The sequence below is a fragment of the Protomyctophum parallelum genome (genome assembly GCF_964188405.1).
Source record: "Protomyctophum parallelum genome assembly, chromosome: 11".
Lineage (NCBI taxonomy): Eukaryota > Metazoa > Chordata > Actinopteri > Myctophiformes > Myctophidae > Protomyctophum > Protomyctophum parallelum.
Window position 1 is genome coordinate 28970385 of NC_139707.1, and position 144179 is coordinate 29114563.

At 42.9% G+C, this 144179-nt stretch overlaps 1 protein-coding gene across 1 annotated transcript; it reads right to left on the reverse strand.

Moving 5' to 3' along the window:
* Positions 1-13587: 13587 nt before the first annotated feature.
* On the reverse strand, positions 13588-116016 carry LOC310866965 (contactin-associated protein-like 5; the record flags this gene model as incomplete). Its single annotated transcript, XM_083776759.1, has 24 exons — positions 13588-13811; positions 15797-15871; positions 16566-16766; positions 17311-17398; positions 18008-18141; positions 21638-21862; positions 27552-27791; positions 33591-33809; positions 35582-35752; positions 36963-37090; positions 38323-38479; positions 45240-45440; positions 47925-48044; positions 52103-52209; positions 54410-54569; positions 54742-54885; positions 68953-69241; positions 72063-72206; positions 73067-73251; positions 75162-75365; positions 84080-84227; positions 99765-99958; positions 102260-102367; positions 115932-116016. 24 exons carry the CDS (start codon positions 116014-116016, stop codon positions 13588-13590), a joined length of 3951 nt encoding a protein of 1316 aa, XP_083632885.1.
* Between the last annotated feature and the right edge of the window lie 28163 nt (positions 116017-144179).

A 144179-nucleotide genomic window follows, 5' to 3' on the forward strand; every position in this document is an offset into this window, starting at 1 on the left:
TGGTATTTGTTGTCTGATCTGATGTAATAGAGGGTATGCACATGCTTAAAGTGAATGGCACATCGAGTGGCAAATCGAGTAGCAAAGCAACAGGCAAAAGTGAGTTTAACATTGTCTAATGTTGTTTAATGCAATCAGACTTTTCTGTGTCGATGTATGGGTTGTCAAGGCCAGAAAGTAGTTTTTTGCCAGTCAGTAGGCATTCCTGCATAATTTCCGGGTTTGATGATGTCACACGCAAGTAGTGTATAAAGGCACCTTTCAGGGGACAGGAAGTGGATTACAGCATTCTCAAACCTAAGCACCTTGTGGGCGTGGCCTAACCCATTTCTGATGACGTCATCAGATTTTTCTGCTTGATGGCACTTTCAGATTGACAGTTGCAACTACTATTGTTGGTACTTCCTCCTTCGAATTAGTTTCACTTGCAGCTTCTGCTTCCAACTTCTTAATTTTGGTGGAGACAACTGTTTCACAATCACACACACACACACACACACACACACACACACACACACACACACACACACACACACACACACAACACATACACATACACATACACATACATACACATACACATACACATACACATACACATACATACATACACCCACACACACACATACACACATACACACACCCACACACACACACACACACACACACACACTCGAAACATAATGTGTCTCAGTGCTTGAGTCCGAACCATCCATAAATGTATAGAATATATGCAACACATGAACTTATTCATACCAAACATTACTTCAGTCTATCATATTACCGACATCGATAGTAAATCATGGATACAAAAGCACTATATTCATGTGTTTACTAACACATCAGACCTTTCCCGATTCATTTGTAAAGTATAAATGTCTGGAATCATTCAGCATTCAATCGTCTTTTAGTGATTTAACTCTCTGATTTACAGAGCTCATAGGATCATAGTTGATACAGGCATGCCGAAAAGCAAACCAATGAAGGCAGACAGAGAAATGTATACTTGTTAGGTATCTGTCTTGCTCAACCTGGTGTAATATGGAGTGAAAGATAAAGAAACAGGTGGTATAGGTGGAGGTCTGTTGAAATAACGGTAAGGGCCATAGATATGGAGACTGTTACGAGTGACATATTGTGAGAACTACAGATCTGCTACTTTTGCATCACTGTGTCTTAACACTTTTTTCCTCATACTTTCGTAGCTTAGAAAACATGTGAAAATTGGTATCAGTGATTAATGGCTAGACTTATGTATTATATAATGCTGGTAAAAACTACCCTTCTTTTATACAGACATGAGATTACACTACGCCTCCTATGGTCTTAGGTGGAGTCAGTATAGTGTGCATTCAAACCCCCACCCCCTATTCAAAAAAGGGATGTCACAGTCAGTCCTGCATGCAGCAGTTTGATTGCGAAATAGATGTCCACGTCAATGAGGAAGTATCATATTCACACACACAGAATCAATCGGCCAGTCTGACTGCGAGGTATAGACAAGAATATAGTAATTGAGAAAACGAGGAACTAAAATAGGAACTGTTGACACACACTTACACAATCAGTTAGACACAGTCTATCAGTTTGATTGTGAAACAGTTGTCTCCACCAAAATTAAGAAGTTGGAAGCAGAAGCTGCAAGTGAAACTAATTCGAAAGAGGAAGTACCAACAATAGTAGTTGCAACTGTCAATCTGAAAGTGCCATCAAGCAGAAAAATCTGATGACGTCATCAGAAATGGGTTAGGCCACGCCCACAAGGTGCTTAGGTTTGAAAATGCTGTAATCCACTTCCTGTCCCCTGAAAGGTGCCTTTATACACTACTCACGCAAACCCTCTATTAGTATAGTGTTCCAAAATTCAGATGCTCCGACTGGTTTGTGGTGGTTTGGCTATGTGTTTACTTTCCTCTTTGTTGCTCATGATCTATGCATTACAAACCAAGTGGATTAAAGGCTAAAGTTCAAGGCTGGTGACATATCTACCCAGGCCTGTCATCTCAGGTCCTTTTGTCATTGCCACTACATCTATGAATGCACTGTCTGCGTGTCTGTCCGTCCCCTGTATATCTCTGAGTGTCTGACTGCCAACGATACTGTTCTCTCAGACTCATCTGAAATATCTCTATGAGAGAAATGCTGATATATTAATCAGATGAGTAGAGTAGGACATAATATTATGAGAGAAAGCTGCATTTCTTTAGAATCATGACCATGAATACCTTAAATCACTTCCTCACAGTGCACTACCCTCGTACCACGGTTCACATAACTACCAGAACTATTAAATGCGACATTAGAAGTCTGCCATGGTTCTCATTCTTTCAGGCAGCAGTGAGTGCCTGCACATTATGTTGAAGTGTCATTGCAAGTAGCTGCTCCCATTGAGCAGGCTGGTGCTTTACATGGTTGCCTCCGCAGTTGGTGTGTGAATGGGTGAATGTATCATACATTGTAAAGCAGGGCTGCAACTCTGTATTTTCTTTTTTTCGTAGAGATTATGTTTTTGATCCAGAAGTGATTTTTAGACGCTCTTACTTTGTCGCCCAATGGTGTCATGCTACAACGATGAGCCCACGTGTTGAGCTTGTAGATTTGCTATTATTTGACGTTTTTAGAATGTTTGCCTGCAATGATTACATGGAATCAATTACTGATCTATTATCTTATAGAAATTTTGAAAAGCAGTTTGGGTAAAGGCACTGTTAATGCAGACCATTCAATGGATCTAACTTGTTTTATCATCAGACGTCACTAATTATGAAGTGGACTACTTCCATTAATTAGTACTAGGCTACACTGTGTGTGCGGTGATCTTTTCTTGTTGTAAACACATTCTACACATCTGTTCCATATGTTCTCATTAGCAGTGTTAGAGATAAATACTGTAGCCCCACAGGGCTCTGCCAAACACAACACCAGACAGTAGGGGGTCTGTTAGTTCAGTGCATGGTTCTCTCAGCTACTCTCCTCTGTAAGACTCACCTCTTCAGACTCAACCTTAGCCCGTAGCACTCAGAATCATTGTCACATATCACAGTTTTACAAGTAAAAAATTAAAATTAAAAATTAGGTCCAAGTCAGCTAGACCCTGGTATAATCCACAGTAGCTTCAGGAAGAGCTAAAAGAAGGTCTAAGGCCAGCCTAATGGCATTGCCTGTCATCAGGCCGCTGAGCCGGGCATCGCCTGTCATCAGTCAGCTGACAGACTCATGCCATGCTTAATAGTGCAGCAGATTAAGTCAATATATCATAAGAATCGTTCACTTGATGATACAAGCACCGATCGTTTCAGTAATCTGCTCCACTATAAGCAATTTGATGTCTGTCGGGTGGAAATTGTTCCTGGTGCCTGGTGGTGTTGCTCTTGGTCTTGGTACTGTGGTAGGCCCTGTTGCTCTTGGTACTGTGGTAGGCCCTGTTGCTCTTGGTACTGTGGTAGGCCCTGTTGCTCTTGGTACTGTGGTAGGCTCTGTTGCTCTTGGTACTGTGGTAGGCTCTGTTGCTCTTGGTACTGTGGTAGGCTCTGTTGCTCTTGGTACTGTGGTAGGCCCTGTTGCTCTTGGTACTGTGGTAGGCCCTGTTGCTCTTGGTACTGTGGTAGGCTCTGTTGCTCTTGGTACTGTGGTAGGCCCTGTTGCTCTTGGTACTGTGGTAGGCCCTGTTGCTCTTGGTACTGTGGTAGGCCCCCTTGCCCTGTTGCTCTTGGTACTGTGGTAGGCCCCCTTGCCCTGTTGCTCTTGGTACTGTGGTAGGCCCCCTTGCCCTGTTGCTCTTGATACTGTGGTAGCCCCCCTTGCCCTTCTGCTGGCGTTGTGAGGGGATGAACAGTTTGTGACTAGGGTGGTGCTTGTCCTTGATGATGCGCTGGGCTTGTACAGTCCTGGAGCTCAGGGAGCTCGCTTTCCATTATGCGCACTGCCGAGCGCACTATTCACTGTAGGCTGAAAGAACCTATCATCAGACTAGGCATAATATCATGAAATAAATCTGTACAACTATACAAACTGCATCAACTATGCTAGATCACTATTTCTATGCATTTGATGTATTACCACCTCGTGTTTACCATGCTTACTAGTGTAAACTGTGGATTAAGAGCATCTGATAAATACCCCTGATACCCAGGTATCAGGGGGTAAAAATGTGTTGTATAGCATCAATTTGGAAGATTTTTTAAACCTTTTGAATACAGAAATCTAGCATGGGGGTCCCTGGCACAAAATATTTTCAGATGGGTATCTGCGGCGATACATATTAATACGATACATATTAATATCTGTACATTGACTATTACAAAATAGCAGATCTACAAGTTTGCCACGATGCGAGCTTCTACATCTGCTATTTTTGAACATTTTTGATAACATCTCGAGAAAGTGTGCGAACTACTGATCTAGAAGGCAATAGTAGGATCTGTGTCAGGTCTTAAAGGGTTAATGTCAGTAGCCTACTGTACAGTCATGAAGGGTTCAGATTCAGAAAGTAGCAAAAGTAGATCTGTGAGCAATGTTTAATCTATATATAATTATGAATTATGTACACCAATGTAATGTACTGTAATGTTTGATTTATAGTGTTAGTGTCCATTCATTGTGGAAATACTGCATTTAGGCTGCCCCTGCTATCTCATTAGCGTTAGAAAGCTGTTAAAAAAGATACTCGGCATAGTGGTGGCAGAAAATTGGCGTCCACTGAATGACTTGCACCAACAGCTGTTCCAAAACCTTCTGTTTTCAAATAATTTTAGCCGCCCTCTGGAGTGGGCTGTTATTTCTCCATCATTAACTTGCTCATTGATGCAGTGGGCCAGACTCAAAGATGACTGTGAAAAGACAACCATGCACTCCACGTGTCAGAATGTTGATGATCGTTGGCTCGGAAAACACCAGTTGGAAGTGTTGAAATATGACTCAATATTCTGTTACATTGTCTATTTCTCGCCTCAAATGAAATGTTTGTCATGGCTGCCATGTTGGATGAGGCAAAAATTACAGGAAACACAGATTGATATGAGCCAGGCACTCTGAATCCGTCCGTCTTTTGAGTTGAGTGCTGAATTCAGTGATTGACCAATCTGAATGGGGCATTCAAACAAGCCTCATATTAATGGCAAATAGCTGTGTAATTGCGACCGAAGGTCACAGTTAACCTATGAAACCTTGGTTAGGCGTTTTTGACACCTAACCCACAATCCCCGTCACTGTCACGACACCTAACTCAAATAATCCCCGTCACTCACCCCAGGCAAGCCCCCAGGTCATCGTGACATCACGTGACATCAGCCCCCATATATGGTGCCCAGGTCATTGTGACATCACGTGACATCAGAGATGGATATATAGTAAATGCGACCTGCTGTCGCAGTTAAGCCCATAATATGCGCTCTAGATCCCTGATGTTATCAATATTGGCCAGCAACTCATCTGACCTCAAACCCTTAGATCTCCATATATGGATATAGGCCTATGTCAGAACCTGTTCTGACATTCCATAATTGATCCTTCCCCATCCATCATTCCTCTTCGATGTCTCCCTTATACCATTCAAACTAGAATTCCATTCAAACTCAGCCGCACTAATAACTTAGTGCAGCCGCAGCCGGCGAAAACTAGAGTTCTCAACAGGCCCGAAAATTAAGGCCAGGCCCTACCTGGGCCCTCATCAAACCCTGTACACTCGTGTTCTGCCCTTCACAATAAAGCTCCAAAAGACAGTAACTTGGTTTAGGTTCTTTACTGGTGATAACTTCAATTTGTAAAACTGCAATACAGAAAAAATTGAAAACACAACATTGGTGTCATATACTGTACAATCATAAACCAAACATTAGTTATTTGTATGCATCACACAAGATTACAAAAATAACTCACTGTACTAAATGCATTCAACATTTTAGAAGAGATCAAACCAACTTACAAGCATATTGCTTTAAGAGCCAAGATATGCTTAAAGAGCCATAAAGTTTAACAAATAACACACAAACTTACAGACTTATCCTGTCCAAGGCCTGAGAGAAAGGGTTAACTCAACATGCAGTGAGAGAGATCTTGACAGTGTGCTGGCTTGAACTGAACTGACTCTGACCAAACTAATCACCTCATTAACTACCCTGGTGAGGCTACCAGGTGAGGAGAATTACTAATTAGGCAAAGGAACATTAATTGGTCTCCATTACACATACAAGGCTTAAAGGTAAACTACATAGAAAGTAAACAGCACAACTCGAGAGAATGCGCCACGGCCAGCAGTCTGCCATCAACGAGGCGGATGCGTGCAAGCGACCTCTCACTGATGTTAGCCTGATTAACCACTCCCCCATTCAGTGGTTAACCAGGCTAGTGTAATGTTGCTTGCCTCACATCACATCACATGTTGATGATACTAATTATAAGGCTCTGTTCCATTCAGGTCAAACAAGAGAGTGTGTGTACGTTGGCTCACTGGAAAGACTCTGCTGCACTACATGGAACAGAACCTCAATTAGTGTCATTGGTAACACCTGGTAAGGAAGTAACATATAATTATTTGTCAATATGGCTGCTGTGAGATTACGGTCTACTGACCCGTATTAACATGCATGTGTCGTGCATCTAAATGAGTGAATAAATGAATACTGTTGCATTGAGGCTGTTTGGTTTAGATTGTGTGACGGGGTGGACTGGCCACAGGACGAACCAGGCATATATGCCCGGTGGGCAGACCCTCTGGTGGGATGGTCTGTGCCAAATTAGTTGTCTGTTGGTTGTGTATCATTTATGTTGTACTGTAAATGTGCTTGTGTTCAGGGCTTGTATTTCAAGTATTTGAATGGGCCTCGACCGGAAAAGTCAGAGTATCTGCATGCTGGTTGTGGTGGTCTGGGCCAAATTCCACAAATCTTTGTCTCAGTCCAGCCCGATTCGTGTCAAAAGGTTCAGCAGCATTAACAATCAGATGTTCTTATGTGATATCTACCGATATTGACTTCAGACTTCGGTGCTCTATGGCAGGGGCTCTAGCCCCCCTTGATGTATACTGTATGTGTGCACGCGCTCGGTGGTGCTGGTGACTCAAGTCACCTTCAGACGGCCCGCCTACATTGGTGAATATGGGACCTGCACCTTTTTCAATCTGACTGGTTTTCCAATCATACTGTGACATACATTTGGCTACACAGCCCTTCTGCCAGTGGTACACACACTCTTACCTTATTTAATGGCCTGGTGGCACAGACTTAACAGCCTGGTGGTGGTAATATGACTGCGTAGTATATCGCTGTTGTGAGGCAGAAAGCTCTTATCTCCATATTCTAACTTTTTAGTGTTTCTTCGTCAATGAATGCTCTACTTGATACTACTTCACGGAAAAGCATCAAAAGTAGGAGATCTACAAGATCTGCTACTTCTGATGGACCTTTACAGGTCCATTTGGTTCCATTTGTACACTCTGAGTTAACACTAAGATTTTACAAGTGTAGGTTGGGGATTCTTTTTAATGGGGTCTGTGATCTAATGTATATTGAACAGCTAGGGGATCCTAGCTGAAGGTGGAGAACCACTGCATTGCATAATGCATATTTTACCACATACTACTGTGAAGGCTGGACTGTATACAATTTACAATTTACAATTTAGGCATTTAGCAGACGCTCTTAATCCAGAGCGACTTACATTTAACTGGTGCAGTTTGCAGTTTACAAGTATCCTGAACAACACAGACAATTGGCCTTGATCGTCATGGCATTGTAGCGGACTGAACTGAACCAAATGAGAAGATAGGAATGAAAATGTCAGTCATATAGGCCTACAGTATGCTCTTCATATAGGCCTACAGTATGCTCAAACACTGGTTGCTTTTCGGGAGCAAAAGTAGATTTGAATTAGCCGAAAAAATGGCTGCAGAAACCAATGGATATGTGACTGTTCCCTTTGTCCATTTATTTTTGTTATGGGGGTCCTTGAAATGAAGAAGTTTGAGAACCACTATTTTATCATGTTTACCTCATTCCCTCATGACTTTTTTCCAAGATAATCCACTAATTACTTACTCCACCAAAAATAATTGCTGTCCCTTAATTAATAGATACTGTTTGGCAGTTTGACAAATATCCATTTCCCTAGAGCTCATGAATCCCACAAACTATTACTTTTTATTTAGACAGCAAGATGCATGTGAATGTTGTTTATGTCATTACCCCAATTGACCATGGAAGGCTGCTTCTCATTATTGGGGACAAGTTTACCAACTCTGAATAATTGCAGCAATTAGTATAATGATCTTGTTAACAATGCCAGCATTGTAACACGCCTTCCTGAAACACCTCCTCATCCAAACATGCATGCTTGTTTGTTGCGAATTGCAATGAACAAAATACCGCATTTGCTCTTGCAAGTTGAGCCATGCCATGGGACCACAGTTGACCAGAACCATGGATGGGCTTATCCTGGGACCCCCAGGGGTACTTGACGTGGTTCCGGTTGTTCCCCAGCTAAATTAGCCCCACTTTGAGAACCAATGGGTTACCACTATAAATTATTTTTAAGTGATGCAACGTACCACTTCATTAAGTAGCTTTGTGTGTGGCTGGCTGCCTGGCTGGGTCTGAGCATGAAAATAGCATTTGGTTGCTTTTCAAAACCAAGTGTAACCTAACACACACATACATATTAACTGCATATACAGTATGATGATTTCCGGTGTATCAGTACAGTACAGTATAGTGCAGTAGAGGGACCCCCACACGGTAACTGTCATTTCTCGAACGTTTCGGACTCAGGGGGGCTCGCTGGAACCGGGCCGGCACCCTGGGCGTGTTCCTGTGGGCCTGGAAGTTCTGGGGACCCCCCTGGGACCCCCGCACAGAGTTGCACCACTTACTTCACAAGGGGTGTGATTTTTTTTATACCAATCTACGATTGGCTTTGGCTTGTAGAAGCGTTATGATGTGACATTGTGAGCTTGTAGACATGCTATTTTTGAAACATTTCTATAATTGTGATTTTTCTTTTTTACACAAATCTCTTATTGCGGCACTCGGGTGCTGCAGTGATAAAGTAACTGCCCACCACCATGTAGTCTAGGCCAGGGGTTCGAAGCCACCAACGCATCCGGTTTTGCAGAGCACCTCCACAAACAATATCTGGCCTGTGTTTGGGGGAAAGAAGCTGGGCGGGGAGGCTGATTTGTCACTGCATGTACTCCTAGTCTCCTACGCATATTAAGTAAGTAAATAAGCCTTGCCAGCCATGTGAAGGAAAAAAACAATTGATAAGAGACTTTGGACTACACCGTGAGCATTGTTTTGGAGTTTATACACCGATTTATTTCACAGTTTTGGAGTTAGCCTTGGCTATTTCACTGCAATTAATTAAGTGTTTTCTTGTTTTTATTTTAACTTTCATTTTCATTCAAATTATAGACTAGACTATAGAACCCTATAAGTCGTTGCACCAAAGTGTCCAAATCAACTGCAGACTGCGGCTGTGAATTGGTTTGGAGCGTGAAGAGGTCACTGAAAAGGTGGAAGTGTGATTGTTCAACCTCTTCTATCAAATAAGAAAAGTTATTGTCGCTTAGTTTTTTGTTTGTTTGTCAGTGTTTGAAAAAGGAGGCAGATCGAACAATGCAGACTCAACAAGGATGGCTTGTAAGAGGATGCTGGTGGTCGAGTTCTGTTGCATACCAGAGGAAACCACAGGCAGGGGCAAAGATGATGTGAATCAATTTTAGCACCACAAAAACAACACCGACTTGGTTCATGCAGGCATTGCACGCACGTACACACACACACACACAATGTACAATTAAGAATATCTTCAGATTTTATTATTAAATTATACATGTATACAATAGACCCTTAAAACGGCAACTATACAAATCATCAAGAAGGAAAATGAAAGTAACCACATGGAATTATCTTTTGCAAAATCAAAGTCAATCTCAAATCATTTCACTGATACTTCATAGATGTTCTTGGAACATGTGCACAAATATGTTCTGAAAAATTCTCAGCTCCCCTGACTTTGACTCCACCACAAAAAAAAGATTTCCTACAGTGGGTTATTTTGTGTGTTGAACCTAAACAAAAGGGCCGACTCCATGAACATTTGGCGTAAATAGCCAATGTACAGACTCAATCTGCTATTTTTGGTGACGAGACTCGATAGAGTGACCAAGTATAAAGCCCTATAGAGCGTCTCAGTCCCGCCCCCTTTCAGAACGACGAGCTGCCCAGAAGAGAATTTCCCATTCATTTTTCCCATAGACGTTTCAAAAAGTATTTATTTAACGACCTTTAAGCCTCGGACAAAGCCAACTCGGCTCCTGACAAATCATGACAATAAACTGATTTTTTGGGGCCGAAACAGCAGATCTACAAGCTCAAAACGCATCACTTCTGTAAAGAGGTTTCTGCCCCACAGCAATGTTATAGGTTTTGAACTGGATGTTTTTTTGTTGTTTTTTTGTTTGTTGCACACTGTGTCAAATTGACTAATTGTAATAATGGACCCTTATGGGTCCACATACACACTCCTTTTATTCCTCTTTACAGAGCACCACTTTCTTACAGAGCACAGATGCATGTGAAGATATGTTTGTGAAAGAGTATTCTGCTTCAAAAATTTAAGCCAACACACCCCACTCCTGAATAAATCATTGAATGAATAATCATTTATTCAAACAATCAGCCAAGTAGGATATAATCCTTTTACTTGATTTCCCTGCCTGTTAGTGTGTGTGTGTGTGTGTGTGTGTGTGTACGCGCGTCACACAGGTTTGCCTGGTTTATTCCAATTAGGATGAAATCCATTAAGGTGGTTCCTGTTTATTCTTTTTTTCTGGTGGTCTTGTTTTCCATGTTCCAGTCCACTTAAATGTAAAAAGCATCCCCCAAATGGGACAGTGTCCCCCACGCCTCTTTCTGATATTATTTGACAATTTTCTCCACTGTTTGACCAGTTTATAGTAGCTTTTAGTTTGATTACTTTTGATGCAGTAATGGTCATTTTAAATTAAATTAAATTTATTTTCTTTCTTTAGCTATTACAGTCATAAAAGTCTCTAAATGGTCACTTTACTGTCACCCCCCCTACAGCAACACCATTCAGGGGCTGTATTGGCACCACCAGGTAAAGTAAAACCACAAAACAAAAGTGATATTCAGGTTAGGCCCGCATATCGTCTCTGTCAGATGGAAACCTCATATGTCCAAGACTTTTCAGGATTCAAATTCAAAAGTAGCAAAAGTAGCGCATATACAAGCTCAAAATGCGTCATTTTCAGGATTCAAATAAAAAAATATCAAAAGTAGCAGACCTACAAGCTCGAGTCGAAATGCGTCGCTTGTGGATCAGCTTCTGTGTGACGCTGTAGTATGATCAAGAAGGGCATTCATTTACGAAAAAAACACAAAAGGTTAGAATATGGAGATAAGAGGTTTCTGCCTGACAACAATGATACGTAGTCTCACGTAGCAAACTGTATTGGGGATTTCCGCCTATACCTCCATTATCCACACTTTTCCTGGGCTGTGTGTGCTCCAGTTCCTGTTGATTTCATTGGATATCATTGGTCATCTGACCAGTTTCATTGGCTTTCATTGGATCAAATCGACAGGAACTGGAGCACACACAGCCCAGGAAAAGTGTGGATACATCTGGTGGTGGTGCCTTCAATGTAGGGGCTTGAACTGAGAGGAAACAAATCAAATAATAATACAAAATATTACAGAATTTATGCAAACACTTTACGGCACTCGTGATCGTATCAGGATTGGTTTTCAAAGCAGTAGGTGTAGGTTCGTTAGCGGCCAGCAATGTGCTTGTAGATTATAGCAAAAGTAAAACAATTGTATAAATCGTAGCATATTTGTGCATCATGGTGCTCTCATTCACAAAAACCTTTGAGACATTTCTCTCTCCATAAATATTTGAACATGTCAAGTTACATTTAGGAACAAACACTGGAAGCTGTCTACAACTCATTAAGCAATACTAACGTATGCAACACTTGCAAGTAGTAATCACATTCCTGGGCTTTCCATGTGATTATATTTTTTCCCTGGACAGACAACATCGTTCCTTGTTCTGTCCAGGCTGAATCTTGGACGGGCAGCAACCCCTAATTGCCATCTGTTCCTCTGTTAATTAATGGACTGTCTACGATTGAACAACTAGGCCTGGTTTAAGTGGACGGGACTGTCGTCCTCTCACCACAACACGGAGAGAAAAATAAACATTTTCTTAAATGTAAAAAGATAAACTTAAATGGCAAAATTAGGCACTCTTACAGTAGGCAGTACTGGCCCCCTTTTGCTCTTTCCTCGGCGTTCACCATCATGCTGTTAAAAAGAAAGAAACCACCTCTGATGGCAGTGTCTCTTCTGTCAGCATATCTTTACAGGCCTGACCTACATTTCTAGTCTTGCAGGAATCATTTTAGCAGATCCACTGAAATGTGGAAATGATCAGCATGTTGAAGTGTCACAAACAAACACAAATTGTCATCGGTTCTTTGTGCGCATTTGGGGATTGCGTGGTGGCGGGCTGCTATACACATGTGCTACCTCTCCTCCCACCATCAGTCAGCTGCTGGTTTACAACGTTTCGCAGAGAAAATGCACGTTGGTTCAAAGGTAGTGTAAGTGATATTTCTTTTGGTTAAAACAAAACGTTTTTTTTTGTTTTGTTTGTTAAAAAGTTAAAGCTTCTGATTGTGTTCGTTCTGTGACCGGGGTCTCTCTGACTCTTTAGTTAACGGAAAATACACCTTCAGGTGGGTTGCCATAACTTGACAATATCATCCAATCAGGAAAGATTCATCAGCTTCAATTTGATCGTGTTCCACTTCCAATTTCTTGAACTGAAAAAGCATTCTTCTGTTTACTAAAAAGCTAGGGAGACGGGGTTACTGAACAAACACTCTATATCAATGATTACTATCAGAATATAGAGCTACACACAAAAACATCACTTACTGCACCTTTAACAGGCTTTGCCACTATAAGTAACAACACTCACTTAACACCCCTATAAAGATGGAGCTAGCTTTGCCACTCAGTCCCTTATACATTCCTGGTGCGTATTGACATTAAGGGCCAGTACACCCCCGCCCCCCTCCTCTCCCCCCAATCTTCTGCAGCATCTCCTCCAGGCTCGAGGTTCAACTAAAAAACAAGCACTGAGATTTAGCAGTTTGGAGGGGAAGGCTGTAACAGATAAAGTCTGCACACCGGTAATGCTGAAAAAGCTCTGCTGTATATATTTATTTTATTGCTGCCAAGTTGTGCCAACGTTTCGATCTTCAGCAGGACTTCATATGTCCTGATTAAGATCACTGAGGGATCGAAATGTTGACTGTAAAAATAAATAAATAAAATACAGCAGAGCTTTGGCGGCATCACCAGTGTGCAGACTTTGTTTTGTTTGTGATTCTGCTGTTCATCCTGCACCCAGGGCCACGGAGGTCTGTGCACTATCCTTTTCATAAGGCTGTAACAGACACCTCCCGACAGTCAGTCCTTGATGAGAGAGGTCATCTGGCTTAGTTAGTAGGTCCACAGGAGAGGTATACGCGCTACAGAATCCCCCTGGTTGGTTGTGTCATATGTAGTACTCCTTCATGTTGTCCCTGACGGCGCTGCCGTGGTGCTGCAGGTGCAGCTCGGCCCGGTAGGCCGTCTCCAGGCTGTGTCTGTGCTCCTCCTTCTCGCTCATGCTGCCGTTCCTCCTCTGGGCCCCGCCCCCCCGCCGCCGCTGCTGGTACAGGAAGCCACAGACCACCGCCAGCACACACAGAGCGCTGAAGACCACCGCTGTGACCACACCTGGACATGGAGCCAGAGGGGGCACACGCGCGCAATGCAAAGTGGGTTAATATAAAAGATCATTCATGTACTGTAGACAGCACTGCAAAAACCATGCAAAAAGCATGGAATACGGATGTGTATATTACAGGAAACTCCCGTTAAACTTTCCAACAAACTCCGGTAAACTCCCGAATTGTACCATCACACCTGCATATTACCGTATATTAACTGTTTATGCCCGCTAAACTTGAGGTTTACGGGCAAAATACAGTGCCCATAATTGCCCGTTAACTCCTCTTTTCACGCAGTGCAGCGGAACATGTTTAGCCCTTCAGTTCTGTATTGTAGTCTACTGTAGAGAAAAAAGATATTGTGAGAGAAATGTCATGCCATGTCTCAATGCTCAATTAGCAAAGCAGCGGTGCTATACAGTAGGTTAACTTCTATAAATGGCTAATGGCTACAAGAGTTTCTCTACCACACGTAATAGGTATATTATAACTTCATTGTGTTTCTATGGAAACCCATTTCCACCGGCAATATGCAACTTTGTTTTAATTAATAAAACGTATTGGTTGCATTTTGTCTCCCTGCTCTTCAATTCTACACATTTAGATCACGTCAAAGGTCATGTCTCAGCTAGACACAGCATCTGACCTGGTGGCCAAGATTAAATCTCTCCCCTGAGCGAACAGACATGTGGAAACCGGGTTCAAAGAGGAAAGTTACACAGTGCAGCTTTAATAAGAGGGCATGATGACTGTGATAATAACAGGATAATATAGACAATCTGATTGGCAAGAATAAAGTCCCAATTGTGAGATTATACACAAGAACATTATATTATCTCTCAATTTGATATATATTATATATTCTCAATTATGAGAATATAAGTTGCAGTTGGGAGAATAATCCTCCTTGTTTTCTTGTATCAGTACAGTACTCGTTGCCTATTTAGATAGATGCTATGTTATCCAATATGCTGATGTATATTGATTGATGTTCTGCGCTGTATATTATTTAGATAGATGCTTGCTTGTCAGATGCTAGATAGATGTATGATGTTTGCTTGTCCACAGATGCTAGATAGTATGCTGTTTAGAAAGAGCTAGGTTTATTTTCCACCTGCTATCATAGTTATCCTAATTACACCCGTTGTTGCTTTGATCTTAAACTTTGTAGGTGGATAACAGCGTCTGCTAAATGCCTGAAATGTAAATGGGAAAAGTAACTCAAAATGATGAGGTAAAAACAAGGCAGAACTGGAAGGGAAATCCCACCCCAATTTAAGTTCATTATTATTTGTGTTCATTGGTGCAAATGGGCTTCGATTTGTGAAACAGTAATGCTAATAAAGATCATGTCGGCCCCCAAAATGAAATGCCATATTATTCTGTAATGGGGGAAAACCTGATTATGCCATTAACCCCTGCATCCATATTGTGGGGAAAGCTTTGGCAGAAAATAGCAGCTCACACGCGACACTTTCACACGCGACACTTTAAGAAAGTAGTATAGAGCCCTGAGGGACTCTGGTCAATCATATGGGGTTTAAGTGGTTAATGTAAAATAATGTGTGAATTAAGACTTAATTTATGTGCTAAAAATGGCAAATCCGGCCCAGGCCGTAGCGTAACGGTCTGGGCACCGGACTGGTAATCCAGTCGCAGTGTGCCGCGGGTTCGACTCCCGGACCCGACACGGCCTTTACTGCATGTCATCCCCCCATCTCTCTCCCGTTTCCTGTCAGCCTACTGTCTGTCCCTTCAAAAAAAATCAATAAAAGGCGTAAGCCGCAAAAAAAAATATCTAAAAAAAATATTTATTTATTTAATATCTATTTCGAGCACGCCGTACGCCGAAGTACAAATCCAGGCTTTGTATTCAAGCGGATATGAGATGGACAAAGACAAATAACAAGGCAGCTGGAGCTCATTAAATGAAAACCAAATTAACAGAAGAACAATGAAAGAAGCAAGGAAAGAGTAAAAGGGGAAACAGACCTCCTATTACAGCAGAATCATTGTGGGTATCAACGACGTGCCGCTCCTTATCGTTGTTCGCCTTTGCAGGCTGATCTGGAGAAGAGAGGGGGGAGACGCAAGGCTATTTCATTAACTTTCAGTAATGAGTGAATGAGCCACACAACTGGGGATGTTGTTCTTCAATGGGGACTGTTCGCTGCACATGATAAGCCATTTCATGTTTCTGCCAAAACCATGATAAACAAAACATCCCATTTACGCTGGAAGGTATTGTTGTTGGAAAGCTATTGTTGTCTCAACTCGTCCCTGATTTATGACTGAAATGTAATAATTGTGCCCAAAGCTCTAGGCGGGACTGCAAACACCCTTAATCGAGTCTAGAGTGCCGCAGTGCTCTCCTATGTTGAGCAGATATAGGCTGTGACGGGAAAAACAAATGGATAAAGTGGGGAAAGGAAGAGGATGTATTTATTTGTTTGTTTCGGCGTGCTCAAAATTCCACAGAGCCAGCAAACTATGTTCGGCAAGGGTCAGCGTCATTATTCTGACTCGCCCCATTACTAACCCTGTACATAATACCACATGCGAAGCCACGTTACGAGCGGATTCCGTTCTGCAATGACCTGTTGTGGACAAAGTACTCAACCCCCAGTGCTTCAGACAAAGTATAGATGCCCCTGGCACAAACATTTTCAGATGACTATGGTTTTAGAAGGCATTTGTAGAATCGGCCTCTGGTTAAATCATGTACTCAAATAAATCATTACGGTAGTGTCCAACAATGCACCTGAGAAAGTGTGTGGGGTCGTTGAGTCTGCCAGTAGCGCACAGTTGGACTGAACCAGTGGACCACGGGTGTTGACCAGTGAGCTTCCTCGATCCAACACCGCCTTCAATGGCGCCACGTGGTTGAATTGGACCGATGACAGGCAGCCAATGAAACCCTTTGATCCCGCCTCTATGACTTCCTCGTCGAAAGTTTCCCTTCCTGTAGGCAGATCCATGAACAATCAATCGACCACACACGGAAGTGTTTGCAAACATGAGCAGAAATAGAAAATAAATATATTAATTATTTTTAAAACCACATCCTCTTTTTACAAGCATAGGAAATGCAGGTGTTTTTCATGCAAAGGGCACTGATATCTCTTTGCTAGAAGACAGAGAGACAAGCGATGGTAAAAACCAATAATGCATTTCTACACAAGTAGCTTACTTTTCACCGCGTTTTGTGGAATTGCTGCATAAAAAAGAGGTTTCTATTGCAATGGAATATAAGAACATGAAAGGAATTAGTTCTCAGAAAGTATGGCCATCACTTAAGTTATGAATGAATCTTTGCGCACGCACGCATATATTGGAAAAATTTGCCAAGAAGAATGGCCGAGATTCCCCGCATAGGAAATGACTACTGTAAAAGACCATCTCTCCCAGGAGCTAACATGCTTAGGTTTTAACACCTCGAATCAAGCCAATTTTTCAGAGGGAAAGAGCTTAAATTGTGTCTGCTTCAACGTCTCGAGAGGACTTACCCGTGACTTTGCCCAATGTCAAGGATCTGATTAAGATCAACTGTGCATCAGATGACAGTGTATACTTTCTGTGGATGTTCTGGTCGATCTGGTTGAGTGGAAGGTAATCAAATAATAAGCGGGTTACAAGAAATCCAAACCATGGCACCAGCACATTTCAATACATTATAGATTGAGTATTATGTTCTGGCCTGCTTTCATACAAATAGTATCTTTTGTAGACTAGCTTTTAAGTGCTTCGCTTCCTCTATACTTCCGTGCTAACCCACTGGCTCAGATGCATGGCTCAGCTCGATAGAGATCAGAGAATCAAGTGCTGGTATTGAGCCGGAGGCAGTGTTGACTCACAATGCACAGATGCACATATATATCGAAGACTTTGCTCTTTGTTAAAAATGTTGTCATTCTAAAAATGTTGTCATTCTCTCTTGTTCTTCCGGGGAACTGAAAAACTCCTCCGGAACACTGCCAATGACAGACTCTTGTGGGGTTCATTTTTACACTATACGGGCACTCAAGCCCTAACGTTGCCATAGCCTTAACCATGACCAATGTCCAAAACAGGGACAGCTGGTTGAAGCTAGCTTAAACTAACTCTCCAGGTTTTGCCGTGTATCCCATAGAACACTGCCCGCCACCCTCCCTCCCTCCCTCCCACCACGTCTGTATAGAGACAGCGTGCCCCGTCGGCGCTCACCTGAACGTACACGTCTCTTCCCTCTCTGTGGATTCTCACACGGTGGAGCCGTCCGTCTGCCAGGCTGCTGGGGGTGGGGTTGAACACGTCCGGCCTTCTGTCCATGTGGAGCCGATACCAGATCTGTAGACTCCCTGGACACACAAAGACGGAGTCAGTCACACACTAGCCTCTGAAACCCAGGCGTTTTTATTTCCAGGGTCTGAGACCACTTCAATTCGGGTAGCGCAAACGTCGATCACTCTCTGCTGATTTCTGATCGTCTGCACCTTTGTTAAATTGACGCACACACGCACACACGTACACACACACACTCCTCTCTCTCTGTGTCGCTCCAACTAATTAGTCTCATGTCGCACAGCTGCGTTTAGATTCTCCCGGTGGATCCTGCCGGGAGCTGCCTATGCCATATTATATAAAGCATACCTGTAGGTGGACCCCAGGCTGGTCACACACAAACATCACTGAAAAGAAAGCCATACGGCCTTGAAAAGGGCTTCTATCGCAAATTCCTCCATCAAGAAAAACTCCTTTTGAGAACGACTTGTGTGCCAAGTGCATTGGTGGAATTTGTGACATTGCGTTGAACAGTGCTATTCAACTGTGGATTGCACCTCAGAGACCCATCTCAAAAGGCAACGCTGATCAATATGGAAGCGGCAGATTTTGAATCCAAATGAAAACGGCATCTTGCCTTACTGAATAAACTGTGATTTCAGATAGGCCTATCTGTGTACCTCACATATCAATCCATAACAACAACATAAATAATACTGCTATTGACAGCATTTGCTAGAACTATTACCGATGAAAATGTGGCCACTTATTTATAAATAGTTATTTTATCTGAACTCCAGTGATCGCCCCCTTAGATATATATATAAATATTTATCATAAAGCTCTTTGCTCCTGTATGTCAATATGCACTCACGTGCCACACACACACACACACACACACCACCAGCCCGGAGAGGCAGAAAGCTTTGCATTATCAAGTGGAGTCGAGTCAATATTACAATTTCAGCTCAGTTGGTGCAGGGTCTACTTGTGTTGGTTTGAGCATGGCCTGAAGAGGGTCTCCATAGATGAAGATTATAGTGGATGAGGTGTCCCGCTGACCCTTCAATATTTGCAAAGCCTTGATTCATCTGTTCTCCAATATAAACGTAAAGGAGCACAGAAGGGCAGCGACATGGGGCAACAAGGATTCATTCAACAAACGGCTTGCTGAGCTGTGCTGAGCCTCACTGGGCATTCAAGGTGGCAAAGGACATGGAATAGGGAGTTAAACAGTGCTGCAACTACGGCTGAAATTACGTCATATGACAGCCAAATCTATGGCCTTTTAACAAACAGAGTGGCAGCCAAAGTCTATGGATTGTTAATGTTTGTTTACAGCAGTTAAACAAACATTGACGTCAACGTGACGTCATGTGGTAGCCACAGTGGGCCCCCCTCACTTCCCACAAGTGTGATTTTTCGTTTATTTGAAGAATTTTTGGGCAAACGTGCTGTACCTGCATCTGTTGACACCTTATTCTTTGACTTGCACTCAGTTCTTTGATTTATTCTTTCATTAACTGGATGAAAATAACCCTTATTTGAGGAATGGCATGAGGGGAGATTACAATTACATCCTTTTTCTTTTTGGAAGGGATCGGGAGTATCACGTTCCCAGGCGACAGTTGGTGCTTCTCATCTCTGTTTAGTAATGAACAATAGACCTTTATCACGGCAGCCATACTGGAAAGACATAGTAGGTAAACACAGATGTTACCAATGCCACTAATTAAGGCTCTCTTTCATTTTAGTGCAGAACAGCCTTTCCGATGAATAGCAGCACCATGACTCTGATTGACCTGAATGGAACGCAACCTTAGTTAGTAGCATTGGTACCACCTGTTTACAGTATTATATTGTATGCCAGGCAGGCCTATTATCACTACAAAATCCTTTCTCGTCACCTTAGTCAGATATAAATTATAGGCCTACTTATACTTATATATTTATACTTATACTAAACAACAATGAGTTTTCTTTCTTCTTTTGAAAATTAAAGGAGAATTCCGGATTAACCATTTTTTACCTTAATCTGATCTCAGTGGCAGATGTTGTACTTTATACTCCACTACAATTATTAGAAAACTAGTTACTAGTTATTTTAATTATAGTTACAAAACATGCGTACCATCTTCACCCCTATTTATACTTAACTACTTACTTAACTCAAGTACATTTTGAATTCCAGAGTAATTCTACATTGCAGTATTGCTTTACTTAAGTAAAGAATGTGAGTACTTTTCCCACCACCGTTCAGCACTTGATATTGTATTGACTGCAAGCGAGTGGACTGCTGCAACACAACAGGAATGCAGCAACACTTCAAGGATGTCTTCTCTAAGTGCCTGCTTGGTCAACCTTCACATGCACTATACTGCATGTCGTTTTCTATACGCCATTGATTTGCTGTATTGGCAAAAAAATAATCGCAGTGCAGAAAGTCATTCTTTTGTTACCATGGTCCGTTTTTCTCTTCCTTTATATGTTCTCTTTTTCAACCTTTAACAGTTGACTACTCACACATTCTCATTTCAAAGGCCAGTTGGAGCCATGGGAGCTGGGAACTATACAGCCTTGTGATGTTGGTAATTGAACAACTCTATATCAGTGCTGTCGGGGCATGAACCTCTTATCTCCGTATTCTAACGTTCAGTGTTTTCTATCGTACATTACCGACCCTACTTGATCCTACTGAAGCGTCACACAACGGCATCAAAAGTAGCAGATCCACAAGATCGAAATGAGCTTATGGATCTGCTACTTTTGATAGTTCCATACTGAAAAGTAACTGTTTTGGACATATGAGGTTTCCACCCAACAAGCAATGCGGCTGAAAAACTGCTCCCCTCCCTCAATGACCCCCTAAAATCAATGATTGACCGATTGTCTACAGTTTACCCTGACAGCGACTATTAGGCAGTTGTCATTCCACTTGAGAGCACAGTGCCAAAGTTCTGAGAACCAGCTTAATACATCAAAACAATGTGTATAGCTGTCCACATACCAGTGTGTAGGACCTCTGTGTATCTTAATACATCAAAACAATGTGTATAGCTGTCCACATACCAGTGTTTAGGACCTCTGTGTATATTTAATACATCAAAACAATGTGTATAGCTGTCCACATACCAGTGTTTAGGACCTCTGTGTATATTTAATACATCAAAACAATGTGTATAGCTGTCCACATACCAGTGTTTAGGACCTCTGTGTATATTTTTCTTCTCTCTGTCAAGTGCCAGAAGCTTGTCAGAACATTGTATAGGCTATTATCTGACTATTTTGGTATCTGAAATTATACATTATATGTTCTTTTTGTCTCTCACTTTACTGGTTTCCCTATGAGAAAATTTGCAGATCTACAAGCTCATAACATATAAGCAATAAAGAATAAATAGGGCCGACATGTTTTTCTAATTATATCATATTATATTATAGACAGACAGACAGACAGACAGACAGACAGACAGACAGACAGACTTTATTCACAGAGGATAGCGACAGGTAACATAGAGGAAAAAAAGCTGTTTATATCCAAGTGCTAAATGTGTGTGCGTGCGTGCAGCGTACCGTTCCTGGCCAGGATGACAGCGATGTACTGCTGGCTGAAGGTGCTGACAGTTAGCAGCATGGCAGGACTCTGGGAGGTGAGGAAACTGAAGGCCACGTTCTCTCTGGCTCTGCTGCTCTCTCTGGACACACTGGAGGCCTGAGAGCTTCTGTTCTGCATGACCGAGAAGGGCTCCTGGAAGGTGTAGGTCACCGAGGACTCTCTGTCGAAGGACACAGACACCTCTGTGGCACACGACCAGGCAGGGAGAGAGAGACAAACAGACAGAGTAAATGGAAGGGTAAATGGACTGCATAATGCATTTATATAGCGCTTTTATCCAAATCGCTTTACAATGTATTTCACATTCAAACACTGGTGGTGGAACAAAGTACTCAACCCACAGTACTTGAGTCAAATAATCCTGGTCGAAATGTTTCTCAGCTACAAGCAAGTAGTTGCTCGGTAAAATACGTACACACAATTTTATATAAATAAATTGCTGGATTGAAAAATGACCAGCAATCCTATATAGAATTTGCATAGAGGGTAAATCGACCACGCACCACAGACGTCACAAACCTAACATTTGGACTCGCGAGGTGGTGCACGGTTGCTCCGATCTGCACCAAACTTTGTACTGCAATTGTTCAGGGGCACGATTGACAGGCCCCCTGGACAGCATCTTCATCTTCAGTTAGTTTAGAACCATGGACAGCAGCTACAGTTACATCAGAACCATGGACAGCAGCTACAGTTACATCAGAACCATGGACAGCAGCTACAGTTACATCAGAACCATAGACAGCAGCCAGTTACTTCAGAACCATGGACAGCAGCTACAGTTACTTCAGAACCATGGACAGCAGCTAGTTACTTCAGAACCATGGACAGCAGCTACAGTTACATCAGAACCATGGACAGCAGCTACAGTTACATCAGAACCATGGACAGCAGCTACAGTTACTTCAGAACCATGGACAGCAGCTAGTTACTTCAGAACCATGGACAGCAGCTACAGTTACTTCAGAAACATGGTCAGCAGCTACAGTTACTTCAGAACCATAGACAGCAGCTACAGTTACTTCAGAAACATGGTCAGCAGCTACAGTTACTTCAGAAACATGGACAGCAGCTACAGTTACTTCAGAAACATGGTCAGCAGCTACAGTTACTTCAGAAACATGGACAGCAGCTACAGTTACTTCAGAACCATTGACAACAGCTACAGTTACTTCAGAACCATTGTCAGCAGCTACAGTTACTTCAGAACCATGGACAGCAGCTACAGTTACTTCAGAACCATGGACAGCAGCTACAGTTACATCAGAACCATGGACAGCAGCTACAGTTACTTCAGAACCATGGACAGCAGCTACAGTTACTTCAGAACCATGGACAGCAGCTACAGTTACATCAGAACCATGGACAGCAGCTACAGTTACTTCAGAACCATGGACAGCAGCTACAGTTACTTCAGAACCATGGACAGCAGCTACAGTTACATCAGAACCATGGACAGCAGCTACAGTTACATCAGAACCATGGACAGCAGCTACTGTTACTTCAGAACCATGGACAGCAGCTACAGTTAAATCAGAACCATGGACAGCAGCTACAATTACATCAGAACCATGGACAGCAGCTACAGTTACATCAGAATGGACAGCAGCTACAGTTACTTCAGGACCATGGACAGCAGCTACAGTTACTTCAGAACCATGGACAGAAGCCGCAGACATCCCTGTGCTAGAGATTTACATTATTAAAATTGCATAGAGGGCAGGCAGGGCGGGCGGGCAGGCAGACCACAGACATAACAAACAACATCCAGACTTGCAGGGCGCTCCGTTGCTCCAATACGTACCAAACAGACCTCAGAACAGCCACACCAAGGACCACGTGTGCCATGACAGTGGTCACACAAGGATGAATAGTGAAAATACAAGGTACAAGCTCACAACAAATAGCAATATTTGAAATATAGTATTTCAAATAATAAATGGTTAACCCATTTAGACCTGAGATTAGATTCTAAAAATGTCTGTTTGAAAATGACAGTTTTCTGAAAAAGCTATGTTTCTATGTCAGTCGTTCTTCGATTTTTCAAAAATAGCAGACCTACAAGCTTGTAGCGCACCACTCGGTGGCGCGCTATGAGCTTGTAGATCTGCTATTTTTCAATAGCTAAAGCATAACATAATGCTAACACCAAAAGGGGTTCCCGCCCAAAATGGGTTAATCCATTATGTACCTTTTCCTTATGTAGGCTAGTGGAATCAAAAGTATACAATTTGTCTTGCAGTTAAAGTAATACGTATTCAAACATACTAATACAGTTACTCAAATTTACTTAAAGGTATATTCAGTGATTTCACTTAATTCAAATATCACTTATTTTTTTGTTTTGTTGTGATAATCCTCTCTACTATAGAGTGTGCTGACCATATAAGGAGTTCCTCCCTGTCCCCAGTTAACCCCTGGGGGTCAAAAAACCTTAGGTTTCGTTTTTGACTCTCTATCCTGATTGGACGAAAGGCTGGGTCCCACAGCCAAAAACGAAACCTAAGGTTTTTTGAGTGAAATCACTGAATATACCTTTAAGTGCAGTACTCAAAAGTATTCAGTTAACTGTCCACCACTAGGAGGCATTATAATTAAATTGTGTGCCTGGGCTGCTCCGTAATTGCCCATCAATGAGTGCACACAGAGTTGATTCTATTTCTCCAATAGGAGCGTTAAATGAACTTTGAACAATGACCATTAATATTTAAAAGAAGAAGCGTGTCGCTTCACCGAGTAGCAACCTTCGTTCTTGAACGGGCGCACCTGCTTTCCGGCGCCTAACAACTTTCTCCCGTGCGTGTCCCTCTGGAAATCTGCTCTGCCACGGTGCAGAGGTACACCGAGAAGAGGGATATCTAACGGCTATGCTTTACTGCCTTAAATTTCACTTAGTGTTGTTCAATTCTTGCAGCAGAGAGAGAGAGAGAGAGAGAGAGGAGGGGGAGGGGGGGGGAGAGACAGAGACAGAGAGACGTTAATCATTTTGTGCGATGAGCAGCAGAGACAATTGGATCAAAGGGGAGAGTCTATTGTATTTCAAATGGAGTGGTGACATATCTGGTAGGCATTCTACCATGATAATAGAGCCCTGGATGATTCTGAGAGTGAAAGCGTGATCCTCCTTGGGCAGACGAGAGACGGCGGAGCAGCAACCGCAATCTGTCATCTGGCCCGCTCACACTTTGATCACCTCCTGGCATCAAACATAAACTCCACACTTTTTTTTGGAGTATCACTGTCTTTAACATCGGGCCTTTCATTGATGAGAGATGAGGCAACCCGTGTGTCACATGCTCCCCCTTCATCATACATCGGCCTTTGCTCTTCCACGTATGTGTGTGTGTGTGTGTGTGTGTGTGTGTGTGTGTGTGTGATTCAATCCCGGTCTTTATGAATGCAATGAAAGCTGTTTTGTTTGTGGTGTGACAACAACCTTTTTTTCTTCTTCTGTTCCTGCACTTTCTATGAAATAAAAATGCACCGGTCACATTATATGAAACCCTAAACATAATCTAACATGAATTCATTAATAGAATGAAATGAGCAGATTATCGTTATATACATGATTAATGATCTTTTTTGCACACCCTGCAGCAGGAATTAGGCTGGAATACTTCCACATCTGGCTGGGCAATTAACCACTATATGGTTGACAGGCATCCCTCAGGGCGCTACATTAGTGTATTTCCTGTTTTTGCAGAAAATAGCCGATGAATATTCCTCATGTACTGTAGGTTAATCACATCACCGAGAAGCACGTTTCTATTTTCTTAATTGACAACAAATCGACACCAAAAAGTTTGAATAGATTTTTTGTCCGATACTTTGCTGTACAATGGTGGTGTGCGAAAAATAGGCGATGTACAAGCTCACAAGAGCTTGCGGTTTTGCTTGTCGACGAGATGAAACAGCTTTTAGGTCTGTGACACTGTCCGGCGACGCAGTCTGAATGACCCTTTTATCGACCTGTCAGCTTCAGCTGAACTTTGGAGTCAAATCAACAGCCATCATTTCTTGCTTATCACTGCAACATCTAAGCAATCAGCAAGTAATCAAACACAGCTACCAGTCAGTTGCACGGAGAGGAGCATGGACGCACCCTGAATACAAATCAACACTTCACCCCCACTGGTGGACACTACAGTAACAAGGTGCATTTACTTGAGTACTGTACTTAGGTACATTTATGAGTTTATGTATACTTTACTTGAGTAATTAGTTTGAGCAGATCTACAAGCTCACAGCACATCACATTGTGACACGTTGTGAGCTTGCAGATCTGCTATTTTCAGTATTTTTATTTGTATTTTAGTTGGTAATCCAGCATGACAGTGTGTCACGGGTTCGAGTCCCGATCCCGACGAACTCCCCATCCCACTCCCCGCTTCCTGTCAAGCTACAGTATAGCTATCAATAAAGGCAAAAAGCCCCAAAAATATCTTTAGAAAAAAGAAGATGAACTTTGTGATTTGTCCTTTTGAATAAATACAATTTTAAAAACACACTTTTTAGTATTTCTGATGAGCTCATTCACTTGCAGATGAATGATCTTTGACCTAGGAGTACTTATCCTTGGGCTCATTGGAGTACTTATACTTGGACTCATGTAGTGAGCTTGAGTGCTTTGTCCACCACTGGTCACATCTAGCAATCAGGGAGTAATCAGTAGCATATGGAGGACTGCACTCTGAATACAAATGGAGGCATCACCCATCACCCAGGGGCCGCAGTGGACCAGGAAGTAGAGCGGCCGCCTTGGTAATCCCACGGTTCCAACTAAGTGCGATTCCATGCTCCTCCTGGCAAAGTGTCGAAAGTGTCCTTGTGCAAGACGCTGAACCCCTAATTGCCCTGCATGGTTTCCTCTGCCATCGGTGTGTGAATGAGTGAAAGTACACTGTAAAGCGCTTTGGAGAAAGGCGCTATGTAAATAGAGTCCATTTACCATTTACCCATCTTCTTTATATGAGTGTGATACACTTAGTGTATATTGGTGAAAAGGTTAAAGCACTATATTCTGATATTGTATTCATCGCTATAAGAGTGTTCAGTAACAGGGGTCTCTCTGTCACTCTATGTCACTGCGTGAAAAGTTAACGGGAAATTATTTACAGGTGGTTTCCACATTTTCAACCATCAGCTTCAATTTCGTATTGTTCCAGTTCCAATGTTGTCCGCTCATTTATTTCAGTTATCAATTCACTTCACTTGTTAAATCTGTATCCTGTCTGAGTTCTCTATGCCGATTGGATAAAATTGGTACCCTGACCTGAAAATCAAATCTTCTCGTTATTAAAGAGCTGGAGCGACGGGGAGACCACTGTTACTGAACAAACACTCTGTAGCAATGATTAGAAGAATATATAGCAATTTAGCATGCATCAATAATAAGGGAATATCCCTTACCCTACCTTTAAACTCCTTAAGAAAACAAGTGAAAACTGCAGATCTACAAGCTGACAACCAGGGGGGCAGTGAGGCTCGATTTCTGTGAAGCCAGTAGGAAATCCTGACTTCCTGAAAGTTCATATAATGGCCTGTTGTGGCGCTGTCATTGGGCCCAAAAAACCCCATAGCTCCATAGAGGTCCATGTATTTGGGCCCAACTTCACCTAGACTGTATTACCTTAATAAACATGGTCATGAATACTTTCTGCTTCCAGTCACTAGTTTAAAGTCTCCAGCTTAAAGTCCCGCTTGAGCCAGCCAATGGCCAGCTGGGCCCAAACGGATCTAGAAAGATGGCGATTTACTGACGGGCTTCATCTTACGTCCATATCAGACCCGGAGAACGCTTTGTCCATATTTATTTACAGTCTATGCTCACAACGCATCACACGGTGCATCTTCAGTCATCCATCATCCCACCTTCTTTACAGGAGGGTCCCCCGTAGGCAGACTGGGAGCAGTCACAGACGTAGCCGCTGTTCTTCTCCAGGCACCTCCCTCTGTTGTAACACAGGCTGCTGGAGCCGCTGCAGTAACCAGGGCAACCGGAGCTCACTCCGGGGGTCATCTTGGCGCGCTCCTCCAGGTTAAAGGTCACGCCGCCGATGGTCAGAGTTCTGATGCAGCCGAGGAAGCCTCTTTGCCTGGACGCCGTTCCCCCTGGGGGGGGGGGGGGGGGGGGGGGGGGAGAGAGAGAGAGAGAGAGAGAGAGAGAGAGAGAGGTGGTTGTTACAAAAAATGAAAATGAAAATGTTTTGTGCCATGGACCCCCAGAAGAGAAGATTTGGTCGTAAAAATTAGACATACATACTTAAGTACATCAATTAAGTGAATCTACTTAGTTACTTTAAAATGGTAAATGGTGCATTTATATAGCGCCTTTATCCAAGCGCTTTACATACTGTATATTGTGCATTACACACACACACAATCACACACCGATGACAGAGGAAACCATGCAAGGCACCAACCAGCATATCGGGAGCAATTAGGGATTCAGTAGCCTCGATACCCAGGCTTTCATTTCGTCTGCGCGAAAGATGAAAGCCTGGAAAAAGCCGTGGGCTGAACCAGTCTAAAAGTGGGAGTCAACCCTTCCGGGTGGGCGTCGCTCTAAATGATGTGACGTAGCGCTGCACTAGGGGGGAGAGGAGGGGCCGGGGGTGACGGACAGATCGATGAGATCCAATCAGGGTGCGCGCATTTCTGAGGCGCGACCCTCCCATCTAGGCCAGAAATGTCTCTGCTTAGGTCAGGCTAGGGATTCAGTGTCTTGCTCAAGGACACTTCGAATCTAACTCTAGGGGAGCACGGGTTCGAATCCGGCCACTCTACCCCTGATCCACCGCCGCCTTTACACCACTGCACGTCTATAACTCTTAGAGTTATGGTGGTCGTAGTTTGAGAAGTGTTGCAATGGTATAGCAGACATATAGTCCACATAGATACCACTGGTGTTGTAATGGTATAGCAGACATAGATACTACTGGTGTTGTAATGGTATAGCAGACATATAGTCCACATAGATAATACTGGTGTTGCAATGGTATAGCAGACATATAGTCCACATAGATACCACTGGTGTTGTAATGGTATAGCAGACATATAGTCCACATAGATACCACTGGTGTTGTAATGGTATAGCAGACATATAGTCCACATAGATACTACTGGTGTTGTAATGGTATAGCAGACATATAGTCCACATAGATACCACTGGTGGTGTAATGGTATAGCAGACATATAGTCCACATAGATACCACTGGTGGTGTAATGGTATAGCAGACATATAGTCCACATAGATACCACTGGTGTTGCAATGGTATAGCAGACATATAGTCCACATAGATACTACTGGTGTTGCAATGGTATAGCAGACATATAGTCCACATAGATACTACTGGTGTTGTAATGGTATAGCAGACATATAGTCCACATAGATACTACTGGTGTTGCAATGGTATAGCAGACATATAGTCCACATAGATACTACTGGTGTTGTAATGGTATAGCAGACATAGATACTACTGGTGTTGTAATGGTATAGCAGACATATAGTCCACATAGATACTACTGGTGTTGCAATGGTATAGCAGACATATAGTCCACATAGATACTACTGGTGTTGCAATGGTATAGCAGACATATAGTCCACATAGATACCACTGGTGTTGTAATGGTATAGCAGACATATAGTCCACATAGATACCACTGGTGTTGTAATGGTATAGCAGACATATAGTCCACATAGATACCACTGGTGTTGTAATGGTATAGCAGACATATAGTCCACATACCACTGGTGGTGTAATGGTATAGCAGACATATAGTCCATATACCACTGGTGGTGTAATGGTATAGCAGACATATAGTCCACATAGATACCACTGGTGTTGTAATGGTATAGCAGACATATAGTCCACATAGATACCACTGGTGGTGTAATGGTATAGCAGACATATAGTCCACATAGATACCACTGGTGTTGTAATGGTATAGCAGACATATAGTCCACATAGATACTACTGGTGTTGTAATGGTATAGCAGACATAGTCCACATACCACTGGTGTTGTAATGGTATAGCAGACATATAGTCCACATACCACTGGTGGTGTAATGGTATAGCAGACATATAGTCCACATACCACTGGTGGTGTAATGGTATAGCAGACATATAGTCCACATAGATACTACTGGTGTTGTAATGGTATAGCAGACATATAGTCCACATACCACTGGTGTTGTAATGGTATAGCAGACATATAGTCCACATACCACTGGTGTTGTAATGGTATAACAGACATATAGTCCACATACCAGCTCTGACAATGTGATAAAACCGCTTCCAGAAACGGTTCCAAATTGTGATGGAACCGATTCCGGTTCAATGTTGGAGATTCCACCCCTAACTGGGAGAGCGACGGCCATTAGTCAGAATAGTCACCCATAAAGCCTGTTATATGGCCCTACCCTCTAGCATAACTATAACTGCTTTATTTATATTTCACTTGACAGGCTTGACTTGACTTCATTTAAATCCATCTAATTGCGACTCTGTAAGCGCCCGGGTGAACAAGGCCTCATTAAAAGTAAATATGCAAATAATGGTGGAATATCCACTAACGTTAGGTCGTATATGTTGACCATCATGCAGTGATGCTACAGAATCACAGCCTATATTTTTACTGAAGTTAGAACTCTAATTACAGCGAGAGAAACTTTTGATGCAAATTATTCTATTCCTGTTAGTATGCAGTAACTGGCTCAGTTGTGTCAAATTTAGAGTTAAATCTAAATGAGAGAAACGTGTGTGTGTGTGTGTGTGTGTGTGTGTATATATAACACACACACACACACACACACACACACACACACACACACACACACACACACACACACACACACACACACACACACACACACACACACAGTATATTAAAAAAAAATCTCCCAATTTAGTTTAGTTTAGTAATGCCATTGACTGGATAATGAAGACCTCCACGACACAGAGAAGGTAGGGAATTCAGTCAGTGGACACCTTGTATTCAACTTGACGACTTGGACTATGCAGATGATTTGGCACTACTGTCGCACACCCAACAACAGATGCAGAGAAGACCAACAATGTGGAAGCCATTTCGGCACAACTGGGACTAAACATCCACAAAGGCAAGACCAACATCCTCAAGACCAACACAGCCAACACCAACGCAATCACACTGGATGGCGAGGCATTGGATGAAGTCGAAGCCTTTACCTATCTAGGCAGTGTGGTTGACATGCAGAGTGGCACAGACGCCGATGTTAGAAAATTAAAGCCCAGCCCTACCTGGGCCCTCATCAAACCCTGTACACTCAATACACTGCCCCCACTGCCACCCTTAGATCTCCATATATGGAGCTGACCTGTTCTGACATTCCAGATATTGATCTGACCTCATCAAACCCTGTACACTCAAGACACGCTCCACAGAATTGTTGACAGAAATGTTGATCTGACCCCCCATGCCAAAGCGCCCGGCAGTCTGTCGTTACCCAGGCGGATGCGTGCATGTGACCTCAGGGCGTCTTACTGCTAGAAGTCAGACAACTCTTAGAATGAATTTAGAGTATATTTATTGAGCATAATTGAGCATAGATATATGAAGCATATAGATTGACGTCAGGGCTCTGTCCCTATTCATTCCCTGTAATATTAACATAAATTAAGTTATAGGCCAAATAGAATTACAGGGAATGAATTAAGACCCCCATGCAGGGGGATCTAGAAACAGAGCCTACAGGCGGATGCTGGGGAGGCGGTGGGATTTGCAAAACTTCATGAGCAGCAGGTTAGCTGCAAGCGAGGCAGGGAGGCAGCAGCGACGCACGTCCGCACAGCAGGAGTGAAGCCAGGAATGAGCAGGTAGGCAGAGAAGATTAAAAGGAAATTTCGCTGAGTTGTCTGCCTGAACTAGTTACACAGGCTGCAAATCATTTCATTCGAACCTCTAGACTCCACAATCTACAACCTCACAACACGTTACACTGCGAGCTTGTAGATAGAGATAGTTATGTTCCATGCACCTTTGGCAAACACTCTGCGGATTATAAGGCTCACAGTAAGTAGCCCTAGTAACACAATGTTATTGTTCCTGCACATAAATGCTGACTTGAATAACCTGGAGTCACTAATAGTTAGAATAAAACATGGATATACCAAACAAAGTAAACCAAAAAGTTGTTGTTGCAAGATTTCACAATATTTCACAGGTTTACTATACCACTATGAGGCCTATGGTTTCCAAGAGAGAATATTTTTTAGGAGACCGCTCACCCAGAATTAGCCAAGGAGTTTGCATTATCTGTCGCTAAAATAGTGTCTACTTAATCGTCTCTGCCGGGTGGAAACCTCATGTCCAAAACTGTTACTTGCAGGATTCAAATTTAAAAATAGTGAAAGTACCTACAGGGATGATCAGTGGATCGGCTACCGTTGGTGCTTTTGTGTGACACTGTAGTATGATTAAATAGGGCATTAATTTATGAAGAAAGAAACCCCAAAAACACTAAAAACTTTATAATAGTTGGAAAGGCGCCAGGGTGAACCGGTGAACCAATATTATACAGCGCTTGCTCCATGTGCACAAATAATTGCCAAAACACTATACAGTTTGAACTCATTCACTGCCATTGACAAATACATTTGTCATTTCAATCCAAGGCGCCTGGAGGTGGGACACTGAGGTGGAGCTGAAGAGACAAGGAACCAGTTGCGGGGAGGCAGAAAGGACAGACCAAAGCCGTGCTGGATGAAGAAGAGTCGTAGATGGCCTACAGTATGCTCCACTGGGATCCTAAAGTAAGTAATCCGAGGCGCAAACCGCCTATGATGTTCGTCATTTGTGTTTTCAGTGTTTACGATAGAGGGTGCTCTTCCGCAACATGTGAGTGATTTTAGGACTTCCTAAGAAGAGTAAACCCAGAAATAACGTGATCTAAAAAAATCCAGCCGGTTCAGCCAAAAGGCCGATTAAGGTGACGCTTTTGCGATTTTCAAGAGGTACATGGTTATTTACGACACATACAGTATGACCGTATAGGTCGCCAATGGTGAGTGCAGCCGAGTGGGTAGACAGGCCAGGCCGTCTAGGAATGACCCTCGGCTCCCCCAGTCTAGGAGTCCAAGTGTCAAGACCCTCCTAACTCCTAACTACTGGTATTAATCTGCACCTCATAGTAAATGTAGCAGACTAATCATATAATTATTCATAGCGCTTTTGTCCTAAGCGCTTTACATAGATTGTGCAATTGATTCAACCATTTCACACATTCATACACCGATGGCGGAGGAAACCTTGCAAGGCACCAACCTGCACATTAGGGGTTCAAAGGAGACTTCGACTCTAACTCTGGAGCACGGGATCGAACTGGAAACCTCACGGTAACCATCTGGTCGATTTACTGGCCACTCTACCCCTGAGCCACTCTACTCCTGAGCCACTACCGCCCCAGGGTGTTCAACTGGAACCATATGGACCAGTGAGGGTCCATTTGGTTCCATTTGTACACCCTCAGAGTAAAATAAACACAGGACAGGGCAGACTGGGGTCACAGAGACTAAAATAACTGTCAAACTGGGGGTCCTTTAATGTTGAAAAGCGTTACGAATAACTGCACAAACACAACTCAAAGGGGACACAATTGTTTTCAATACAAATATGTTATTTGACCCAACCTGTTTCAATCTTCTGTGTGTGTGTGTGTGTGTGTGTGTGTGTGTGTGTGTGTGTGTGTGTGTGTGTGTGTGTGTGTGCGTGTGTGTGTGTGTGTGTGTGTGTGTGTGTGTGTGTGTGTGTGTGCTGTCACACACACACACATGAGCATGCATGCATGCGTACGTGCGTCAAGTACAGGGCCTTGATTCAGTGCTGAGGGCCCCAGAGGTCAGGGACCTACCCAGAGGTCAGGGACCTACCCACAAACAGCTGGCTGTTGAGCCTCAGGCGGAGGTGTCCGTCAGACGGAGCGTCCAGGAAGCGCAGGGGCAGCTGGTCCACCTGCAGCGAGGCCTCCTTCACGTTGCGCTCGGCCCTCACGTAGTGCCACTGTCTGTCGTTCAGCGGCAAGTGGGACTTGACGGCCAGGACCACCGGGCCGTTCCCCACGTCAAAGGAGAAGGTCACCACTGAGGGAGCTGGGGGGGGGGGAGGGGCGGTGCGGGAGGGGGTTGGGGTTGTGGGGGGCAGAAAGAGAAGACAGTCGGGTCAGATTAAACGCGATACTGGCTTCTCTTTTTTTATATTGTACTATATCATTCCCCCGACGCTGCAATGCGATACAAAGATGCTGGGAGAGCTTGATGACCTGAATGGATTCATGAGGGGTTCGGCTGACAGCTCGTCAATATATCACAACGTTCCCCCACCCCAGCCGCAGGAACCTGGGGTGGTTGTGGTGGTGGTGGTGGGTGGGAGTGGGGGTTGGGGGGCTAATACATTATCGCTCTGAATATCCTCAGAAAGAGCAAAAATACCTCTGTTCAGCCTATTTGTGCAGAAGAGGTGCTACAGTATAAATTATCGCATTCATCACATTATTTTATCGCTTTGTTTTATAATTGATGAAAAATATCAACAAAACCCACACATTTTGTTACCGTTTATGACAAATGTATTCTATTTCTGCCCTACATATCGCACCTCTTGGGTGACTAAAAATACAGCCGATGCAAATGGAAATGGCTGAGAGTGTTAGACGCACCGACGTTGTTCCTGTGTGATTTCATGTAAGCAAGGAGGCAGAAACGCTACATTAGATGAATGTTTATAATCAGAAGTGTCTTTCACAAATGAGTAAATTGCAGTTTTTGATAGTAGCAAATACTGTTTTGCTTGAATTATTTTTCCTCAAATGCCACCCAGCACTTGCTAATGCCGAATTTTTACAACTCCCCTGGATGCTGGCAGTGTATAGCATGGTGTGACAATCACGCATCCGAAAATAAATCTGCAAGTGCGTGGTGGTGTGGAGGGTGAAGAGGGGTTGATCAGTGCGTGGTGGTGTGTGTGAGGAGGGGTTGATCATTGCTTATTGCATTGCCTTTTCTCTTCCGATTCAGCGATATCCTCAACTTGATTACATGCTCAGAGGGAAAATTACCCTGAGCTTTTCAGCCCCTCATGTGACAGCCTGATAACATACCGTTCATGTTGTCATTAGGATTACATTATTCAGCTCACAAAGTGACAGCCCCATTCTACGGAAATTGAATGTCAACCACAGCTAGCATTTCCATCAGAAAAATGCTTCCTTTGAACACACACACGGCAAACGCACGCACGCATGCAAACACGCTCATACTCACATCACGCGCGCACGCACACACACACACGCGCGCACGCACACACACACACACACGCACACGCGCGCACACGCACACACAAATAACTGTCCTCATGCTTGTGCGTGTTGTGTGTACTGTAGTGTGCACATCCTTGGTTCCTTTGATGGCTGAATTCTTCTCGCAGCACGTACAGTAGCCTACAGTACAGTAGTACAGTAGTACAGTATTACAGTAGCCTACAGTACAGTAGTACAGTACAGTAGTACAGTATTACAGTAGCCTACAGTACAGTAGTACAGTACAGTAGTACAGTATTACAGTAGCCTACAGTACAGTAGTACAGTACAGTAGTACAGTAGTACAGTAGCCTACAGTACATTAGTACAGTACAGTAGTACAGTAGTCAGTAGTACAGTAGCCTACTGTACAGTAGTACAGTAGTACAGTAGCCTACAGTACAGTAGTACAGTAGCCTGTAGTACAGTAGTACAGTAGCCTACAGTACAGTAGTCAGTAGTACAGTAGCCTACAGTTACAGTACAGTAGTACAGTAGCCTACGGTACAGTAGTACAGTAGTACAGTAGACTACGGTACAGTATAGGTGGTGAATGTTTGAACTCACAGCTGAGCTCCACTCTGATGAAGTCCTTGAGGCCCAGGTTCTCCAGGAACACTCCTGAGGGGGAGCTGGTCTTGAAGTAGAAGGAGATGTCAGAGCCCAGCTCAGCCTGCAGGGTGGGGAAGTGCAGGTAGGAGGACTCCTGGTAGAAGGAGGCAGCGTTCCATATCCACTCTGAAACATGCCGAGGTTATGACAGGTACATTAAAGTGGAAATGGATTGGTAGGAGGATGCAATTTATAGACTCTTTGAGCACTTAAGCCCTACATGTGGTCGACGTTGGATGGAAACCTTGTATACGGTAGCCTATTATGTCCACAACGGTTACTTTTCAGGAAATTGATCCAATTTTCCAATTATTTTTGTCATAGCTCGTCCTAAATATCTATAAAATCCCCAGACACTTAACCATTTTCAATTTCACTTAAATCTTTATTATTATTATTACCCTTATTATTATTATTTATTTTTGCTGGCCAATCTACAAGCTCACAACGCGTCACATCGCATTGTGAGATTGCAGATCGGCTATTTCCAACTACTGTTATGACACTCTTGTATGATGAAGTACGGCATTAAAATACAGCATAATTATAGAGATACAACGTTCCTGCCCGACAGCAATCGAATTCCACGATGAATAGCTAAAATAGCTGATCAACAAGCTCACTCGCAATGCATTGTGATCACGATGCATTGTGTGCATGCATGTTCAAGTCACTCATTTCATTTTGAATTAACATTTAGCATTTGGGGCATTCGAGAAGGCAAGATCAAACGTTGAATTTTATGCAGATCCATGGAATAGACAGAAGTAATTGGTCAGAGGATCTAATAGTACTGGAGGTGGAATCATTTGTACAGAGGTTATACTAGTCTGGAGTCGAGTTAAGACAATAATAGAGTCTTCAGAAACTCTTAAGACTCTGACTAACAGAACTGGCACAGTGTGACAGTGGGAACACTGCCAACATATTCTTTTATCATTTGTGAAAACATGCAAAATCAAGACAGAATTCTGTCTGACAGTGAATTAATAAATGTAGTTATTATTTAATTTATTTTAAGAAGAATAAGAAAGATAAGAAAACGTCTTCTTTTGTAATATTTTATGCACAATCAAGACAGAATTCTGTCTGACGGTGAATTAATAAATTGATAAATTATATATTTTTAAGTAGAGCAAGAAATGAAATAAGAAGGCTTCATCCCTCAGAGCCTACCAGACAAAGACACAAAGCCACAAGCAGGCAGTGCAAGTGTCAGAAAGCAAACAGAGCATCTGAGCTCCCCTCTGTCTCAGATCTAGATGGAACCCAACCATCCGATGTGACTATTTACAGCCGACATCCCATAAGCTCCAAAATAGAAGTGATCACCTACTGTCTCCATAACAACGCAGAGGGCCCACGAGGTACACAGCCTCGGAACCCGTTCTGTTGGTGTCTCCAATCACGATCTGACTCACTGGCAGGTGGTCTTTATAGGAGAGGATGCCTGTGTCATTAGCCCTGAAAAAATAACAAGAAAAGAGACCACTCTCAATTTCAAAGAGTACAGATAAAGGAATCCATTCGTCTGCATTAAAACTGGAACGTGAGGTAAGCACATTAAAAGCGGCACAATCTATCACAATGCAGACAACTGCCTGTGGAAAATATGCAAATAGTGTTCCTCCCAATGTGGACTAGCATGCAATAGAGGTAAGGATTAGCATATAGCATGCAAAAATTTGTAGAATAATGTCATGCACGTATATGAAATAGTGATGGGTCTTTAGTCAATGCTTGTAGATTCAATTGGGGTGCTTTGGAACCATGATTAGTTTGATCGTAATGTGTTGAAATCATAATGTTTACAATCAATCATTTTGCAGCGAAACACTGCACACTAAGCCACTAGTAGTAACATTAATGACCAGACAAATTTGTGCAACATGTCATTTATAACCAGGTAGGTACTGGTAAAAACAGAGAATGAAAGAATTTAACCACTTGATTACTTTTCTGAATTTGAACCTGGTTTTCCTGCGCATGTGTTGATTTTATTTTTTACCATTGAGCTAATAGAGCCTGTCTGCTTGCTCAGGGGATAAATTGAATATCAACTATCAGGTCAAACTTTGTGTCAGATCCTGTGTCTAGGTGAGACATGACATGACCTTTGATACTATCTAAATGTCTCAACAAAAGTTATAGTGTATCAACATACTATAGCTACCATGCAGAATGGACAGAATTACATTTTATTCATTCAAATAAAGATACATATAGTGCCGCTTTAATCACTTGCTCAGTTTGATCTGTTTCTAGCGTCTCACAGTTGGAAGTATGTATGTATGGCTGTATAATTTGTGTGATCTCACTCCCAACAGAATAGCATTATAAAATATGTTTTAAATGCCTCCTGAGTACAGTGCAATTAAAATAATTCTCACATTGAAACACTCATAGTTTGGTGCTGGCATGACAGCTAGCTGCAGTGGTTTATCCATTAACTGTGGTTGGTGTGCGTGTGTGCACATTACAATAAACATTTCAGTATTCATTTATCCATAACTTCTAGAGTGTAAAAATTGAACCAAATTACACTGTATGGGAATAATTGTTTGTGACACACTGTACTAGTGTCATGTCTAGGGGGTGTACTTGTACATCATGGCTGGGGGATGTAAGCAGCATCACACTACAGAAACAGAAGATATAGGCTCCACATAGGCTCGGCAAGGCTTACTGCTACTTACCATGTATTAGTGTCGGCGTCACAGTTGCAGAAGTAGTTCATATCCATGCAGTTCTCTTCCAGGCTGCAGGAGCACTGCTGAACTCCAGGCAGGAATCCTCCCCAGTAGGTCCTCCTCTCTCCTCCCTGGTCCACCCACCACGACAGAGGAGTACCGTCTGTAATAACAGTTAATCACATTACAACCTGGCCCACCCATCACAACCTGGTCCACCCATCACATTACAACCTGGTCCTCTGTAGCAAGTGCAACACTAACATTAGCCGCATTGCAAGTAGAAGTATAGTTAGTCTGTAACAATAGCACTAACGTTAGTCTGGTCCACCCATCAGGGCAGAGGGTACTAGGCTACCAATAACACTAATGTTAGCCTGGTCCACCCACCAAGACAGAAGGTACCAATAACACTGACGTTATCTTGGTCCACCCATAAGGACAGTACCAATAACACTAACGTTATCTTGGTCCACCCATAAGGACAGTACCAATAACACTAACGTTATCTTGGTCCACCCATAAGGACAGTACCAATAACACTAACGTTATCTTGGTCCACCCATAAGGACAGTACCAATAACACTAACGTTATCTTGGTCCACCCATAAGGACAGTACCAATAACACTAATGTTAGCTTGGTCCAACCATAAGGACATATGGGTGGACCATCTGTAGCAGTGTCCCAAAGGCAAATCATAATCCTCTGCAACATCCCGTGAGCCTGCCAGCGGCTACGCCCTACTACGTCAAGGTCATTGATGGAAATGTTTCCCATAGTCCCAAAGAGAATTGTGTTTTTTTCCCCCATTCTCCTTCATTGGTGTTGTATTGGACGGATGCTGTGACACTGCATACAGCAGACAGATTAAGCCTCAACACGTCTTCATTTTGTTTTGTGAGCTAAGATGGCCCGCCGCGTTTAACCCCAAACAATAAATATAAATTGCTGGCAAACAACGACTCTTCGCCGGCTCTCAAATTTTTCTCAAAAAGATAATCCTCTTCCTGCTTGCCACAGAAAGTCATCCACTGCCCTACTCAGGCTTCCGCTAATTGCCTGGAGGGTCATTTCGGCAGAGCGAGCATAGCGTGTGAAATCAGAGCCATGGGTGGGCTATCGGTTGGCATCTCATGTCAGGGTGTCTGTCAGTGTCAATGAGGCCTCGGCGATGCCAGTCAGGCAGGCCTCATTACCTCCCGCATGCCTAAGTGGTTGACGTGGCTTCAGTCATCCGTCACGCAATGTGACCCTGGCCTGCATTAGACGGAGTGGCGAGACTAGCAGAGGAAAGACCTACGCTCATTCCACTGCACCATTCTGCTGCACGTATTGTACCATCAAGTGCCATGGTGTCTTTGTGTCAGTCCTGCATATGAAATGTATTCTAGTAGGCTACACATTGTTATTTAACCGTTCAACCTGGCCGCCCTAATTTGCCAAGAAAGAAATTATCGGTAAGTGCTACAAATATACCATACTATCAAATCTATAGCATCTGTCTAAATAATCTCAAAAATATACAGTACATTGCATCTGTGAACAAGCAAATATGATATTTAAATAATAGCACGTGAACAAGCAATCAACATGCGTCTGGAGGTAACGTGTCATTGTTCCGACGTCGCGTTGGTCCAATGTCACGTTGGTTTGACTCGCCCCATTACTAACCCTAAGCGCACGCAAAGCCACCTAGTCGGAATAATGTCGGGATGTAGTAGGTCGGAATAATGCCGGGATGTCAGAATTTACGAGTGGACCCCCCTATCTGGATAACAGAGCTAGCGTCTACATCAGCAACAAGGAAATACAGAGTGCTTGGTGATGAAGTCGAGTCTGAAGAGTTTTCACACTTCAACGGAAAAAGAGACCTTAATGAGGGGAGAGGTCATTCCACAGCTTGGGGGCCAGGAGGGAGAAGAGGACGCTTGGATCATTGTCCATTCTTTTTTTGGACAGACAGGGGTGTACCATGCCCTTGGTGCCATGCCCTTGGTCACTGCTGCTTTGAATGCATTAACCAGGTGTCCTGTGGCATCCCTGGTTTGTTGGATACCAAATCTCCTCCCTGTTCTCGCTTTCCTGTCACTCTATACTGTCCTGTCTTTAATACATGAAAAGCACTTAAAATGTTAAAAATATTTTTTTTGTCAACACAATCAACACCCCCAAACGGACTACAGTGACTTCCTGACACAAATGTGACCAAATGTCAAACGTTTGACTGGATAGGGACAGCATCGTAACTCATATCCCCGCTAGTCAACATGTGCTGTCGAGGGTACCCCCTTCCAAAGTCAAACGCTTGACGTTTGGTCAAATCCATCCAAAGAAGTCACCCGTATCGGGGGTGAGGATGCGTTGTTTTTGTAGAGACAGGTTCCTTGCCAAGAGGGAGCTGGTATACCTGTAGGTGTCACACAGGAGCAAAGTTTCTGGTTGTCATTGTGAAGCCAGCAGGCTAGCTGGGAACACATGATTCTACAGGTGCAGCTCTTAGCCGCGGCACTTTCTCTAGCTCTGAATGATGTGCTACATCTTTCATACAGTGCAGCAGCTGGAGTGGTTCGTGTCTCGAGTCACAATGTTTATTCATCTCACTCTGTTGCTGACGAAATTTATGGATGTGTCAAACATGGGAATATTGCTTCTGTTGTCGTTGGTCATAAGGAAGGGCGCAGAGGAATGGTGTGGTGACTCACCAGCTATGCTGCCCGATTTGTGGGGGAAAAGACCAGCAGACAGGTCTACGAAAACGAGCCCAAAAAGAAGTGACTAATATGATTACACAAATGGGGGTTCCAGCAAAATGACTTAATAAAGTATCAAAATCAGTTGAACCACAGTTTAAACCTATACTGTAGATCTACAACGCTCACAACGTGAAACATTTGGAATATTTTGGAACATTGTAACTACACAAATCTTTGTCCGTGGACAAATACATAATTATTTGGGGGTCCGTGACATTAAAATGTTAAACAGCATTAGGAAGCATCCCCAAAGAAACAACTACACTTTAGTAACAAGTAAAAAAAAACACAACAGGCAACTACCAATATTTACTGTACGTAGTAGGCTACAGTAAATAAATGAAAAAATGACCTAATTGAACTTTGTATTTTTATTTTGATATTTCGCTTTACATAACAACTTAACTAATGGGAACCCATGCCCCCAGAACTGGGAGGGAAAGGTGAAGCCCGAAAGTTCTGGTGGCCAGCTCTGGTAGTGCAGCTTACCACAGCTGGAGCCATGTACATGAACGAGCGGTAACGGTTTGGACCTATGGGCTCGACTCACAAGCCTGTGCACAGGGTTGTGTACAGAGGTAAACACAACTGCACATGCATGCGAGACATAACTCTATGTCGGAAGAAGGGGGGAAAGGGTGGAAAATGTGTTCAAATCATAGAAATAATTTCTATGAAAAGAGGGTATGCGTGTGACATCATCATCATACCCGGAAATTATGCGGGAACGCCTACTGAGTGGCATAAAACGACTTTCTGGCCATGATAGCCCATACATCCAAGCAGAAAAGTGATTGCATTAAACAACGTTAAACCACGTACCACTCTAGACTTTACAACTCTATGCCCGCAACTGGGTTGTTTTAGTAGTAGTAGTAGTAATGGTATAATAGCAATAGCAATCCTTGTGTAACAGTATTATATAATTACACAAAATATGACACAAATAAGTGCTTCTACCTGACTTAATTCTCCATGGTTCATGTGTATAGGAATACATAGTGCATTAGAGGTCACAGCCCCTTTAAGTCTTCCCCTTTTGCCCCCTGTATAAATGTCCTGCGACACCTCCACCTCTTCCTTCTTTACTTCCGTCTTGGAACGAGGTGGGTGTCTTTGTTGACTTCTCTGTATAACATAATAAGAATTGTACTTGCAAATCGATTTATACAGTGTTTGTTTCACTCTGTTTAGAGAGCCATTGCACTACTAAGAACTAACGTGGAGACGTGTCTGTTGTTATTCCTTGTCAGGTATGTTACGTTATATTATTTGTTGTATTACTGTTCCTTCTTTACTTCCGTCATGGAACGAGAGAGCCATTGCACTACTAAGAACTAACGTGGAGACGTGTCTGTTGTTATTCCTTGTCAGAATAAAACGTGGTTTCCAAAGACAGTTCTGGGTCCGTCTGTCCATACTCCATTCAACACAACGCAGAGAGAGACAGATTACACCGGTTACACTTATTTACATGTTGAATGGAATTTTGTACAAAATAAACAGAAGTCATTCAAACAATTATCATGTATTATTCTGATGTTGTGTTGTGTACTGTTGGCTAAGGGGCGTTTGGTTCATATCTACGTGCCCGGCAATGCGATGGAAGAGAGATTGAGAGTCATTGGCCTCCTTCAAGATTCAGAGGAAACGGGCGGCACGGTTCAGCCTCTATCTCGATCGTGTTCACGGAGCCATAGAACGCCCTTGTTTTCTGTCTCTCTTTGATCTGATCATGATAATGAACTTGTTTGTTTGCGCACACATGGCACCTTGGGAATGGTGAGGGGATTCAAGACCTCATGAATGTTTCATGATTTAAGGAGCAAACGCGGGATGTCTGGGACACCACGGCGCTCCCAGAGCAATCCAAGATGAATGCGCGTGAGACAAGATTGGAGATCGCCTTTCAAGTTATCACAAAAAAAAAGAGAGAAAATAATAATAATGATAATGAGAGCCGTGGAGCGTAAGGTAGTTTATATTCTGCTCAGTGAGGTCAGAGTGGGTTTCTCCCTCAGATTATCGACCAAAACAGGTCAGGGGGAGGGGGATGGTGGTGTTGGTGGGGTACATTTAGTACATTAAGACGTGGTCTTAAACCACTGTTTCTCAAAGGGCATATCTATGTGTCGTTGCACAAAAGCAGCGCATGCTTTCATTGTGACAGATTTAGACAGATGCCAGGTTCTTTTGCTGACCTGGTTTCAATGTACTTTTTTTTACTATTTTTTGATATTATTATAAATGTAACCGAGGCTCTATATCAAAGAGCCTGAGATCTGGTCTGGGAATTGCAGCCGAGGGACTTCCCGTAGTAAATACGGTCAGAAAGATAGTCCCTTGAGAATAGGTGAAATAGTGGAAAGTAAGCTAGTAAGTAGTAATCTCCCCAAATATCTTCTATTTGGTTATTGGTTTATCTATGATCCTATTTACAATATTGCTTTGATGCTCATATTAACCGTAGTAAGTATTACGTTGTTTTTATTAGCACATACATTCTAGAGGGCTGGACCACACATGGACATTATGACATCATCAACTTGCGATGGGAGCGGTCCATATTGAGTCATTGAGTGAAACGTATACTATTCCTAAAATTAATTTAATATTCAAGGTGTTAAACAGTTTTCTAAAAATAAAAAAATGTTTCGTGCCAGGGACCCCCACGCCAGAAGCAAAGATTTGAGTTAAAAATTTTATAATTCTCAGATTTGCACAAATTGCACGATTAAAAAATAGCAGATATACAAGCTCATAGCACAGCTACGAGCTTGTAGATATTTTTGAATACCGTAAATCCTCCAATAAATTAACTATTAATCACCGGGAATGGCGTTGAATTAGGTATATAAATTCCGGGCCTCCTTTTATTAGTCGGTTTCTTTGTGTATTTTTTTTTCAAGTGCCATATCTGTTACCTTCGCTGCTCTGGCTGGCTGTGCCTGTCACGTCAGCGTCCACTGTCCAGATGCCGGTGGCCGCGGTGCTCGGCTCGCACAAAATACAACAACAAAGTTAACTTCGGGAGAGAATGCCAATAAGCACTGTTCATGGCCTCACGGTAATGAGAGCAGCAGTCTAACTGCGGAGGAGGGAGGAAAGTGACACAAAACCAAGCAAGTGAAATTTATCCCACAGCCTACTAGGCTACTACAATGAGTGAGTAATGAGTTTGTGACACGATGTGCTGCACGCCCGCAGATATGCCCTTCATGCAACGAACGTTCTATAAACGACAGATCGCAGAGCGCATTGTGGATCTGTCGTTTTATGGAACGAACGTACCGGTATGCTGTTAGCTTGTTGCTAACGGGACCTCTCTCTCTCTCTCTAACACACGTTAGAGAGAGAGACGCTCTCTCTAACACGTCTATCTCTCTCTCTCTCTCCCGTTGAAGCCTTGGATTTTTACAGTCTATGGTTGGATCACTGCAGTGTTGCACTGTTCTGATTTTATATTATATGAAATAGACTATCATAAATGTTATTCTTATGTTATTATTTGCATCTCAACTTGTCAGTAGCCTAACTGTAGGCCTTTACATATATTTGAATGTTAAATAAATAGGATAGATAGACCACAGTACTGTGGTAGTCTATCTCAGTTGAAGTTATATACCGGTATATTTGTGACCAGATTTGACTGAGGGACTGCCATTGTATTTTTATTTTTTTCATGTCATATGAAAGCAGGGAATCATACAGCTTCAAATGACAATGACATTGGTTGTTCAGGTTAAATTGATGTGTTGATGTTATGGTATTTACCATAGGCATTATGCCAATAATGTAAAAACAGTTAAAATGACCATTGAGCACCTGCAACTGCAGTTTAATATTTCATGAGGACTTGGTTTCAATAGGCTACATGAGCCCAGTACATTTTACTGGGTACTTCTAACTGACCCAAAATGTGATTTGTTCATTATGATCAGTTTGAAAAGTAGAAATATAGCCTCCTTCCAATAAAAGCCCGGTATCGGGATCGGTTGAGACAATTAGACAAATAATCGTTTCTAAAAGAGGATTTACGGTAGCCAAAGTACAGTGGGCTATAAAAGAATGGTTAAAGTGGTTAAAATCACAGATGCTGACACAGAAATGTCACAGACTTTCCCGGTTTTAACGGGTTAAGCTAGCCGTATAGTTTTCTGCACCGTACCTCTGGTGTTGAAGAGGCGGGACTTCCTGCAGCTGTAAACCACTTCCTGTTGACAGCGCTCGGAGCCAGTGACGACGGCGCGCAGCTGTTCCGGCGAGGCGCTGTAGTTGAACCTCATAACGTAGGGCTTCTGGACAGAGGATCCATGGACCTTCACTGGAGCTGTGCTGTTGTGTGTCAGCACTGTCCACACCTTGTCATCTACACACACACACACGGCCACATACTGTAAGTTCCACGTTAACACCATGTAAAGGTGTATATCAATTATTTTGATGACCATTTCCCACCTATACATTTATACTGTGAACTCACTTCTCTTATAGAAAGTTGGTGGTTTTCACGGTCTACACACCCCCTCTCCCCCTCTTTTCTACTCTGTAGTGTACAATTGTATAGTGTTGTATATTTGTTGAAGATATTTTGTAAGTTTTGTGTTATCTTTTAGCCCAAATGTATGTATGACTGCACCTCATGCTGTATGCATTTCTGTCTAATACATAATTAAATCAATCTATTCTATTCACCCAGCAGAGAGAAAGCCTTCTCCATTTGTGAAGATTATCTTCTTTTTTTCTCCTTTCCCACAGAGTTTTTGCCAATAATCATGAATCCAATGACAAAACTCCTGAACCAGGAAGACGCTAACTTTCTGCTTCTGACCACAGAAATGCATATTATGACACGAAATATGTCATATATATACTAAAATATGGATGGTAGGGTTCATGAGGTTAATATGGTTAAATTACAGAGCAATTGGCCTGAGAAAAAACAAAACAAAAAAACTGTCAGTCTATATACTGTGAGCTAAAATATCCAATAACGTCAATACCTAATCATATTTGGTTATCAAAGCATGCACAGTAACAATTTCTCTGACTGTAAATCGATGACAGACTTTTCCATGCATTCCCCCGGCAGAGAAGGGGTGGAGGGGGAGTGGGGGGGCTGAACAGTTTGCATAATTAACCGAGGTGATGACTCCAATTCATTTCCATCCCCCACTTAGTATGTATTATGGGGATTTTGTGTTTACCTCGCCTAAGAGAAAATCCCACACTCCACTTTGCGATTATTCACGTCCCAGGTTGTCAAGCTGAGAGTTATTTACATCTCTAATGGATTCTTTAATTGAGGTCGACCTGAGGCATCGCTACCGTATGATGACTGGGATTTGCGAGGGGAAATTGGGGTGGGGTGGGAGGGAGGGGGAGGAGGGAAAACATAAAACTCTCTGAAGTCATACTATGAAGAGGAAGCGGTGCGGCACCCCTCTGTAAATGACTTAACAGTTACATTAACCTCTCTCAGAAGGACGTGCTGCGGAGGGTGACGGCAGCTAAAGTGACAGATACTGTGTCGAGTGTGTGCCAGGCAGGTCGGCCGGCCGGCGCTCCGGCACGCTCAGAACCCACGGCGTCATCACTTGGCTGTGTCGCGCTCTGATCACTCTCATCGGCAGACTGAAAGGCGAGACGTCTGCCCCGGCCCTCGCATGCATCTGGGGTAGTTTGTCACCGGTACTACGCATGACTACGCACACAAGAGCTCCACAAATGCAAAACAAAAGACAGAACAAACAAAATGTGCTTCACAATCCAGCAGAAGGATTAAGCAAATCTTATAAAACCAGTGGTAACTTCTCAAACATTTTCATGTCAAGGACCTCATGGCAAGGATGAAAATGTTTTGTGCCAGGGATGATCCATAAGAGAACTTGGTTCGTTGTTTATTGTCACTGTGAATTTAAATGTATTTGTTCTGGACACCTCTTTGCCTTGTATTTAGATCCCCTATAGTCTTCCCAGTATAGTATTTCCCTTTGTCATCGTTTTCCTCGTGTTGTCTGCCTACCAGTGTTTTGACTTTTGCCTGTACCTGGAATTAGATTGCTGCACTCCTCTTGGTTAGTGAAATAAATACTTTAATTTGAACTGAGCTGCCTCTGCCTCTCATCTTGCACTTGGCTCCTACACTGTCTTGACTCGAACTCAATCTCTTATGTAAACACTATCATTAAAATGTGAATCACAGATTTTTTTTTGGCCTGGAAAACAAATTACATAATTGTGTTTTTTATGCTATGTAATTATTTTGCTGAATTGAATACATAAGACCACAATGGAAACAAAATCCCCAGGATTTTTTCATGTTATCCTTTTATCTTAAATATCTGACTGTACCACATGCTGTTGACATTTATGACTAATAAAGTAATCAATCAATCAATCAATCATGATGCTACCAGACGCTTCTCATTCCCAATCCAGCTGTGGAGGAATCTTACTTCAACTGGAGTTTGGTGGGGGCGAAATATACCGGCATTCTAAATCTGCACCTATTCCCACAGGATGCTGACATGAAAATGACCAGTATAGATTACCATCTTTACATGGGATTGTTATATTGTTTTAGGTCGTACACGGCCTGACTCACACATGGGCGATATTTTGCTGCACGCAAATGAACTCCCAATCCTTCAGCAACTTGACCTTATAGCTGTAGTGAGTGACCGTAATGATTTTCCTTTTTTTATTACATGGCGAACTGTCAGGCAAGTCGTGGCACGGATCGATGGGATGTGACCTGTAAGTGACTGAACTCTCCCGCTCGGAGCTCTCGGTCCGCGGCAGAGCTCAGCGTGTGCGAGGGTTGACTGCCACGGCGGAGCGCTGATCTCACCCGTCATGTTGCAGTAGACCCGTGCGGGCCCCAGGGGGCCACTCCCATCAGGATCGATGGAGTAGTAGCCCGAGGAGCTGCCCGTCAGCCGGTAGGCCTCGCAGGACGACTCGTAGATGGCTGCAGAAAAGGAATGACAGTGGCGTGGAGTGGGGTGGGGGAGAGTAAACAATCAATCATTCGCTGATGGATAAAAACATCAGATGCATCAACAGTTTTCTAACGTTACCCGATGAATCACCAGGGAAGCGTTCAATCAAGAAAACCTTCACTTTTTCAACTCGCTTTGTCATTTTATCACTTTGTTGTCGCGGTGGATCAATGATGCTTTGTTTGTCATTTTTCCCAATTTGAATACAGTTTTGTTCTCTTTATTTAGTAAACGAATACATATCTCACAATGCGTCACGTTGCAACACGTTGTGAGGTTGTAGAGCAGGTTGTAGATCTGCTACTTTTGAATTTGAATCCTGAAAAGTTTGGACATATGAGGTTTCCACCCGACAGAGATGATATACAGTACCTTTTTTAGTTGTTAGTTTTTGCTACCCTCTCCTTTACGGTAGGTTCTTATTTCTATTTGAATAGGTCTGCTCCCATGGTGTTAACACCAAGCCCCCAGAACCACGGTAGAGCAATGAAGCTCACCTGGTGGTCAAATCTGAGAATGCAATACTTCAACGCTATACTGCACATGCTTCTATTGTCTGCCCCGCCCCCAGTTGCTAGCGCTTCTGCTCACAACTCTATAGACACGCCCCTTTGGCCTCAGTGTTCAGGTCAATGGGAGTATTGCTGGCAGACTTCCGGGTGCCAGGGAGCATCTTCCATGGAAATGAATAGCTACTTTATATATAACTCGATGGTTAACACTCTGAATGACTGGTCCTCTTGCAGCTAGACCTGCCAGACGTGAGCCAGCCAGACGGCTGTGTGAGATCAAATGACCGGAGCTTAGTTTATGTCTTAATTAGTGGTCAGAAATTAGACCAAGCCGTGTGCTGGAGTTTGCTGGAGCAGAATTGTTCTGTTGTTATATCCCAATAATAATATACCTTAATTTCATGTCGGGCAGAAACCCTGTAGCTACAAATTTCATATCCATATAGCTTTGTGCCAGCATTGTACATATTCTATTTTTGGCTAATGGATGGGTTCAGGTATTTCACCCATTTAGACCTTCTAAATCCTAACAATTTTCTGAACAACTAAAATTACACCCACTGTCCCTGGATTGAAAGGTATAAGAGACATATAGGTTTAAAAGGTGAATGGTTTCTATTTGATCGTATTAGGGCCACGGTGGCACAGTTGGTAGTGCTGTCGCCTCACAGCTAGAAGGTCCTGGGTTCGATTCCCGCTGGGGACGCTGTGGGCACTGGCGGCGTGTTCCCTCCTCCGCGTCATCAGTGCCCATACCCGAGGCGGGGGTTGGCGATAGGGCCTTTCTGTGTGGAGTTTGCATGTTCTCCCCGTGTCCCCTAGGGTAGATACCCTCACAAAAACATGCCGTAATCCTGGTCTCTAAAACTACCTCCCCCTGGCCAGCCGGGGCGCCTGATGGAGGGGAAAGGAACTGGTCGGAATAACGTGTCCCTTCCACGCGCTACGTCCGGCCGGGGAAATTCCCCTCTATCAGGTGAAAAGAAGCAGCTTGGACTCCTCATGCATAGAAGGAGGCATGAGGTCAGTCCGCTGCCCCCCCAGGTTGGCAGAGGAAGTGTAGTGCCCAGGATTACATTAGATAATTGGCACTGGGTGAAAAATAAAACTGGGTTACAAAATCGTGGGATAAAAAAATAAAAAAAAATAAAAATCTATTTGATCGTATTACTGCTATTTTATCCACAATGTTGAGGAATCTCTAAGTACAAGTAGGCCTATGTCACTGCCTGCAATGTTGTGATGGCTATGCAAATATTTTAACTGATAAACGGGTTAAAAATGTTTCAGTTTGTCAGCCAAATGGGTTATCGGCATATATTAAACTAATCTGTTCTTGAGGTAATTGTGTATCCCTCAAAATCACAAAGGCTAATTTGACCTTCGGGAAACAACAAATCAGTTCAGTGTGTCCAAAAACGTAGTTAAGTGCACTTTGGTTTGTAGGGCCGTGTACTAGAAGCATATGTGCCAATATAAAACCATTGAACCTTGAACGCCGGCAGGCACAGAGCATGACAAAACAGTGCTGTGCATCAAATTAAAGAGTTGATGAACTAAGGCTGGAGGTCTATTTTTAATTCAGCTGTTGCTCTTTGCTGTCACGTTGCCTTCCGACGTGCAAGGACATCTGCTTCCGTCTGCATACAAACAACAAATCAGTATTCTGAATCTAGAGCAAGGTGTAACTGTAGGGCAGAAACCTTGTATCTCCATATTCCAACGTAAAAAAAATATATATCATCACAGTGACGTGCTAAAGTAGGCAAAATAGCCAATCTACAAGATGCGCTGTGCAAGCTTGTAGATCCGCTGATTTCCTTACATTTGCAAGTGAACAACTTTGTAAGTGAAAGTGAAAAATGGTCATGTCTGTATGTGGGTTTAATAAATATTTAACCAAAGAAGAACTGACTAAACTTTTGGACATATAATACAAGGTTCCCACCCGACATCGAGAATTTCACACGAGAATTCTCACAGCTTGGTATATGCAGTGAATATCAAACACATTGCCACAGGATGTCAAAGGCTGATGCATGAGAGTCTGGCACTCCGGAAATGTATTATGTGCAATATCCGTTTGGATTCAAGTCTGGGGAACAGCAGGGAATTGATTAGAGGGTAAAACTAGCGGTGAACCACCATGACTATGTCTTGTTGTGGTCCTGCCTGAACAGGTGCCACTGTAAACACATGAGGGCTGAGCACAGCTAGCGCTACCTAGGTGTGTGTGTGTGTGTGTGTGTGTGTGTGTGTGTGTGTGTGTGTGTGTGTGTGTGTGCGTAATGTCTCATGTTGACATCGAGCTACAACAATCCGACAGCAGAGCCATGCAGTTCCACACAGCTTTGCTCTCACGTATCACAACACACTCACTTTCAAATGCCTCCACAGTTTTCACAACACTTGCTAAGTACTCTGGCAAGGTATTATCTTATTATACCGCTCCTAATATCTCCACATATTGTACAGTTAATATAAAAACCCTTTTACTCCGGCATCTTGCAGCCACCACTTTTGGCCATTAGGACCCCCTCAAGAAGCGTCATCATACAGTGCCACGCTTCTGACAGAAGCATATTTCAGCAGGTCACCAATTTCAACGTAACACCGCCGTGCTGGAGTGGCTAGGTGCAAGAGTGGCGGCGATTTTGGGTATTGGAATTTGCCTATTATAGGTACAGAAGCCCTTGACGGGTGATCATCACATATTCGCCACAATACATGTTTGACACTAACACAGATCTGCACGCTCGCCAGTACTTTTCCATGAAACATGGCCATGTTTATTTGTCAGGAGTGCTCCACAGACTGGAGGGACAGTTGTATTGTGATGCCGCACAGCTCCACAATGCATGCGATCTGCGACGCGAGACAGCGATGGAGAGAGACAGACAGACTACCGCAGCAGAAAGGGAGAGACACAGACTGTACCGCAACTTTGTACCCTGTCTGTGTGTCCTGCTGAATATTTATTTCATTATTACACCGCTCCGTGCGCAGAATATCTTTGACTCTTTCGCTCTGCACGTGTGCACGCATGCACGTGTCAGTTACAAACTAATGTTGCCCTGCGTGTCATTCAACAATCAACCGTCACTGCCTGTATGCAATGCAACGCATATGCTGCGTATACATGTGTCCAACTTGATAGTGAACCAACCATCAAAAACAGCCCTGAAGAAACGGCCCTTCTTTACTGGTTAAATTAATAGTGAAACGTCCACATTTTGAAGAAACATCCTTTTTTCGCGATGAAATGCCAATGTAGGACTGGTGTACCAGTCAAGACTCAATAATAATAACTTTATGTCGCATCAAAGATAGTAAGACAAACACGTGTGTGTGTGTGTGTGTGTGTGTGTGTGTGTGTGTGTGTGTGTGTGTGTGTGTGTGTGCGTGCGTGAGTGCGTGCGTGCACCTCACAGCTCATTGGTTCCAAGACACAGCAGTGGAGATGAAAGCACGTTTTGATAAACAAGCAGAGGAAAGTGCAGACAAAAGGTGCTCACAGTTGTGACATGTGGCTCCGGAGTATCCTGTCCCTGAGCAGTGACAGTAGAACGTTGTCCAGGCCTGGGAGCACAGGCCTCCGTGTTCACACGGGTTAGGAAGACATCTGGGGGGGGGGGGGGGGGGGGAAAGACCATTGTGTTAAGACCTGAGGCTCATTCAGAAAAATGTCTTCTAAATCAGTTTTCAGAAAATCCTGTTGCTATAACAGTGGTGCTCAAAATGTTTTCAAGTATTTGGATCCCCATCTGGAAATATTTTGTTGCAGGGACCACCAGAAGCAAATATAATTTATATATAGTTATAAAATGTTCGTAACCCCCCCCCCCCCCCCCAAAAAAAACATATATTCTAAGATTTGCACACATTTCCAAATAAAATAAATAAATAACAGATATACAAGCTCATTTGTATATCTGCTATTTGGACGCGATGCGTTGATCAGCTATTTTTGAATAGCCAAAGTTAAAAGTTAAAATCTAAACTGACTGAATTTTTTGTCTTTGCAATGGACAAAAGCAACTTATACAACACTTTGATCTACCTAATTTTGGAAACTTTTCAAAGCATGAACATGAATATGTGACTTGGGGAAGATGTCATTTTGAAGGGATGTCTTTATGGGGCAACTAAGTCATACTAAAGCTCTGAGGATTCTTAATGCAATTTGGTTTGATACAGTGGATTAATGTGTGCTGTGCACTTACCACCCTGAGCTTTTCATTATCATTTTTAGGCAGTTATTCCTTATGCCAAAATATTTCCCATGCTGTTAGTAAGAACGGTTTTACCAACCAAATGGATCACAGCTTGAGCCAACAATATTTTTCCATTTCGTTTGTTTATTCACAATGCATCAGTCCACAGTGTAAATCCCTCAGTACTGTGGTGTGATCTTATCTCAGATTGTGGCTTGGTCTGATCATGAAGAGGAGGGAAAAAAAGAAAACACGCCATGGTGTTGCGTCTAAAAAAAGAAGCGTGGCCGTCCCGTTCCAACTAGAGTGCATGTTTACGGGATTTTGAACACTGGCGCTTCACGGAAATTCCAAACCACACTCTGCTGATTAATAGTCCCTTCCTCGAGCCTCCTTGAGTTTCGCATAATTGCCGGCCTTTCAAGCATGCATCTATAATTTCATACACTTTCATCTCGCGCCCATTAATTGCAGTGGAGCGGGCCAGCCGCAGCAGGGATAAGGTTGCAGCCAATGGTTTAATTACCATCAAGCTATTTCTATTGTTGTGTTCATGGGTGCCCTCACAGGTCATGAAATTACAGTAGCCGGTTGCACAGAAGTGCACACTCGCCATAAATTGAGTCATGAAGTTTGATTGGACACAGAGAAAAAGAGGCAGCTTAACACTCATAAAGGTTAATCTTCCTATCGTTTTAATGAAGCACGGACTGTGTGGTCGTTGCCCTAAAATACGCCACGACAAGATAAAGTGGGACATATATCAAGGGAATGATTTTCAGACGGCTCAACAAAAGCTGAGGATAAATCCCCCTACATCAGCCAACTTTCTCACATGTGTCCTCCTGTGATGGTGGATTACAGTGGAGGACGCTGCATGGCCTCAGACCGTGTGGCACACACTTTCCTTGACACACCGTACACTCCTGAAGTGCTGATTCAACGGCAGCCCAGTAATGGCTCAATTTGTCCCCGGCAGAGCATTCCATCAAGCAGTCATTTCACACTCACACACATCCTTCCCTCCACACTGACAGACTCGTACTCATTCATCTGTTTTGCCGCGTGATATCCCCCGACTGCGTCTGAGTTTGGGCTGCGCTCAAAAACACCCTGGGCAACCGCGAGAAGGTAGTCGAGACCTGACATGAGTGGAATCCCCCTCGGGGCAAAACATGAGGGAAGGATGCCAGTGCGCTTGTTTGTCTGCTCGCCGTAACTGTTCCAGGCAACTTGTGGCGTGACATTCGTCGAGCTGGTGAGTCTACTAATCCTGTTTGTGACGCCCCCACAACACTTGTAGGGTAATGAGGGACAGGCTGCCACGCAGGACAGGGAGCAGCTTGTTATAGCAGGGTCCTCAACGAGGGAGGCAGGAACCAAAGCTGTTGCGGTTTAATTGGACAATGCTGTCAGGAAGCCTATTTCCATTGGACGGGCTGTCAGCGACTTTATAATACTCTAGAGACACAGCAACGCCATCAGTGAATAAACTGTCCGGGCACAGATAATTCACTATTAGCATCCAGACAAGGATTGCTTAACAAGGAATACTCCCCCTTTGACTGCATACCCTGAGGCTTGACATGAGCTGAGAGATGGTTTTACCTGTCTCTTATGTTGCACATCTCAAATTGGAGTTGGTTGTAGGCTCCCAGTAGTCCCTGCTGGACGTGATGGAGGTTTATTGGCTGGCTGTTGATGAATATGAGCTGCATGCACCCCTGGAATGCCAGTGTGGGATTCTGGCAGCCGCTAGAAGGACAGCCTGTGGTACAGAGGCAGACAATTCCTTCAGAAGAAATAACGTGATGCTCCCGAACAAAGACAATTGTTGCTAAATCCCTCTTACATTGTCTTTGTTGACGGAAAGAAAAGACAACAACTTTGTGGTCTCTATCAACTATTGCAAACCAAAATCAAATTCCTGATCCACTGACCTCCGAAGTGAAACTGTCCTAAGGGTTCCACCTGCTCCCACAGTTCAATAGTGGAGGCTGGCTCGCTGTCCAGAGTTAGGCTGATCTGCAGATTCCTCGTGTCCAGGCTCACGGAGTGCCACAGTCCATCGTTCACTCTGTGGCCTGAGGAGTAACAACATGAAGGGTTGGATATGTTATGACAAAGATGACAAAGACTCAGTGGTGTTTAGTGTTTAGTCCTCCTCTGTATTTATAGTTTATTATAGTTTATGTAGTGTGTCACTCAAAAGTAGCGGAAACAATTGTTAATCTACAAGCTCACAATGCATCACATCGCAAAACACTTCATGAGCTTATCACACACAAAAAAGAAAGTGATGAAAAGAAAGTGAGAGTAATAGTGATCTGTCTGTGGGTTTACATAAATATTCAACCAATGAAAAGCAGCTTGTAACTAAATAATAACAAAGAATAATAATTACTATTGGAAAACATGCAGCTTATTTATGTTTTATTTGTTTCAATTTCCTGAAAACTTATGGTTTTGGACCTACAAGCTAGACAGAGACAAAAATTATGTGCCATGGATATAATATTAGTCAGAAGAAGATTTTGTACGCTCGAAACATCACTTGGCAGTATGCGAATAGAATAATGCACCGGCACTGTAGTCGGCAGCACCTCGTATTTCTCATTTGAATGCGGGTTCTTTTGTCAAACTTTTTGAATAGCAATGAGACGAGGGCAGACTATCGTCAGATCAGTATGCAGATGTGTGGGCCAGACAGGAGGCATCTAGGAACATCTAGGGTCCGTTGGTATGGTGATTGGGACTGACTGCTATGCAGGCTTAGTCATCACTCCCACCTGGGGGATAAAACGTCTGTTTGTACGTTGTTTACATATCATATTTGGCAGAAAATGTTCTCTCTAATGGCCCTGGCAGTGATTCACTATGCCACATGAGGATCACTGTCTTTCAAAACATCTGCCCATCAATTAAGGCTGGTGGTTTTCAAAGTGGGGTCTGGGGGACCCCCAAGGCGACCTTTGAGGGAGGCCCAGGGGGTCCCAAGCAAAATGGTTTCACTCTAATTTATACTTGCAAATAAAAAGACAATGCAGATTGGCTATTTTTTAAACATTAGAAAAACCTCTAAACATTTTGGAATCATTCTGAAACATTTTAACATTGAAACAACCCTCTTCTTTTCAGATGGGATAAAACATTTGGTGTGGTTAAACTGGCACAATAGTCTCATGAATTGAATTTGAATTTAAATAAACAAAAACGGACCCCACTTTGAAAACCACTATGAACCATAACAGTTAGAGGGAATGTGTCTCTCTCAGTGATATGTACTCACTGAGATGATATGGACTATAGCGCTTCCATCACTACACCTGTCACAGAAGAAGTTTCCCCGGTTGACTGCTGGGGGATGAAAATGAGATGCCGGGCAGGAGCTGTCCTCGTGCACTCGACCTACGTTAGCATTCACGCCACGTACAGTCACCTACCTAACTGGGACTCTCTGGGGTCTGATTCAACGTGTGACCTATGTCACATGTCACCGCCCCTCTCTCTCCCCTTCTCTCCTGACTCGTTCTGCCGTGCTGTCAAATAATGCAGAGGTGCCATTAAAATAATAATACTGACAGTTACACCTGCCAGGCTCAGTCCCAGATCACTGGGATGCCTGTCCCCCGAAACCCAAATTGTGCTTCTCTGAGCTCCGAAATGGGGAGTAAATTCTCACCCAATCTGGGCCATGAATGTCACGTTTTGTCCCGAACTCCCAGGGGGAAACGGTACAGCAGTTTTGCTCATTGGGTCTTATCAGAAGCCAGTGATGCCTAACAATCAGCCTCATCCCCCAGAAGACTATGCCGGCACCTGCATGGGTCGCTCTTTCCACTCAATTTCCTGTTTCATTGCAACAGGAGCCACAAGGGACTCTGGTGGCACGAACCAGCAGTGGGGATGTACCGCCGTTCGTATTGGCCGCCAGCCTGCCTGCCACTGGCCAACCCTCAGGTGGCACACTGCAGAATGCACACAAACGCACACACATTGAGGAAACGACTATGCTCTTATCTGTAATTGGAACGACTTTGCTACATTACCTGTTTAAAATCACATGAACCCTTGTATCCCTGTTTTGGCTATGTCATTGTATGTGCATAAAATAATGTAAAAAAGGTGTATCGCAGATGTGACTCAATGTGACACAATGTGAGGTTGTACATAGTCTATTTTCACTATTTGTCATACGTACATAGGTGTTGTAAGTGATATTGTATTTTAGGTTTAGTTTTTAATAGCTTCTGATAGTAATCATTGCTATAGTGTTTGTCCGGTAAGAGACAGGGAGACCCTGCATGTCTCTCCAGCTCTTTAGTAAACATAAAGAACTCTAGGGCTCTATTTTTGTCTCAATTTTTGTATACTTATGCCTAAACTACTTTTTTACCAGTGGCTTGAAAAGCACTAGTCTATGAATACCCATGAAAACTTCAACATAGAGTTGACATATCGTCATACTGACGCATAGTTCTGATTGGCTGCCTTTCTACAAAACCCATAGAGGGGGGGACGCAACCAGACACGTTTAATGCCATATAATAATAATAATAATAATAATAATAATAATAATAGTCGAAACGGTCGTGCGCAGCAGAGCACACCATCTGATTTAACAGTAACACATTCGGACCCGCCGCGCCGACCTCTGTGGGGACCCCCGTTGGACCCAACGATCCGCAGACCCCCACAATGTCAACACTACAACCGACAGTTGTGCGTGAGGAGTGACATATAATGGCTTGGAGAATATGCTACATGAGAGTGCACAAATACAAACAGCGACCCAGCCGGGGTGACTTGATCACCCCGGCTGAGTCACCTGAGTGAGGGGTATGATGTTGGGAGAACCGAAACCCTGATGTCCTTGGGATACATCACTGAGGATATGTCCCAGGTGCATCCATGCGATGTATTTTTGTTTTAGTTATTCTATTTATAGTGACTCATAGGAATATTCTACGTGAAAACCAGGAATAGTCTGGTGACCACCGGAGAGACGGGTGGCAGCCGGAATGTAGACGAACCCACACCATGAAACCCGACCATGATGAAAATAGGGCATTTTACGAAAAAAATTAATAAAAATAGAAACATTTAACAAAGAATTGAAAAAGACATACTGTACAAGGTTTGTACCCGACATCAATGTCGGGTAAGACATCGGGTAAGACATCACAAGACATTTGACCAGTGATGATAACAGTAACCGTTCATTTCGTTGTTGAGCCCTTGAACTCCAGCAACACTTTGGGATAAGCACCTGAACACTTCAAATGCCATTCTGATAGCATTTATTTGCCCATTTATCAGCTTCACATTTATACGGCTCCAGTGTTACTTTTCGTCTCTGTCGGGTGGAAAATGTAATAGGCCAAAACTTTAATAGGCCACATTCCGAGCTTGTCGATCTGCTACTTTTGATGGTAAAAACCTAAAACTTAACCAAACAATGTTTAGTTGTAACAGTTTTGTAGCAAAGTCTTGTCAATATCTTCACATGAGACCCTGCAGGGGAAACCCTTTACTTGTACACTTTGTGGTGAAAGCTTTGCTCAAACTTTATACAGATTACTTATCTGTATAGCAGATAATTTGTGCTAGTAGCCTTTCTCAAATTAATTAGCCTAAGAGATAATCTCAGTCAGACTAATTTTGCAACCTGCTGTATAGTAGGTTTCAAAATGAGTGTCTGCAACACAACAAACTCCTAACAAACAAAAGCTAGTGAGAGTTTCTGTACTGCAGGTAATAGTTCAATATTTTGACCAAAACCACAGATGTCTCTACATCTGTGGTCAGATCCTCTGTCTAACATGGCCACCACACTGCTCTTTAAACGGTTCTACGGTTTCATTTTCAAACTGAGACATTATCAATTCAGAACGGATGACTGCTAACAGTGGACACTGGGCGGTAAACATGGTTTCCTTCGTTGAATTGATTGGTCTGCTCAACTTTCAGGGTTTCAAATACATGAAGTTGATGATGGTCTTTTAAATCAAGTCAGTCAAAATTAGAATGCTGCTGTGTGCAACAATCCAATGTTGGAACAGGGATGAATAAAGTATCAATGCTAGACATGGTTTCATTCTCAATAATTTAACTTTATATTTTCTTTTAGCAGCACATTCTTATCACATTACAAGCAGGAATCAGCTTGCCCCCCCGGGCATTGCTGGGGATATTGTGCTGACAGAGAAGAGACGTTCAGATGTTTTGGTACCCATTAGATGCATGTCAGTCAGCTAGCAGTAGTGATGCCACTATTGTGACATTAGGCATGTCCAAATGTAGGGCATACTTCAGGCACTTGGTACTGTGACATTTTCTGTGACGTAACTGGGAGTTTTAATGTTTTTGTTCTATAGAACATGGAGAACATGTTTCAATAGGATTTCAACAACAATGATAGAGGTGACCGAAATTATTAGCAATTTGGAACATCGTAAAACTCTTACCGGATTCTTATAGAAATTCATAATCCTATAGGAATTATATTGGAATATTTTAAAATCCTATATGTATTCTAATAGGAATTTAATAATCCTATAGGATTCTAATGGAAATTTGGAAACTCTTATAGCATCTTTTGACTAAGGGACATTAGGCATATCTATAAATTGGCTGATAACTGCTATCAATCTTCCTGTTGTAACCAGGGGTATTGCATTAACAAAGTGTTGTCAATGTCCAGTCCATGCATTATACGTACTAGTCCTTACCCGTTCGGAATATATGAACAGCAAATGATATTCAGTGTGGGTAATGCGATGTAATAGATCACATTACTGATAGGCAGGGAATAGTTTACAGATGATCTTGGGAAGTTGGGTTATAGGCACAAAAGTATAGGCTAATATGGATGGATGGATGGATGGATGGATGGATGGATGGATGGATAGATAATGTTGCTGGTGGCCAACCGATAACCCTAACGGCTACCCTAACCCTAACCGATAACCCTAAGGGCTGCTGGTGAACCGAGCAAATGAAAACAAAAGCCTACGGGGCACCCGCACTCTTATAACTTCTTCCCCGTTATGTGCCTACAGTCCTGAGGGGGGGGGGGGGGGGGGGGGGGGGGCAAGTGGACTGTAGGACATAATGTTATAGTTGTAGATTTCCCTATGCAAGTCAATGGGAAAAATTTATTCACTAATAGATGCTGTAGTACAATCATAAGTACACCATTGATGTGTGATGTATATTTGTTGGCAATCTGAGAATCCCATCGTCAAATATTCGGGAAAACAGCGCCTCCCCTGTTGTTCCTCGAAATTTGACGCGAGGCAACAGTCTGTCTTGAGAGACTAATTTGTTGGTAATATTCTGCATAGAAATAAAGCTATTGAATATTTTCACTTTTGGTGTTGCACTTTGTAGACGGTCCCTAACCGCTCAGCTGACCGTCTGCTGCCCATAGAGATGCATATAATCTACTGTATTAAAGTCGGAGGTTGGCTTTTTGGGCTTCAAATCAAGTTGCAGTTTTTTGTGCTTTATCTAATCAGGATAAGAATGAGACGTTTTTTGTGATTTAGGAATGTTTCGTTCCTGAGTACTCAAGTGGTGTCGACAGGGCAGCCAAACGTTAGTCATTGCATTTGTCTGTATGTATTTTATCATTGTATTTTACGGGATGTGTGTTTCCCTTCCGTCGAGTGGTGGCTTAAATTATTGATATGTTCTGATCCAACAGAGCCACCCTGTGATAAAGACATTTCCTCTTGAGCCACACATGTGTAATTGTATTTCATTTTCTGTTTATCATTTACCTCATTTCATACTCAATATTCCCACATGTCAGTCAATGGTCATTATCAAACACTGTTTGCTAACTATGCCGGCTAAAGTTAGCAATCAGTTGATCGTGGCTTGTTCTACAGTTTTATATACATATCTTCATTCATTTCATTTCATAATTTGGACAGAGACAATTGGTTGGTCAAACATACTTTTATTCCTTTCAAAGTCAAACAGTTTTAAGTTATCATTACTATGTTGTCAAACACCCACTACTCACACCATCCTCATTTCCTGGTCAAAGTTTCACAAAAGAGTCACTACTGAATCATCTGCTCATTTTATAGGTGGAGGATTCAATTGGGTTGCACCATGTTGCAGGGGTGCATGGGTCTGGTAATGCATACTATTTAGTATGATTACAACGGGACGGGTTGTTTAAAACCTGGTTTGTTAATTATTGTAGGATTGACAAGTATACTGTACATGTTTGGAAATGTTTTCTGGGTTACATGTTCACTAGTTGTGTAAGTGAATGTTTTGGGGGAAACCTGTCTCTAGACAGATAGTATGGGCCACTAGTGAGAGGCCTGGGTTGGAGTTAATGTAGTCAGTCCATGGTGAGACATGGAGGAGAGGGGGCACAATGCAGGAAGCTCTGCCCTAAGTGTTGACAGTGTTGAGACTAGAAACGTCTAGACTGGATGCTTGAATTTAAAGCATGTAACATGTAAGTTTGTTGTTTTCATTTTTGGAAGCTATATTTTGGTTTTTTGTGCAAGAAATATTTTCATGAGGCATTTTTTTTGGAACATTATTTTTGGATCTGTTTAAAGAAATAAATCTTTGGCAATAATGGAGAATTTTTGGTATGTCATTTTTCTGTGCACCTAGCCCTCATCAACGGACTCATTTACATATGGTGGCAGTGGTGGGATGAGTGGCAGTCAAGGGTGACAGAAACCAACATGACTACCAGATCCAAAGTGCGTCAAGACGGCGGCAACCAGACCTCGTTTACAGACGAGGTTGAAGAGGAAGCGATTCTAGAGGAGGAGGGAGGGGCCACCGGTGGTCCACCACCAGAGACGGTGGTCGGTCTGAGTAGAACCTTCCAAGCCTACCTCATGAACCAACAACTGAGAGATGAAAGAAGGGAGCGTGAGCAGCAGGCACAGGAGCTCCGGCTAAGAAACCTCCAGCACCAGTTCGGCCAGCTACAACAAGAAATCCAGCTGGACCGCCTGGAGCGAAGGCCGCTGAGAGCCACCACTGCAGCGCCCCCTCATGGTGACCGCGGGGAAGTGCAGCCTTCCAGGATGGCTGATTCTCCTGCTATCTCGGCTGACCAGGGGGCGGGGTCTCCATCATCAGGCCACGCCTCTTCAGCAGCCCCCGCAATTCATTGGAAAGGGCCGAAAATGCAGCCCTACAGGGAGGATGAAGACATTGAACATTACCTCGCCACTTTTGAGCGCATCGCAATGGCTTGTCGGTGGCCCGAGGACAGCTGGGCTCTTCATCTTATTCCCCTCCTTTCCGGCAAAGCCAGGGCAGCTTACATAGCCATGGACATTGATCTTTCTATGCAGTATGACCATGTGAAAGCAGCCATTTTGCAGAAATTCGAAATTAATCCAGAGACTTACCGTGAAGCATTCCGTTCCAGTAAAGTGGAGGCTGGCGAGACTCCCAAAGAACTTCAGACACGGCTGAAGGAGCTGTATGACAAATGGATGAACCCCAGACAGATGTCCAAGGAGGAGATTGGGGACGCCATTGTCAAGGAGCAGTTCTTACGCATCCTCAACCCAGAGCTGCGGACGTGGATCAAAGAGCACGACCCAGTTACGTCACGAGCAACAGCTGAGCTGGCAGAGACCTTTATTGCAGCCCGGAGGTCCTCCAAGGGCTACCAGATGGGAAGGTCAACCACTACACCTCAATCCTCTCATGGTAATACCGGGGGTGGTTCGAGTAGTGGGTCTAGGAACTTTAATAGATCTCAAGATGCCAGGCCCCCTAGACAGGACCCCCCTAAGAAAACAGATAGGAGAGATCCACCTGTGTGTTACAATTGTGGTCAGCCAGGGCACATTAAGGTTGAATGTCCAGTTACTGCTGTTAAGAAATCTCACTTAAGCTCTGTGTATGCACCTCCAGAACAGACAAAGCCTTCTTCCGGCAGTGTGATTAAAGTGTGTCTAGCAGGTCATTTTTGCAAAGCCCTGTTAGATTCAGGAAGTGACCAGACTCTAATTAGAGAAGACCATTTGCCTAATCAGATGTTGATGCACGCAGGGAAGGTTAATGTAACCTGTGTCCACGGTGACTCCAAGCCTTATCCAACTGCTGAAACTGCCATTCAGATAGATGGACAGGAGTACATTCTCAGTGTAGGGGTAGTAGCACACTTGCCCTATCCCGTAGTGCTGGGAAGAGATTTGCCAATACTCTATGAGTTATTAAGTCATTTCCAGGTTTCTGACAGTTCTGGTGCCCCATCCTGTGTTACAGACATCCCCAGGGAAGTCTTTGTAGTCACTAGATCCCAATGCTCAGATTCAGATCGGGGGTGGGAGGAGCTACCATTCGCTGGGGAGGTGACCAAGCAGAGCAGGGTTAAGAAAACCCGTAGTCAGAAAAGACAGGAGAAGGTTTGGGGGACTAATTTATCAGAGTCCGAACCAGCAATGCCAGACATAGCTTTTGATGTTTTGCCAAGTAATGTCAGTGCATTGCAGAGACAGGATGAAACCCTCAGTAAACTGTTTGAGAAGAGTGTAGACGAGTCTACCAAGGTTTCAGTTCTGGACAAGGAAATGTTTGTTGTCAGGGGACAGATTTTGTACAGGCGCACCAGTACAGGTGACCAGTTGGTGGTGCCCAAGGGTCTGAGGCCCACAGTGTTACACCTCGGACACTCAATACCGTGGGCAGGCCATTTGGGTCACACCAAAACCTATGCCCGCATAGCAGCACGCTTTTACTGGCCACTAATGTACTTGGAAGTAATAGATTACTGTAAAACCTGTGCAAAATGTCAACAAACAGCTCCAGGAAAGAAAGGTGACAGGGCCCCTTTAATTCCTATGCCAGTGATAGATGAGCCCTTTTCACGCATCGCTATGGATGTTGTTGGCCCCTTAGAGCGTAGTTCATCAGGAAACCGCTTCATTCTGGTTATTGGTGACTATGCTACTAAGTACATGGAAGCTTTTCCCCTTAGAAAAGTTAAGAGCCGTCAGGTTGTTAATTGTTTGATACAGTTATTCTCAAGGGTCGGGGTCCCCCGGGAGGTAATTACAGATCAGGGTACCAATCTGACCTCTAAGTTTGTGAAAGAGGTTTTTCGCCTCTTAGGCATTAAGGGAATACGAACCACCCCCTATCATCCGCAGACTGATGGCATGGTCGAGCGGTTCAACAAAACCCTGAAAGCTATGCTTCGCAAGTTTGTGTCCGACACGGGTGCCGATTGGGACCAATGGCTTCCATTCCTGCTCTTCGCCTACAGAGAGGTCCCCCAGGCAACAACAGGATTTTCCCCTTTTGACCTCCTATTTGGCCGTCATGTCAGAGGGCCGTTGGACATTCTGAGAGAGGCCTGGGAAGGAGAGCAGCCAGCCAAGCAGGTTGGAGTTATGTCCTATGTACTTAAGATGAGAGACAAACTGGAGCAGCTAACTGAGTTGGCACATGCCAATATTGAAAAGGCACAGTCCAGGCAGAAGAAGGGCTATGACCAGCGCAGCAAACCACGCACTTTCCAACCAGGGCAGAAGGTGTTGTTGTTGTTGCCCAGCTCTGAAAGCAGCCTTCTTGCCAAGTGGCAGGGCCCCTTTGAGGTCACTCGCAAAATGGGACCGGTGACCTATGAACTTTTCATGCCAAATCGTCGGAAGAAACAACAGACTTTCCATGTGAATCTTCTGAGGGAATGGAAAGACAGAATTCCTCTGTCTCAGCAGCTCCTGGCCAGAGTTGTCACAGATGAGGAAGAGTTGGAGGAGCAATATTTCCCTGCATCCTCTGAGTCCTTTACACTTCCTGATGTGAGTCACCTTGCTCCTTCCGAACAGAATGAACTGACAGACTGTTTTCCTGAGGGGTTGTTTAGTGAGCGACCAGGACGCACTGATTTGGTCACTCACGACATCAATCTATTGTCTCACGAGACAGCACCTATCCGTCAGTACAGCTACCGAATTCCAGCCACCTTAGTCCCTGCACTCAAGAAAGAGGTGGACATGATGCTGGACATGGGCATCATTGAGCCTTGCACCAGCCAATGGTGTAGTCCCGTGGTACTGGTGCCAAAGAAAGACACCCCAGACTTGAGGTTTTGTATCAATTTCATCAAAGTGAACAGTGTTTCTGCCTTTGATCCCTATCCTATGCCACGGGTAGATGAATTGATAGAACGACTGGGGAATGCCAGGTATTTGACTACTCTGGACTTGTGTAAGGGCTATTGGCAGATTCCCCTTACCGAGAGGGCCAAAGACATTACTGCCTTTCGAGTGCCCTCTGGGCTGTACCGTTTCACTGTGATGCCCTTCGGCCTACACGGAGCAGCAGCTACGTTTCAAAGGCTCATGGACGATGTTTTGAGAGGGGCGGAGTCCTACTCAGCAGCTTACATTGATGATGTGGTCATTTTCAGCTCTACACGTGAACAACATCTCCAACACCTCTCTGATGTCTTCCAACGCATTCAGCAGGCCGGACTGGTCGTCAATGCCAGGAAATGCCAGTTGGTAAAGTCGGAAGTCAAGTACTTGGGGTATATAATTGGGGGAGGCCAAATTCGCCCACAGATTGACAAAATTGAAGCTGTTCAATCCTGCCCACCACCCACGACCAAGCGTCAGGTCAGATCATTTCTGGGTCTAGCTGGGTGGTATAGAAGGTTCATCCCCAATTTTTCAGACAGAGCAGCTCCACTTACAGCCCTGACACGAAAGTCCTGCCCTGTGAAAGTCAAGTGGACACCAGAGTGTGATGCAGCCTTCCAGGACCTAAAACAGTGTCTGTGTCAAGATCCTGTCTTACAGAGCCCTGACTTTTCGTTGCCCTTTACAGTGCAGACCGATGCATCTGGGATTGGTCTTGGGGCCGTGTTACTACAAGGGAGCGCAGGAGAAAAGAGACCTGTACTGTATGTGAGCCGCAAGCTCTACCCAAGAGAGACACGTTACTCGGTTATTGAAAAGGAGGGTCTAGCAATCAAGTGGGCCCTTGACACTCTCAGGTATTACCTCCTGGGGAAAGACTTTGTTCTAGAGACTGATCATCGTGCCCTCCAATGGATCCACAGGATGAGAGACTCAAATGGCAGAATAGCACGGTGGTACCTTTCTTTGCAGCCTTATAAGTTTACTGTGAAGTACCGTGCTGGAAAAGACAATGTGGTGGCTGACTTCCTGTCCCGCAAAGAGATGTGAGGGACAGGTCTTAAAGGGGGGGATGTGTGATAAAGACATTTCCTCTTGAGCCACACATGTGTAATTGTATTTCATTTTCTGTTTATCATTTACCTCATTTCATACTCAATATTCCCACATGTCAGTCAATGGTCATTATCAAACACTGTTTGCTAACTATGCCGGCTAAAGTTAGCAATCAGTTGATCGTGGCTTGTTCTACAGTTTTATATACATATCTTCATTCATTTCATTTCATAATTTGGACAGAGACAATTGGTTGGTCAAACATACTTTTATTCCTTTCAAAGTCAAACAGTTTTAAGTTATCATTACTATGTTGTCAAACACCCACTACTCACACCATCCTCATTTCCTGGTCAAAGTTTCACAAAAGAGTCACTACTGAATCATCTGCTCATTTTATAGGTGGAGGATTCAATTGGGTTGCACCATGTTGCAGGGGTGCATGGGTCTGGTAATGCATACTATTTAGTATGATTACAACGGGACGGGTTGTTTAAAACCTGGTTTGTTAATTATTGTAGGATTGACAAGTATACTGTACATGTTTGGAAATGTTTTCTGGGTTACATGTTCACTAGTTGTGTAAGTGAATGTTTTGGGGGAAACCTGTCTCTAGACAGATAGTATGGGCCACTAGTGAGAGGCCTGGGTTGGAGTTAATGTAGTCAGTCCATGGTGAGACATGGAGGAGAGGGGGCACAATGCAGGAAGCTCTGCCCTAAGTGTTGACAGTGTTGAGACTAGAAACGTCTAGACTGGATGCTTGAATTTAAAGCATGTAACATGTAAGTTTGTTGTTTTCATTTTTGGAAGCTATATTTTGGTTTTTTGTGCAAGAAATATTTTCATGAGGCATTTTTTTTGGAACATTATTTTTGGATCTGTTTAAAGAAATAAATCTTTGGCAATAATGGAGAATTTTTGGTATGTCATTTTTCTGTGCACCTAGCCCTCATCAACGGACTCATTTACACACCCCGATAGATAATCATTCCGTTGTGATCGTGGCCGTGCTGTTCCAATGTTTCACATTAGGTGCAGGAAAGATGAGATCTGTAACTGCGCGACGCGCGTCGTCAGTGACCAGGCGTGTCACCCGCGTTTGGTTTGAAGTTATAATATGAAGTGACTTTCAAACAGGCTATGCGCCGTGTGTAACACCTGCCTGTCTGCCACAATGGTGCCTGCGCTGTTTTTACCTGTGTGTGGTTTGAATCGTCAATCGCCTGTCTGTGCAAAGGGGAATCCCGGTCACTGTGAAGGCCGTAGTACTGTAAATATGACATGAATATGAATGCAAAGTAGTGGTTCAAGGTTGATGTGTGGACAGGCTAGCTGTTGCTGCTGTGCATGGTGAGATGTGTGAAAACGGTGTGGATGGCTGGCCTCTGTGCTGGTGGAGAAGTGTGACGATTATGACGTCACAGCAACTTTGCCCGTGGGATCGTGTGGTGATGTAAAAACAATATCTGCACAGTAAATATGACAGTTGCGTCTGTAAAATGTAGCCTAGCTGGATTCTGGGAGCGTGCAGATTTTTTTTGCCATGGAGAGATGTGTGCTAATAGTGTGGCTCGGTCGGAGATAGACCACGGACAAATAAACAGGTTTTTATTCACTAATCAATTCATTATTAATCTTATTGAAAAAATGGCTTCGTTAAGACCTCCATATTATTATGGTCAATGCCTGTGTGAAAAGTGGGAGCGATTGGTGCAGGAGATACGCCGGTGTTTCTGACATTCATTCATTCATTCATTCATTCATTGTTAGAATTATAGTAGGATAGTAGGATACTGTCAGTGCTGATAAAGATGAGGGACTTGGACTTTATATATATAGATTAGGTGATTAACCGGCTACAGTAAGCCCTAGGCCTATATATTTCATCATAAATGCAATGCTTAGTGAGCTTGTTGGTTATTCAGCGATTTTTGAAAAAGTTGAAAAGAAATGTGTTAATGTGGTTAATCATTTAGACATGTTCTATTAAAGAGATTAAACACACTAAGTACTTCGCAGAATCTTAATCATTAATCCTATTACACGGAAAACATTACAATGCATAAAGGACCACTGACAGCAGAGCCTTATGAACTGACTGCGGCTGCCCACTTCTACACATCTACAGTACAATAAATGTCTGTCAGTAGATCCGGTGACTGCACATGCTTTTATCGAATAAAAGTTTAATTTGGCAAGAGGCGTCGAGCCTCCAACAAAAGTGTGGTTTGTGAATTTTGATTGATCACCGGCCCTTTATGTTGAATAGGTTTCATGCAGCGGCCCATGCTGTCTGCATATATTTCTCAGTGCCCGCCATCTGCTGAGAGTCTGGCTTCTACAATCAAACATGATTATCTGTGTTATCTGTGAATGGCAATTCCTCCATGCAGCCCCTTATGAAAGAGGTGGCCCGCTGAGGAGCACATTTCCCCTCAAGTAATTCCAGGGAGATTAAGAACGGTCCGGGTTTATTGAGGAGAAAGGTAATGGTAGGTGATAAGGATACAATTTTCGCTGTATTTGTCTCGCTCTCTCTTCTGTCTCCACTCGTTCTCCACTCGCTCTCTCTCTGTCTCTCTGTCTCTGCCTCTAGCTTTAAGTCTCTGTCTTCCTCTGTCTCTCTGTCTGTGTGTGTCTGTGTGTGTGTGTGTGTGTGTGTGTGTGTGTGTGTGTGTGTGTGTGTGTGTGTGTGTGTGTGTGTGTTTGTGCGTGTGTGTGTGTGTGTGTGTGTGTGTGTGTGTGTATTCCAATTACCACAGTAAACATTACTCTGTAAACATTTACTCTGTCTCCTTCTCCTAGTCATATTGGTCTGTCTGTCTGTCTGTCCGTCCATCCGCCCGCCCGCCCACCCGGGAGGGTTTTGCTATTACTTTCAATGGCGTGACATCACGTTCCCTTTATAGATATTTGTGCGTGCGTGCGGCCCTGGCCCCTCACCGGTGGAGACCTCAGATGTGTGCTGGGTGGAGGTGTGCAGGGTCAGGCGTATCCGGCTGCTGCTGATCTGCAGCTCCAGTCTCTGGGGCTCCGGGGCCAGCCGGGCGGAGAGCAGCAGGCCGTCTGGGTTCCACGTACGGAACTGGAAACGCACAGAGAAGCCCGCCGTGCCGGCAGACGCCGCCGCCGTGGTCGCTGTTGTTGCCGGGAGCGACAGGAAGCTGCTGCTGGAGCTCAGGAAGGTGGAGGCCACCAGCTGGGGGTCCGAGCACGAGAAGGTCACGTTGCCCTGGGGGACCAGAGACAGAGAGAGAGACAAATATGCTTACTTATACATAATGTTGTTCACCAACATTATGCATACGAATATGAATAGCACAGTAGTCATTCACTGGACCATCAACCAATTCTGTATGCGTGTGCACGCACGCACGCACGCACGCACAAACACCTGTGTCCATAGCTAGCGGCAAATTTCTAGTGATTACTGCCAAAGAAGTACAACCGTCTTTGGCACCTTCACAGGGTGTATATACTTTTTTGGAGTCAAACATCATGGATATGCCCAGGCCGTAGCGTAACGGTCTGGGCACCGGACTGGTAATCCAGTCGCAGTGTGCCGCGGGTTCGACTTAAAAAAAAAAAAAAAAAAAAAAAAACATCATGGATATATACTGTATGTCTCTGTTGGGGGGGAAACCTCAAACGTCCTAAACTGTAAATGTTCAAAATAAAATTTCAAATTACAAGCTCAAAGCGTGTCGCTTCGCACCACGTTTCGAGCTTGTATCGGTTGCTTTTGATGCTTTTGTGACGCTGTAGTATTTAAGTAGGGTGTTAATTTACAATAAACACAAACAGTTCAAATGTAAATAAGAGGTTTCTGTCCGACAGAGACGGTATCATAGCAGACCGACGTCATAGATGACTAACATCACAGGCTGGTCAAATGAAGTATGCGTTCTATCCTTTCCAAGTGGACATCATCCACATGATTGGAATTTTAGTGAGCACTTCTAAACGTCATGTTTTAAGTCCTGAAAATATGGAGAATTGCAAGTAGCAAGAAGCAGAAACACCAAAAAAAAAGATTTAAAAAAAAATCTTCATCCCAAGACAAATCTCTGATATTGTGTTGCAGCCAATCAATACTCAGTACTGCAGGCTGTTTGGCTGAGAAATGAATAAAACCCAAAATACACGTTTATTTTGGGTGGCAACGGGGGTTGCGTTAGGTACATGCTCCCCAAAAACCAGTCATGTCAATTGAGGTCAGAATCCTATCAGTCCTGGTGCCCGCAAGGCAGCGAAGAGCAATCATGGTGCTTTTCTTCTCAATGTGATGCCCTCCCAAACACCTGGGGAAGAATTCCACATTGAAATTCCATTACAGATTCCATCATGGTAGTCAGTGCTCAAAATTGTCCAGCCTCTCTAAAGTGTCTCTCTCTCTCTCTCTCTCTTTCTCTCTCTCTCTCTCTCTCTCTCTCTCCACCTCTCTTTTCTTCGCTCTCTTTCTGCATGCTTTCTCTTGTAAGTTTAAGGCCCTTTAACATGGCAATCAGTGAGGTGGAAGGGCGAGGGCGTCTGGAATGAAATGTGCCTCTTTGGCCTGTCGTCTTGCTTTGTGCAGAGGGAGGGTGGTGGTGAAGAGTGTCTGAATGATAGCTTGTGCCCCGGGCTAAATCCATTCATAGATTTAGAACTTAATGACACAGTGTGGTCGGGATCAGACGGAACGAAATGATGAAGCAGAAATAGATTTGTCCCCCCCAAACCACCCACTGATCCAAGGTAAGGCAATTTCTGCCCTCGAATCCCTTAAATCCAGGTGACTGTTTCAAATCTAAAATGTGATTACTTGAGATCCGCTCACAGTTTTGGGTACATGTGGGATCTCACTGTAACGGCAATTAAAACCGTGCTCATTGCAAAAATATCCTTTTACCCCTTGCTGAGTATTACACAAAGGGCTCTATAACAAGCCCCTCGTGAGACGTGAACACCTAATGACTTGTTGCAAGGTGGTTTAATAAAGTGTGCATTCTCACCATGCTGTATATCTGTGTGTACATTTGCTTAAATAATAATAATAGCAAATAGCAGATCTACAAGATCACAATGGGTCACATTGCAACATGCTGTGAGCTTGTAGATCAACGTGGTTAATTCATTATGTTTGCCTTTTCCATTCCAAAACATGTAGTGTAGTCAAAAGTACAATATTGAGTCTTTGAAATGTAGTGGAGTGAACGTTAAAAAGTGCTGAAGTACATGTAGTCAAGTAAATGTACTTAGGTACAGTCCATAGTGAGCATGCAGTGGAGGGGTGCAGTTGTCACATACAGTAGATAGAAAGTTATTTGCGACCGAAGGTCACAGTTAACTATGGAATCAAGCATTTCCTGTCAGTTAGTGTGTCGTATGACCTGGTGGCATCATCATCATCAAGGATGGAGTTGTGGAGACCCTGATGTCATAGTAAATGCGACCTGCTGTCGCAGGTAAGCCCAGGAGATCCCTGATGTCATCACTATTGGCCAGCAACTCTACATCTGACCTCAAACCTCAAACTCTTAGACCCTTAGATATATGGATATATTTCAGAACCTGTTCTGACATTCCATATTATGTTGATCCTTCCCCATCCATCCTTCATCTTCAATGTCTCCCTTTTGATTTATACCTGTGCATTCAAATTTCAAACTCTAAATGGGCCTGCCCCAACGTTATTAGTGCAGCCGCGCCCGGCAGCCGGGGAAAACTAGAGTTCTCAACAGGCCCGGAAATTAAGGCCCGGTCCTACCTGGGCCCTCATCAAACCCTGTACACTCAAGACAATGTCCCCGTTATCACACTTAGATCTCCATATACTGTATGGAGCTGACCTGTTCTGACATTCCATACAGTATATTGATCTGACTTCATCAAACCCTGTACAGTCAAGACATGCTCCTTATATGGCCAGTACATAATTCATTCCATGTTGATCTGTCCCCCCATACCAAAGCGCCAGCGCTCGCCCAACAGTCTGCCGTCAACGAGGCGGATGCGTGCACGCGACCTCGCCCTCAGGTGTCTTACTGGTACTATAAAGTAAAAGTCCTCACCACGCTGTATATCTGTGGCTTGCGTCTCTTGGCCAGGTCTATGATGTTGATGCCGTTGTAGTAGAGGTTCTCGATGCAGCCGTGGAAGTTCTTCCTGAGGAAGGTGCCAGGCTTGCCAGGCAGAGGGATGCCCCCGAAGCTCAGCTTTGAAGAAAATAACAAAAATTACTAGAAGGATTTAGAGCTTGTAACACAATTTATAAAAAATAATAAAATCCATATTTTTAAAGCTTTTAGACTCATCTTATTGTTTTTGTCTTATTTTGGTGTCACCTTTTACATACTGCACTTATACTGCACCAGTCAGTCATTCAGTCAAATGTACAGTAAGCCTTTCAATGTGACACAGACACTGAACAAACAGCTTCACTCCACTGAATCAAAACTCAGAGATTTTGCATTCAGCTGGATACCCTACACCTCAATTTGTTTTGTATAGGGCTTAAGTTATGTTTTGGTGTACTTTAGATTTACTTGTTTGCTCACTTGTTCACTATCCTAGCCTTTATTCAAATTGCGGGAGGCTGGCTCGACCGTGCGCTGTTGCTCTGATCCACACCACAGTTGGCACAAAAATTGTTCCGGTGTCTACCATCAGAGTAGCCACACCAAGGACCACATGTGGCCCCCAGGGGCCTGGCCAGGGGTCATAAGTAACCCTCCTGAGTCCTGGACAGCAGTGGCAGTTACTTCAGAACCATGGACAGCAGCTACAGTTACTTCAGAACCATGGACAGCAGCTACAGTTACTTCAGAACCATTAAAAGCAACACATTTTTCAAATTAATTTCAAAATGTTCCAAAATCAGGATTGGACACAACAGTCTGGCATCGGACCACAATTGAAATAATATGCCAATCAAGGCTTTTTTTTGTGTTACCATTTTTAGTTATTCTTGTGTAATTGTACATTCTATACCGCAATAAAAAAAACAAATGGGCCAAGCTGTAATGAGCAGTCTGTGGAACTGCTTCTATTCTCCCATATGACGAAACCCATGCACCTCGTAGTCCACATCCAGGGAGTCTCCCTCTCCCTTGGTGCGGAAGTGCTGCGTGTGAGAGTCCACAGTGAGGTTGACCTGCTTGTTGAAGCGCTCCACCAGGACAGAGTGCCAGTGCTGGTCATCTAGAAGACTGCCCAGTGTGACGGCCACACGACCACTGCTGAACCTCAGCCTGGTGTCATCTGCAAAACAACAACAATCCTGTAACCACTCTGAACAACCTCCGCTGATCTTTGAGTGAACCCTTAGATAGATACCGGTAGATAAAATGATAGAATGATGGATAGATACAGAGAGGAAGAGACAGAGAGTTATGTTCCAGTGGTGATTGGAAAAGCCACACACCCACCCACCCACCCACACACGCGTGCACGCACACGCACACATGCACACACACACACAGCTACTGTAAATCGTGCAGGACCTCTCCCATGACGCCGATCGCTTAAAATGGGCCCATCAATCCATCCTTTCATCCCCCTGAGAGCAGTTAAGTGTGACCCCCCCTCCCTCCCCTCCCATCCTCTCACCCATACACTGTAAAAACATATGAAGGGACTAACGCCAACCCCTCCCATCCTATCACCCATACACTGTAAAAACATATGAAGGGACTAACGCCAACCCCTCCCATCCTATCACCCATACACTGTAAAAACATATGAAGGGACCAACACCAACCCCTCCCATCCTCTCACCCATACACTGTAAAAACATATGAAGGGACTAACGCCAACCCCTCCCATCCTATCACCCATACACTGTAAAAACATATGAAGGGACCAACGCCAACCCCTCCCATCCTCTCACCCATACACTGTAAAAACATATGAAGGGACCAACACCAACCCCTCCCATCCTCTCACCCATACACTGTAAAAACATATGAAGGGACCAACGCCAACCCCTCCCATCCTATCACCCATACACTGTAAAAACATATGAAGGGACTAACGCCAACCCCTCCCATCCTATCACCCATACACTGTAAAAACATATGAAGGGACCAACGCCAACCCCTCCCATCCTCTCACCCATACGGTTTCTACATAATCTGTTAACTCTCACCCAGGTTGAGGTAAAGAACCGTTAACTCTCACCCAGGTTGAGGTAAAGAACAGTTAACTCTCACCCAGGTTGAGGTAAAGAACAGTTAACTCTCACCCAGGTTGAGGTAAAGAACAGTTAACTCTCCCCCAGGTTGAGGTATAGAACAGTTAACTCTCCCCCAGGTTGAGGTATAGAACAGTTAACTCTCCCCCAGGTTGAGGTATAGAACAGTTAACTCTCCCCCAGGTTGAGGTATAGAACAGTTAACTCTCACCCAGGTTGAGGTAAAGAACAGTTAACTCTCCCCCAGGTTGAGGTATAGAACAGTTAACTCTCACCCAGGTTGAGGTAAAGAACAGTTAACTCTCCCCCAGGTTGAGGTAAAGAACAGTTAACTCTCCCCCAGGTTGAGGTATAGAACAGTTAACTCTCACCCAGGTTGAGTTATAGAACAGTTAACTCTCACCCAGGTTGAGGTAAAGAACAGTTAACTCTCCCCCAGGTTGAGGTAAAGAACAGTTAACTCTCCCCCAGGTTGAGGTATAGAACAGTTAACTCTCACCCAGGTTGAGGTAAAGAACAGTTAACTCTCCCCCAGGTTGAGGTAAAGAACAGTTAACTCTCCCCCAGGTTGAGGTATAGAACAGTTAACTCTCACCCAGGTTGAGGTAAAGAACAGTTAACTCTCCCCCAGGTTGAGGTAAAGAACAGTTAACTCTCACCCAGGTTGAGGTATAGAACAGTTAACTCTCCCCCAGGTTGAGGTAAAGAACAGTTAACTCTCCCCCAGGTTGAGGTATAGAACAGTTAACTCTCACCCAGGTTGAGGTAAAGAACAGTTAACTCTCCCCCAGGTTGAGGTAAAGAACAGTTAACTCTCCCCCAGGTTGAGGTATAGAACAGTTAACTCTCACCCAGGTTGAGGTATAGAACAGTTAACTCTCACCCAGGTTGAGGTAAAGAACAGTTAACTCTCCCCCAGGTTGAGGTATAGAACAGTTAACTCTCCCCCAGGTTGAGGTATAGAACAGTTAACTCTCACCCAGGTTGAGGTAGAGCGCCAGCTTGGCGCGGTGCAGCTCCAGGGTGATGTAATCCCCCCTCTGCCCCTCCCCGTGCAGCAGCACCCCCTCGGCCTGGCGGCTCTTGAAGCGCAGAGAGATCACGTCCTTCACCGTGGACATGGACTTCTGGTTGAACCGGTACAGCAGAGAGCTCCGGCCGTCAAAGTCTGCCACGTCGGACTCTTGAGAAGAACACAGAAGAAACACACAGAATAAAACACACGTCGTTGGCTCTGGTGACTGATATTGTCCTTATGAGTGAGGGGGCTGTGTTTTTTAAATTACTTAACATTAACATTAACATTTCAATAAAATAAAAATACTTAACCAAGCAACTCCAAAACAGTCTGAGATGATCACAAAAGTTAAAATGATCCCAGCACAGCAATCAGTTGAAGAAATCACAGATTGAGCTTTTGCTTTCATGGAATATTCAAGACCATTATAGGGTTTCATGGGAGATGCTTCTTAACATAATGTTCTGCCAAGAGGGACCGACACGCACACCCGCACGCACGCACGCACGCACGCACAACACACACACACACACACACACACACACACACACACACACACACACACACACACACACACACACACACACACACACACACACACGTACACAGTAGAGCCGTGCCGTAAAGAGATGCTCTAGCAGATTAGATTGTAGTGTTAGTTAACTGTGAAGCTATGTACTAGCTTTTCAAATGAGTCTATTAGGGAGATTGTTCCTCCATTATGCTCATTGCAAGTAGCAAGTGAAAATGAAAACAAAACGGTGATTATCTCTGCATTCTCTGTCGTCTGCATGGTGTGCATTCATGTTGTGTTCGAGGTATACATATAGGCCTGTTGCAATTAATACATAATTGCCCAAGCGCAATTATTTGAGATAATCACAATTATTTTACAGAATCGTTACAATCATAATAATTGATTCCATGTTGAAAGTTTTAAATAAAAAAACATAAATGGGCGAACTGTGTACTCACAATGTGTCACAAACTATTTCCACTATTTTAATTGAAATTAACTGTACCCCCACACGGTACAGTTGCACCGCTCACTTCACACAGGTGTGATTTTGTATACAAAGAAATACAAATGTATTTTTTTATTTTACTATATGTTGCAATGTTCAGTGCCAAAAACACAATCAAATCGCTAATCGCAACTATTTGTGCGACAATCGTCAAGGAAAATGTCGTGATTGTGACAGGCCTAGAAATATGAGCTTACCTCTCAGCGGGCTGGCTGTAGGTCACTGTCGAGTGTCTCTTAAACGCCTTCACTGTGTACTGTATGTAAATCTATACGTGTACAATCTCCCGCAAAATGACATTTCACCATTACAGTACACTGTCATTATGAACACGAATAAATGAATAAATAATGGGATATGAAAGGCAATTAACTGCTGGTAGATGTAACACAAGATTCACTACGATACACTTCCTTGTCATTTACAAGTCAATTTCATTTAACGTATCATGGCTTCAGGGTTCAGCGCATGACCGCCACAGTTAAAATCTTCAGCATTGATTTATTCATTTGTAAGTCAGAGAGTGTATACAGTCTATACACTCTATACACAATTGACAATGCAGCTTTTACTACACCGTTGTACAATGGTGCTGTATGCAAAACTATATGTAGATATTTTGGGTTAAAGCTAACGCCGCGGAACTTGTATGGGGGAAAACGCCATGACAGAAATGGAGAGAATCCCCAACGCGCACAGGTATTTTGCCTGTAGCCTACTATACTATGACTATGTGTGTGCTCAATTGATTCCCTGTGTCCTGTACATGGTTGAGACCAGTTATTAGTTTTTTCCCCCCAGCTTTACCTAGATATAATTCTGCTCCAGAGACACTCATGCATAGATTCATGAATTTATGGATTGCCGGTCTGTAATGCGATACTATGAGAGCTGAATAGCAATGCTTTCTGTCTGTCTGTGTGCGTCCATCTCTCTCTCTCATATCTCTCCCCTGTTCCTCTCCTTGCTATCCGTCTTTGTTTCTCTCTCTCCGTCTGTCTGCCTCTTGAACTTTATTCCTCCCTCCCTTTTGTCTCGCTCTGCTGCTTGCGTGATTCATCGCTCAAATGTCTCTAATCATCAAGGATTAATCAAAAGAGTTTGAGAAATGACGTCTTCCTTTGAAATCTTACGACTCCATTTTCCATGTTCTTTTCCTCATTCTTATATCAAGGTTCCAACAATATGCTGTTCAGGGCTGCACTTTAACAGCATTCGCTCGTCTCATCCCTCCCACATGCATAATACAAGAGACTCACGCAGTGAATCGGTCGGCGGTTATGAAACTGCTCGCTCAGGGATAATTAGAACTGTCTTTCTTAATGCGGTAATTCACAGGCTCATCAGTTAGTGACTTAGAGTTGCTTTGTGATTGTGTGACAGAGGTGTGGAAGGTTACTCCCCGCCCAGTGACTTCCTTCCTACGTTTTGTCACTGTCGGGTGGAAACTTTGTGTGTCTAGAAGGTTTTTTGTGTATTTGGCCATGGACATGTCCCCCCATCTGACAATGTCTTATGGCTGCATGGACCACGCCGGGAGATCTGTGTTAAACAATGTTGCATTATTCAAGATTTTTCAAAAGTTGTTCAAAGATAGCACATGTACAAGATTGCAGCGTGGCACAAAGTGACACACTCTGAGCTTGTAGATCTGCTATTTTTGATCAGTGGACAATGGATAAAGTGGTTAAAATGATGCTGTATACACATTTTCTGGTGACCCACCGGTGCCCCCTCAAGGACCCCTGGATTCAATAGTTAGTCACAAGCTCTACTTTTCCATTTGCCAAATACCCACAGGCACACAACATAGTTACTTTCAAAAAGTTTTCATTTCAATAGCAAGGAATTGCTGATCTATGCAAGCCCGCAACGTGTTGTGAGCGTCTTGGTTTGCTGTGTTTGTTATACTTTAGTGTGACATTGTAGTATTGTGAAGAAAACACAATTAGTTGATATATGGAGTCAGCATCAATGTATGTTTAGGGGGATCATGGCTCGAGCCAAGCTGGCTCCTCCACTCGCTCGTAGGACGTGTCACGGTCTGGCTCCATTAATGTTACTGTGTCACTGTCAACGCTGGCCGGCCACCGCGCCTGCTCAGCGCTTTTCCTCGTATCTCACAAAATGCCAGACACTTTTACAGCTCATTGTTGCCCCCCGTGCAGCTATATTTATTTTTTTATATTTTTTACCAGCGGGGTAGGAACTGCAGAAAGATCAGTCAACAAAGAAACACAGGACCATTATGTAAAAGAGCACATTCTGTGTGTTGTTGGGATTATAATGAAGCATTATGTCGCTGCTTCTCAGCATCATTTGTTTATTCTTATTGTTGTAGTACAGCAATTCCAAACCTATGGGAGGACATTGCAACTGCGCCCCCAACCAAGCGGCAAAACACTATGGTCCTGATTCTTCAAAAACGAAATGCGCCAGAGTGTAACGGTGGCGGAAACAGATATCGTATTTATCCGTCCGATCAAGCTACGTTGAGATGACGTGTTATTCAGAGAGTGGTGTGTACCACAGGTACGCAGGCGTATCACAGGTGTATGTCATACTGAATGCAGCGGGTGCAAAGTGATCAGAAAAGCACCCGACAACCTCATCTGCATTGATCCACGCCCCATATCGCACCATAAAAGGATTCAAGCATGACTCAGCAGACAGCAGTTTGTCTGAGATCCGAAAAGAAAAAAGGCTTTGCAGCCACAGACTATATAGCGGCTTCACAAATTACAATAAAAATGATTGCTGGAAAGAAATCACAGCCGCGGTCACTGCTATGAATATAGCCCGCACTCTATTAATTTAATAATTCTACACATGTAGGAGCAGGACAGTTAGGGCTTTTATGTTATGTCGTTTTTGCACCATTGTATATTACCACTGTAGGCTACTATATATGTACAAACTGACATCAATCCATCAAAGGACACCAAAGGAAATAAAAAGATTTCCAAGCTTACAACGGTGCGTGCTCCGCTGAAGCAATATAATTATAATTTATTTAATTAAGTTCGGGACCAAGGCGGGTGCTCACTCACACCTTTGCAGAGGTAAAACATATCCGATATTTAAATTAGCGGATATATGTCAATGCAAAGTCGTCTTTTGAGAGAGAGCTAGAAAGAGAGAGAGAGAGAGAGAGAGAGAGAGAGAGAGAGAGAGGGGGGGGGGCATGGGCCCTCGACACTGTCGGTTTGCACGATAAAGAACAGTAGACTAGCCTATACATTCATAAGTGAATAATTATAGGCCTACCTCGTAAACCTGGGATTCTCTTGTCTGAAGAAATTATAATCCAGTGAGTTTATCCAGTGAGTTAAACTATTCTGTGTGTGGCATCCATGCATGTGATCAATATCAATATACATTATTATAAAGTCTGTCCGTCATGTTTGTGAACAAGCGCGAGTGGAGGTGAGCTGGCTTAAAACTATGATATGACTGGCCGATTTTCACACACGCTGATGCCATTCATTAGGCTAATGTGGTCTTCTATTTGATTCATTTTCCAATGTGAATCGGATCGGCAGCACGCTGCTGTCTGCCCCCCCCACCCACACCCACACACCCTGCACACACACACACACACCGACCGACAGTCAGTCAACTGACTCAAGGAGCTCCGTAACAAAACAATTTCAATAGGCCTGCCGCCTACTGCAGGCGCCGCATTACTACACTAAACAATGTTGGATTCGTACAGTGCAGAATGCAGATAAGCCTATATGTTCTTATTATAATTGTGAGTTTGTTTTTTAACATGCGCGAGAGCCGATCTACAAGCTCACAACCGTTGCATTTCGAAGGCTGCTGAGTGAGCAGCAAATCGCGCATGATAGAAATATATATAAATAAATAAAAAGGTGTCGTGCATGCGGGGCAGTTTCTGTATGGGACTCTAGGCTAACTTGCCTCTAGAATGCATGCATTTAGGCAAGTGATACTCGGCTTTTATATATATATATATATATATAGGCTATCATTTTTTTATGTGCTGATCGACCAATATGTTGGGGACACATGCCTACATATTTTATCTGAGATTTGGGAACAATTTCTTGATTCAGCATGAAGACTAAAGCCTTCTGAATAAATCTATACGCAAGTGTATGCTTCCGCAAATTTCTCCGCCACCTAAAGACGTCCCGTAGGATTTGACAGAGTTTCCGACCAACCTACGTGAGCGTCAAGTTCACGGCCATTTCCACGTAAATGCCTTTCCGCTAGCGTTACGGCGTAACGCTAGCGGAAAGGCCGTTGTGAATTTGGACCTATGCTTTTAATGATAAGTGATATTAATAATAGATGTAAAAAGGAAATATGTTATTTTTTGTCAAAACCTTCAGAACCTTTTGTCAAAATGTTCATTGTTATACCGATAAATAGGAGAAAAGTATTGACAATAACGAAGGTAATTTAGTTACATAATTCCCACTTTCTCAGCTCAAAATACACAATGTAACTATTTACTGTATAAAAAATAGTTGTATTCAACGCTATAATACACAGCTTTTTATCCCCGTGTTCAGCTCAACTGTGCCTTATGCATGCTAGCAGCATAAACAACCCGGAAAACCATATCCATAATAAAAGAATAACCTGATTACCTCTGTACAAGGCTGGCTCTAGAATCAAAATGTCAGGATGCGTGCAAAAACAACATTAACGCAGCACTTTGCCTAGTGCAGCGTTAATGTTGAAATATGAGTGAATATTTTGAGATCCCATGGTTGTACTGAGAAGAGGACACATATTTCAAGATCCCCCTTATTTGTAAATTGCCGTTGTGGATGTTATCATAATTCAACATGTCTGATGATTCCTTTGATGACCTTATCTAAAATCTGTTATGTTCAGTTTGGAAATTATGCTAATCCATTTTGGCACTTGCACCGACACACACACACACACCGACACACCGACACACACACACACACACACACACACACACACACACACACACAAACACACGCTCTTCACTCTAAATTGGGAAAGTTTTTGCCTTGTTTTGCGATACTTAAATCGCCAGAATTCCCACAATCGTTAGATTATATAGACATACTAAACCTTCAAATGTTTGCCCAGCCGTGCTTCCTCCTATATCGTAAAGCGAGAGGATTAATGGCTTTGGAGAAATCAAGGTCAGAGAGGGACTCGACTAGAAAACTCATGTTGGTTTGATGTGATGTTTGGTGTCATCATGCTTGCTACAGTACCTCTCTCTCTCCCTCTCTCTCTCTCTGCCTATCTCTAGAAGAGCCCTCTTCTTCCAAAACTGTTCTAAAAGCAGTAGAACTGCTTTATCTTCCTCTAAAGCTTAGCTGAATTATATAACTTTCCTCTTCTACTCCGGATTTGAACCAGGTTTTCACATGTTCTATTTTTTCCCCATTGAGCTAATAGACTAAATAGAGCATGCCTTCTTGCCCAGGAAATTAACTGAATCTTGACCATCAGGTCAAAATGTGTCTCAATAGAAGAGCAGGGAGACAAATACAACCACCCCCAATTGCCACCCCCAATTGTATAAATTATATTGTATTAACATCTGGACATGATGTTTGACTCTGACCTCCTTACATAGGTCAAGCGACGTGGGTTGTATAATCAGCTGAGAAACAAACTACTCTACTACATGAAGTGATTAGAGCAGTGCTTTTCCAACTTTTTCATGGCAAGGACCCCCAATTTAACACATTTCTGAAAACATTTTGTGATTATTTTTGTATATCGTCTGTTTTCGGTAACAAATTTTGATGTACAGTAGAGTGGGACAAAATGAAGGGTCCAATTATAGACCCATGAGGGACACCAGTCAACAAAGTATATATAATATATAATATAATCATTTTTAAAGAAACCGAAACTCTAAGAAACGTTACGACTCACACCCTTGCTTCTCTTCTCAGGTTTGAAAGTTTCTGGATTGATTTTTCAGATTTGTACTGTGGGAGGACATTGCAACTGCGCCCCCAACTATGATGTGCAGGTCCCCATCCTGAGATCCTCGGTTATGTCCTCAGATTCCCTGCCTGAGGATCCAAGACCAGCTCTTCTTGAATCGCTTCTGAAAATGAACTTTATATATCAAGTCTTTCTCATCGTGTTTGTTTGTTTCGTCTTCTTATTAACCTCTCTTTTCTCTGCACTAATCTCTGTTCATCTTTTTTCTTTATACTGTACATTCAATTTTTTTATTTGTATTTTTATTATTTTTCGTCATATTCATGTCATGCTGCTGGGAAAAAAAGTGTAACCTTGTTTCGAAAACCGCAATACAAAATAGTACCCCAAGGAACAAAACTCCTCCTCCTCCACCATTGTTCTCAGTGGCTTGACCAATCAATCTGAAAGTGTGACTAGGTAAGGAATAGTTCAATTCTCCCACATTTAAGCTGCTCTACCCCTGAGCTGCTCTCTACACCTGAGCTGCTCTCAGGGGTAGTGTGGCAGAATGTTCGAACCCGGGCTCAGTTAGTGTCAAAGAGGCAAAACATTGAACCCCTAATAATTGCTCCCGATTTGCAGGTTGGTGCCTTGCATGGTTTCCTCCGGCATTGGTGTGTGAATGGGTGAATGTAAATGCACAATCCATGTAAAGCGCCTTGGATAAAGGCGCTATATATAAATGCACCATTTACCATTTATTTACCTTTTACAAGCTCACATCACTTTGTGCCGCTCTGCGAGCTTGTACATCTGCTATTTAAAAAGAAATGAAAACTGTCTTTGAAAGGTTTTGCAAAATCTTGAAAGTAACACAAATCTTCTCTTCTGGGGGTCCATGTGACACAAAGCATTTTCAGATGGTGGGTCCGCGGCCAAATACATATCATGTTGGGGGTCCTTGACATGAAAAACGTTTTGAGAAGGCATTTGTATAGAATCAGCCTCCAGGTCTTATATAATGGCTTAAAGGACAACTTTAGTTTTTTTCAACCAAGGTTCATGTTTTAGGTTGTTATTAGAGAAAGTAAAAGATGAGTGTTAATTTCTTTTCATTTGCTGCTTTCTTTCGTTTTAGGGATTTTAGCTCTTTTTGATAGGGGGGCATTCGAGCATGGGGCTAAATATGTATTTTTTTACAAAATCTTATGGTGATTTATCTTTGTATTATTTACTATAGTCCTAATAAACCCCAGGAAATTACATCTGGCCACAGAAGATCACAGGATCTACTGAATGTGAAGGTAGCCTACTGGGGGAAGGCTTATACTGTGTGTATAGGCTCAATATGTCAGTTTGTCACATTCAATAGATCCTGTGATCTTTTGTGGCCAGATGTAATTTATTGGGGTCTAGTAGGACTATAGTAAATAATAAATCGCCATAATAATAAAAAATCGCCATAATATTTTGTAAATAAATACATATTTAGCCCCATGCTCGAATGCCCCCGCCCCCCTGTCAAAAACTGCTAAAATCCCTAAAACGAAAGAAAGCAGCAAATGAAAGAGAATTAACACTCACCTTTTAGTTTCTCTAATAACAACCTAAAACATGAACCTTGGTTGAAAAAAACTAAAGTTGTCCTTTAAGTGGATAATGAAAACATGCAGGTATGAATGACTCACTGTAGGAGTATCCGTACACCTCCACTCTGAGGCCCATAATGAAAACATGCAGGTATGAATGACTCACTGTAGGAGTATCCGTACACCTCCACTCTGAGGCCCATAATGAAAACATGCAGGTATGAATGACTCACTGTAGGAGCATCCGTACACCTGCACTCTGAGGCCCATAATGAAAACATGCAGGTATGAATGACTCACTGTAGGAGCATCCGTACACCTCCACTCTGAGGCCCATAATGAAAACATGCAGGTATGAATGACTCACTGTAGGAGCATCCGTACACCTCCACTCTGAGGCCCAGCCAGCCGCTGGGGTTCCAGTCCAGGGGAACGAAGCGCAGGAAGCGCGTCCTCACCGAGGGGCTCAGTCTGTTCTGGACCACGCCCTCCGAATTCATGTTCCCCACAAACTTCTGCACACAGAGACAGTGGTGGATAAAGTACTTAAACACTATACTTAAGTAAATGTACCCTGTACTATGTAAGTGAAAGTCCCGAAATTCAACAGTCACTGTATTTTCGTAAAAGTACAAACGTATTGTCGTAAAAGGCCTGGGCCATGGCTCAGTGGTCCAGGCACCTTGGCTGGCAATCCAGTCTGGCAGTGTGCCATGGGTTCGACTCCCGATCCCGATGGCCTTTACTGCATTCCCCCCATCTCTCTCAACATTTCCTGTCCCTCCATAAAAAAATATATATATAAAAAATAAAAAATATCGTCATAAAAATGTAATTAAAGTACCGAAGGTAGAACGTACTCGCAATTCAGAATGTCCCATTTCATGTTTTCAAATGTATAAAAGTAAAGTTACTTTACCCCCCCACTGGTAAGATAGAGACAGACAATGATGAGAGAGCGATGACAGAAAGTGACAAGCCGCAATCGTCCATTTTATGACAAAAGCCACCCAGAGGAGGGAACAGATAAGTGCATTTACAGAACAATTATCAAGATTAACTGCATTGACCTTAAATCTATAGAAAATTGATGACTTTATTTTATTTTTTAATAGAAAATGTCTTTCTGCAAAGTGGTGCGTCTGGGACCCATAGGAGACTACAGCTACTGTAGTGCCTAAATCCTTTGAATGGTATGGTGGGCCGGAAAACGACTTAGTGCTGACAAGGCAAACCCAAGGGCACCGTCCTTTTCACTCTCCTTCAACATGCTATTTAATGAAAAGAGATAAAAATCGCTGTATGGCGTGGCTGGGCAAATATGAGGATATCCGGCGGAACAGTCGGTCGTGTGCGTGTGTGGGGGGGGGGAGAAATGACCACTGTGACATGTAGCAAGGAGGGGGAAAATAAACGAGGTGTCTCACATTCTGTCTTCTGCCTGCATGGGAGATACAAATGAAAAACCCCTTGGTGAAATTCTGAGATGTCATTATTCTTTTGTCATTATTGTTTCCCGTTCACCCGCCCTGGTACTGCATCAACTGTCTGCACGGTGTAAAAGAGAGATAGAGAGAGAGATAGAGAGAGAGGGGTCAGGACAGGACAGGGCAGGACAGGACAGGACAGGACAGGACAGGACAGGACAGGACAGGACAGGACAGGACAGGACAGGACAGGACAGGACAGGACAGGACAGGACAGGACAGGACAGGACAGGACAGGACAGGACAGAAACAGACAAACATACACAAATAGAAAGGGTGGGAAGTGATCAAATATAAAGATGAAGATAGAAAGAGAGATAGAGTGAGATAGACAGAGAGATAGAAGATAGCGAAGACAGACAGACAGACAGACAGACAGACAGACAGACAGACAGACAGACAGACAGACAGACAGACAGACAGACAGACAGACAGACAGACAGAGGAGGGATAGAAGAGAGAAGGTGAGGGAGTAAATACAGACGGAGAGAGAAGTAAGCGAGAGGGAGACAAAGAGGGAGTGAAAGTGCAAATGAGAGAGAGAGAGAGAGAGAGAGAGAGAGAGAGAGAGCAGGTGAGAAAGAGGGGAGTGCATGGGACATGCAGAAAGAGAAAGTGTCAGAGACAAATATAAAGAGAGAGGAATGTAGGAGTCTGGGCCAAACAACCACCACATGACTGATCACCTGGAGTCCTCGTAATGGATTTGAGGCAGGTGACGAAGCCAAATCGATAATGGCGAGCATTAGGAAAGTTACGGAAAGATGGATCGTTGACAACAGAGCTCCGGGCTTTCCATGACTGTGCGCACGCACGCACGCACGCACGCACGCACGCACGGTTTTGTAGTCAAGCTGCGTGACACCGGCAAACGACCAAGTAGTAAACAATAACCCATGTGGATTAAACACAAGCTTTCAGCCAAAGTTAATATATTCACAATATGAAAATGCATCTGTGACTTAAACAAGGTACACACTTCGGAAGTATGTTAAACAGGCAACTTAGCTCTGCGCCATTAGGTGAGTAGATCATTGTAAATGTCTCATGCTGGTTCACGCTGGTAGAATCATCATCAACAACAGCTGCCCAAAATAATATGAACAGGTAGGCTAGAGTACTGTTACTATCACTACCTGCAATAATGTGATGATATTAAATTGACGATCACTTAGCCTGCTTATATCATGCCTTTAAATAGTGCTTGTACTTGGAATTGTTTGGCCACCATGCCATTTCAGTTCTTTAGTTTAAAGTGGGTCCGCTGTGCACTGTGGTCATGCACGTGTACAGATAGACACGAGGTGGTAGTGGTACTAGAGCAGTGGTTCCCAAACGTTTTCATGTCAAGGACCCCAGTTTGACCTGAATTAGGCTACGGTCCAGCATTTCTATCTCTGGGACCCCAATGTATATTCTAAAATCAAAGTTTAACTCTCTGAGTTACAGACCCATAAGGGTCCATTTGGTTCCTAACTATCATTTAGCTGGGGACCCCCTGGAACTCCCTCAAGGACCCCTAAGGGTCCCCGGACCCCACTTTGGGAACCACTGTGCTAGAGCACCTACTAAACTTCCATGATGGTTTTCAGACGTAAACAAGAAAGAAAGACAAAATATTTGGCTAAAGTTCATATTTCTGATAATTATGTAAACCATGCTCCTGTGACTTAAACGTACACCGTTTTGAAATGTGTTAAACTCTTTGGACCTCTGCAGCACCTCACACTCTAGCGCTAATGTTTTGGCTGGACCCGCTGCAGGTCCCAGGTGGTCAAACGATGGAAAATGAAGGCAAACATGGAGGAATATAGGCAAAAAAAGGGTATGAACTGCTAAAATGGTGCACGCAGATGACGCATGGCATGTGTGCAGGCGTTGTACATGTGTCTCCACTTAACTCTATCAATATTATAAATATAATATAATATAATAATCTGTATGTGCACACACGCGTGCACATACAGAAAATATGCCTCAGAGGGGCCCCGAGAGCAGCAAGATGTGTCTCCTTTGTAGATAATGAAGAAGACAGGACTACAAGGTAACTATTAGGGCTGTTACTGTGATTTATGCCAGTCCGTCCCTATTTTGAGCAATTTAAGTGGAGCCTGGTGACTGAGTCTTAGCGGAAATGCAAGCTAAGCACTTAGGCGCCGGCATGTTAACTCATGTCTGTGGGAGAGTGAGAGGGAGAGAGGCATTAATAATTTCGCTGGGGGTTTAACGTATCCCCCGTTTTCCATGGCGTGCGTATATTATTACAGCTGCTGCTCGGGAAGGGAAAATAGCATCTAGGCAAATGGAAGTATACAGATGAGCACGATGGATGCTCTCATCAAAAACATGGATTACATATTCATGTTTTCAATCAGCCCAGGACTTATACATGTATTCAATTCATCGCCTTCATTTGGGGATCTGGCTAATGAAAAAAAATCCTATTGTTCTTGTCTTTGTGCGTGTAACCCTGGCCCGTCTCGCTTGGGGCTTGCATGGGCCAACAGCTGTCAAAGAATAAATGCTATACACCCTTCACTGTCAACACGCGTTTCTTATAATATTCAAATGGATTCAATTAATTTCACATTCAAATGCAAAAAAAAAAAACTATAATCTGCGGCCCGCCCCACGCATGAAAATGAAAGTGTTTGGGGGAGCGGAGTCAGCATAAGAGCCATGTTGATGCCAGTCATTTTAGAATAGTCTGGCTGTCTAGTTAATGTGATCTAGTGTCTAATGCATGGACACTGGCTATGAGGCTAGAGTGTCGCTCGTCTCAGCCTCAGCCCCAATGCATCCCCAGCACTTCATTAAGCTGACTTAGCAACAGCTCCGACACAAAATCTATGTGCGTCATTCATTATGCCTCAAGTGCAACACACCCCTCAGGATGGGTTCACCGGTCCCTACTTGGAATACTGTGATGAGGACCAGGTGTTGCCAGATTTCGTGAGAGAAGTAAGAAACCAAATGGCATGCATGTCTATGAAAACAAGCCCTAAAGAAGCGACTATAGGCCACATGAGCACTAGAAAATCTGCTATTTTCAGAAAGATTTTGAAACAATAATAATAATCTGCCTACATCCAGTATTCTGTACTGGTCATATAAGGAGCATGTCTTGAGTGTACAGGGTTTAATGAGGTCAGATCAACATATGGAATGTCAGAACAAGTCAGCTCCATACTGTATATGGAGATCTAAGGGTACATTCTCTTGAGTGTACAGGGTTTGATGAGGGCCCAGGTAGGGCCGGGCCTTAATTTTCGGGCCTGTTGAGAACTCTAGTTTTCGCCGGCTGCCGGGCATGGCTGAACTAATATCTTTGGGGCAGGACCGTCTAGAGTTTGAATGGACAGGTGGGCCTGTTGAGAAGTCTAGTGAAGCCTAATTTAATAATAAATATTCATAATTACACATACTTCTCATGTTCAACCATATAATGTTTATTTCAATTGACTACTAGTTTTCGCCAGCTGCCGGCTGCACTAATAACGTTGGGGCAGGCACATCTAGAGTTTGAAATTTGAATGGACAGGTATAAGTCAAAAGGGAGACATCGAAGAGGAAGGATGGATGGGGAAGGATCAACATATGGAATGTCAGAACAGGTTCTGAAATATATCCATATATGGAGATCTAAGGGTTTGAGGTCAGATGTAGAGTTGCTGGCCAATAGTGATGACATCAGGGATCTCCATATAATATATGGAGCTTAACTGCAAAAGCAGGTCGCATGTCACATGATGTCATGAGACCTGGGCACCATGGTGCCCGACACACTGATGGTGCCCGACACACTGACGGGAAATTCTCGATTCCATTATTAACTGCGATGTTCGGTCGCAATAAACAGACATGGCAACACTGAGGAGGACACGCTCATCCTCCCATGACGTTTCCCTTTCTCTTTCCACCATTGGAAAGAAAAACAAAACAAAAAGGCACCCACGCGACAATACATCCTCCCAATTATGACACCAGGCGTGCAGCAGGGTCCTCTCGGAAAAAAAAGCAAAACCCCCGGAGGAGAACCGCAGATCTACAAGCTCACAAGCATCGCAGGATCAAACGTGTCATGGGCTTGTAGCTCTGTTGTCCTCTGCAGCGCGAAGCATCAATTACAGGCTTCACTCCCGGTGGAGCGGAGCGCGGGGCTTGAGGTTAGTCATTGTTCACGTAAACAGTCCCTCCTATAACCCCCACGGCGCCTTCATTATTTTTATTCCTGTATCGACTCGGTTTCCTGTTCATTAAGGACTCTTTACTCTCCTTCCACTGCGCTTGTGGAGGTCCCTGGTGTCACTCACTGTATGCGCCATTCATTGTGCAATCACACCCAGTCAAGTATTTGTTCTATACCCATACATGTACGGTTTCTTGTTTGTGTATGTATGTATGTCACAAAAAGTCCTGTGTGAAACCAGAAATGTTTCAATGCAATGACCCATCCGTATTTGCAAATATAACTGCAAATACACCAGTCATTATAATTGACGAGAACAGCATAGAGGTTTTTCTATTGGAAGTTGGCTGTGCTTTTGATTCAAGTTTAGAGGAAGCTTTCCTTACTAAACAAGTAAAATATCAACCATTAGTACAGGCCATTATACAACTGGGCTATACGTGTCAGCTCATTGCTTTTATATTTGGCACAATTGGCAGCATGGGCCATGTCCACAGGCTAGTGGTCAGAGGCTTGAGGATTATGGGGTTGTCCAAGTGTAAAGTAAAGCAGCTTGCAACATACTGTTCAATCTCCTCCATTATAGGCAGTCGGTCTATTTGGAGGAGAATGTGCTTTTTGTACCCATGATTTACTTTCGGTTTTGGTAATATGACAGACTGAAGTGACCAATGTTGGCTGTGTATAAGTTCATGTGTTGCCTATATTCTGCACATTTAGAGCTTGTTTGGACTCAAGCACTGAGACACATGATGTTTCGAGTGCGTGGGATATCAGAAGCAACTGAAAATATTTGTGCCCTTGATAATGTATTTCATAAATGTGGACTCAAATAAAGAAATATGTATGTATGTATGTATGTATGTATGTATGTATGTATGTATGTATGTATGTATGTATGTATGTATGTATGTATGTATGTATGTATGTATGTATGTATGTGCTATTGAAGTACCCTTACATGTACAGTATATGTGTCTACGCCTGTGTGTCTACGTCAGTCAGTCAGTCAGTCAGTCAGTCAGTGTGTGTGTGTGTGTGTGTGTGTGTGTGTGTGTGTGCGTGCGTGCATGTAATATATATTGAAGAGGAAGTCATTAATCCATAGGGGCCTCCGTAGCGTGTGTGTTCATGAATGGCGTCCTCCACATTTGTGAGTGGCCGGCGGGCCAGCGGGTTTCACAGCCAAGTACAGTACAGGGGGCATGGCTGCTGTGTGAACACACGGGCGCTTATGATCTATTTTATTTTATATCTATGGACTCAAAGGCTCATTGACCATCTCATTAACCAAGGGAGAACATACTGCAGCGACGGCAGAGCTGGCCCTATATTGAGCTGTATGACCTCAGCAGCACTGAATGAAAAAATGGAAAATAATAAAATCCAATTACCCTTCCTGTACTAATCCCAAAGGACCACTAAATCATGGCTACACACAGTCGGTGACTGGAATCAAGTATAGACGTCTCAAAGGCACTCGGGAGGCGTATGTGCCCACCACGACAGAGTCTGTGTTTGGGGGAGGGTGATATTAGTCACTGCACGTAATCATATTGGCTGGGGGGGCGGCACCTGTAAGCAGAGGTTCTACGTCCTCCCGGTGGGTGCTTTCCAAATATGACTTTTTTGGGGTGCCAGTATATGGTAAATGGTGCATTTATATAGCGCCTTTATCCAAGGCACTTTACATAGATTGTGCATTACATTCACCCATCCACACACACATTCATACACCTGCACGCAAGGTACCAACCTGCACATCGGGAGCAATTAGGGGTTCAGTGTCTTGCTCAAGGACACTTGAGCCAGTACTGAACAAACGTTAAAAACATTATGCCCACTATTTTTAAGGGGCGCTAGCCCCTTCTATAAACAGCTTTTGTCCCCACACGTCTCAAAATTTGCCATTGACAATTAAAGGGGAATTCAGGTAAAATATCCGCAAAATCTTGTCCCCACACTAAATATTTGCCCTTGACAATGAACGGAGAAATTAGGTCAAATTCTGCTAAATATATATAATATTAATATAAATATTAAACATCAAAACATTAAACACCATTGACATTGAAGGGAAAGTGTACGTCATATGTAAACGAGCAAATCAGCTAACCAATCACAGGCAACAGGCATTCTGATTGGCCAGTATGAGATGATTCATAATGATGTACTGTATGATGATAAGAGATGATAATTCAGCTAAATATGACGTAAATTAAACATCAACACATTAGACGCCATTGACATTGAAGGGAACACTTACATCAAATGTAACTAACAAAAATTGATGTACGATGACAAGAGCGTCCCTCATTTCACACGGGTGTGATTTTGGGCATACATTCAGCAAACATGGTATATCTACAAGCTCACAATGCGTCACAACACTTTTGTGCCATGCAGTACTGAACATGGTTTACAAAATAGCACCCATATTCTGGGCCGAATATCCGTCGAAAACAGCCGACCTACAGTACAAGCTCACAATGTGGGGCAATGCATCGCGTTGTGAGCTTGTATCTCTAGCTATTTTCAGCGACGATACTTAGTTGATGTACTGTAGATGGGGAAAAAAAGGAGAGGGGACTTCGTATAGAGCACTGTGGAGTGTGGAAGTGTGCACCGTTAAACTTCTATAGGATCTCACCACTTGAAATCCATATTCTGGGAGGAACTAAAAATACTAGGATAGAAGCTATTTCTCCTGCTGAGTCACGGTCGGCAGCACCTTTGACAACTTGAGAAGATATGGAAATGCAATTTATTTTAGCGCACCATCGCAGCCCACGCTTCTATTCTGGCAACTATATGCAATTAGTTGAGTGAAATCAGCCCTGTATAGAGAAAACGATTATAAGCAACCACTCAAGGTAATTTTGTATCCTCATTACAATTCCCACGTGCATTTATGTACATTATTATGTCTAACAAATTGCAGTACCTGCTGAGCTCCTAACGAGTGCTAGCATGAATGTTGGAACAGTATTAGGAAAAGGGTGGGGTGGGGGTGGTGGGGGGGGGGATTCAATTCACTCATAGAATAACATCGCTGTAGACGCTGTTGGTTGGAAACCGTGTATGTCCAAAACCGTTACTTTTCAGGAAATACAAAAAAATATATAATACATTTAAAAAAAATCCAGCACAGCGATAGTTCATTGAGACACGGAAGGCAGAAGGTTTAATAAATCTCCCTTCATTCTCTATCAGTAATTCAAATTCATTCTGTTCCTTTAAATCAGCTGTCTCTCTCCATGTCAACTGCCCTCACTCTCATTCGCTGCCAACTAACTCACTCACGCCCACATTCAATCAGGTGTTCTTTTTAAGCAGTCACTACCCTGTCCTCAGTCTTCATGCTAGCTGACTGTCTCTGTTGTTCAGATGTCAGCGTTCAAATTTCCTCCACCTCCCCGGCCTCCTCCCAGTGGCATTAGTTCTGTAATGGGTGATTCTGTGATTATACATGTGATTTATGGATTGTACCATATGCAGTATCTAGTTCTGTTATGGGTATCTGTGATTATATATGGAGTGTATTATGATCATGTGATATGTTCAGTATCTATGTGGTATATGGAATGCATTGAAAGTCATGTTGTTGATGTAATGTCTTTATGTTATGCTTTGCTCTGGGGTTTGTTGATAGAGCTGTGGCTCGGTGCACAGATAATCTGAGATATCAATTGTGATATGATATCACATGAGCAGAGTGGTCCCGTGAATTTGTTGCGCGCATGCTCGTTATGTGCACACGCCCGCGACTCACCAGACCTGGATTCAGTTTAGCTTTTTTTTACGCTTGCGCTGTTGCGCCCCTCTTCAACCTGTGTTGGAGGAGACCTGTGTTGATCCAAGCAACAACGCCTGCGTTCCTCGCTTCACGTTTGCAAGGCCCTAAATGCCGAATAAATAATGGACCTTGATATGAAAAGTGTTGAGAACCACAGAAGTAGGGTATTAAATTACTAAAGAACATAAGCAATTGCAAAGTGGAGATAGCCCATAAGGTTTCTGCCCGACAGCGACACTTTAGAAACAGAATGTGTCTTTCTTCACACACAAGACTGTTTCTGCAACAGGGATAGCAATCAGCAGCCCTAGACCCTTTGCCAGGAAGTGTTTTAACTTGTTCATTGAGCCTTGCCTAGAAGCTAATAGCCAATTTGTTTTACTCCAGGCGTGGATTGAAGATTGCACGTTTCAGAAAAGTACTAAGACATTTTAGACATAAGACCTCTATATTTTCACAGGGAGACTGAGCTACCTTAAAAGCCTCGGGGCAAAAACGTCTTCCCTTCTAGCTCCAGACTCCGAAAGATAATGTTTTTGGTGTTTCCTCCCCGGGATCCAAACTTACAAAATAAATAATGAATGAAGCACTTGAGCCTTGAAATTGAGCACTTGAGCCTGCAATACAAGGCAATATTGTGTACAATACAATAGATCTATAAGCTCTAAGCGATGTAAAACATTGTAAGCTTAGATCTGCCAAATTCCTATTTGAGTTTTGTATTAATGGATTTTGTTTTTATTATATTGTTATTATTATTATGTTTTCTTTTTCTTTTCGGGGGTAGGTTCTGATTTTTTTTAAAGTTTCAGATTTTTTTTCTTTTTATCTTTTGAAATAATAATAATGGAAAGGAAATCGATATTTACTCGCGACTTGCAACCCAAAAAATTGTTTTGTTAAAGCTGCTGTGCTCTCAAACCAATATATCTCTGAAACACCTCCACGTCTTTTATCAAACGGAGCAAAACACGTCCAGACATATAGGCCAGGGTTCAGGTAACTCTGCGCTTCACACAATATATTACATAAAATAAAGTCCAGATTTCATCAGCTCAAAGCTCAGCCCCTCAGCCGCAGATCCACAAGTCATTTTTATCAGCTCTCCTTTTTCCTTGGTTTTTCACTAATTAGGTTATTAACAGCTTGTAGTCAGTCACTGGCGCTGTTCCTGTTGTTTCACACCTCTCGCGCAATCCCCACTAGTTAGTCAGACTCCCACAGACAAAGAAGGAGATTTGCACATTCAAATTATTACGATATCCAGTAATAATACCGTAGGTGTGAATCTGGGGGAGAGACCACAAAAGTACGTGGTTAGAGAAAGAGAACTAGAAAAACTCCTCGGAGCACAGGTCTCCACCAGGTCAGGTAGGTTATTGTGGCCTCCTGGTGCCGCTATAACAGGCCAATGTAAAAACGGTGGAATGTATTCCTCGGACTAGAATGTACGTTCAAAATTCCATGGAAATTGCACTCTGCGTTCATGATTTGAGGCATTTTGATCAAAATGGGCCAATCCTGCAAACTTTGAAAGCCAATGTTAGCCAATTATTATGGAATAATAGCAGACAGATCCAGTGTGTGTGTGTGTGTGTGTGTGTGTGTGTGTGTGTGTGTGTGTGTGAGTGATGCGACTTGGCCTGTTGTAGCACCACCATGAGGCTGATTTGAAAACTGTCAAGTGGCATTTCTTCCTCGCCTAGTGGGAATATGCGTACACAGTCAGTGTCACCGCAATCGGACGCTGCATTGAGGAGTTGTGGTGATTTGTCCAAAACGGGTACAAAGCGGGCTACTCCTGAAAAGTTTAGAAGCCAATCATAGGAGGGATTATGAGAAATCAAACAAACCCGTCTTCATTACATGACTATGGAGGGCATGTGTACCGATTTGCGTGACATTTGAATAAAAGGAGTAATATTAGAAAATGTGTTTTACATATGTCCGCCTCCTGGTAGCGCTATAAGAGCAGATGTGAAAAATTCCAGGCAAAGGTTTTTCATTGGCCTCTAGGGAGTGTGCATACAAAGTTTTACACAGATCCGTGCAGTTAGAGGTAAAAACACTAATCGGCCAGTTATAGCACCACCATAAGGCTGAGTTGAAAATGTTCAAGTGGCATTTCTTCCTCGGTCTAGTGGGAATGTGCGTGCACACTTTCACGGAAATCACACGATTTGCGGCATTTTGTTTGAAACTGAGCACTCCTGAGCCAATCTTAGCCAATCTGGATGGAGTCTGAAAAAGCTGAAAGACCCGTTTCGTTGAATGGCTCTAGAGAGACTGTTATCACATAAGAAATGAAGAATGTGTCCTGCTTTAGAGGTGCGACAGTAAATCAAAATGATCAATTTTACTATACAGAAAATAAGCAATCCTAATTTAACCAAACAAATTAATAATCAATCTATTCTATGCAAAATGTCATTATAGGCGAAAAGTTTTAAGTATTTTTTTGCATGCACGTTGTGTATAAAATAAGCATAAAATGACGCACAAGCGGTTATTCAATACAAATAATAATAATGATTTTAAACAACGCTACTGGATTACTTGATTGACAGTCTATTGATCCCACGGGGGGAATGCAGTAGCCAGAGGCAGCAGAGCAGTTCAGATACAGTTACAGTGCAAAAACACACACACACACACACACACACACACACAGCGCCATCGATAATGAATAATAGTATATGAAAGTGTGCACAGTGTCCTCTAAAAGAGCCTGCACTAAGCAGGACAAAAGATTATAAGAATACATCATTGGCTGGATTTCCCAAACGCATATGGTGTAAGACTTGTAGTGCTGCACATGCTCAGATGCTCCTCTACGCCGCACACAGAAGCCTGTGAACATAGACATTCTGTGCATAGATGTGCCACGCAATGGTAGGCCTCAGGCCTACCATTGCCATTTTTTAAGAGTAAAGAGAGCCTACTGTCAGCTGTCCAGCAGTCCAAATATTATTAAATACAATTTCAGAATGGTAGACCTGAGGTCTGAGGCCTACGTGGCACATCTATGCACGAAATGTCTATGTTCACAGGGTTCTGTGTGCGGCCTAGAGGAGCATCTGAGCATGTTCAGCACTAAAAGTCTTACACCATATGAGTTTGGGAAACCCATCCAATAACCATTTCAGACAGTGTTCTTACAGTATTGTACTGGTATAGAATAATGGCTAAGAATAGACTCATAGATCCAGAGTTGTACTCTAGTGTTGGGTGTGTATCAATATATTCAAGAAAGAATATGTCTATATGCAGTATTTATAACAAGTATATGTTCTTGTGCATGCTTACACTTCATGCAGCCATGGCAGTGCACAGCAGTGATACATCTCAACATTTTCAAATTTTTTGTCTTGAGGGTTGAAAGGATTTAGCAGGGAGAGCTTGCAGTCCATTGCAGCTTGTTCTCTCATTAGCCCCTCAGACCAGGTACAGGCAGTGAGCCTCTTACCTTTGAACTGCACTTGTTAAAATGCCAGACGGACGTCAATTAATATCTCCCAAAAGGCAGAGGTTAAAGGCGCGGTTAGCCACCTTTGGAGTGAGTTTCATTAAGCGCTGTGTCTCTAATTAGCTGCCACTCATCAGATGCTCGCCGTCTTTAAATCCAAGTCCGTAAAGAGATATCCGCAGGTCACGTAACATCACAGGCAGGGCGTCTGACGGGCCACGACTCAGACTGAGGTGTCTGTGTGTCTGCAAGCAGTGCTGGAAGAACTACTCAGTGAAACCTTCCTGTTCTACACTGGATTTCAACCCCGGTCTCCCATGGGCAAATTGGGAAAACTGCTGAAATCTACCACTGAGCTAACAGAGCCTTCCTGCTGGCTCAAGATGAGGAATAGATTATTTACCTTCAGGTCAGAATCTGTGTCAAACCAGAAGCAGGATTGTGTCAAAGGTCGTGTCTAACGTCGACACAGGATCGAAATGTCTCAGTAGCAGAGTAGCTAGGATCGACGACCAAATACAACCACCTACTCCACCATACCGATTGGACAAAATATAAGCCTGACAACAGGTTCTGAATGGCAAGACATTCTTGTCTGTCTGTCTGTCTGTCTGTCTGTCTGTCTGTCTGTGTACAGCAATAACAGCTGCAACTGATTGCAACGCAAAGCAACTGATTACACTAATTTAAGAGGGAGAGAGATTTGCAATATTTTCAACACTCACTGGGTATACAATACATTTGTCAGTTTCAAAATATTGTCTGTGAATGACGAAGAAGCCTCTAGGCTATGAATTAAATTTATGACATTTATTTTAAGTACTTATTTAAATTCCTTGTCGTATCCCTGTATGTCTCTTTCACTATCTCTCTCTCTCTCTCTCTCTCTCTCTCTCTCTCTCTCTCTCTCTCTCTCTCTCTCTCTCTCTTCCTCTCTCTCTCTCTCTCTCTTCTCTCTCTCTCTCTTCTCTCTCTCTCTCTCTCTCTCCTCTCTCTCTCTCTCTCTCTCCTCTCTCTCTCACTCTCTCTCTCCTCTCTCTCTCTCTCTCTCTCTCTCTCTCTCTCATCTCTCCTCTCTCTCTCTCTCCTTCTCTCTCTCTCTCTCTCTCTCTCTCTCTCTCTGTGAACTGTACACAAAGGGTAAGAGCCCTCGGCCATGTTTCAGCACGACCTAGAGTTTACCTTGAATACAAACAGGCCTCTCCACCAAGGCTGCAATACTATACAGATACCTTCATTTCCTTCTCCTATCCTTTGGGAATCGGGGGAGAAGCAGATAACGGAAATTGCGGAAATCAATGTGACTGCAAAAAAACAAACTAATCAAATACAGTACTTGTAGGACCGTTCAAAATGATTCTCAAAGAGAAAAGAGGCTTTACAATTATGTGATCATACTAATGTAATTGTAATACTAGTGTATAGACTACTGATACTGTATATTGGGTTGGGTATCGATTTATAGTTATTGAGGGTCGTTGGAATCTAGGTTCAGTCACTCCAAGATTATTATCCTTCAATGTTAAATTGTTCTGGGACACATTATTCTATGTGTTTGATTTTGTCCTATCTTATCACAGTTCATTGTACTGTAAATAATGCATTGTCAAAGATCTGTGGAGGTAGATCTGTGGAGTAAATAATGCAAAAGAGCGATTGTGGAGTGGTGGACACGCCGTTCAACCTCAAATCTGCATGTACTTTTAATTAAAAAGAAACCCGCTGAAGGAAACAGAGCTACACAAGTCGCAAGACTCGCAACACAGACCCAGAACATCTCCGTTGAATATGAGGATTAAGCCGGCAACACTGCCTTGTACCAATTTTAACCTCGAATGCTTCTACATTAGAGATTGTTGTTGTTTTTCCACTTATTTAAACATTCCGATAACAATAGGTTGATGTAACTGTGTGTGATAAAGAATGAATGGCACGTGACAAAATAGTGTGTGCTATGTTTTGAGACGTAAATTGACCCAGTCATGTGCTCGTTGTGTGAAATAACTAGGTTGTACAGAATGATGTGCCATTGCTCTCTGGTGGAAAGCTTGTACTGTAGTAGGTCCAAAACTTTCTTTTCAGGAAATGGAAAACGATAACACTTACTTCAATGGATGTAGTTATTTAGTCAAAAGCTCTTGTTAATGCTTTTACATTGGTTAAATATGTATTAAACCCACAGACAGACACATCCACTTAAAATCTCCAAACTGATAGAGCTCTCTCCCTTGCAGCTATCTTTTGATACACTCTTAAGCATATTCACGAAGAAACCTAAAAACATCTTCAGAGCTACTGTACATCAGCACATCAGACAGCAGGCCAGACTATGGGAGAGACTAATTGCCTAAATTATATTCCATAGCCATAGTACAATACGTTGTTGGCTTGAAAATCTATTATTTTCGGGCAAGCGACACCAACTATTATTGATGGGATTCTTTCAGTGGGGAACTGTATCGCTAAATACAAAGTATTGGCCAGCGACAAAATAAAATTAACCAGGTGCTAAAAGTAATAAAGAAAAGTAGGCTGCTGCTTCAAAGATCAGTGGGACTGGAATACTAAATACAAGGCGGCAATCTGAGCACTCAAAAAGTTATAAATGAAAAATGAGGAGAGGGTGGATAAAATAGATGGCTTGGCTTCTTTTAACTTTTATAAATAAAGTTTAATTTTATCCACCCTCTCCTAATTTTTAACTTTTTGAGTGCTCGGATTGCCGCCTTGTCTTTGATAAAATCTCACACCATGTATGTATAGAACAATGTAACCAAAGTTCTCACATGTCATATACAGTAACCTAGTGCTAGTTGTAGCACACTACATTTAGCCAATAAGCCTACGGTAGCCCGAATTTCCCCAAACAATGATATGTTAGTTACACTGTAACTAACATATCATTGTTTGTGGAAATTATCATTATATTATGTAGGCTACAATGCCTACTGTAACTGTTACAGTATGCATTGTAGCCTACATAATATAATGATAATTGAATACTTAAAATGTCCTTTGGATATTCTATAATGTTTAAATAGAATCATAGAACTAACCATCTGACAGTTGAAAACACATCAAATCAAGACATCATCCATGTTGAGAGAGACTCACCCCTACTCCGTCCTCCTGCCGGTGTTGTTTCCAGGCCCGGCCCGTATCACTGTAGAGCAGCAGGAAGCTGCTGACCCAGTCCGAGCTGTCGTAGCGCCCCTGTGTGGCCACAGCCGTCACCTCCAACCTGTCCCCGAGGTCCAGCTGCAGCCAGGGCTGAGTGTCTGTGACCAGGGGAGACCAGCCGCCCGCTCCTAGAGAAAGGAGAGCGAGAGAGGGAGAGAGGGAGAGAGAGAGAGAGAGAGAGAGAGGGAGAGAGGGAGAAAGAGAGAAAGAGAAACAGATAAGAGAGAAAGAGATCCTTTTTAGCATTCAGTCGATGAACGGTGTATTGTTGTGGTTTATGCACAGCCTTGCTCCAGCTATGGGGGGGGGGGTAGCTTTGCAAGGAGATGATGAACTCCTGCATTGACGCCTGCGTTGGGAATAGTCTGTGATATTCTGCTCTGTTTGTATATAGAGGAAAGTGCACTGGCTGAGGTGAAGGAGAAGGATGCGCGTGTGTGTGTCTGTATTTATGGTGGATTTTTTTGTGTGTGGAATGTCTAACTATCCTTTGGCAAAAACAAAAGTCAGGTATGTGAAGAACAACCTCCCCCCCCGCACCACCACTACCACCACCACCAAAAAGCAAACAAAACAAAACAAAACAGTCCGTCAGTGCAGCAACTCAAGATGCACTGGCCATATTTCTTCTGCTACCGGTATTATGCATGCCGGGTGTAACACACAGCCCTCAACAACGGGCGAGGGGTGCACTGCACTGTATGCAATGTGACGGCACTATGTACAATTAGTTGTAGACAAAATTGTTCGAAAAGGAGTAGGGAGAAGTAAAATACTTATATAACCCTACCCCTTTATTACTAGTATTTCAGCATCATCGCTCAATCAATTTTATGAATGCCATTTTGAGAATAATTTTTTCCACCCTATAAGCCTAGAGCCAGAAATAGCCGATCTACAGTGAGCTTGTAGATCAGCTATTTTCGGTGCATGTTACTGGCACACAACTCAAATCCAACACTAATACCTAAACCTGACCTCTAAATGCCAAATTCTATAAAACCAACGTTTCCCTTGTATGGAGACTGTGGACCAGGGAAATGATACTCATCATCACAATAAGCATGTTTCCATAAAGCCGTGTTTTTTTTTTCTCTTGCGAATAAAATCCTGAATGGAAACACCTCAAAATGTCTTCTTTTTTTCCCCGCAAAAACACTTTTGCATTTGCAGGGGGTGGACTTTTGGGCTATTTCGAAAAAGTGAAATGCTCAAATGGGGTATGGAAACACTTGCGCAAAAGTTCTTTAAATTAGAAAGCATTGAATATATCGCTTTTGAACAGTTGGAAAACCAAATTAAAAAACAGTCACACAACTGTTTTGCAGCTGCAATTAATCAATCGATTTATAAACGTCCGTTAAACTGTTAGCCGAGAGAGCACGCACAAAGCGCATCAATCAATGGTGTGAATTGCGTGATCGTGGCATAAATAGGCATAAATGTTCATTATTTCATGAACTTATTTTATATCTCCCATATGAGTCGCATTATATCAGTGGATGGAAACGACCGACAATGCACTTTTCTTTTTCGACTTAATGAACATACGCTTCCGATTTTGGCAAACAAAGGCTTAATGGAAAAGCACCTAGTGTTCTGCTTCCCAAATTCTACTACTCTTGTGGGGACATTTTGGTCATCACAATATTAGTAATACAGGTAGACACACACACACACGCACCCACGCACGCACACACACACGCACGCACACATGCAGCTATCAAGCAGAAGAAACAGGTCAGCTCTGGCAGAAAGGTTCATCACTCAGTTAGCTGTGGAGTGCATGGGGGAAACAACACCATGGGAGAGAGATGAGAGCAGAATATCAAACCTGGAGTCTCCGTCACAGAGAGGGGGATTGTACCGTTTGCTACAAGCGTTATGTTATGGCCATGGCTAAAAAGAATGTGAGGTCATTCCGGACTGTTTTCTTTGTCTCATGTTAGACTAATGTTTACCTTTTTCCCCGCAATCACCTTTTCGTCTTCAGGCATGTGTGTCTAATAGGGCTGGCCGATTTAATGACTTCAAATCAATGTTACCATTATTTCCAACTTTTGCCTCGATTACTATTAGTGAGCGATTATTGAAAATAGGTAGATCCACAAGCTGAAAAAGCGCTGCATCCTGACGAGTTCTAACAACTACTTCTAATACAGGGTCAAGTGACAAGTCAAGCCAAGTAATGATCACATCATGGAGGAATCTGGCTATTATATCATTACTCCTGTCTGGCCTGCCTGAGAAACACTCACCATCACCATCAGAACCTTAAAGCATGTAACGTGACTCTGGCACAAGCTCAACGCCTTGCCCATGACGACAGAACCCAGATGGAGAGACCTGGTGGCTATGGTTGGCCCTGAAGTGCAAGAGGACTAAGTACCGGTAACTTGCTAAGTAAGTAAGTATACTACAGTACTTACCATCTCTCCTGTTGAGTTTGGCGTAGTAAGGAGCATTGCGGACAGAGGATTGAGAGGAGCTCTGGAAGGAGGTTTGGGGCAGCGCAGGTACAAGAGGACCGTTGCAGTCTGTATAAAACAAAAACATCTAAATGTGAGTATTCAGAGTGCAGAATGATGCAAGAGCATGAGAGACTCCATCAAACATGTATTTAGCTTTTTATAAAAGCACATTTAAACAACATACACAAAGCAGGCTGCTGGGCCAAAAGTGGTGTAGCTATAGAAAATTAATATATAACTAACAGACAGGCAGGCAGACAGATTATTACGCTAACTCATTACAGTTGTTAATGCGATCTGTACGTGTGAGTGCCCCCCGTGTGTCATGCCAACCCAGAGACTGATGTGAAATACATTCCTCCTATAGACGCTGATGGATGGGGTTGCACCGGGTGTCAAACATGCACTCGTTGGGCCGGAGAAAACAAATGATAGAAAAATGCACCCTTCAAGTCCGTGGAATGCTTTGCCTGAAAATACATCTTTGCCTAAAAGTGCTGCGCTGAACCGCGCCACAGAGTTTTAAAGCAGGTATTGTGAAAATAGCTGGTGGTGCTCCCTCACTTATCCACATCACAAATCTCTGCAACAGTCCATTAACTCAGGCAGTGACCCTCAAAAGGAGGACAGAAGGACCTGCAGTTCCTTCTCTCTGTGTGTGTGTGTGTGTGTGTGTGTGTGTGTGTGTGTGTGTGTGTGTGTGTGTGTGTGTGTGTGTGTGTGTGTGTGTGTGTGTGTGTGTGTGTGTGTGTGTGTGTGTGTGTGTGTGTGTGTGTGTGTGCCTGTGTGCACACGTGTGTATTTATATCGTCGCTGTCGGGCAGAAACCTTGTATATTCAAAACTGTTATTTCCTTGACAGGAAATTGACAAAACACATGCAGTTCAAATGGTTCAAACGTTATTTAGTCACTCACAAGCTCTTGTTAATACTTTTCATTGGTTCAATAATTATGTAAACACAAACACACTTTCCCTTTCAGGTTCATTGCCTTTCCAATATAGCAAAAACAAAAATTGTTACACTGTAGTTAGGATATTATAAAGTAGGGCAAAGAAAACCTTTACGAGTTGAAATATGGAGATTACAAGGTTTCTATAGACAGTAACTATATGTGTCTGTGTGTCTGTGTGCATGCCTGCGTGCATGCACTTCTGTACGTGAATATATGCAAGTGTGTGTTTTTTATAATCCAGGCGTGTGAGATTAGAGTAGTTCCAGCATGCAGGAGGAGATTACCAGGCCAGTGATGTAAACCTGCCAGTCTCATCTGGCACTGATTCAGCCCTGCCTATACATTAGGAGGTACATTAAAGAGCACTAGGCACTCAACCCTGCAGTAAATTGAGTCAAGTATAGATACTCCTGGTCAAATGTTACTCAACTACAACTAAAGTGAAAGCTGCTCTCTCAAATGTGTACTTGAAGATGTACTTGTACTAGTTGACATGGCCTGCTTGTTTTAAAAAATGTGCTCTTATATTCAAAAGTCCAACTCAACTACTATTGCTGTACTGAAATTACATTCAAATACATTTAAAAGATTGAAAGAAGAATGAAATATGCAGATATGCAAGCATCCAATGCAAAAAAAACCTCAAATAAAGCACAGATAGCCTAATCAAAACATGTGCAGTAGTCAAGTAAATCATGTACTTCATTACTGTCCACCACCATGCGAAGCACTGAGCAGTGAGTTTGAGTGTTTGAGTGCATCCTCGCCTGACTTCCACCAGTGTGCACAACAACTCTCCCCAGCTGGCTGGGCTGCGGTGAACAGAGGAGCCTCTCTGAAGCATGTGCTTCTCGGGTACATAATGAAACCTGGCACTGGCTTGATTACAATTATCCCACTACCTTGTCCATGAGTGTGCAACTCCATTCCTCTCAGTGCAAGAGGCGGGCATTTTTGACTTGGACGGAATCCACTCCCAAAGTCCGAGTTATTCTGGGCACATCTGCAGTGAAGATTGGCCGTTCATCTACTAAACAGCAGACGAGGCTGGAAGATGACAGTGTAAGCTTGTTTACTGTACTGTGCACGGGTCTTTAAGGGCCTCCCTCCGAATTTCAGGCTGACCCGATTCGACTACTCTCAGATCGTTTGCCAGGAGCTTTTTTTCTAATGCCGATTTGAAGTGTGACTAAAATGGATCAAGCTGTTTTTTTCAAGGTCCAAATTATGGCTAAGCGGCAGCGCAGTCACAGATGCTCATCACTGGGAGAAAAAAAGGCAGACACTGGCATGCTTACTTATCAGTGAATTATGTACTGTACCGCATAACTTTTAGCTATTGCTATTAAACAAGCATAACACATCTGTCGTATTGCCATACAATCCAACCAGAGTTTTTTTAGTATTCCCCCAACGACTTCTTCACTCGTTCGTTCCTTAACTTCCATTTCTGCTTTTATCTGTGCATCTCTCATATCTTGCACAAACAGTGGGCTCACTTAAGATCTTACACTTTCTTGGATGAGACTCTACGCCTTTGATTGGTACAGCCAGCTCCCAAAGGAGGCTGCAGCTATAGCCATCACATAAATGTCAGGTCATAGTCCTTCACCCTTGTAAAACACCCCAAAAGCCTTGTCTGGCCAATATCTATTTTCATTCCCTTTGAGATTTTACACCAATACATGTGTCAAACGAGACTTTGATGGCCAGGAAAGAGGGTTGGAAAAACAAACCTATAACATTTTTATGACGCAATACATGTTCCCAGGGTCTGACATGTAGGCTATAACTCTACTGCCTTCAGTGCCTTGTGAATGCAAAGACAATTTCTCCTTGTGTGCAAAATTGTGCATCTTATAAACAGTGTTGTTGTTTACAGCCTTCATCCTCCTGCTCGATGGCGAGCCAAATGCCCGCCTGTCAATCAGGAAGACTTACGGATGGAGAATGATTTGCCTGCTAAAGCTGCGCTGCTCTCTGCACGTTGCCTCCCCTGGCCTGTGGGATAATTGAAAATCCTCTGAAGCTATGAATGCAATGGTGCCACTGTGCACTCTCTATGCAAAGTGTGCGGCTCCGATATTATAGTAATGTGTGTGCCCGTCAAGCTCAAGCACTCATGAGGACACATGTATGTACAGTATTATGCGGTATGTGCATGGAGTCATGCAGACACACGAAACAAGCATTAAGGCTGTCATTTGCATTCCCTTAAAAAACACATAAATTGTTATGTAAGGAAAGCGGAAAGACAGGTGTGGAAACAAGATATCAGTGAATTCAGTGTCCCAAGATGATGTTTCTCATGTTTTTAACACCTTATAGTTCTGCAGTGTGAAAATGCAACGGATGAGTCCTGTTGACGCATCCCAGGCTGGCATCACACCACCAGAGGTTATCAGTGATTGTGTTTGGGATAAAAATAATAGATGCCACCACTCCCCTTCGCCCCGTCCCCAAGGAGCGCCAACGTGCACTGATGCTTGACAAGATGGATGACTGCAAACACATTTAGATTTGGAGTGTGAGCACTCAATCTCCACTTTGGCCCATAAGTACATCAATTAATAATGTGCTCCGTGAAGAACATCGTCATGTCAAAGCATGCATGCATTATACTAGACTACTAGAGGACTTCAAATTAAAGGCATTGGGTGTGTGGAACTCAGTTGAGGGAGATGCGGTATATATAAATGTCCTATCAAGGACTTCCATGTGGCTTCACTTCACTTTGAAGTAATTCAACGATAAGACAATATCACTGTGAAAACAACCTTTGGGAACAGTTAGTGCACCTTAACAAGGGCTGTTAAGAATTATGAATGCTAACCATACGTTCCTTATTTGAGTTACATAACCATGGTATTTCACGATTGGCAGCTTCTCCACTCATTAGCAAGCTTATACCCTAATCCGAGTGCACAAAACAAATGCCTCAATTATCCCTACAAACTGCCTTTTGTGCACGCTGCGGGACAGATATTTTTTGTTCTTGTTGAAAGGGGCCCCAGCGCACCTGAAGACGGAGCTGAGTGTTTGAGATCCAGAGCTGTTTATGAAGCCTAAATCAAATAAACAAGGCTCACTAGATATAAGGATAAATAAATGCTTGGTTCTCCTCTCTAATATTGACTCTGAGAATGCAGCGAAAATTGGTTAAAACTGGAAAAATGGTTAAAACAAAAATTATTATAGTTATTGCTAAAAAAGTTAATAGAAAATAGCAATCATTGGTATATTTTGACAGCAGGGGTCTCTCAGTATTTCCAGCTCGTTAGTAAACAGAAGATAGATTTTCAAGTGCACTGGGTTGCAAATTTCATCCAATGAGGAGAGAAACCCCACATCGTTTATCAGCTCTAGTTCCATTTTAAAAAAAAATTGCTAATTTATTTGTTTCATCACTTCTAATTTAGCTTTTTTTTCCTGTGGTGAGTTAAATGGTAAATGGTGCATTTATATAGCGCCTTCATCAAAAGTGCATTACATCTACCCATCCACGCACACATTCACACAGACAGCGGAGGAAACCATGCAAGGCACCAAGGAAGCAATTTGGGGTTCAGTGTCTTGCTCAACTACACTTTGTCACTAACGTGAGAGCCAACTCTACCTACTTGTGAACCACTGCCGCCCCAATCCAATCTCTCTCCTGATTTGATCAAATTGGTATTCCAACCTGAAAATAAAGTTTCTGTTTAATAAAGAGCCAGAGAGACATGGAGACCCCTGTTACTGAACAAACACTCTAACAATGATTATACTATCAGAATACTGTAAATAGAGCTATTTAACACTTAATTTAACAAAGAAACATCATACTACTTTATTAATCAGTATATTACAACCAAGAAGTGGTGTTAAAGCTTTCGGAAGCGTTAACACCCTCTGTGTTAACGGTGTGGAATCACACAGAGTACAAACAAAAGAGTACAGTGCGCAAGTCCCAAACAGAATGTCACATGTGTGCAGTCACAGTGTGGGATAGTTTGGTTTTCCGTCTAACCCTCTAAGACCCAGCGTTGCTTTTTAGCAACAATTTTATTTTAATTAATTACAATTTTTTCTTTTTTTTCTGTTCTTTTTTCACCTAAACGTCATCAGTGATGTTCATTGCAATGCCATTTCAATGCCATTGGTCATGATATTTGCATATAATTACCCCCCACAGAGGCTGAAATTCACACAAATTAAAAATGTCTGGACTCTGTGCGATTTAGATTTTTTTTTTTATTAACCTAAGACTTTTGACCTTTACCCTAATAAAAGTAGGTACAATAATTGTAATACATGTTTTTTGTGATCATTAGAATGTCTAGAACATGTTTTATTCATTATTGTGAAAGATATCCCCCAAATGTAAATTATTAATTTATATAATTATTATATAATTATTATAAATTTCATCAAACTTTATTTTTTTATTTTACTTTTCTTTTTTCTTTCTTTAGTCTTAGTCCTAGTAGTACAAATTAGTAGTAAGGTTGAAATCTATTTTTTGAAAGTAGAAATGAATGCGGGTGTTAGAGGGCTAAGGGCGGCGGTGGCTCAGGGGTAGAGTGGATGGATGGCAACCACAAGGTTACCAGTTCGAACCCGGGCTCCCCCAGAGTTTGTGTTGAAATGTTCTTGAGCAAGACACTGAACCCCTAATTACTCCTGATGTGCTGGTTGGTGCCTTGCATGGTTTCCGCCGCCATCGGTGTATGAATGTGTGTGTGAATGGGTGAATGTAATGCATAATCTATGTAAAGAGCCTTGGATAAAGGCGCTATATAAATGCATCATTTGTGATTGTCGCCGGCACAGGTAAGAAATCTCTGACACTACTGTGCTTTCCTAAGACACGGCGAAGACCAGGGGTACATTCTTTAGTTCCGACATACTATTGATCCGAAACCTCAATCATTAACCTAACCATAACCGCAAGCACGGGAGCAGCACATGTCGGACCATCGCATTTTCGCATCGCATCGCATGTCCCCGCGCTTCGGACCTTTGGTGTGTCGGATCTTCGTGCGCACCCCGAAGACCAGCACGTCTTCACTGAACAAACACTTTATCCAACCCTTCCTTTTTCTCTCCGCTGTGTCCGACAGTCAGAGACTATGAGGCGGGGGGACGCTCCTATTGTGAGCCTCACTACAGTACACAAACTATTTACCCTATCCGCTACTACATGTGAAGGGCACAATAATGGGTTTAAAAACACAGCTGCTGAAACATGAAGTGGAGGCCGTCAAATCCCGCAATTTCCTTCTTCACATTGCTGCCGCAACGCAAAGTAGAGTTGAGCCGCCCGTGAAATCTAGTGTCATACAATCCAATTGTCCACACATGGCTCATTTAGAAACATTCTGAATTAAGTGGTTAAATAAAATACATTTCAGTTATAGGACATATTTAACTTTGATCAAATGTACGTTTTTCAAATAGATTAGACCACAGTCTTTTGACAAAATATGAGTCAAAACGTCGGTAATCTGTGGTCTCTGGGACTCCTAAACAACTGGCATCGGTCGGGCTCTAGTGTCAACAATATCATAGGGTGTGCAATGATACTGTGCAGTAACAGGATGGCTCCAGACCTCCAGGTGGTATTGACAAGGCCCTCATACGATACCTAGCATGGATTAATAGACTATAGGGCTGGGCCAGCTGCTCTGACAATGTGGCGGTACCTCAAGTCGCGCTATGGTATCGGTTGACAATTAGTCCCAGACGCAGGCTGAATTCGAGGAAGTTCAGGTCAATACAAGTGATTGAGAAACACTGCCTGGCTACTGTAGCACTTCATTTCCAACAAGACCTCCAATAGAGGGGACTGGATAAACACAGCCCAGAGACTCAGCGTCCGGCATCCAACTGAGAGGCCAGATTTATTCGCTACAGTCCATGCTGTCCAACGAAACCAAAGAGCAGTAACTGAGAAACATCAAGTTAATCTCCCGTTACACCAAAAGCATGCTTCGCCCCCATACATTAAATATATTGTCTCTGTCGGATGGAAACTGTGTTAAAATGAAAATAAACTATCTACAAGCCCACAACATTATTGTGGAGGTTGCAGATTGACCTTTGCGTGACATTATTGTATGATGAAGTAAGGCATTCATTTATGAAAATATGCAGATATGAGGTTTCTGCACGACGGCAGCAGCTTTTTGGTATGGATATAATTTGGTTGAAAATCTAAATTCCAGTCATGACCAGACACTTCACACACTACTGTAGGAATAATTTACGTGAATGGTTGAGGGGTTATTATCTGGCTGTCAGGGCCAACTCAGTGCTCTTTGGCTGACAGGGTTATATAGGCAGGAGTTTTAAAAGAATACAAATGCCCTTACAGGTATAAGAACTGTGATTTATCGAAGCAAATGACCAAATGACCTACAGTCCAGAGTCATCACCAGGGAAATCGATGCACAGTACCCTGTTGTGTAATGAATGCTGTCTGTTCGCACCAACTGGCAGCCCATTCCGGGCAATTCGTCTGCCGAGAAAATAATGTTTCCACCTTCAGTTGTGCTGTTTTGGTGAAACGCAATTTTGGTTTGATTGTAGAGCTAATTTGTATTCAAATGTTCTTTGTTACCAGCTTACTGTATTTGTCTCACAGCACTGAGATAGCCTGGCGGTGAACCTGTCATTAAGCCAGTGTTGTCCACAGAGAACTCATGAGGTTAGAAGCAGATTAGCCTCCTCTAAATATGAGACTGGGAGGACAGAGAGAGAAAGAGAAAGAATCCCATTGGCAGCAAATCACAGATTAAGCTCCAGCATTCCAGCAGCCCCAGATGGTGCCTTGGATATGGCCGTCCCCTCGGCCGTCCGTGGAAAATGTCACGCGAGCCACTCATATTTAAATACATACAGCGTCAAAGCCACTACTGGCTGCAGTACAATAAACAGTAACTCTACAGATCTTTAGTGGGTGGCCTCCATTCTATCGGGAGATAATGACTGGTCTGGGATTGTTGCAACAGGTTGAATGAGCTGCTGCAGCTGCACAGAGAAGAGTGATAGATGTGTTGGCAAGAGGACTAAATGTCCTCTAGGACCAGACCTAATGTTGAATGGTAAATCATTTTGGTCATTTACTGTACATCCAGGCTGCTAATACACAGTAAAAACATCCTCCAGTGTTAATTCAACCGAAGCGTACGAATGGAACAAAATGTACCTGTAAGGATTTTCACTGTGTGCCTATTTGCTTTAATCAAACAAAGGTATGTTTGAGAGAACAAACATTGATCTTTGAAAATGGCATTACATTGCCACGTTACGCAATTACAGGTCTGGTGGAGGTGGATGTTCCCTCCACAATTTGTCTATTTTTGTGCACCAAATGTGTGAAAACAAAAAATACATTTATCTTGCTGTTTTTCATCACACACATGCAAGCTCTTGCTGCATATTGGTCTTGTCTTATTGGCACAGTCAATAGAAAGTGGGTGTTTGTGTAATCCGTTAAAACCCGTTGCCAGAAACACCAGAAATAAATAGAGGATGAAACTTACGGACTATACTGCTATTTGAAGCATATTCATTGCACTCAATAGATCCGGAATGGGTACAGCATTAGTGTGTGAGCAATGCAATTGGAAATGGGGAGGCCTCCACTGGCGCCACATTCATCAAAATAGATTTTTTCTATCCCAAGAGACCAAGTAGAAATTATTGCTCTAAATAGCCTTATATCATGTATCCAACCATCATATTTTTTTTCTCCCTTCTCTAGCTCTGTGTTGTTGTTTATGATTACAAGTGTGTTCAGCATTATAGAAGCCTCTGACAGAACTATTAGGTAATTAACATTCCATCTTCCCTACCGTAGTATTCCAAACATCAGAAGTCTGATATCACATTTCGCTACATTGTAAGCATTTAGCAACGTCACTATCCATAACACCTGGGGAACTGCAAGCAGCCAAAACAGAACAAAGAAACAACAAAAGATGACAGTGAACGTGAATAAATATCTCTGTGGTGTCACTTGTAATATCCGTGTATCATTCATTCAGTGGCAAGGCGTTTGGCAGTGGGAGGATTTCTCACATCAGCCATCACAGAGCCATCATTCAGGGAGCCTGCATGTGAGGCTGCATTAGATATGTCTTTAACCCCAGAATAGTTGCACCGTGGGAGATCTGAAACTGTGATTTCAAAGTTTATCTCTTCCTTTGTCAAAGTGACAAATGTTAGGGGGCCATCTGGGTTTCGGCACCCAAAACTATATTAGCACATCGCTTAAGCGAGTGGGGTTTGCCAGCCACAGCTTGTCCAATCAAATAACTCTAAAGCAATCAACACCTTGGGACCCCTTGTGGTCCCCCCCCCCCCCCCCCCCCCCCCCCCCCCATCGCTATGGAGAGGTTGCGGAACACACTTCCCAGATGTCAAAGACAAGAGAGGAGAGGGTGACTGAAACATCTGTTGTCTGCACTCAAGAATGAGAAGGAAGCAAAAAAAACTAAACTAAGAAAACAAACAAACATGAGAGCGATGAACCTGTGACTCATTCAATTAATGCTGCAGTAATTGAAGTCTTTTGGGAGCGTGTTGTGATCTGCTTGAATGAGACCGGAACAAGAAAGAGAGAAAATCGATCGCAATCAGCATGACTATTGGTGCTGCGCTGGCTGTGATTTATTTGTGGTTGTGGCTGTCCCCTCATCATGACCGGTGCCCTTCTTGGATAACAACGACTAGTCTCACCAGAAAGACTCTTTGTCCAATGCAAAAGTGTCTATATGACACCTATATCTAGTACATGTACAGTATGGGCTGGACAATAAAACTGAAACTATATTGAAACCGATATTTAACCAATGTATAACTGGATAAACGAGAAGCGATACATTTGAATTTTTTGAATATATATATATATATATATTTTTTTTTAAATAAACAAAATCGATTAGTCTGATTAACCACGTAATCCTGCATGTACTATACTTTGTTGTACAGTGGTGGCATACAACAATAGCAGAAATAGATGATCTGCAAGCTCACAAGACATTGTGATGTGACGCATTGTCAGCATGTAGATCGGCTATATAATGTCATTGCTGAGACACAATGCCAGACAAATAAGCCATACTGTAACTGAAATGACCATACATTTACATTACATTGATGTAATGATAATCCCCTTTCCCCCCATTCATGACAGTAATTTCAAGCTTTGACAATACTCAGATATGGCAGTTCCTCTCTCACTGCCATGCAAGATGTCTATGAGAGCAGAATGCCTCCAGGTAATTGGACCCTACACATACATCTAGTCTGACTGCATGCGTTTTATCTTTGTGGAGAAGTGAGTGTTCAGTATGGCTATAGGGAGGAGGGGGACTGAGGGTGGGGGAGTGAATAACACGCAAGTACCATCATGCTGCGGTGTTCTGCCTCATTTATCTTTTGATAAATTCATCAGGCCTTTATGAATATATTATAGTATATACATATAGAGCAGTAGGAGTTCCTTCAGAGCCACAGAGTTACATTAATTAGCCGAGCGAATGTGAGTGATCACCGCAACAACCAACCCCCCCTCCCCTCCCCACGCGTGCGTGCCCTCCCCACGCGTGCACGCACGCACACGCACACGCACACACACACACACACACATACCTGCGATGAACAAAAGCATGCTGGGTGGTGGTGGATGGTGTGGAAGGAAGCCACTTTGATGCAAAGCTGAGTGCCTTCACCCGGTATAATCTGCTCTGAAATATCTGCTCACTGAGCTAATAGTGTTGCATGGAAATTTAAGTAAATAAAACAACGTACTCTGTGTGTCGTGGCCCCCCTCTGCACTCCCCACCCCCCAAGACAGATTAAAAGATATAAATGATGGATGCTCGGCAGAATCTACTAAAAAGTAGAGCAATATTCCACCCACAGAACCCTGGTGAAGAGTGTCATATCAGAGTCTGCCCTGGTAATGAAAGCCCCCGCTGTTTATAACCATAGGCAAGCTTGAAAGAAAGAAATCATACTTTCCTCTCCTGGCAGGAAGAAAAGTAACTTCACTTTGGCCTTAAATTATACGATTCAGCTGAAATATATGGAGAGCCCTATAATCCCCTGCAGTTTCAGAGTGCTGTTGTGAATAGCTGTGGCTCTGTCAATCATTTGGCCCTTAAAGGGCATGTTAATGTACTGTACGACATCAATGGCAGGCTCGCTGGAAGACCAAAAAAAACACATCAGCCGATCGCCGGCAGGGGACCAAAGCAGAGAAAATACCTCTTGTTGTGTCTTTGTAGAAGAAAGACTACTATACTGCACGCCGGGGCATATAGCACCGGCAGAGAGCAGGAGGAGGATGTGGCTGCCATTATCTGTGTCACCTGACACAAGGGCCACGAAAACTGGTCATGATGGATCCATATGCCCCCCTCCTTGTGTTTCTCAAAGGTAAATATGAGAACGGTTGTTTGCTTGTCCTCCAGGAGCATCTTTCCATTTCATCCGAGTGCAAGCATGTCAATTTTGATCACTGGATACATTTGAGAACCACAAGAATGTCATAAATGAGTAATGCAGCTGTCAGTTTGACTGTGCTCAGCGGGGCCAGTCTTACATCACCGGCATAAGCTGCCTCCTCCTCGGCCCCCATCAGACCCCAGTGTCATGGTCATCCCCCGGAGGAAAGAAAACATCATGCATCCTCCAACCTCAGCCCCAAAAGATCCAGTGATGTAATTCAGTTGGTTCGCAAACTTAGTTTTTTCGTGTCAAGGATCCCCAAATTGATTTGTGTTTGGTCACAGACCACCCCCTTCTGAAAAGGTTATAGGGCATGGAGGGACACCCCAGAAGAGAAAATGTATTTTAAACAAAATTCTAAATTATTCAAACTTTTACAAACATTTTCATTATTATTATTATTATTATATGGTAAATGGTGCAATTTATATGCAGATACAAGCTTGCACAAAGTGATGCACTGTGAGCTTGTATATATGGATAAAGTGGTTAAACTGATTGTGACGCTAAATTAACTACTTTTGCTGGGAACCCCACTACTGCACCCCACTTTCAGAACCACTTATGTAATTGCCTTCTCATGATGTTGATTGTCATCTGTTTTTAACCACTTAAACCTTCCAGTCTGCAGTTGCAACTTTTTTATTTTCCAAAAATAGCCGATTTACAAGCTCAAAACACGTTGCAGAGGCTTAAGTATATAGGCCTATATTATCTGGGTTTTTTTGTGGCTAATGTTCCCCCCAGAATATGGATGGGTTCAAGTGGATCGACCAGCCAACTAGGCTATAAGTTTAATGGGATATGCTCACAGTATTAAAATTATGTGAGTGACTTGTCAAATAATAATAAAGCATTGCACAAACAAGAAGGAAACAGCAGCATTATTGTCACTTCCTGCAGGATGCGTCAAGTCAAGGGCATTATTTATCATTATGAAAACCGGGTTTTGTTCAGAGCAATGAATCAAACGTATAATGGCCTAATAATGTACTGTACACAACTGTAGCTATAGATGGAGTACCTTTAACTGTTCTGCTGGGTTGAGAAAAGACGACCTCTACTGACAGTGCAGTTAAAATAAAGGTATAGATTTAGCATTTCTTTCTCATGTTTGTTTTGATACATTGATACTAAAATGAACCTGAATCATACCGTTTGTAATTAACCTTCTCAGTGCTGCATATGTGCCGTGTCACATCACATCCCCTTTTGGCCTGCAGGGTCTGTGTCTATCTTAATTCTTAGTGTACCGGTGGTACTCCCCTGTCTGTCTGTTTCCCAATGGCTTTCCCAATGCACCTATATGCTTGGGGAAGATGGGAACCTTGGCTTCAAGGTAGGCTACAGTACGGTATGAATCAAATTATTAAACTATACCATTATACCCATTATGTCAAAGCCGAAGCAACACATGCAGCGTTATACTTAGATATCTGGCTATGCATCCCGAAAAGGTTTTGTCTATATACTATAGTCTGCTATAGACATGCCTCAAACGCTGCTGTAACTGTTCGTCCCATGCACGCCGTTTTTCCTTTTCTTAAAAATAAATAAAAAATAAACCAGCCTTCCGTCGACCTCCATCTTCCTTGCATTCTGAGCAAGAAAACCAAGACAACTCCGCAGTAACTGATCTAACTCTGAGGTTATGGGGATTGGGGGGGAACAACGCTGGAGGTGTGTGTGTGCAGTGTGTGTGTGTGTGTGTGTGTGTGTGTGTGTGTGTGTGTGTGTGTGTGTGTGTGTGTGTGTGTGTGTGTGTGACGTGTGTGTGTCATCATGTAAGTTCCACGGATGTCGATACAACTATGCCAATACAGTTTTATGGGAAGAGGTGAGGAGACATAACTATAGCCTGGCTTTCGTGCATTTCTAATTAATTAGGCATGTAGCCAGCTGTGTGTAGATCTCCGACTCCGCCAGAAAGACAATGTTGCCGATGCACTGCACTGCATGCATGTGAAAAATGTTGATTTAAAACAAATATATATAAAGTTATAAACATAATTTACGCAATTTAAATCAAATAAATGCACGTGACATAACTTGCATCAGCGTTATGAGACGCAATGTGCTTTTTCTTCGCCCGTGTGCAGTCTCACGCACTGCACAGTGGAACTTCTAAGTGGGCTGCTGTGTTTTGTAGGCTGTAGGCTACTGTATTCTACTCACAGTGGCTGCTGGCGGCAGACGCCGCGCCGATGGCGCTCAGAGTCAGAAGAAGAACACACAGGCTAATGATATTCAGCGGAGTCATTTTTCGCAAATCCATCTTGGTGTTAATATCCGTCTGTCATCCCAGGATAAATCTCACCAACGAGCTCTCCTCCTCGCCTATCTTCTTCAACATGGATGTGTGGGGCGGGAGTGAGTGGGTGGGGTGGGAGGGGGGAACCTTGCACTTCTCTGCGTGCCCGGTGTGAAGGAGCTAAACCGCTCCCACGTCAACGCTCACTCACTGACGCGCACCCTAAAGATGCACTGCACTCGTGCACTGACACACACACACACACACACACACACACACACACACACACACACACACACACACACACACACACACTCTCTCTCTCTCTCTCTCTCTCTCTCTCTCTCTCTCTCTCTCTCTCTCTCTCTCTTTCTCTCTCTCTCTCCCTCTCTCTATTTTGCCGGTGGTATAGACTATAGTCCACTGTAACAGGCAGACGCGCTATAGATCTTTTCCAGTGGGGGGGCAAGGGGGGGGGGCTTTAGCCCCCTCTGGTGGAGGCTTAGCCCCCCCTAAGCCCCCCCCCCCTCCAAACAAGCCAAATTGACTGACTTCTATGTAAACCAAGATTCATTAGACCCCCTCTAAATAGCCAGCCCCTCCATAGCACCCACAGTCACAATTTTCTGGAGCCGTCGCTGGCGCACACACACACACACACACACACACACACACACACACACACACACACACACACACACACATACACACACACACACACCACTTTTGTTCGCCAGTGATTCAAGACGCTGCATGCCGCGATGCCCCGGCATAAGCAGGAGGTTTGATACAAAATACAAATACTGGGTCAAAAATGTATCTAAATACAAAATACAAATACTGGTCTGAGAAATGTATTTGAGATACAAATACGTATTTTGTATTTTGAAAATACATGAAAATACATTTTCATGAACATGTGTATAATGATAAGTAAATTCATAATTGATTGCCAAATATTAAATTAATGACCCGTCAGAATGTCTAATACATTGAAGATTATTAAAGGTATATTCAGTGATTTCACTTATTATTTTGTTTTGTTGTGATAATCCTCCCTACTATAGAGTGTGCTGGCCATATAAGGAGTTCCTCCCTGTCCCCAGTTAACCCCTGGGGGTCAAAAAACCTTAGGTTTCGTTTTTGACTCTCTATCCTGATTGGACGAAAGGCTGGGTCCCACAGCCAAAAACGAAACCTAAGGTTTTTTGAGTGAAATCACTGAATATATCTTTAAGAATGATACACTTTATATTTTAAGCAAATAAAACAGGACCCACAAAGGAATGGTAACTCAAAACTTACCTCTCATTTGTGGTTCAATTTGAGAACGGAACACTGTCGTCCCCCCGTCCCCCCCCCCTCCTCCCAGTGAGCTGTGGCGTTCCACAAGGAAGCATATAAGGGCCTTTACTGTTACTAATATATGTAAACGACATTACATCAGCTTGTGACTGCAACTTGTTCCTGTTCGCAGATGACTCAGCACTGCTGGTCTCGGACAGGAACAAACTGCAGGTTGAAAAGACCCTCAGCTCTGAACTCGGTAGAATCTGCACCTGGCTCACTGATAACAAACTATCCTTACACCTGGGAAAAACTGAATCCATTCTCTTCGGATCAAATAGTAATCTCAGCAAGGCAGATGGCTTCTTGGTTAGAGTGGGTGGGTGACAATATTATCACACGAAAAGATGAAATTACCTACCTAAGTTCCATCCTGGAGGCCAATCTTTCCGGTGATAAAATGGCCACCAACGTAATAAAAAAAGTCAAACAAGATTCCTTTACAGGATCTCCTCACTGGTCAACAAAAACACCTTGAAGACCTTAACAGGAGCCCTCGTACAAGGTTTCTTTGACTATGCATGCACACAGCACCCAGCCCACAGCACCTCAAAGGCCCAACCCTCTAACACCCGCATTAATTTCTACTTGCAAAAAATAGATTTCAACCTTACTACTACTTTGTACTACTAGGACTAAGACTAAAAAATATGTTAAAAAAAAACAAAAAAAAGTTTGATGAAAAATTTAGAATAATTATATAATAATAATATAATAAATTAATAATTTACATTAGGGGGTTATCTTTCACAATAATGAATAAAACATGTTCTAGACATTCTAATGAACACAAAAAAACATATATTACAATTATTTTACCTACTTTTATTAGGGTAAAGGTCAAAAGTCTTAGGTTAAAAAATGTTCAAAATTACACAGAGTCCAGACATTTTTTATTTGTGTGAATTTCAGCCTCTGTGGGGGGTATTTATATGCAAATATCATGACCAATGGCATTGAAATGGCATTGCAATGAACATCACTGATGACGTTTAGGTGAAAAAAGAACAGAAAAAAAATAATAATTTAGTAATTAAATTAAATAAAATTGTTGCTAAAAAGCAACGCTGGGTCTTAGAGGGTTAAAACAAGGCTCCAGACCTCCCAAAACAAACTGGTCAGGCTCATACTTGGCCTCACCCCCCAAACCCACCTCACCCCTGCCCACTTTGACAGCCTGGGATGGCTTAGGGTTGACGACAGAGTATTACTTACGCCTTCTGCCCCTTCTGGGGCATAGGCCGTCAACAAGCGATCTCCAGGCATCTCTGTCTTGAGCTGTTCTCTCCAGCTGGTTCCAGGTCGTCTTCATGGTCTTGATGTCTGCTTCCAGGTCTCTGCGCCAGGTGTTTCTAGGGCGACCCCTTTTCCGCTTGCCCTGTGGGTTCCATGTTAGGGCTTGTCTTATGATGGTGGTCGCAGGCTTTCGTAGGGTGTGGCCTATCCATCGCCATCTGCGTTTCCTCATTTCTTTTTCCGCCGGAAGCTGGTTGGTTCTCTGCCAGAGTTCGTCGTTACTGATGGTGTCTGGCCATCGGATGTGGAGGATCCTCCGCAGGCAGCTGTTGATGAAGACCTGTACCTTCTTGATGGTGGCAGCTGTAGTTCTCCATGTTTCTGCTCCGTATAGCAGGACCGCCTTGATGTTGGAGTTGAAGAACCTAACTTTGGTGTTGGAAGTCAGTTCTTTGGAACTCCAGATGTTCCGTAATAGGATGAAAGATCCACGGGCTTTACCGATTCTGGCTCTAACGTCAGCATCTGTGCCCCCCTGCGTGTCGATCACACTGCCTAGGTAAGTGAAGGCTTCAACTTCCTCCAATGCCTCGCCGTCCAGTTTTATTGTGTTGGTGTTAGCTGTGTTGATTTTGAGGACCTTGGTCTTGCCTTTGTGGATGTTGAGTCTGAGTTGTGCCGAAACGGCTGCCACCTTGTTGGTCTTCTCCTGCATCTGTTGTTGTGTGTGTGACAGTAGTGCCAAATCATCTGCGTAGTCCAAGTCGTCGAGTTGCTTCCAAGGTGTCCACTGGATTCCGTACCTTCTCTGTGCCGTGGAGGTCTTCATTATCCAGTCAATGGCTAACAGGAAGAGAAAGGGTGAGAGCAGACAACCTTGTCTGACCCCAGTCCTCATTTGGAATGCCTCTGTGAGCTGCCCTCCGTGGACCACCTTGCATGTCAGTCCCTCATAGGAGTTCCTGATGATGGAACCGATCTTGGTTGGCACCCCGTAATGTCGGAGAAGATTCCAGAGGGACTCTCTGTGCAGGCTGTCAAAGGCTTTCTCATAGTCCACAAAATTTATATAGAGGGAGGAGTTCCACTCTATTGACTGCTCCATGATGATGCGCAGCGCTGCAATCTGATCTGTGCAGGATCGATCCTTGCGGAAACCAGCTTGCTCATCACGGAGTTGTGCATCGATGAGGTCCTTCATCCTGTTCAAGATGACTCTGTTGAAGACCTTCCCTGGCACTGATAGCAGTGTGATCCCTCTATAATTTGCGCAATTGCTAAGGTCTCCTTTCTTCGGGATCTTGATGAGGTAGCCCTCTTTCCAATCTCCTGGCACTTGTTCTTCCTCCCAAATCTTCCTGAAGAGTGGATGAAGCAGCATCACAGTGGTTTCTAGGTCTGACTTCAATGCCTCCGCTGGAATGTTGTCCGGTCCTGCAGCTTTTCCATGTCTCAGCTGCTTGATGGCCTTCCTGATTTCCTCCATGGTTGGTGCGTTGCAGTCTATGGGTAGGTCTGTGTCAGCCTGTGCGATGTCTGGTGGGTTATGTGGTGCTGGCCGGTTTAGAAGTTCCTCAAAATACTCCATCCATCTGTTCTTCTGTTGCTCGTCTCCCGTTGTTATCGGTCTTCCCTCTTTGTCCTTCACAGGTCGTTCTGGTTTGCTGTACTTTCCTGCCAGCTTCTTGGTGATGTTGTAGAGTTCTCTCATGTTTCCCTCTCTTGCTGCTTGTTCTGCCTCTGTTGCCAGGTTGTTCATGTACTTTCGCTTATCTGCTCTGATGCTCTTCTTTACTAGTTTGTTTCCCTCTGTATACCTTTCTTGTGCCTTGGCCTTCTCCGCTCTTGTCCGGCTGTTGTTCACTGCTGCCTTCTTTTCCCTCCTGCCTTGAATCTTTCGCAGACTTTCCTCTGAGATCCATTCCTTATGCTGGTGCTTCTTGGGGCCAAGCACTTCCTTGCAGGTAGATGTTACTGCCTCTTTTATCTCCTTCCACGTGCTCTCCAGAGTGCTCTCGTCCTCTTCCAGCAGCTCCTGTAGAACTTGGAATTTGTTCCGTAATGTTAGTCTGAACTCTTCCAGCTTGCTGGGTTCTCTCAGTGAAGCTGTGTTGTACCTGTGTTGTGTTGTGTGTGCCTGCATCCAGTTCTTTCTCAGCTTCAGCTTCAGACTGGCTACAACAAGGTGGTGGTCTGACCCCACATCTGCTCCTCTCTTTACTTTTACATCCTGCATGGACCTTCTGAATTTCTTACAGATACAGATATGGTCAATCTGGTTCTCTGTTATGTGGTCTGGTGATACCCAAGTGGCCTTGTGAATGTTCTTATGGGGAAAAACACTGCCGCCAATGACCAGGTTGTTCATAGCGCACAGGTCCGCAAGCCTCTCCCCATTTTCATTCATGACCCCCAGTCCATGTCTTCCCATTATGTCTTCGTACCCTGTGTTGTCCCTTCCAATCTTGGCATTAAGGTCTCCCATCAGGATTGTGATGTCTCTCTCTGGGTGTTTTTCTATAATGGATTGCAGCCTGTTGTAGAACTGATCCTTGTCTGCTTCCTCGCCGTCATTGGTAGGAGCGTAGCACTGTATGATGTTCATATTGATCCTCTTATTCTTAGTTCGGAAGGATGCAGTGATGATCCTTTGTCCATGGGCTTCCCATCCTATGAGTGCATGAGACGACAGAGTATAGCATCTTGCAATGGGTCTGGTCCACAAGATTCTATACGCCACCAAGATACCCATGTACCTGTCTAGATACTTCCTTAATGTAAACGAAGTCCACACCCACAACACCAGAGGGAGTGCAACAAACCATGTACAACCCAGATTCGGCACAAACAAGGGACTAAATTATTTTCGCTCCTATGCCACCAAAATGTGGAACGCCCTACCAACAGTCATTAAGACATGTGAATCCCTTGACTCCTTCAAAACCGCTCTCAAAGGGCTGCAATTCGAAACTGGTCCCTGTAAAATCTGAATCCCCCCCCCCACCGCCCCCCCCCCCCCCCCTTTTCCCCTCACTGTATACATGTTTCTTTTCCCTTTATGATGAATTCCTGTTCTGTTCTTTAACTATAGTGTCTATTTGTGCGTCTCTAAATGTTTTGATGAATTGAACAAGGTGGACCCTCTTGTAAACAAGTGTATTGCTTAATTGGGTCGTCCACTCACAGTTAACAGTCTTTGTATTGAGTTTGTGCTTGAAATGTACTGTAATTCTGCAAACTGTTAATACATATTTCAATCAATCAATCAAGTGTGTAAGCCAATCAGAAGGTGGAATAGAAGTGACATCACACATTGTGTTGTGTTGTGTGTATGGGTGCGTGTGTTTTGCCCCTACAGTTTAAACCTGAGGCAGTGTAAATGTTTAACATGTGTCCATTTGAGAATAAAATTACATTTAAACAAAAAAAGTATTTTATGTATTTGAAATACAGAAAATACTCAATCTGAAAGTATTTTGATACAAAATACATCTAATTTCTTCCATCCCAGCGAAATACAAAAAGTACAAAAAGTACAAAAATACAAAAAGTATTTCAAATACGTATTTCAAATATGTATTTCAAATACTGCCCATCTCTGCACACACATTGACCTCATTTAAGTTACTCTCAGAGAGACAGACCTGTAACATTATTGGTCCCCCTGGTGGTCCCCAGACCACACGTTGAGAACCGTGAGTTAACAAAATGCTGTAAACAGTACTCTTGGTATTATGTGCCAGTTGTTACATAGGGAAATACTATTCACATTTGCTTTCATGATACCTTGCTTAATTGTACAATTTGAAATTGGCCCCTGTGTTGTTTCAAATTGAGGCAAGGTCTTTATATAATTCCTCACATGTCTTTCATTGAGTTAGTGGTAGTGTATTCGATTACTCTTCGCATTTAGCTGCCCCAGGGTCACTCACTTTCAGTGTATTGTAGATGTTTGCCTAATCCACAGAACAGACACATTGGTATTTCCCCAAAGGGACCTGTGATAAGTGTGATTACATTATTTTCTCATAATCGCTATAGAGTCTCCCTCCCTGATCCCTCCACATGGCTTTAACATTACTGCCATAATATTTGAGTTGATAGACAATGCTGAAACTAATATGAAAAGGCTAAAACAACAACGATTAGATTTCAGGAAACAGAGCACTCATACACTTCTAGTATACAAATATACCTAATAAAAAAGTACAAAAAAACAGCCTCCCGTTTGAAAGTCTATACTGTGTATTGTTTGCTCACAATACTTGAATAGAGCATTTTCTAACGATGCAAAAATCATATAGTGAAGCCTCAAGGGTAAAACAAAAAATAAACGGCTACACCTTCAGCTTAATTAATGTGTTTGCAAGTGATTTAATTTGCCCGATAATTATTTAAAGTGAGGCGTTAGATGTGCAAAATGATGGTCAAAAAGATTTGTGTGACTGCTTGTGCATTGAATGAGAGACAGACACATAATTGAAGTATTTATCACAAGCTGGAAGTTTGGGTGTAACTTGTAACCTGAGCTATATGAAGCTATTCTTTCCAGTTACTGGGCACTGCTGTGACTGTGAAGGAGACCAATGCTTCAAGGGCACTGTCATCACGACTGCTCAGCCCCTAAGATGTGATGTGAGAGTTCTTTGCATCTGCAAATTCTGGCTCATCCATCATCCGTATGAGTGAAACCCTCAGACTCCCCCTCCCCCAGTTTCCCAAATTAAATTCTCCACAGTGGCTGCATCTAGGTGGTTCACCTCAGGAGTTATGTGCCAGGTATAGGAGATCCTGTAGAAAGAGTATAATCAGAGACGTGTCCCAGACTCAGGTGATCTGTGGGCCCAAAAGGGAGAGGTCTTTTTCTGGATGCTCCCATTGATGATGGCCGTATATAGGAACAACATTTCACAGCTGAAAAAAGCTGTGAAAAGCCCTGAACTTGATGATATGGAATTATAGTCAATTAATTTGGCCACCAACTGAATTGAAATCATCCATATACATTTTACCACTTAAACCTTAGTTGACCTAGGTGTTCCCCAGGGGTCTGTACTTGGTACCCTCCTTTTCCCCTCTAGTCTACACCATAGATGTCTTTGCCGAAAATAGCCGATCTTCGTTCTACATTATTAATTAATTTCAGGTCCATTTATATACGTATAGGCTATTATATTAACTATGAGGATTTGTGCTGTGTATAACAAAAACTTAAATTAAATATAAAGTAAATGTGCCCCACACCTCTGGACCATCCGAGCTGCATGAGAAGTTCACAAAGAGATCAAAGGAATTCATTGACGTAAAAAGTACAGGAACACAAGCAGTCTAGCACAACGGAAACGGCTAACTGTCATTGTCAGCCATTTCATTTTTAATTGCATGGATTATGGAGCTCATTTCTAAAAGATAATGTTTCTTGTTTCATTGGCTTTTCATGTCCCATCCAGCTTTATTGCTCTCTTGCAGCTTTTCTTTCGGATGAAAAGCCTATTCATTTTCTCCACGCTTTCATCTGAGTTGCGTGCAGTACTCTTTTCATTTTGCACCACGGCAAAATGCCCCAAATGGGAAATCCGGAAGTACTTATCATCACTGACACTGACTGTGAAACTGGGATGAATCCATTGGAAAGGCTCTCTGGAAATTGGACCATGAAAGAATATATAATATAACTTGACTCATGTCGTCTTCCAGCCTACATGGTGAATACTTAACCAAGTGGAATATCAGACCATTTCCTATCACGCCTGCAGTATATATATATATATATATATATATATATAAAAAATGTCTTCTCTCATAAGGGCTCTGCGGTTGCCAGTGTAATGTGGAGTTCCTTGGTTTCCTGATTAGTTACACTTAAAGATGCAGCGCAGACATAATGCTGTCCATTTCTCTTTTGTTGAACTAATATGTGAATGTACATCACTTAATTTCACTTAATATCTCTGCCTCTCGGTTGGAAAAAATAGAGAGAAAAAGTGACTCCAGTTTCCAGACACATTTTAAATTTAAAGCTTTTAAAACATTATTAAAAGCTGGCTTATACGTACCTTTCTCTCAGTAGATGGAAGGATAAAACCCCATCAATGTCAACCCACACTGTTTCAGTTCTGCAGAGGTCAGAGATTGGAGAAAGTAGAAAAAGTATCTTAAGTAAAAATATCAATACTGCAATGTAGAAGTCCGGTAATCAAACTTTACTTGTGTAAAAGTACAAGTAAAAGCACAAAAGAAGTACTCATTATGCAGAATGTCCCATTTCACTAGTTTTCAAATGTATCAAATGTATAAAACTATTTTGAAAATATCAGATCTACAAGCTCACAATGTGTCGCATTGTGATCTTGTAGATCGGCTATTCTCAAATGGTCGGAATGTTTATAGGGTGTTTAATGTTTAAACTACTGTTTACTCGTTGCTTCCAGTCATCCCGGTTCTCCTTACATCTGACCAGCTCGCTGATGCTTTGCGCTCCTGCATCTTTCTTCAGTACATGTCCACAATGCATTGTCAAAAAGCATAAGCCTATACAGCAATGTTACAAACAGAGCACAGACTCTTATGTAGAAGTTTCTCTTTTGCAAAAGTGCCTCTATCTCTCTGACACTATTCTGTCAGTGTTCATGACAAAAGAAAGCTTTGTGTGGGAATGTGCTGCTGCATATGTGGATGGGTGTCTGGCTTTCATTGCACTGTGCACACATGCAGCTCCCCAAAGGTCAATGTCTCATTTCTCTTATTAAGCTGGGACTTGAACCAAACTGAACAACGGCTGGCAGAAATAATAATAAGGTACCCTCACAAAAACATGCAGTAATCCTGGTCTCTAAAACTACCTCCCCCTGGCCAGCCGGGGCGCCTGATGGAGGGGAAAGGAACTGGTCGGAATAACGTGTTCCTTCCACGTGCTACATCTGGCCAGGGAAATTCCCCCCTGTCAGGTGAAAAGAAGCAGCTTGGACTCCGCATGCATAGAAGGAGGCATGAGGTCAGTCCGCTGCCCCCCCCAGGTTGGCAGAGGTAGTGTAGCGCCCAGGATTACATTAGATAATTGGCACTGGGTGAAAAAACTGGGTTGCAAAATCGTGGGATAAAATTAATAATAATAATATAAACCCCAGTCCTTCGTTTGTCCACACTATTATAGAAGTGTTCTTTCACAATTGTGTGTCAAGGTTTTTGAAGTGTATGTGTGTGTAGTACGATATATAGTACTTCGGTGATTCTCAACCTGTGGGCCAAGTGGGCCCCCAAATAACCGACAAAGCACGGCAATTTTAATACGTGGATCAGATGGGTGGGCTGTGAACACACATTCTCTGTGTTGATCCAGAAAAAGGTTGAGAAGCTCTGTTGTACAATGATACATGATGTGATAAATTAAGTGAAATGAAGCAAAGCTAAGTTTTCCACAGAGACCAATCATGAGACTGCGGGATGAGATGAAGATGTGCTAATCAATATCCCAGACAGTTTTGTATAATTACAGTCAAATTGTGCATCTACAGCAACTGGCAGATATAGGATCTTATAGTTACCTGGGGGGACTTGGAAGGGAGATATCTCTCTCCCCGCTCTGTCTGAACAGACAGTGGTTATTCTGAGAAAAATAAATAAATATCAGTCATGGTATTTTATATTCAGCTAGTCTTCGCTGTATTCTTCAGCCTGAAAGTTCCCCTTTGGTTTATCTAGTAAAGCTTTTTAATTGGACATAGGCCTACCTATTACCTATTACCTACATACCATGAGCTATTTAAGCCCAATATACAAGCTCACAATGCATGTGATTCGTTGTGAGTGTCTTTCTGTTTTTATTTGTGTTTTTGAGCATTTTTCTGTGAATGTATTTTGTCCTTGACTTGAAGTTTCAGATGTTTTATTGTATTTTGGGGTTTAGCACTGCTCCCACTTGACCCCTTTTCTAACTCAACTATTTATTTAATGATGTCTTTTATCAACAAAAGTCAATATTTATCATCTCGCTGTTGTGATGGCGCGCCATTATCCAGTCCTTGAGGAACACAATACAGCACTCAAAACCTTTTCTACAGAGAGTGTAATGGGCCTATACATTCATAAGTGTCTCATAAGTCATAAGTACCACACGTCCATTTTGGTCCACTAAAAGCAGCATTTACTTGTCTCCATATACACAATAACTTTAGAAATGGTGCAGCACTTTACATTTGCAAAGTCATGACCACTATAGGTATAGTGAATCCTAAATGTGTCGACTTCATTTGAGAAGATTCAGAGTAGCCCGTTATTCAGTAAATACTACATCAGCTCCTCTTCGAGGAGACTGCCTAATAATTTCAGTGTGTAGGCCTACATTACTACAGTACAGGTAACTCATTTTTAAAGAATAACATTTGATTTTGTCCAATCTGTATTGTATGTTAATCTCATGGATCTTTGATGTGTATGTGCACCTATTCACACAATCTGACCATTACTATGAAATAATAAACCTACAGTATAGATTGAAGTGAAGCTAAGTCAGGCTATTTGGCTAAAATGTATATCACTGGAAAAACCTCGCTATATGTCTTGTTTCTTGTTGACTGTATTCTCTTTGTTTGGTAGGCTATATCGAACAAACACATTTCAAACGAATCTTTAAGTGTTATGTTTGTTTCTTAACAATACATTGGGGCAACTTCCAAAGGGACAATATAGTCGTAAAAAGGGGGAAAGAAAGAAAGAAAGAAAGAAAGAAAGAAAGAAAGAAGCAAAACACCGAATTGAGACACAATTTATTATCAGAATTCCTCTGAATGCAGGTTATTGGTATAGCAAAGCCATACGCGCGGGCTCTTTAAAATCCTCCGGTTGCCCCGCCCCCTTTCCCCACAGCACACCACACAGCTGAGCTGAGACGTCTCAATCAAAGCCTTTTCGCTTGGCAGAACATAATGGTAAGTAAAACAAACAGTGACAAACTTGTAATTAAGTTCCACATCTTGAAAGTTTAGAAGAGCTGTCAGTGTTGTTAACTTGTCAGGGAGTGAAACTGCTGAGTCACAGACACAGACTGTGAAAGACTCGTTTTGTCGTTCCACCTGTGTTGGACTTGGACTTGTCCACCGCGTCTGTTCTTCATTTGGGGATTGGGGATATGCAACATATGACGTTTTTTTTAGTGCCTACCTCATTTTGGACGGCTTCTGGAACTTAAGGTACAGTATATGGATGGTTATAAATAATATATAAACAATTGTAGAATACTCTTGCAAGGAGGTACTCTTTATTATTATGTGCCCCCGCAGCCATGTTGTGACTGCAGAGAGAGAGAGGGGGGGGGGGGGGGGGGGGGGGGGATTCAGATCGAGTAGCCTTTCCACTAGCCCCTTTCGGGACCCTCCATAAAGCTTTTCTGAAATTTTGATGAGTTTTATGTAGGGTCCCTGGTCATAACTATATTTTCGTATGGGAATTCTGGAACGCGGACATTCATATTCTCTCTAAGACCGTATCTGCAGCGTTTGACGGCCTTTTTTTCTTTGAGTTATTCTAAATTCGTGAACTTTAAGTACCAATACATTCCGCTGCAAATATCTCCTGTGGCGCGGAAGCCGTTAAAGGACCACTTCACCACTTTTCAACCTATCTTCATATAATAGGTCCTCACTAATAGTCATGAAAAAATGGCACGATCTTTTTCTACTCAGTCTGTGTCTCATAGGAGGGCTGTGGGCAGTTTAGAAACAGTCTTCCAGTGACATCATCATTAGGCAGATTTATTTTTAAACAAGATGTTTAGATTTTCATTATCGTGAGAACGATGGCTTCCATTTTCGCATTGCAACTTTTCAGGACTAGAAAGCCTGCAGTTGTTATTAGCTTGTATTTCTCATCGATGATGTCACTGGAAGACTGTTTCTGAACTGCCCACAGCCCTCCTATGAGACACAGACTGAGTAGAAAGAAATTGCGGCATTTTTTCATGATTATTAGTAGGGATGCACCGATCCGATACTCGTATCGGAGATCGGCGCCGATCCAGGCTAAAATTCTAGATCGGGTAACGGATCGGTGGCCGATCCATTATCCGATCCGATAATTATGTGTAATTACAGTATGAAAACAACTCTACCTCCTCTGTGACACAGCAGTGTAGTATTGACAGTATAACATGTGGAATGCAGCCAGGCTAGCCTGCGCACACATTAACCTGGTCTAATTGTTGCACAGTTATTGAATAAATAATTCAGTGCATTTATATCTGTGTTTGTTACATTTTGTTTTACAAAGTTGGGAAAGTAATGTTTAAGTCAAGCCTTGATGTTGCCTTACACAAAATAATGATTCCAGACTCCACACAGTGAGGCATACAGCTTAATAGGTTATTACGTTTCTTTGTGAAATATTAAAAATACTTAACGGCTTCCGCGCCACAGGAGATATTCGCAGCGGCATGTATGGGTACTTATACTTCACATATTCAGAAAGCCTCACACAGAAAAATGTCGTCAAAGAGCGCAGACAGGCGTTATCCATGTTGTTTATGTTTTATGAATCGCCGCGTACCAGGTGGCATGGTAGTGATGCAACAGGACCCCATGCACTGGGTCGAACAAAATGTCAGAAACTTCAGTAGCATTGGGTTCTGCTTGGAGGGCTACCTTTCCACCAAGAGTAGCATATACTTTTATTGCCTAAATGGATATAAACACACAATAGGCCTAACTGTTGTTATTGTGCTAACAACCTGAGTAGCACTATTTCTATTAGCCCTACAAGCAGAACCCAATGGTAGCCTACTGAAGTTTCTGACATTTTTGAGACCCAGACCATGGGGTCCTATTCCACCTCTACCCTGCCACCTAGTACGCGGACATAAATAAAACATAAATACCGTGGATACGGCCTGTCTGTGCTCTTTGACGGCTTTTTTCATTTGAGGGCTTCTGAATGTGTTAACTTTAAGTACCTATAAATACCGCTGCGAATATTTTGTTTGACCGATTTGGTCGCTTTGATTCTTCTTTTCCTTCCTTGTTTATTGAAACCTCATTGTACCGCCTATCTGGCTAGCTAGTGGCGCTATAGCTATGACAGAGCAGATCAGAGGCAGGAACGTAGCCGGCACAAGCCAACCGCACATCGGGAGGCGGTCCAATAAACGGTAAATAAACAAGTAGAATCCAAGCTTCCAAATCGGTCAAACAAAGATTAAAAATACTTAACGGCTTCCGCGACACAAGATAATTCGCAGCGGTATGTATAGGTACTTATAGTTCACAAATTCAGAATAACTCAAACTAAAAGAAGACGTCAAACAGCGCAGACACGATGTTATGAGGATATTTATGTCCGCGTTCCAACATTCCCATACGAAAACAAAGTAACGCACAGGGACCCTACGGGTCAGCCCGGTTCGGTTCGTATTGGGCTGACCCAGGGGGTCCCGAGAGGGGCTATATTTCTATATAACCTCTCAATTTATTTCAAGGCAGTTCCTTTATAATCTGTGCATGTTTAAAATGCCACCAGACTGAGGACAAAATAATTGTGTAGGGAAGAGAAACATGTTTGCTATTGTAATGTTTATTTGTTAGATGGAATGAAAGCATGAATTCATTGAATTGCCTTCATTTGAATTGACTACAAATGACATGGTTTTACAACCCTTGTCACTTTTGTGCAGTTCTACCCTTTGTGACAGTAATTATTACACAATTTAGGCCTATACATATATACAAACTAAATGTAAAAATACTATTCATGTAAAATATTGAATATATTAAATATATTATAATATAATATATTACCTTTAACCTTTAACATATTATGTTAAAGGTGATATAGACAACTTTTTTTTAAGCCTTTTAAAAATATATAATCATTCCCTGCATAATGTTGTGGTGTTGTCCTGCAGACAGACACTACCGTTGGCTGCCTCTGGGGTGTTTTGAGTTATAGGTGTTGACACCAAGCCCCCAGGGAAGTTCTCCAACGTTGAAGCGCTCGGCCCTAGTGGTAAGAGCAGGGATCACGAGGAAACCCTATGACATCTGGGCTTTAACATTGAGCGCTCGTTTGCACTTCCACATTTTGGACACCAAATGTTGGTGTTGGTCCAAATCAAAGAAATGCGGACCGTTCTTCCGGGTGCTTCAAAACGCTGGGGAGCTGTCGCTCCGGTTCGGCCTCTGTCCTTTTGTTACTCTATGGTTGACACTCAGTAATGTCTGTGTGGGGGGGGGGGGGGGGGGGGGGGGGGGGGGTTAGTGGGGGAGTGAGGCAGAGTTTATTCAATAACAGTGTGAGGGTGTGACGGTGTGTTCAACCCCTGTTCCCAGCACAGTTTTATAATGAAAACGCAAATTACGTGATGCAATTATATATATTTCTCATACTATTTCACATGAACAATGTTGGTAAAACTAAGATATTTTAGGAGAAATGTATATAATTAGTTTATGATTATTTATTGAAATTATGAGAATCGTTGTAGCGCCTGGTCTTGTTGGGGTGAAATCCAGCTGAGCAGCAGCGGCAGGCATTCATTTGTAACTAAGATAGAAATTCATACTTTTTTAATGCTATATTTAGCCATTATGACACACATATCCGATGGGTCCCTCCCAGGGCCATGGAGCTGAGCAGTAACAACAACCCATAGCCTGAAGTGACATGGCTCGATGGGAGGGGGTTTAGAGTCAGATTTGAATCTGTTTGGAATCACTCACTTCTGTGTACAAACACTAGAAGTTGTCTATAGAGCGCCGAAGTCCTGACGTCATTCGCACTTCCCCTCGATTCCCCTGGTTCACGGAAGTAATTTCTGGAGAATAACATGGGGTCATCTTAAAATCATTTCATATAAGCATTGTGGTCTCAGCGTTATTGTCAGAGAGGTGTCTCTGTATCGTTTGCGACAGTCAGTCACTCATGATAGTCTGTTTCTAGCGAAAATGTAACTAATTCAGTAGCAGTAACAATAGCGTTTTCTCTGTCAGTTGATTCTTCATATCCATATGAATGAAGCAGCCTGGATGATTTGTTTATTTTTCAAACACAGTTCTTATGAGGCAATCTAAAATCCCCCTATGGGGATTACAATGCAAATAAAAAAGTACATGAACCCATGGATTTGCGCCCTCTACCGATATTGACGTCAGACTTCGGTGCTCTATATCTCTAAGAAATATAAAGGTGGTCACATACAACCCTTGATTCTTGAACAACCTGGATAAGTAATTACACCTTTCTTTCTTTCTTTCTTTCTTTCTTTCTTTCTTTCTTTCTTACACAGTTTATGGTGTTTCTCCCAACCTACTCCACCCTAGGAGCCATATACACGGGTACCATGAATCTCCACGCAAGCCCTGGTTTACTCCTCGCTGCAGCCGAATAGTGTGCCCCAGTCTGGTGTAGAAGTCCACGGTCCAAAAAAGGAGAACACCTGCCATGCCTGCAGTGGACCCTGCTGAGCTGACTGCGTCCTGGGGTTGGCTGCTTCAAAACATCTATGAAGAATTGAGACCTCGCGCACAGGGCAGCATGCAAGTGTGGGGAGCTGACCACATAATCACCACCTGTCCCCAACTGAGTCGAGGGCTTGAGCTAGCCAGATGTAAGGAGGATGGACATGACTGGAGACGCTGCTGGAGACCTCATCCGGGATGACGGCTCAATCACCTATCTCTCTACCCATGGGTTGGTTCCAAAGTTTGACGCTGGCCATCACAAGCAAGACGGCTCAAGGTATGAGGCCTATTTTTCTTCTTCTTTTGCTGCTGCTGCTTGTGATGTATGCTGTGTGGAGACAAGCTGGTGTACTATTGCTGTCACTGGGGGCCCAACATGTTCAGTGACTGGCTGTGGAAGACTGATGTGGATCTATAGTTTGTTGTGGATGTTGTGTTGTCTGCCATTGAAGGTAGTGCGTTGTAACAATTGATGTGTATGTGGCTCTTGGTCAATTATCCTACAGTATACATGTCTGAGTTTGCTATTTCCATTTTAAGTTCAAGCAAGATGAAGAGGTTTTGGGTTTTAAAGTTAACAGCCATCAATTCCATTTTGTGTGTGTGTGTGTGTGTGTGTGTGTGTGTGTGTGTGTGTGTGTGTGTGTGTGTGTGTGTGTGTGTGTGTGTGTGTGTGTGTGTGTGTGTGTGTGTGTGTGTGTGTGTGTGTGTGTGTGTGTGTGTGTGTGTGTGTGTGTGTGTGTGTGTGTGTGTGTGTGTGTGTGTGTGTGTGTGTGTGTGTGTGAAAATGGGTGAATGTGAAGTACATTGTAAAGTAATGTAAAGCGCTTTGGAGAAAAGTGCTATGAATGCAGTCCATTTACCATGGATTTCTTGGTGGCAAGACGACCTCGGTCTATCTAGGCCTATACCTCCATTATTCCTTCTTTCTTTCTATCTTTTTCTCTCACTCACGATACAAATCATTTTTTTAATTTCTTTGTTGTCATATGTTGACCCATTGACTAAAATGAATGCAGTAAATTTAGCTTTCCGGACCTGTTGCTGTCATATGATATGCTACATATAAAAGTGGTTGCTGTACGTGTCGGTGACATACAGACTGTGTTGTTGGGTTGTTTGTGACATCACAAGGAAATCCTTGGCTGTGTTTTCTATATATTGCGTCCCAAACATGCAGAGTACCAGTCATGTGGTTAATACGTTATTAAGATGTTTTTTTTTTAGATTGTTTGCTAGTATAATACAAATGTTTTTGAGCATGCAGTATTTTGTGAAAAACACATGATGGTCCATATCTAGGCTAGTTAGTATTATATCTTTAAAATGTGATATATTTTATGATTATTTCATGATAATCCAATACCTGTATGTATTGCCCTAATTGTAATGTTTAAAAAAACATTGTCTTTACTCTTTACTAAAATGAATGACTAACATTGGACTACAACCGTCAAAACAACAAACAACAAGGATAGAAATGTCTAAAACTAACATTTCTGTCAAAGAATAATGTGTTGTTTTGTGAGCTTGTAGATCGGCTATTTTAGCGATTTCTATTAGGACAAAGTATATAGGTGGCTTAATGGCTTAATGTGATGAGTCAAAAAGAGTTGCACATTCAGATCCATAAGCCACTGCTATGTCACCTCGTGAATTCAGTTTGTATCCGAGCAACATTGGGCATGGTAACGTCCCACCTGCCTGTGATTGGCCTACGACACTGCCGCTCTTGACTATCCTCCGAGCTCCGTCCGAGGTGAATATTCGCCTGGAATCCTGGATAGTCTGATGCGAGGTTACTCCGTGGTGGGAAATAATACAAGTAGTATGGTATGAAGAGAACGCTAACTTGTACGTTTTATTTTTGTAGAAGAGGCAAACTAATAGTTTATGCCGTTTGCTTTGAAGGAATAATTGATTGATGCACGCCATAATATGATTTGGGTGTGTTCTAAAATAAAGTGTTTGTGTTGAAACATTATTGTACTATAAAAAGGTATATTTTCCCTTCATCTTTATCCTTTTTAGTGTAATAGTTTTTGTTTACTATAATTATATTAATACACGATAATCAACACTAATACTAACATAATAAATAGACATACTAAACAGTGAGGATGGCTTCTACAACTTTATTTACCCAAATCGAATCATAGTACAACATAAGTATTCAATCAAAGCAAATGGCATACCGGTAAACAATAAGTTCTTCAAAAATAAAACGTACAAGTTAGTTACAAGGCTGCATTCTGTCGTGCGTGCCAAGCTGTCATTCTCTTTTCTCTTCGTATTATTTAATTCTCAATCTCACTACGGAGTAACCTTGTGTCTCGGAGGACAGTCAAGACGGGCAGTGTCAGTAGACCAATCACAGGCAGGCGGGGCGTTACCATGCCTATGCTCGGACACAAACGGAATTCACGCGTTGTCACCATGTCTACTCTTGTGATGTATTCAAGTGCAAATGGTGCATATTGGAACGCAGATGTGGCACCGTGTGGCAACACAGAATAACGTTGCTCACCATTTTTTATTATGCAGACTTGTCCTCCTCGTCAACTTAAATGGTGGCATCTGTTAACACTGGCCAGCTGGTCATGCTTGTGAGTAATGAGTTAATACTTATAATAGTTAGGTACATAATTATGTTATTCCTTTCATTCATATTTGTCATTTGTCATTCCTATCAACACATTTTGATTCAGATCTGCAGAGCAGGTAAAGAGACACAGCAGCACACCACTGCATGTAGACAGAAGGCGAGGCTAAAGTGTAAAATCAATAGACTGAATAATGCTGGGGAGATGGTCTACAATACAGTTTCCCAATACAGGCCCATCGCACCTCAACACACAGAAATGCAGTCTGGCAGTCCTATTTGTAATTCACAAGTGTGTTGCTTTCCCTCCCCAAAAGCCTATCTTTAAACTTGTACAAGAATTACAATTAGATATGAAGTGTGTTATTTGCTCAAACAAAGTTGTCTTTCCCTGCGATTGAATCCTAAGTGAGGGGGGGGCAATTAAAAGTAATAAAGCCAGCAACATTAGGAGACTTGAGTATTCAGTGGCAGTGGGTTTTCTGTTTCCCATGTCTCAAGCGCCATATTCATTCACTCCAATAAATAGACAATGTATTTTTTATACATTCACCTGACCTGCAAAGATAGTTTGCTGCTGTAGGTGCTGTCCTACTATACATGTGCGAAATCTCTCAGTATGTGAGCCTGTGGTTCACTTCATGATCTCGAGGACTGTCCGACCATCCGGCTGGTCGGCCTAGTATAGCCTATAAATGATTCAGTCGTATACTGTAGCTACAAAGTACAAAGTTATCTGCTTTAGCAGACAATTTGAGGGTCCAATGGAGTTAAGAGGTTTTGTCTGAAGCTCTTTTTAATACTTTTCATTGGTTCCTTTTTTTTTATCCAACACACAGACGTAAAAGGTGTTCAATAGCATTGATTTATGTTATGGAGAGAAAAAAAAAATCAAAAACCTCAAATATTGAGTTAGGTGGTTTCCTCCTGACAGCGTCAAATTAATTCTAAATAAATATATCTCATTCCAATCTGGATATAAGCCAAAAATAGGATTTGAGACACCGGTTTGAACATAACCATAGATTTATTTTTTCTTTATTTCTTTCTATCTGTAAGGCAGAGGAATTCAGATCAAGGCATTGGTTGACACAGTCAAAATGAATTGCCTATTCTGTACAGTACATACTGTATGCATTAGTTTCAGAAATGTCTGCACTCTTTAGTCTTTAGTTATTTAGAACCAATAACAACACTCCATCAGTGACCGTCATGACGTTGACAGATGAGTCAAAAGGCAAATCAAAGAATCGTGCAGCTACTGTAAAGCAGGCCACAAACGGGCCAATACAACATTGATGTGCACTGCACTGTCAGTGCATGCACCATGGTGTCTTACAAGCTACATAATTATCCAGTACTAGGAAGGTGTACAACCGTACACTCGCTACTTTGTGTATGTCAATATTTGAGTACTTTGTTGTTACTAAAACCTCTGCACTGCCATAGCAACTGACAGTTCAGACAGCTTTGCTCATTTGCTTCCCTTCTCTCATTGCTAAAAGTGGACATGAGCTACAGCCAGATACATGCACTGCCACTGTATAAACGAAACGGCCTATTGTAACTGCTAAAAGACTGCTAAAAGATGCAGCTGACACCACTGTCTACAGAACGGTGAGAACTTTAAAACTTCAGAGGTTGTATAGCAGGCATAGAAAAGAGACCAGTAGAGTAGCAGCGCGTGGCTGCTTAGAAGTGACTGGTTGTGCCTTGTATTTCTGTAAGAGGTTTTCAGAAGATAGCGTATTTTCTCTGTCGGGGGAAAACCTCATATGTCCAAAATGGTTACTTTTAAGAATATAAAAATAGTAGATCGACAAAAGTTTAGAGCTTGCAGATCTGCTAATTTTTATATTTTCGTGTAACGCTGTAGTATGCTCAAGTAGGGCGATAATTTACGAAAAAATGCAAAAGGTCAGGAGATGAGAGGTTTCAGCCAGACAGCAACAGTGTACAGTATGTCAACACACAACACACACTCTATGGGGATGGTTGTGAAATGCGACAGACAAGTGCTTTTTTGATTGGTTTTTTGTCTTTCCACATGCACAAACAACTCGTACATACTTTCAGAAATGGTCACAGTACACAGTTACACTTTAACTCACGTGTCATTATACAGTGTGAAAACAAAACAAAAACAAAAAAATTGCCAACGTACAGTACAAGCTCAAAAAAGCGCGTCACATCCTGACACGTTGTGAAGTTGTACTATAGCTATTTCTGCCATGCATCGTCCGACAAAGCTTACCCTATGCAGTACACCGCTTAAGAGACTAAAGGCAGGAGCTGTGACAGGATTGTGCATAAGAATAGTGAGAGTATTGTTCACCACAGCATATAACCGGAGGAAGGATTGATTGTTATTGTAAATGGTTTGGGGCAAAATCATGGAGCAAAAGCGTTAAATTAAATTGTTTTTGTTTCCCAAGTGAGAGCTGAGAGGTGGCCATAAGAAAATCAATTTCAAAACTTTAAACGGGAGATTTCTTTGAGCTATTAAGCTGCTTGATCTGATCCTGATTTGGAAATGAGGCCGCTGAACGTTCCACTCCTGAAATCATATTTGTTTGCCCTTGAAGCTAATCACACAGGCTGTAAAAGGGAGACATTCGTGTTTGTTATAATTGCCTACACATGTTGTGGTGTCAGTATAATATTAATATACACACACACACACACACACACACACACACACACACACACACACACACACACACACACACACACACACACACACACACACACACACACACACACACACAATACAGACGTGTGTTTTGGTTTTGGGAGAGGAAGTGTTGAACATATACACTGTAATCCAGTGGACTATTGGAAATGGTTAGAGGCAAAAATAATGGAGCAATGCATTCACTCGGATATAATGCTCCCACCTGGGACCAGATATTTGATTACAAATACAAATTAGCCTGTTTCCAGGTCATAATCAATGGCACACTCTTGCGCAGTAGATTATTTTGAGGCTGGATGCACTATGGCTCGTTGGAAGCAAGGACATATGGATTTCTGCTTTGTCCTGTAGTATGCTTGTCCTGTAGTATGCCCCCCCCCCCCCCAACCGTTTTTTCCTTGGAGACCCCCCTGCTTACATCTGACACAGCTGAGAACACCCCCCCCCCCCCCCAACACACACACACTGCCACACACAAATGCACAGCAAAAATAGCCGATCTACAAGCTCACTCACAACGTGCAGCAATGTGGCACGTTGTGAGTTGCTATTTGCGCTATTTTTTTAACTTTGTACTACCTCCAAACAAACAAAATGCCTTGTCCGCTCAGGAACTTTTATGCTCCCCTACCTCCCGATGGGGGTGCCAGGACCGCAGGTTGGGAAACACTGCATTACATTTCTCAAAATGATAAGGGAAGAGGCAGTGGGGGGAGACTGCAGGTGCCGGAATCAGTCAGCGCCGGGTGACGCCGCTCCAATCCAACAACCTGATATATGGCCGGGATACTCTCATTTTGAGGGAGATTTGTCATAATACCCGAGTCGGCCAAATACATTCCCCCATTGTGAAAGCCTTTACTCACCACCGGCTCTCCCTGTCAAATACGGAGAAATATACCCTCCGTCATGCTTGGACTCTCCAACCATCTCACATTTACTGAGAGAGGAACAAAAAGTCCTTGGCTGGAAATCACTGGGCTGAGCAGGTAGTGTCTGCAATGGCCCTGTGGTGTGGTCAGCGTGCGTGCGCATGTGTGTGTGGTGTGTGCGCGTCCGTCCGTCCATGGTACTGACCATAATGTCTACCCAGGTAGGCTATATTAGAATTCGAGAAAGCATTGTTGTGGGGACAATTTTCCTGGTCCTCACATGAGAAATAATTTATGGTTTAAAAAAAGGTTTTTAGAGTTAGTCCTACAACTGAATTTAAACTTGATTGCGATGCTATATTTAATAATTTGGCTGCACTGTTATGAAAAGCCACTGCTTTACTTGGGACCACTGCTATGTAGAACCACTGAGCATCAAAAGTAGTACATACATAACGCATTTTGAGCTTGTAGATCTTTCGCTGCTTTTGAATTTTAATCCTGAAAAGTAACAGTTTTGGACATGATGTTTCCACTTTCCACCTGACAGAGGCCACAGAGTTGTTGTTACCAGCAGAAAGGAGTCCAGGGTAATGCAGTGTCTGCATGAGGATGATGTACCAGGAACCGCTCAAAGCCCTGAATCCTCACAATAGGTCCCATCTGATTTGTAAGAGATGCAGCTGAAGTCATCACTCCCTGCATAACCTATTTAACAAACCTCTCCATCCAGCGAGGACAATTTCCCCATGAATTGAAATTGGCAAGAGCGACCCCTGGAAGCAAATTAGACCCCTGCAACTATCGACTTATCTGTGTTTTGTGTTCAGCAATGAAGGTAATGGAAATGGTTGTGTATGGAGTCTGGACACAATGTACTGTTTGAATTTCAGTTTCAGCGGCATGGTTATGTTGGATCTCCAAAAGGTATTCATCACAGTAAATCTATTAAAAAATAAATGGGAGATCCGGGCACTCGAGGTTAAAAGATCATCACCTAAGTTCATCATAAAATAGATCATCATAAATAAAAAAGAACAGGTGTGAAATTGTGAATATAACACAGCATAAAACAGGAGAGAGATGTTTCCTTTCTCCTGCCATTTCCTGAACTATGTGTGGGGCAGGTGATGACATTAATTTGCTGTTGTGCCCTGTACAGGTAGGGCTGTCAATGAATATGCCACAGTCAAACAAACTGATATTTGAATATTATTAACCCCTGGGCTACAATTAACGGAAAAAACAGATTATTGCTAAAAATACAAACCTCCCGTTAACGGAATTAACGGAATGACAATCAATATCAGTTATCGGGGGTTCAACAGAGCAAAAATTTATATTTTTTCGCTAATATCACTAATGTTGGATGTAATTTACCAAAAAACGGCCAAAATCCGTGTGATCGTGCGCTATCGTGCACACACGCCGTCTCTATGTGCGTCGCTGTAAAAAATGTGATATTTTGCGATGTTTTGGGGTTGATTTGAGGTTACTTTGACTTAGTTATGAAAAATATAGCATTAGCTTAGCAATCCGGACCAGCCAAGCTAGTGACTAGGGTCAAAATAGTACCGGATGTTGTTGATCGTTGAACCGGAAGTGACTTAGGAATATTCGTCTATTTTGGCCAAAATCAGCATAATGGTGCGTTCCCGCCATCTGGTGGCAATTCGAGAGAATTCACTAGCAATGAATTAAAAAAAAACAAACATCTGTTCAAACCACCAGATCTTTCTTGTATGTTAAAACGATGAATTAAAAATATGCCAATTTGTTACCCAAACAAAAAAATTGGGATTGGTAGTCCAAGGGTTAATAAACAAAGGTTTGCGTTCTCATGTGGCCCTGGGTCATTGTAGCCTTTCATAGCAGCTGGCCGCACAAGATCACAGAGCCATCTGTTTGCAGACTGCAAGATACAACTCAAGTTAAACTCCCTCCGTTGCTGTCCACAGACAGACAACCCAGACTGGGTAGAACCGCTGCACTGACTACTGAATGCACACGGGAATCACTCAACATCATTTTAATAGATTCAGGATGATAATGTAGGTCAAGCTGAAACGGCTGATCCATCTGGTAATGATGGCAGACAAGTTCACAACCAGACTCGACCGAAGAAAGCAATTTAATAACTCGGCTTGGAATTGTCCCTCTGGGTAAATCGGCCTTGTTGTCACTTATCTCATGTGCTTTCATTTTATTTAAGCAATCTATTACATAAAGTGTAGGCTACGGTATACTGAGTCTGACTGAATAGATGGGTTTTGTTTATAATTTCCCATTTCATGTCAAGGCAAAGATCTTTCCATCAAAGCAATTTGCTCAGAGTGATGCATGTCGGTTCTCCATAAAACTTAGGGCTTTAATATTTAATTTTAAACCAATATATTAGCTAACCTTATTAAAACGGGAGGCTATAGAATAAGTTATATACAGTTTGAATGAAAGAGAGAGAGAGAGAGAGAGAGAGAGAGAGAGGTGTTTTACAGAATACATCATTTATTTTATATTAAAGATGGCATTTCTATAATGAATATGCAATTAATTCTGATATCCCTACTGGGAAGAGGCTATAATATAAAGCAGGATGTACAGCATATCCTGTAGGATGCTGATCGTTAATGCCTTGTGTCAATTATGTACGAGAGCAGACTGGGAACTACACACATCAGGGCAGGAATTTAAATGACATCGGCCACCTTGCCTTTTTAGATTGACATGAAATATAATCATGTTGTTGCAGAACACGACAACCAGCAGCTTCTCAGTCAGACTATGTAAGTAATACAAATGAGACAATCCTAGAGACGCCCCAACCCAACCCATGACGCAGTTGTCACGACCCGAGGAAGTCATACGTTGCTAAGATAATGGGGTTCTACTTTTGTGTGAAACTGAGTTGAGGGCTGTCTGGGGAGAGACAGGTGCCGGCAGCAAGCGGCATATGTGCCAGCATGTGCCCGGCATGTGCCGGCAGCAAGCGGCAGGTGCCGGCAGCCGCCGGTCTGTGGCGGATTAGGAGGCTTTGCCGGTGGCAGAGGCAGAGGAAACACTGCCACGGCTTTTGTCTGCAATTGGCGGCGGCGCCGTGGCTGCTGCCGGAGAATGCACTCACTGCTTCTGGTCTGGTGCCTGGATGTGGGTGTGAGAGGGTGAGCAAGCTAACTGTATGTATAAGTAATAAGTATATGTATTTGTAGTGCATGTAATGTTTTATTTATGTATATAGGACTCCTTCTAAAATGAGATGCTCCATCTCAAGGGGCTATGCTCTCAATACATTCTGACCCAAAAATTCTGACATTTGTGGTATCCCCTATGGGCAGAAGTGAAATCACTTTTGGAGGCGCGCTCTGTATAGACTGATTGGATGTTGTGTTCGTAATAGGCTTTTATTTATTCATTTATTTTCTTCAAATAGCTGGTCCCTCCACATCAGCTTATTTCTGATATATGTCTTGCGGGAACTATATTGTGTGTGTCTGTGTGCATGCGCACATGTGTGTCTGTGCGTGCAAGAATGCGCATACATGTGCGGTGGTCTCAACTTGTGTCAGAGATAAGAAGGGAGACCCCAAGAAAAAGAGGTTGTAAACCACCGGTCTATTCCACTACTAACAAGGAAATTGTAGATTACATGCTTAGGAGAGGGCTGATATCTTCCGCAGCTAGTTTGTAAAACGTGTGTGTGTGTATATGTCTTCGTGTATCTGCATCAAATGTCCAACTCTGTGTCGTGCAGCTATGCCCTTGTCTCTGGTCCCATTAGGAAGAGGCCCTGTGAAGGTGGGCTGTACAGGGGGACAGGTGTTGAGTATGTGGTCGGCAGAGTCTGCAGTCTGCTCAAGGTGTGTGTGTGTGTGTGTGTGTGTGTGTGTGTGTGTGTGTGTGTGTGTGTGTGTGTGTGTGTGTGTGTGTGTGTGTGTGTGTGTGTGTGTGTGTGTGTGTGTGTGTGTGTGTGTGTGTGTGTGTGTGTGTGTGTGTGTGTGTGTGTGTGTGTGTGTGTGTGTGTGTGTGTGTGTGTGTGTGTGTGTGTGTGTAATTGGTGCTTGTTAACCTAGCCATTGGTTATTTACTGTAGCCTGAGGACTCAGTGGGAGCTAAAGCCTAGTTAATACTAAATTTATGTACAGTACTCTTAAGTAAATATACTTGATTACTGTCCACCACTGGCCTCATGTAGCGTTAGCGATCCCCTGCCTGGTTTTAAGCTTTCTTTTTCCTGAGGTCTTGCCAACCTAGAGCAGCATGCTGCCGATTTATTTCAATGCTTCTTGCAAATGTGAGTGTCTGTCTTACTTGGCAGTACTTTATGAATATTTATAATGATTCAGTTGATGGCCCTCACATTTTTACGATTATGCTATTGAGGTCTTTGTGAGGAAAGAAAACAAAAGCTATATTTTGCATCAAATCTCATTAACATTAAGAGAAACCAATTGGCCAAATCAGCCTTTGTGCAACATAACAAACATGACTGATTTGATAGGGACTGCTTGTTGGGGAAAAGCAGTGTCAGAAGAAGTAGTAATGCTTTGGCTTGTGTAAATAGTAGTTCTAAATACCAAAATGCAGAAATACAGGCCTATATAAATCAGCTCAAAACGTGTCATATCACACTTCTAGGGATATACTTATCTTCCAACATAGATCACTGAGCTTGTAGATCTGTTATTTCACTATATTTGATTGATTGATTGAATAGTTTATTAGACAGAATGTATAGGGGCACGGTGGCACAGTTGGTAGTGCTGTCGCCTCACAGCTAGAAGGTCCTGGGTTCGATTCCCGCTCGGGGCGCTGTGGGTGCTGGCGGCGTGTTTTCTCCTCCGCGTCATCAGTGCCCATACCCAAAGGCGGGTTTGGCGAAAGGGCCTTTCTGTGTGGAGTTTGCATGTTATCCCCGTGTCCCCTAGGGTAGGTACCCTCACAAAAACATGCAGTAATCCTGGTCTCTAAACTGCCTCCCCCTGGCCAGAATGTATAAACAGCAACAGAGTACAGTCAAACACTCAGTCCAAAAGGGATAGCACCAAAGAATGTCCTTGCAGTCTCGTTTCAATTTAGGCCCTACACAATCAATTCATGACATGAACAATAACAGAAAATATCATCATCAGGTAAAAAACAAGAAAAGAAAAAGTGTCCCTCGGGGCACAGGTCTCCACCAGGTCAGGTCAGGTTGTGGCCTCCTAGTGGTGCTATAATAAGCCAATGTGAAAAGAGTGACTTTTCTTCTCACGCCTTGGATAGCAATTGGATGATTTTCTTCCAAAAATTTGTTTTGCAAAAATCCACCTGTTGGTGGCGCTATAACAGGCCAATGCTTGAGATTATATGTCACCGACTTTTACTTTGAAATCATTTACTTTGACCTTATTGAGGGAATGTTTGGATCCGAATAGAATAGATTATGATTTTACCAAGGTGTAGTGAGAGTTTGTTATCGGTAAACCATGTGCAGGTTTCGGTGAGTTCGGATCTGAGGGCCTCCTCGACTTGCATCTTGTTCTTGCCCGAGATCAGGAGTGCTGAGTCATCCGAACAATTTGCAGTTACAGTAACTTACAGGCAGAAACCGTAACGGCCCAAGTATGCTTCCTTGGGGAACCCTGCAGTTCACTGGAAGGGACGACGATATGGTTCCATTGATTGTTCTCTTCCTTCCAGGTATATAGTCAGGGAATATTATCAGTATTACCAGTCAAATCTGGGAATACATTTCTTACCAAGAATTTTCTTCACCAATGTGTTTGTAAAGTACAGTACTCAAATAATGTTTAGGCCTACTGTACGTTGTTACTGTCCACCACTGCCCATATTTTTTTGAACTTTGTAATTCCAGCATTTTCAATGCCCCCCCCCCAAATGCAACAAATGCATTTCAGCTTAAATGTATAGGCCTACTGACTGTGATTTTCCCCTTTGGTGTCGCATAATCATAAAATTATACTACTAAATGATGACTT